Raw genomic sequence first — 144,179 nt, 5'->3', positions numbered from 1 at the left:
AACTGAATCCTGACCATTAAGACTGGACGTGATAGTTGTCTACCCGAAGTTCTCTTTCTTGAAGCCATTTGGATTGCTGTGAGAGAAAATTTCTGCATCTTGGTGAGTTCCTCCTGTGCCACTACATGACTGTTTTGAGATTCCAGATTTAGAGAGCTGAAATTGCTATTTCGAGAAATACAGCTGTTTTCAATAGATAAATATGATCTCATTTCCATGGAAAGTATTTCATCGAGTGGAGCAGAGTTGCTAAAACAATACTGGTTTTTCCAGAAATAAGTAGTTGTACTCTCGGTTTATAATATGGCAGATAATCCAGGAAATGCTGAACTGTGCTCAAGAATATATTGAAGAATTACCGTGTATGACATTTGGGGTGGTGAGTTTTAAAGGTTGGTGTAGTGAACATATTATACTGCCATTCTGTATCCACTCTCGAATAAGGGGTCACCACCCAGAATTTGGAGAGAAAAGCACTGCTGGCTTTTATAGTGATTAAGAAGCTGAAGACTGGGTTTAGGGCTCCCCGATAATCTTGAGTGCATAATTCTGTATCCTTGAGAGGCCGATAAACAAGAAGGCTCATGCAGATGCCAAAACATGAGCTATCCTCAGATACAGAGAAAGCTCAGAATCAGACACTACAGAATCTCTCGATAGAACCAACCAGACTACAACAAAGTAGAAAAGATGATGTGATATGTTTTCAGCTTCTTATCCAGCTTTTACACAAGTGAATGTAAATTAATTTGCCAGTCTTTGTATATGGAGGCACAACTGATGTTCTGTGGGCAGTTGGTTAAACCAAATTCACATTTCTTGGTTCCATTTTTTTAAAAAGTGAAGTGGAGAGGATGAAGAGATGGCTCAGTGGTTAAGAGCACTGACTGCACTTCCAGAGGTCCTGAGTTCAATTCCCAGCAACCACATGGTGGCTCACAACCATCTGTAATGGGATCTGATGCCCTCTTCTGGTGTGTCTGAAGACAGCTACAGTGTACTCATATGCGTAAAATAAATACATAATTCTTAGAAATAATAATAATAAAAAGTGAAGAGGAACCTTAAAGAAATTGTAGGAAAAAAATAGCTGAGTAAAAGAAACTACATATTTTTAGTCTACTTTCTTATTGTTTTATAGTTGACCACTCTATGTCTATGTTGTAGTTTTTCATGTTGACTTGTTTAAACTTTATATTTCATTTATCTGGGTATTCTTGTGTGTGCAGGTGCATATGTATGGGGAGTGCAGGTCAGAAGACAACATAGGGTACCATTTCTCAGGTCCCACTGGATTTTTTTGTTTAGACAAGTCTATCGCTGGTCTAGAACTTGTCAAGTATGAAGATCGGCGGGACAGTGAGCCCTGGTGGCCCAACTATTTGCAACACTCCAGCACTTGGACAGTAGGCGCATACTACCACAGGCAGAGCGACGGCAATCAGTTATGGAGATTTGTGTGGTAATACATGTTTGCAAACCAAGTGCTGTACCAATCAAAATATCTCCCCCACTCATTTTTTTTATTTTCTATATTCTTTGTTTACATTGCAAATGTTTTCCCCTTTTCCAGTTCCCCCCTCCCCATATGTCCCATAAGCCCTCTTCTCTGCACCCATTCCCCAATCATCCCCTCCCATTTCTCTGTCCTGGTACTCCCCTACAATGCTGGATCAGGCCTTTCCAGGATCAGGGCCCTCTCCTTCCTTCTTCTTGGGAATCATTTGATATGCTAATTGTGTCTTGAGTATGCAGAGCTTCTGGGCTAATTAATATCCACTTATCAGTGATTGCATTCCATGTGTATTCTTTTGTGATTTGGGTTACCTCACTTAGGATGATATTTTCCAGTTCCAACCATTTGCCTAAAAATTTCATAAATTCATTGTTTTTAATAGCTCAGGAGTATTCCATTGTGTGAATATATCACATTTTCTGTATCCATTCCTCCATTGAGGGACATCTGGGTTCTTTGCAGCTTCTGGCTATTTTTTAAATTGGGATAGAATCAATGTAACAGAAACTCCAATTTGATCATCTTCAATCTTCATGTTCTTATGTAACCAACACTTGACCCCAGAGCCTTTTTAGTCATACCAAGTCATGCCAAGCAAATATTCTAGCATGAAGCCACATGCCTGATTCCAGCTTAGCCCCTATAAAGTGCTCAATCCATTCGCTTTAGTATGATCGTAACCTCTTCAAGCAGCTTCACCATCAAATTCAGACCCAAGGCATCATCCCAAGGAACCGTGCACCATCTCCAGTCTCTGCCAGTTCCCCCAACCTCCATTACCTGGATACTATCGATCCAATTTTCAATTCACAAATTTGTTTCTCTGAACCTCTAAAGTCATACACTGGGTGGCATCTTGTAACTTGGTAATTGTGTTCTCAAGGATCGTGCAATGAAACTCTGTTAGTTTGTCCAATTTTCTTGGGCTGCTATCATCTCATCATTGATCAACCCCACAAAGGTCTATGAGTTAAAGGTTTGATCTCTAAAGTAATACTAATAGAAGGTGCCAAAAGAATTAACACGCCGGGTCTTATAGGGTATCTTTAGGTTACTAGAGCTGTGGTTTGAGGAGTATTGTGAAAGTCTACCCTTCCTTTGCTTTTGCTTCTAGAAAGTGAACAGTTTTCTTTGCCATGTGCTCACCATCAGCTACCATGCACACCCACATTAGGTCTACTCCATTTTGGACTATAATCTCCAAAACTTGTAAGCCAAAGTAAACCTTTCTCTTTATAAGTAAATTTTCTCAGGTAGTACAGTATAACAACTTGAAGGTGCATAATACATGGGCCCATGCAGCAATCAACTTATTCAAAAGTGTTTCTCATTTAATACTAGCATTAAATGAGTTCAGGAAATGTTTAATTCAATAGCAAATTTATAGCAATATATTATAGCTACATTATATAGCAAAAAGTTGTAGCAAATCCAGCTGGCATACACAGAACTAAGACTAAGCAGCACTGTTAGCATGCACCTAAGTGAGAAGGACTATAACATACCAGCTTACAACAATGATAGTCCATAGTACTATCTATGCTTTGAGCAACAACCAGTTTGTATTTCCAAAGGAAAGGGGAACACTGTTAGCCCAATGAATTGATTTAGTGTTAGTCAATACTTCATTACCTGAGATAGGAAAGCATACACAAGGGGCAGAAGTGATGTTTTTGGCATATAACCCAACACAGTACCAATTCATCTCTAAGACAGTCTTTATCTGTCTTCAAAATGAAGCTAGTGGGCCAGGTGTGGAAGCAAACACCCTTTATTCTAGCAGTTCAGGTGGATCTCTCTGAGTTCAAGTGAGCTTTTTTATATAGCAAATTCCAGACCAGACCAGGCTACACAGTGAAACCTTGTCTTAAGACAAACAAAACAAACACACACACAAAAAAATAATAAATAAAACCCAGCAAGTGGTTTTATGCATGTTGCTACTGCACCATGACGTCATATGTGTGGTCCCCTGCGGTGTCAGAAAACACTGACTCACCGTGGCCATCCACCTCCTTTGGCTCCTACAATCTTTCTGCCCCTGCTTTTGACTTTTCTGAGACATCCCATGGGTCTTCAGTGAAGGGGTATAGTATAGATGCCCCACTTGGGGCTGAGAAGTGCACAAGATCAAACTAACAAGATTTCCAGGTGAAGGAGAGATGTAGGCATGAGTCCCACTTCCTCTTGGGGATCTATTGTTAATTGATAGCTGTCAAGAGAAAGAGAATTGGCTTTCTTTAATGATGTGTCCCTAGGTAGGTTGACTACCTACCATCCCAATGAATTGTTGCATACTTAAGACTGTATAGGCAGCACAAATTGAACTTCATAGGTGTATGTGTGTGTGTGTGTGTGTGTGTGTGTGTGTGTATACACAAAGTTGAGTGGGTATAGAATGGGGGCGTGGATCTGGGAGAAGTTGGAAAAAGGGTGAATATAATCATACCACCGTCGCTCTACCTGTGGTCGTATGTGCCTACCGTCCAAGTGCTGGAGTGTTACAAATAGCTGGGCCACCAGGGCTCACTGACCCGCCGATCTTCATACTTGAAGAGTTCTAGACCAGTGATAGACTTGTCTAAAAAGAAATCCAGTGGGACCTGAGAAATGGTACCCCATGTTGTCTTCTGACCTGCACCCCGCATTGTATGAAATTCTCAAATTAACTTTTTTGAGTAGAAGAAAGAAGGTGAGAAGGGGTGTTTCAGTCATTGGGTGCTTACACAGCAGGCACAGCTTGGGGTTCCATCTCAGTACTACAAAAGAAAAGGGAAGCAAAGCTTTACCATGCTATTGACCTTTCCTGGACACCTAGATGTGTCCACATTTCTATTGATGTCTTCCCCAACCTTTAACTCCTCACAGCCTACACACAGGCTCCTCCCTTTCCATTCCCAAGCTATCTATCTGTCATGGTAACACGGTTAGGCCTTCAAAGTCTTTTCTTCCAGGCCAGGCTGTAACTCACCTCAGCCTTCAGCTGTGTGTACAATATTTACACAAATATTGTATTTGTGTAAATACAGTCTTTACACAAATTATTACTATGTAGTCCAATAAATATCTATTAAGTCAACAGATTAATGTACTTATGGAATAATTGTTGACATGCAACATTCTATCTGATGACAACAACTTACTCCCCAGGGCCATCTATGATGGAGCAAATGTAAGAGAACAGAGAAAACAGCCAGGCATGTGGACGCACACCTTTAATCCCTGCACTTGGGAGGCACTAGGAAGATCTCTCTGAGTCTGAGGCTATCCTGGTCTACATAGTAAGCTCCAGGCTAGCAAAACTACATAGTGAGACTATGTCAGAAAGAAAGAAAGAAAGAAAGAAAGAAAGAAAGAAAGAAAGAAAGAAAGAAAGAAAGAAAGAAAGAAAGAAAGAAAGAAAGAAAGAAAGAAAGAAAGAAAGAAAGAAAGAAAGAAGGAAAGAAGGAAAGAAAGAAAGGAAGGGAGGAAGGAAAGAAAGAAAGAAAAGGAAAGAAAGAAGGAAGGAAGGAAGGAAGGAGGAAGAAAGGGGGAAGAAAGGGGAAGGGAAGGGAAGAAGAAAGAAAAGAAAGAAAGAAAGAAAGAAAGAAAGAAAGAAAGAAAGAAAGAAAGAAAGAAAGAAAGAAAGAAAAAGAAAGAGTGTGGCAAACCCCAGAAATTGTGACCTTACCTAAGTACTTGAAATAGGGCCTTGTTAGATAATGAGATTTCCTGATATCCTAGATGTAGAGGAAATTAAAATAGAAACAAGGGGGCTGGGGAGAGGGCTCAGTGGGTAAAGTCCTTACCACTGAAACATGGGGCTTCTGAATTGGCGTCCCCAACACCAAGTACAAGCAGAATGTGACAGTACTTGTTAGTATGCTAGCCCATGGAGACAGGAAGATGCCAGGGCCTTGCTGGCCAGTCAGTTTACTCCAGAGGGCGAGGAGCCCCAAGTCATGTGAGAAACCTGCTTTAAGCAACTCAATCCCTCAGTCCCTCAGTCAACCAATCCATCAGGTAAAGAAGAGAGTGAGGAAAGCATTCCCATACCACCAGTCTCTGGCCTCCACTCACAGCTGCATGGGCAAGCTCACTTGTACAAACCTAAACCCTCTAAACACACACACACACACACAGAGAGAGAGAGAGAGAGAGAGAGAGAGAGAGAGAGAGAGAGAGAGAGAGACTCAAGAAACAGAGAATCTTTGTTCTGCTCAAATCCTCCAACATATTCAACTGTGATTTGATTTTTCTCACTTAAATCATACCATAGCAATGGATGAGATTTTAGATAGTCATGAAAGGTATTCACTCACAAGAAAATACCTTCCAGTTTGGAACTTAAAAACAAAACAAAGAAAAAAAAGTGAAGAATGAAAAAAAAAAACAAATTCACTGACCATTGGGGGGGTGGGGGATTGGCTTTATATGACCAAAAACCTGCCAAGTTCATTTAGATCATTTCGATAAGTCACTATTAACAACAGACATGCCTGAGCTTGCAAATTGTGCTGTCTGAAGAAAACGCAGCTGAGAGAACGAGAGAATGTTAAATCCGGAATGTGTGTAATCCAAAGAGAAAAATTACCATGGTGACAGGTTTACCAATAAGTCACATGATGGTGTAGCCTAGGTCAGTTCATGAACATCAAAGCAACTTTCAGAGTTGTTCGTTTCCCATGATTAGAAGTTCAGCAAGAAGACTGGATCTGAAGACAGACCACCACATTTGCTTCCCTTCTGAACATAAAACTGAAATTCTCTTCCACCTGGCTAACAGAATGTCAGGGAAATTTTTGATTAACGAACTTCAAATTGAGCTCTTCCGAGCCAAAGTCCTTCGTTTTGTTCGCTGACACCTACCAAATGCTCAGAACAGCACTGAGCATACAGTTGGCACTCAACAAATACCTGTTAGATTGAATTAAGTTGGGAAAACAAAGCATGCAATAAGCTTCAGTGGTATTAGCTAAGTCGGTCCACAGTTTTAAAATTTAAGCCATGACTTCTGTTCCAGATCACTCATGACAAACCTCCGGGCCACGATTCTTGCGACAGCTTAGCATTGCAAATCACTCAGATCATGTCTTCATCACAAGCCACTTATCACCAGAGGGAGCACAGAATCAGGACTCTAGAGCCAGTAGGGAACCTTCCTCCAACTCATCCTTGCTTTTTCTGGGAGTTTATTTGGGAAGTATCAGCATACTCATCTTGATATGGAAAGACTTTTAGGCATTACTTAAACGTGAGGATTCTTCCTTGCTTCCTTCCTGTTCTCTATCCATTTGCCCCTTCTTTCCTTCCTGACATCCTTTCTTCCCTCTATCCTTTTGATATAGGGTCTTCCTATGTAGCCTTCACTAGCCTGACAGTCGCTATGTAGCTCAGGCTGACCTTGAACTCCCAAGAATCCTCTGCCTCCATCTCTGATGTGCTGGAAGTGCAGCCATGCACCATCATACCAGGCTTAAGGGTCCCTACTTTTAACACTTACACAACAAAGGCAGTTCGACTGAATCAACCTCGCGTCTAGTTCAGAACTCTTCTCAGGTTAAAAGCAGATGAGTGCAAAACAAGGATAGGAAAACTCTATGCTTGGGCCTTTCTAATCATATGGTGCCAGGGTTGATGTTAAAATACATAGAGGCAAAATGCCCTGAACACGGGCCAGGAAGACAAGGAGAAAGCCTGGATTTCAATATTGGTCCTATCTACAGTTAAAGGCATAAGTGTTGACGATCCTCGCAGACACAGCTCTTAGCCTCCCAAGCTATTCAACAGAAGGGTTTGAATCTAATAGATTGTCTAAAACTCCTTTCAATTCTAAGATCCTGTAAGTAATAAGTGATAGAGTCCAGTCACTCAGTCACGGATCCAGCGCTCATACTTTGTGCAGTCATAAGCTAGGCATCATGGGTGACTAGCTCACCATAAGCCGTAGTTTGCTGTGGCTTTCAGGGGGAAGACAAATTACACAGCCAGCAGCTGCAGATTTCAAAAGCTAGTAAGCTCAGAGGCCTGTAGCCCCAGGGTCTTCCTGAACTTAGCAAGCGTGAGATTTTTCCTTCTGGGCTAGGTCAGCAGAGCCGCTGGGCCGGAATGCCCACATAGCTCTCAGCAAAGCCAGGAAGAACTAAACAGCGGCCAGACAAAATGCAAGGGACTAGCTCAGAACGCTGAATCACCAGTTTGCACTAAACATACAGGGCTGCTTTAGGGTAAGGAGAGACTGGAGAAATTAAGTTTAATTCATTCTAAACGGGAAGGCTGCTATGCTCTGAAGAGATCACATAAGGATAATAAACGTTTGGTGAGTAGGAGAGGGTTAAAAAGCATTGAGCACCAACAACCCAGGGGGAAAGGCGGTCTGTCTTGCTTGGGAAATGTGCATCTGGAAATCTCAGGACACAGATCAAAGCCACTCTCTCCAGCCACCTGCCCAGAACCCAGCCAGACACTTCAGGACACAGGACAAGTAGGCACGTGCTTTCATTCTAAACCCAACAGGTGGCAAGATTTCGGATCTAGACTCAGCAGAGCTCCGTCTATCCGGGATAGTCTAGAATGGAGCGCCTGGGTCTTTCCGGAGATCTAGGTCCAGCTCTGCCGCCCTACCTGGATTCCTTGCCACCTGCTGGGAAACCTTAAGGACAGGAGCAAAGCTTTCCGCACCAGGACAGCGTTGGAACCGGCGCGCGCTCCACAGTCCTCTCTGTCCGATCCCTGGCCGCCCGCATCCCGGGGCCCACGGGTCCTCACCTCGCGGGGACAGCTGCAGCGCTGGCGACGGCGAGCCCACATGCCCCCTGCGCAGCGGCCCCTTCCCACGGCCCCGGAGTCTGGTCCCGGCCGAGGGGCGGGGAGCGCACGGGGCGGAGGCGCCGTAGGGGCCGGGGCCGCAGGCAGCGCCCGCCGGACACTGTCACTGGGGAGATCCCACCGCCCCGCCCCGGAGAAGCAAAGCTCTCAGTCACGCCAGCCCCGAGGGTGACTCTGCCCTGTTGGCGCACCGGCCTTGTCCCCGGATCCGCTCTGCGCTGGGGGCTCGGCCACGGGTGAGGGGCGCGGGAGGAGGGGCACCTCCAGGTTATGTAATGCTCCGGCCCGCGCGTCGCTAATCAGCTCACTGGGGACTTCTGGGCTCTCTCTGGAACAGCCTTGTGTGCTTGGGACCTACACTAAAGGAGAAGGCTGAGTGTTCTCTAAAAGAATATGTCTCTGCATGTTCAAAGAGTAGACGCGGTACAAAGTCTCCTGCAAGTGCATCCTGCAAGGACGGGGGACCCTGGTCAGACCGTTGCACAGATCAGTTTGTCCTAAGGACCGTGAGCTCAACTCGCCCGCAAAGCCCATGACTTTGGGCAGTCAACTTAACTCTGAGTCTCAGTTTCTCTATAAAATAAAAAAAAAAAAAAACAACGTTTGCTTCACTCTCTTGCTGAGAAGAGAACCCCAGGTGTCTAACAGTGGAGGGTAAATGGTGTTTGGCTCGCCCTCCAGGAGGCAGTGTGCGCTGCGGGTTCCTGGCTAGTCATCTCCGCCCCCTCCCCCCATGGACATTCTTCTAGGCCATTGCAAAGTCTCTAAACTGACAGGGTCAGACTCCAGCTCATAGAATTTATCTATATATTCCTGCAACCCAGAATCGTTCTTTGAACGCACGCAGAACTGGTTAGAAATGCAAACCTCTAAATGTCTTCTTTTTAACGCAAGTCCCTGGTGGTTCTGATGAACGGCAAAGTTTGAAAAGAAATTAAGCTTTCAGGGAAAATTGAGAGGAACGGAACCTGCTGGTCAATAATAGGGACTATTCTACTTCGAGTTTGTTGTTGTTGCATATAAAGGTTCTGTGTTTGAAGAACAGGTGGACCAAGCAGTCCAGGCTGGTCTCCAACCCCCCCACCCAAGGTCAATGCCCTTGGGCTGGCATTTTAAAACAATCAAGTAGGGCGGGGAAATGCTCCACCCTAGAGTTTTAAACTGATATTTCTGAAGCTCTGAGTTCTATCCCCAACACTGGGCAAACAAAACCCCAACCTAGTAAGGGCCTTTTTCACTATGCCTTGTTCATTGGCTTGTTTCCCTTTCTGTTGATGTTCTCACACATTTACTAAAAATCTGAATTTAAGGACTATTTTCACTTATATGAAGCTAGTTTAGATCTAAGGGATGAGTAAATGTGTGTTTAAAACACACATAAAAAGGAGAATTCATTAGCATTAAACATAGGCTCATAAATGCAGGGTCAGCAATGAGCCCTGAGGCCTCAGCTATGAAGGTCCTTAGGTCAAAGGCTTGGGAACTCTGTCTTTGAGAAAAATAATTCTGCCAGTTAAACACTCTTCTTAGGGCCAAATCACTCTTGTCTTCTATTTCAGTAATATAGGACAAGCAGTTCTTTTTAGAACTTCTGGAGAATAGAATGAATCTTCAGATTTCCTTCAAATTCGCCACTCAGGGGACCACTACAAAAGCCCAGAGCTATTTTGTTTATTGATTTAAGAGCTATGTCTCTGTTGTTTTATCATTGACGGTATTCAGATTGTTTTTGCCTCTGTGACTGCACCCTTGCAAAAGGAGTTTTTAACCTTTTGGACTTTAGTAATTGGTGGTGTGTGTGCATGCCAATAATACTTACACTCTCCAGAGGCTGAAGCAAGGGGATGATGAATTTGAGGGCAGCCTGGGCTATATAACAAGACCTTTGTCTTTAAAAAACAGAAACAAAACAAGAGCCATCAAGATAGCAACAGGTAAAGTTAATTCCTGGGACATGCATGATGAAAGGAAAGAATAGTTCACTGTTTCAAGTTGTTCTCTGGCCTCCACAAAATATGCATGAAATAGATAAATACATAAAAATAATAATTTTCTTAAAGCCAGGTTGTGATGTATAACTCACTTGATTAAAATCTATTTACCATACACAAAGGCCTGGGTTCAATCCAAGAAGCAAATAAGTTAGGTGTGGTGGTGCCTCAGGCTCAGATTCCTTGCATGTGTGAGACAGAAGCAGGAAAATCATACATCTTTTGCCTACTGGTGCATGCTAGCCTGGGCTACACAAAACCTCAGCTCAAATAAATAAATAAATAAATAAATAAATAAACTGAAGTCTTAGGAATGCAATCCATTTAACAGGCTGTTCTCAAATCGAGTCATTTAGCAGAAAAATCTACAGCATTCCCACTTAGAACCCAGCCTTGTACTGTGCATGAAGAATAAGTTTGGACCCAAGGACAGCATCCCTGCTCTCAGGTTAGCTTATTTCTAGACTAGAAGGAAAGGCCTGTTGAAATATACAATGTCATATAGCATTGATAAGCACCCTGGGATAAATAAAGCAGGGTGTGAGGATGGAAGACCCACGGGGTGATTGTGTAGTTGACCAGCGAAAGGAGGGCTCTCATATGCGATGAACACTGACCCCCACACTTGAATGATAATGTGAGTGAGTCATGGATATCTGGAAGGTGAATGCTGGCAGAAATGGGTAGTGCCTTTGACATCATAATGTTGCATTTGAGATAACAAGGCTGTATTGTGACATCACAATGCTATGCCTTACTATCACAGCACCCCCACTGTGTCATCCCAAGACTCCATGATAAGGTCACACTCCTCCACTGTAACATCACAATGCTGGATTGTGATATCACAATGCTCCACTGGGACAGCACAAGCACTCCATTACAAAATCGCAACGCTCCACTGTGATAGAACAGTGTTATGTCATGACATCCCGATACTCTGTTGTGACATCACAGTTCTCTACTTGAGATTCATCACTGTATTCCATTATGAGATCACAGCAACTGACATGTCATATGTACTATGACACATGATAGTGTCCACTGTAACAAGACTGTGTACCCTTGTGATATCATAGTACATAGTTATCAGATCACAATGTTCCACTATGACAGAGCAATGTTGCACTATGACCTCACAATGTTCCATTAGGACATCACAATGCTCCCTTAAGGCATCACAATGTTCCATTAGGACATCATAATGTTTTATTATGGTATCCACAATGTTCCATTAGGACATCACAATGTTCAATTATAACATCACAATATTCAATTATAACATCACAATGTTTCATTATGGCATCACAATGTTCCATTAGGGCTTCACAATGTTCCATTAAAACATCACAATGTTCCATTAAGGCAGCACAATGTTTCATTAGGACATCATAATGTTTTATTATGGCATCACAATCTTCCATTAGGACATCACAATGTTCCATTAGGACATCACAATGTTCCATTAGGACATCACAGTGTTCCATTATAACATCACAATGTTCCATTATAATATCACAATGTTCCATTAGGACATCACAATGTTCCATTATGGCATCACAATGTTCCATTAGGACATCACAATGTTCCATTAAGGCATCACAATGTTTCATTAGGACATCATAATGTTTTATTATGGCATCACAATGTTCCATTAGGACATCACAATGTCCAATTAGGACATCACAATGTTCCATTATAACATCACAATGTTCCATTAGGACATCACAATGTTCCATTAGGACATCACAATGTTCCATTATGGCATCACAATGTTCCATTAGGACATCACAATGTTCCATTAAGGCATCACAATGTTTCATTAGGACATCATAATGTTTTATTATGGCATCACAATGTTCCATTAGGACATCACAATGTTCCAGTATAACATCACAATGTTCCATTATGTCATCACAATGTTCCATTAAGACATCACAATGTTCCATTAGGACATCATAATGTTCCATTAGGACATCACAATGTTCCATTAGGACATCACAATGTTCCATTATGGCATCACAATGTTCCATTAGGACATCACAATGTTCCATTATGGCATCACAATGTTCCATTATGGCATCACAATGTTCCATTATGGCATCACAATGTTCCATTAGGATATCATAATGTTCCATTAGGACATCACAATGTTCCATTAGGACATCACAATGTTCCATTATGGCATCACAATGTTCCATTATGGCATCACAATGTTCCATTAGGACATCATAATGTTCCATTAGGACATCACAATGTTCCATTAGGACATCACAATGTTCCATTATGGCATCACAATGTTCCATTATGGCATCACAATGTTCCATTATGGCATCACAATGTTCCATTAGGATATCATAATGTTCCATTAGGACATCACAATGTTCCATTATGGCATCACAATGTTCCATTAAGACATCACAATGTTCCATTTTGACATCACAATGTTCCATTATGGCATCACAATGTTCCATTAAGACATCACAATGTTCCATTTTGACATCACAATGTTCCATTATGGCATCACAATGTTCCATTAAGACATCACAATGTTCCATTTTGACATCACAATGTTCCATTATGGCATCACAATGTTCCATTAAGACATCACAATGTTCCATTTTGACATCACAATGTTCCATTATGGCATCACAATGTTCCATTAAGACATCACAATGTTCCATTATGGCATCACAATGTTCCATTATGGCATCACAATGTTCTATTAAGACATCACAATGTTCCATTATGGCATCACAATGTTCTATTAAGACATCACAGTGTTCCATTATGGTATCACAGTGTTCCATTATGGCATCACAATGTTCCATTAAGACATCACAATGTTCCATTATGGTATCACAGTGTTCCCTTATGGCATCACAATGTTCCATTAGGGCATCACAATGTTCCATTATGGCATCACAATGTTCCATTATGGCATCACAATGTTCCATTATGGCATCACAATGTTCCATTATGGCATCACAATGTTCCATTAAGACATCACAATGTTCCATTATGGCATCACAATGTTCCATTAAGACATCACAATGTTCCATTTTGACATCACAATGTTCCATTATGGTATCACAGTGTTCCCTTATGGCATCACAATGTTCCATTATGACATCACAATATTCTACTATGGCATCACAATGTTCCATTAAGACATCACAATGTTCCATTATGGCAACACAATGTTCCATTATGGTATCACAGTGTTCCATTATGGTATCACAGTGTTCTATTATGGCATCACAATATTCCATTATGGCATCACAGTGTTCCATTAAGACATCACAATGTTCCATTATGGCAACACAATGTTCCATTATGGTATCACAGTGTTCCATTATGGCATCACATTGTTCCATTATGGCATCACAATGTTCCATTAAGACATCACAATGTTCCATTATGGCAACACAATGTTCCATTATGGTATCACAGTGTTCCATTATGGCATCACAATGTTCCATTAGGACATCACAATGTTCTATTATGGCATCACAATGTTCCATTAGGACATCACAATGTTCTATTATGGCATCACAATGTTCCATTAGGACATCACAGTATTCCATTATGGCATCATAATGTTTCATTAAGGCATCACAATGTTCCATTTGGACATCACAGTGTTCCATTATGACAGCACAGTACTCTATAGAGACTGCAGTACTCTATTAGGAGACCACAATAACCATCATGTCATACTGTGACCTATAACAGTGTCCCCTGTAATATGACAGTGCTCCAATGTGACATCGTAGTACTCCATTATGAGACCACAGGGGCCCACTGTCACATGACAAGTCTCCATTAAGCTGACACAATACTATAACCATTCAATCATGACATTACAGTGTTCCACAGTAACACCACAGTATTTGTCTGTGACATCATGTGCTCTTTTGTTGCTGGCTCAGAGCTGTCCTTTACTATGCTGCATGTGACATCACAGTGTTCCATTGTAACATCTCCATGCTCCATGGCGATAAAATAGAGTAAAAAGAGTTGAGTAATTGTGGGTTGTTCATAAGTGTATCAGGAATAGGCAGAGCCCATAGAGAAAGCCACTTCCTAAGGGCTCCTCTTAGGAAGTTACTGCTGCTCTGGGTGTAAACCACATGGAAGGGAAGGCAGACGGAGGGAAGAAACTCCTTTCTGCTAAGTTAAAGAGTCAGAGTTCCTAGGAGTAGGGAGGGAAGCCCATCTGCTCATGCTTCTTGGAAGGAAAGCATAGGCGAGCATCTAGAATTCAAGCAGGGAGAGCATCTAGAATTCAAGGAAGGAAGGGAGTAGCGTTGTGGGGCGGAGCTTTCTGCAGGGGTGGAAATGTTCTACATTCATGCTGGTCAACAGCACTCCAAACCGTGGTCTGCTTACACTCATATTTTAAACAGGAGACTAACTAAATTTGGGTTGTGCATATTGTTTTTAGTGCTAGTCTTTTTTGCGGGCTACATTTCAAGGGCTCCAGATCAACCTAGTCTAGCGTTTCCCATCATGGTTAGCAGCAAAACACATCCCTCATCACAGCAGGCTCTTTAGTCAGTGATGCTTACAGGCTAGGGTTTAGGTGAAAAGGTTAGATCAGATATGGTGATTTTCTGAGACCGGTCGTCACTTGTTCAAAGGCAGTGCAGAGTGGTAACAGGCCTTGTGAGATTTTAAATGAGATAATGTATAGAATGCCCTGAGTCTTAGCAACAGTAAACATTGTAAAAATTCTTTACCCATACTGCACTTGTGATTGACAGAGATTCTTTGCTGAGCTAATTCTGAACCTCCTCATCAGCACAGCAAGAATCCCTGCTCCCTCACATCTGATCATCCTCCAAATCTAACAAGTTCTTTATTTTCTACCACCGTTCCAGGTAATATCTGGTCACTCTGCCAGTCTTTAACAAGAACCCGATAGGTTGGTTTAGTTAAAATCTCATTTATCCCTGATGTATCCTCTCAGTGCTTTTCAATTATCTGAGCTCCACCCTCCACCCTAGACTATAGAATCTGCCTTGCCCATAGTATATTGAAATGTATACTGTATCTGTTCCTTCCCTTGTGATACCCTGTCACGGTGGTTCTTCAACCCATCGATATTCCTGAAAAAATTCTTCCTTACGATGATATCATTGGATAATATCTTCTGTTAACAGGAGGCATGATACTGTAGTCACTTGGGTATCAGTTAAGCAGTCCTGTGCTAGCTATTATGATAGCTGACCAGCACACTCAACTGCTCCTCTTCTTCCTCTCCTGCACTGAACACTGCCTGTGCTCTTCCAACCTGGAAACTCAGCATACCTGCTAAAAGTCCTACCACTGATATCCAGTAAGAAGTGAGTGTGTTTATTAATGACAACTAAACTCAACCTGTGGGTCATGACCCTTGGCATCAAAAGACCCCTTTCACGGGTGTTGTCTAAGACCATGGGAAAGCACAGATATTTACATTAAGATTCATAACAGTAGCTAAATTGCTGCTATGAAGGAACAGCAACAATAATGTTGTGGTTGGGGGTAACTGTAACATGAAGGACTGTATTAAAGGGCCGCAGCATTAGGAAGGTTGAGAGCCCCTGGCTTAGTGCAATTAATCTGCAGAGGAGATTCTGAGAAACATGACACCTTTAGTACATCCATTATGGAAAGAGTGTTTGTTCCTGTTACTTAGTCAAACAGAACGTGTGGATTCAGCAGAGTCAAATGAGAGCATGGGCCCGAGACAAGGAACATGCACAGTGTCAACATCAGAAAGCTATCATAAGGCTGGACACAGGAGGATAACACTGAGGCTTTTGCCCGAATAGAATTTGAAATGTTATTTTCAAGGCTAATAAACCTGTTAAGAATAACTATAAACATCGTACATACAATGAAAAATATGCCATCAATTACAATGGAATCGAAATTGGTAAGAGAAAATAGTGAAATTCTTCTGTGGACTCTACAAAATGTATTTTTTAATATTATCTTGTCAAGAGTCTATTCATCTGGCTTTTGAAATGACATCATGACCTTGGACTTTTTCCAGATCCCATTTATTGTATTCATTAATTCCATTTCTACTCTTCACTTCTATTCTTATGAGCCTTTTCCTAGAATTCAGCTTCTCCTTCCCTGTGCTCCTGTCCCAGCACATCCCAGGCCCCTTCCTTCCCATTGCTGTGGCTAAAACCTGCTGTCAGCAGCACGACACTTACAGCCCTGACCTCCCCCTGAACTCCAGTTCTTGTCACCGGACACCCACTAGACGTCTCCACTTGCAGTCTCCCCACTCCATCACGTCAAGTTTTAAAATACTTATCGCTGCAATTGTCCCTTCGCTTCACAACAGCTCTCGAGCTTTTCCCTTCCATCGTGTCTGTCTTAGTCCCTGGCACTAAATTGTTCTAACCAGGACTAGAAACTATGGAGCCACTTCAATCCGTTTCTCTTCTTCCTGGAGTTATGGTATAACAGAAAAAAATTAACTTTGGAATAAATCTGTTTTGCCACATTTTAGCACTACAAGCAGGGAACATCATAACCTACATCCTTCAGATTTCTCATCTATAAAACGATATAATCAGTACCACATAAAATAGGAGGAGGAGGGAGAAGAAGGAGAAGGGAAAGAAGGAAGGAAGGAAGGAAGGAAGGAAGGAAGGAAGGAAGGAAGGAAGGAAGGAAGGAAGGAAGGAAGGAAGGAAGGAAGGAAGGAAGGGTTGCAGATAGTCCTGGGGCTAACTGTATTTAATGTTATTTCTGTTCTCCCATGAGGGGCTGCAAACAAGGAATGAGTCAGCAATTGGGGGATTTCCTGTAATCCTTCTTCCCACCTTAACTTATAAAATAAAGTCTAGAATGGGTGATTGGGTGAGCTGGAGGTTTTGGGAGAGAAGGAGAGAGAGAGAGAGGACAATGGAGGAGAGAGAAGAAAAGTGGAGTAGAACCACTTGGCCTGGAGAAACCGCAAGTTCTAAGGGGTCTCATAGATGGGGAAGATGGTAGTGTAGTGGTAGATCTGCCCAATCTAGGCACACAGCTTGTATTCATATTAATTGAGTTGTGTTTTCTTTGCCCAGGCATATTTGGGTTGGAGATTTACTACAACAAAGAAGAAAGGAAAGGAAAGGAAAGAAAAGGAAGGAAGGAAGGAAGGAAGGAAGGAAGGAAGGAAGGAAGGAAGGAAGGAAGGAAGGAAGGAAGGAAGAAAGAAAGAAATTTACCCTCCTCTGTATTAACTGGGTGAGACTCTCACTCTCCACACTGTGGATGTTCAGTCCTAATCTATAAAGACACCCTGTGCCTTATAGAATGTTCAACAGCATCTCTAGCCTTTGACCATTAGATGCCAAAAGAAATCCTTCTATTCATAATTTTCAAAACCATCTTCAATACTGCCAGACAGCCCCATGAGGTCAGAGGAGAGAGCTGGGAGTATCCATGGTATCTTACTGTCCAGATGCTTCCCACATTACTTGAGGTGATGAATGGACAGTGTCTGGTGCAGTTCTTGACCAGGGCCATCATCTGCAGATTATGGAAGTCTATTCATCTATGAAGTTCCATCAAGGTAAGGTGTTCTCGAAAAATTATAAGCAGACACCTTGTGAATATCTTTAAAGGAGAAAATTAAATTGTGTTGATCTGAATTACACATTATTAAATATTTTGTTGGAATTCAAACAACACTAAAAGAAATTCCTTATATTCTCTTGCTATGACCTGAATGTGAAATGTCGCTCAGTCAAGTTCACTGGAATACTTGGTTTCCACTGGTAGTGCTATTGGAGAAAGTTCTGGAACAGTTAGGAGGTGGAAGTTTGCTGGAAGAAATGTGTCAGTGTGGATGGGCCTTAAGGTTTTATAGGCCACCCCCACTTCCTGGTCACCCTCAGATGCCAGAGTGTTGACCCAACACTACCACTAACTTCCTGTTTCTGCCTCCATTCCTTCCCCTGCCTGCTGCCATGCCTTCTCAGGCATGATGGACTGTGACATCCCAGGAACTGGGAGCTAAAGTAAACCCTGTCTTCTTTAAGTTACTTTTGTCAGAGCGTTTTCCTCACTGCAACAGGAAATGAAATGAGGCCCTCTCTTGGTGGTTTTATCTGTGTCTGCTGTCCCTGCACTTCAGGGACACTAGAGCTGTTTTCTTTCCATTGCTTCAGTCTTCTCTCACTGCTCAACTCGTACAACAACCAACTGGTGTCCGACATCCTTCCTACCACAAACTGTTTACTCATGTCCCTTTCCTCCCTCTCTCTGTCTCTCTAAGAGTGCCTCTGTCTCTATCTCTGTGTATGTCTCTGTCGCTCATTTGTTTTTGCCTTTAGACAGGATATCACAATATAGCTATCCTTGAACTCATAATTCTCCCGCCCCAGCCTCCTGAGTACTAGGAGTATAGGTGTGTGTCATCTCACTGACCCTATTTTCTGTATCCAGATGACCCTCATTTGCTAGGTAGCAAAGTGTCTTCCACTCACCCTTCAAGACTGTGCTCCTGAAATGTTGCCCGTTGTCAAAACTTGAGCCCCCCCCCCCCCCTTCAACCTAGGGCCTTCCATACTCCAACACTAAGCTTCTTCCTCAATCTTGTCATCTTGTCCTATGAGATCTCTCTTGCTCCCCAACCCCGATGTTCTTGATAATGTCTAGGGGCTGATCTTTCTTCCCCCTTTCTTTGGACTGCAGAGATCTGACAGCACTCTTCACAGTGCAGTTCGAATCTGCTTGCAACTTCTTTGGAAAGTCATCAATATGGGGAAAAAGGATGGCTAATGGTTAGAGAGGGGAGACGTCAGGCAGATATAAAATAAATCACGTTCAGTAAAATGCTAATTTAGAATCTACATCTTAACCTATAGACACTCATAAGGTAATATTTTCACTTTTTTGTTTCAAACTGTCAAAATAGTCAAATAATAAATAAGAATAAACTGAAATTAAAAATTAGCATCCCAAGTTTTCCACAAAACCTTCACCACCCCAAATCTAGTATAGTCATTAAGAAACCAAGTATAGATATCAGACATATCTGAGTTCAAGGCCCAGGTCCACTGTTTGTCTGTTGGGTGACCTTGAGAAAGTGATATGCCAACTTCGAGCTTTGGTTTCTTCATTAATTTATCTTCCCCAAAAGACTGTTGTGAAGGTTAGATGGCAAATATAACCATGAAGTACCTTGCACAGTAACTGAAGCTAGTACTAAATACATTTTAGCTAAAATTGAACCCAAACATTTTTCCTGGGAACACCTACAGTGTATGATGCTTGATGGACCATTCCTCACACTCCTCCAGAGTATAATATTTTTTTTAATTCTTTGCTCATATAATACATCCCACCGCAGTTTCCCCTCCCTCCACTCCTCCCAGTCCTTCCGCACATACCTCCCTTCCTCCCCAGATCCACCCTTCTCATGTTTCTCTTCAGAAAAAAAAAAAAAAAAAAAACAAGCCTCCCAGGGATATGACCTAACAAGTTACAGTAAGACCAGGCACAAACCCTCATATCAGGACTGGGAGAAGCAATCCAGTAGGAGGAAAATAGGCAAAAGGTCCCCAAAATAGGCAAGAGTCAGATATACGCCCACTCCTACTATTATGGATCGCCCAAAACACCAAGCTAACAACTATAGTGTATTTGAGAGGACCTAGCACCTTTGCTGGCTCTGTGAGCCCCTGGAAGCTTTGATTTTATGGACCATGGTCTCCTGGTGCCCTCAACCTCTCTTGGCTTCTACAATTCTTCGTCACCCTCTTCCCAGATTTCCCCTAACTACAAGGGAAGGGACCTGATGGAGATCTCCAACTTAGGTTCCCTCTCTGCCTACTGTTTGGCTGTGGGTAACAGAATATGAATTTAATTAATCTCTACAGAGTGAATTGTGGAACAAGTGAATGCTAGTTACAAACGGTTTCTCCTGCTGACTTCTAATGCTGCTCTGGCAGAGCCATTCCACTAGGATTTATGAAGCAACTACTATGCACATTGACAACCCTGTGAAGAGCCCTGAAAGGCCTCTTCCTAGCTGAATTCTCTTTCGAAATTTGAAGTTTCCAAGTTGGGTACCTCTATGTAGTTTGAGTATTCTCTGACAAGGCTAAACCCCTTTTGATGGTAATTCGAGACTGAAAATATGTTTTTCTGTAGCTTTGTCCCCAAGTCAAATGTGGAAATAATGAAGCCAATTACCCAAGGCCTGAACCTTGGACTTTCACAACTGTTTTTATTGATCTCACTAGATTCACATCAGACTTTATATCAATGCAAGTGTCACTGTCACTGGGCTTGACTTTCCCATTACTACACTCAAAATCATTCAATATGTCATTTCTTCTTTTCTCCAAGTGTGTGTTTTATTTTAGTACTTTGTTTCTCACACTTTATTTAAATAAAGTTATTTAATTTCCTTAGTGTCAAGAACACTCCTTTAAAGGTAGACTTGTGAAGTATATATTAATATTAATGTTGAGTGCCTGTGATGTCCCATGCTTTGTGTATATGTTATCTCATTCAATTTTTAGCATAACTGTCTGCTATTGATAAAAAGTAACTCCAAGTAGTTAGAGAAATCATACAAGATTGGGTGGCTGGTAACAGTGCTAGTCTGGGAAATGAGTCTAACTCTGGGGTGATTAATTGCAAAGACTGCTGAGTTCTCTCCACCGTCTTTGCTCCCATACCCTTTGCAGTGTATGCACACTTTGTAGCTCCGCCAAACAAGGGATGGTACCTATTTCTATGACCCTTACACACTGGCTAACCTTGTGGTTGTGTTAGCAAATAAGGAAGAGGCATGACAGTGGCACTGACCTATTGGAGTCACATGGGGCTAACTTGAGTCAGCCCAGTTGTTCATTCCAACACCCAGCCACTGAGTCCAGCCAAGAACAGCATAGCTGTTCTGTAGCAGACAGCAGGTCCATGAGTGAGCCCACCAAAACCAGATCAGATCTACAGAATTGCCCAACTGACTATCTAGTCATGTGCAAAATTAATAACCACTGAGGTGTGGCTGTTTGTTGTATAATACCTTTGATTTACAAAATGGAAAACATACATCACACAGCTTCAGGCAATAAATATAACTTAGAACAGTACTACGAAAAAAAAACTTTGCAAACACATCTATCAGATTTTCTTCCATGTTTCTTTTTCAATTTCTTTATTAATCTCATTTATTTATTCAGAGGCGTGTCGGGGTCAGATATGAAGGTCAGAGGACACCTGGCGTATAGGTGTAAAAGGACATCCTTTCACCATGTGTGGGTCCTGAGGATTGAACTCAGGTTGACAAGACAGGAAGCAAGGGTCTTCACTCACTGATTCATCTTACCAACCCTCTTCCATCTTTCGATCAGGCTCTTATATTCTTCTCAATTACTCTAGAGAAAAACAAAACATCCTATATTAGAAGAAAAAGTATTTGTTTGTCTCTAATGAGCCAATTTACTGTGTGACTAACTTACACACTGAACTACAGCATGTGGCACTCCATTTCTTCCCCTGGGTGAACCCAGAGCAAGCAAACCAGTCAGTATTTGGAGCATCTAGTCTCCTCCGTGCCTGCACACAGTACAATGGCGTTCTAAGGCATGGCTCCTTCCTCAAGGAATCTATCATCTTTTTGGAACTATCAACAGTGTGCAAATAAGAGAAGCTAAATGATAATAAAAAAAATTTTTTTTTAAGGAAAACCCTTCAAATACAAAGGGGACTATGAACATTTTGCTCCAGAAGAAAAGATATTTGATCATTTTGGTACAGCAAGTGAACTCTTGATAGGAGAATTCAGAGAAGTGTGAATTGAGAACAAAGCCCAAAAGATGGAGGCTGGCTTGTTGAAATAGTTCAGTAAAGTGGGAAAGAAAGCAATCTTCGTTGGTGAATCTGCGGTTGATGATACTTGCAGTGGCTAAGTGAGCAAACAGGTCATTTCATGAGAACAGAAAAAGTCGATAGACCAGAGTGATGGAAACAGACACAACGTGGAAGAGCCGGGTGACTCGAGCAGCAGCGCGTTGATCATTAACAGCCTGTGGACTGTTTAATATTGAGCATGTGGAGCTGGCACTAGGAGTTAGCAGTTGGAAATTCAGGCTAGCGTCCAGGGGAGAAAGTCCAGGTTTCAGGTATGGTTGGAAAATGTGTGTCTGAGAGATGTGATGAAGCTAAAGCAGAGGGGGAAGGCTGGCCTTGGGGAATGCCAACAATGTCTAGTGGAGGCGATAAGGAAAGTGGGTGGCTGACAGCTAAGCAGGAAGGAGGCAACGCGATGTGAGTTCCACAGTATCGTAACCACGCAGAGAAGAGAGAGGCATGCGCCAGCGGAGAGGAAACATGCTCTTTCCAGAGAAGACTTTATGATAATGAGCAAAGACCTGCTTCCAGCAATGCCAGATGCCTTTTCTAAGTCTTTGGATGGTTCCCACGGGACTACTCACCAAAGAAACAGTGGAGACTGAGTGGACCTGTTTGGAAAACGGACACAGCCATCTTTGTCTGGGACTAATTTAGCTTTCCAGATTCTCTGTGGCGATTTTAATGAATTAATTCCCCTTTCTTCATTTCATACATTTAGAAAGTGCACATTGAAGGAAACAAAATCTCGGATGCTGGAGGCATAGCTCAGAAGCATTGATCACAAACCCCAGGGATCAACGCCCAGCACCACGAAGAGTATCCAGTAAAATGAACAATGGCCAAATCTCCTCTTAGCTTCTGTGCCATTAGTACATCTTGTTATAAAGATTTGTTTATTTTTAGTTTTGTTTACTACATGTGGGTTGGCTGTGTGCGTGTATGTGGGTGCCCACAGAGACCAAGAGAGGATGTTGGATTCTCTGGAACTAGAGCTAGCAGGCAGTTGTGAGGGGCAGCCAGAAGTGGTTATCGGGAACTGAATTCTAGAAACAGAATGAATGCTCTTAACCAAAAGCCATCTCTCCAAGGTCCTATAAGTATATCTTAAGTCACTCAAATGACACAGTTAGGCAGGGCATTGTTTTTTAATAATAATAATGATGATTGTTATTATTGATTTTCATTATTTTTAAAAAAGCAGGTTACTGTTCCCTATTGTGCTGGTTCCTACCACAAAATGTAATATTATACATAATAATACACAGAATTAATTCTTATGACTTTCAATAATATTATTTAAATAGAATAGCTACACAGAATGTTTTTACACACACACATATTTCTATCAATACATATGTGTATATACATACGAGTGTATACGTATGTGTGTGATAGCTGTTGTTTATATTATGGTTTGAGTGGAGCATGACTAATGAAGGACAACAAGAAAACATGCTGCTTTGTTTTCAGTTCCTAATACAGCCGTGTTGCCATTCTGGTCCTGAGTGGTCCAATACTCCATTCCAGGATCATTACATCAGGAACCTACATATTACAAACTTTGCCAGTGACTCACCGGGCACTACACCATCTGAAGCTGTGGACTAGGTACTCTATATGGAGACAGGGCCTTTTAGAAGGGAGAGGGGTCCCTGGTTTCCCCTTCCCCATCCTCTCCTTAAGAGTCAACCCTGACATCACACATCAAACCCATCAGCCAGTCAGTCAACCAGTCAGACTGATGGGCCCATCAGCCCATCAATCATCCCATGAAAGTAACCGTCACAGTCAAAGTAACCCTTTGACTTAGCTCTGTTGCCCATCTTCAATCCACGTGCCATGCCCTTGCCATCCCCTCCTACTGGATCCACTTGCTTTCTGTACATAGTTCTGTACATAGGATGAACTCAAAACGCCACTTAGATGACCTTGCCTACCTGGGATGAGAGCTGAATACGACTCTGGTTCCAGCCCACTGTGACAGTCTGCACGCCCCGGTGCTGACGTGCCAATGGTTGGCTCTCTACAATCTCTACTCCTCAGAGGCCAGGATTCCTGTCTTGCCACATGGCACTTCACGTAACCCGAAGTGAGGAGTCCAGGGGACAGGAAGACTCCTCCTCTCATCCTTGTTACCAAAGCCTCATTACACATGTCCCTTTTCCAGAGGATTATTTAACTTCATTCTTTTACACTCAGTCCACTTCTCTCCATTCCCCTCCACATCAGAGTCCTTTTTATTTCCTTCATGATGTCAATCACAGGAGAACTAAAACAAAAAGAAACATTTACTTATTTTAGTTGGGATCTACATATGTTTGCAATGTTCTGCGCTCAAAGGACATGTGACATTCCAAGGACAGCCTTTGGGAGAGTTTGGGACAGCCTTTACATCTCTCATCTTACGTCATGTAGGTTCCTGAGATCAAACTTGTCATTCTCAACTTGTCCTAGAATTTTTTCCTGTTTTTTGCCCTCAGGCACATCCAACCTTTTGACGTTATGACAGGACGTTATCATCTACAAAATTAACATACAACAACCACATTACAGAGTTATGAAAAAAATATTATCACCCAGTTGGAGAGATGGCTCAGTGTCTAGGGACCAGAGTTGTGTTCCCAGAACCCATTTTGCACAGGTCACAAGAACCTTTGTAGCTCTGTTCTGGCCTCTGAGGGCTTCTCCACACATAGATCGTTCATTCACAAAGCCATAAATAAATAAATATGTACATAAACATAAATAAAAATAATACAAAATTTTAAAATGTTGAAGTCACAAAAAAGCCCATCAGGACATTTTAAGTAAAGTTATAATTTTGTGTGTGGCATCATTCATACCTATCCTGATGTCCACGTGAGCTTCAGGCCACAGGTTGAACCTGCAAGTAAAACCTCAAGAACAGGAATAGTACCCATTGTGGTCTCCATTGTGTTTCCAGAACCTAGGATGATGCCCAGTATCCTCACGGACTGAATGATTCAATGAATGAATGAAAGGACCCAATATCCTCACAGTGCTATAGTCCCTTAAGTGGACAAGGTAGACTTGTCCTCTCAACATGAAAAGTTTATGCATTCTACAATTAAACGGCATTCTAGGGCTACAGGTAGTGACTGGGGAACTCGCCTGTCTGAGCCCACTGCTCTACTGATCCAGTAGAGATGGATCACAGTGCTACTGAGAAGTTTCTATAGTGATCAGAGTTTGTTTTGCTTCCTTTGGAAAGGATATATCAATGTTCTTCTCTATGTGGGAAAATATCACAGTGAGGAAGGTTTTAATTCTGTGGAAGACAGCCAACTGACTTTATAAAGCAAATGTTATTAATGATTGTGGTTTTATGAAAACATTGTTCAGTGAATCCATGTATCCTCATTTTCAAAATGTAGACTTAAGGCTTTAAATATTCTGGCAATCTATTTTGAAGTGGGGAAAGAAACCAAAACATTTCTTCCCCCCAAGTAGAAAGAGGGAGATGAGAACAATCAAAGCACAAGGGAATTCCCTGCCCATCCAGAAGCCAGATAGAGTTGCAAAGGCTAGATAGAGAGCTCTCTGCTCAGCCCAAGCGTTGAGCCTAAGTACTTCTTCCCAAATCTCACTCACCAGCCAAGAGACAGCAGCACCAACTGTGTGTGGGAGCAAACATCTCCTGTGACAGTTCTGCCTCTAGAGCCTAAAACAGATTTTAATTTTTCTCATTGCTTCTTCAAAACATACTGTGCTCTATTGAACTGCAGCCTAATCCAGGACCTCAGCTACCCCACTGCCTTGAGTTGCTTTACTTCTATAGTATGCTTACTGTGAATGTTTATAAACCTAACTCTCTCACTCCCGCCAGTCCAGGATGGTCTTGAACTCCTGAATAACAGGATTATAGATAAGTACCACTCCACTCCACCTGGCTTGTATTTTTTTTCTTTCTTGTGAATCTATCTTTCAATTACAGGAATCTGTCTGTTCCAAACTAATGACGTTGAGGGGAATTACATCTTTCTCCTCTTCAGAATCATCCGCAAACAGTCTAGAGCAGTGGGACTGAGTTAGAGCTGGCTACTCCCCAACTGTGGCAGAGAGCATGTTGAAGTAGAGAAGGGAGGGGTATCAAATTAGGGAAAGTGGGGGTGGGGGTGGGTAGATGATGAAAACTAGCTTTCGGGTTCCTTTCAGTTGTTTCTGATTCTTCAGTTCCATCGAAGTCAAGCCAACCCAGCTAGACAGTTATCGGGAGCTCTCTGAGAGTCAGGAAGTAAGCTCAAAGCACACCAGCGAGCAAACTGGAAATTACCTCCACTCTAATAAAATCAAAAGCCAGCAAAACGAAGAGGAACTGAGTCTAAGCCAGATTAGATGGTGCAGTCTGCTGTGGCTTTCCTGCTTCACCATCATCTTGACACAAGAATTAGCCATGTAATAAACAGAAGTAAAGAAGATGCAAAGAGATGTAGCTTTTTTAAATGTTGCCAACTCTTTTACTCCCTAGCTCCACGAAATAACCATCAAATGCATTTGAATAAGCTCTCAAATTCGAAGCTCTCATCTGCTCATTCACATCTACATGTTTATTGAATTTCCTATGTAATATCGCACTGTTTTCTTTTAATTTAATAGTCGGGTACGTATGCACTCCTTTTATTAGATTTACAAAATAGAATTTTTGCCTTGCTCAGTACTTCTTGCGACGTCATCTGATAGCTGTTTTCCAGTTGGCTGTCATGTTTGGAGTTGTGTGTGTTTGACAGAACCAGCACAATATCTACATAAGATCGAGCTACTGTAGCACATCTTTTGCTTTCTAATTAGCTCCTCTGAGATAATCATCATTTTCCACATTAAGTACCACTGTACACACATCATTTGTGTAAATCACATACTTTCAAATAATTGCCCAGTTGCATGGAAATCCTTGTCCATCTTCGGTTGGTTGCAGTTAACAGTAGTGGTCACCACATTCCTGCATTTTGCAGCTATTGTGTGACTAAGTGGGAAAAAATAGATTTTTATAATAATGTAGGGTAAGGTCATCAAAATCCCTAAGTCTGGGACCTTGTCTGTAGTAGGCCTACATATTAACAGTAATAATCTTGTAGACAGAAGCAGAGGCAGATCTCTGTGCATTCTCGAGGCTAGCCAGCTGGGGCTATACAGTGGAAACTTGTCTCAAAAATCTTTATTAAAAAATAATCTCACCCAATGATAGCTTTGCTACCTTTTTTTTTCAATTTAGAAAGTGCCCAAAAAACTCCAGATTTCTTTTGAAAATGAAACATCCGAATACTCTGGGTAACCTGGACATTTGCTCTTTCTCCTTGTCCCACCTCTTCTTTCCCCCTCTATTCTTTCCCTGACAATTTTCTTTCTGATATGCTTTCCCAAAGAACACAGGCTGGCTTGGCTTACCTCGGCTTGTCTGAGCCTGGGAGAGATGGTACTCTTTTAGATTATCTGACGGCATTTCTTTTCTGAAAGATATTTTTATTATTTAATCTTTGAGAATTTCTTACACGAATGCAATGTGGTTAAGCTTACACACACACACACACCTGCATTTTCCCTTCAATCCTCTTGGTCCTACCAACCCATCTCCCCAGAGTTCTATGCCTTCCTTTTTTATTATTTATTTTTATTATTTATTATTACAACCCCCTCAGTTCAGTTCATACCTATGCTTGTGGGCCCATCTACTGTGGCATGGGCATCCTATCAGAGGCTAGGTCGGCAACAAAGAGTGACTCTCCCTCCCTCAACAGCCATCATCTGCAAACAGTTTGTCAGCTAGGCTTAGACAAACTTAGGCCTCTCCTCCTTTCATGCCAGAATCTTGACCATCTTGATCTTGTAGGGCTCTTTACTTCGCTCTTTTCATTTAGTTAAAACTGCTTCCTCTTCCCTCCCTGCCACTTGCCTCCCCTCTCCCCTTCTGCTTGCTTTGTCCACGTTGTATTTTTTTCTGTCAAGCCGGTACTAACCAATAGTCATAGTATGATTTTTTTGCTTTCTACACATACTCATAATAACTAATGCATTATTGAACAGAGTACTATCAGTCTTCCTTTACCTCTGCAAATAATTTTTAGTTAAGAGGTGAGTGTTTTTATTTAACTATTACTATATGTTAAATAAAACATACTAAGCCTATGTTTTGACAGTGAAAATTTTATAGGCAACATTTTACTCTTGAAGGAATGCCAGGGACTGAGACTAGAGCCACAATAGAAAGCTAGCAGAGGGAAATTATGTCTCAACTCTACTGCAGAGGATTCTCTCTTGAATGTTGCCTTTTCCTGAAGTCATGAGGGTGAGTTTTAAAAATATCTAACCAATTACTGATCCTAGATATTCAAAATCAATGCAAAAACACAAGAAACATAAAAAACTAAAGCACTGATTCCTCTAAACATTAAAAAGTTCATACTAATGGCCTTCAATGAGAGTGAATTAAATGTAATCTCAGATACCGAATTCAAATAATAATTTTTCAGCTACTCAAAGAGATCTAAGAAGCTACATATAAACTCATGAATAAATTTCTGGAGAACACAAATAGCAAAATGAAATAAAAGAAGTAAATGTAATATATGAATGTGAAATGCAATAAAGAAAAATAAATACTAAAAGTACTTTGGAAAGGAGGCAGAAGGAGGCAGATTTCTGAGTTAGAGGCCAGTCTGGTCTACAGAGTGAGTTCCAAGACAGCTAGGGCTACACAGAGAAACCCTGTCTCAAAACACAAAAACAAAAAAACAAAAAACAAAAAAACGTGCTTTGGAAATTAAGATTTTAATAAGTCAAATGATAAACTCCACAAAAATCCTCACTGACCAGAATGGATCCAGCGGGGAAACAGACTACTAGGCCTAAGTGATAAGGTAAAGGATTGGACAATTCAGAGAATGATAAAGATAAATTAACAAGAAAAGACCAAAGATTTATTGTCCATGGAATACTATGAAAAGAATGATGACATAGAAAGACAAGAATTTCATGATAAATGCATAAAAACTAGTATATGTCTACACCAAGCAAAGCCATATGTCATAGTTATACAGAACTGCTTTCTAACATTAAAAAATCACAACCACCAAGACAGATTTACAGAAGATACCTTTCATTTGCAAAAAGCATGATAAATACATCCATGAAGCTGTAGGAAAGAATAAACCACAACAGAGCATGAGTTAAGCAACCAAGGAATAGAAAGATATTACAAAATGATGAAAATTAATATATACCTTCAAATAATAGTTATAAATGATAAAAGCTTCAATTTCCCTCATCAAAAGACATAGGTTATTCAATTGCATTTAATAATGACCCATTTGTTGACTCCACGAAATGTGCCTGACCACCAAAGACTGAGAACCCCTTAAGATTAAAGAATAGAAAATTTATTCTAGGCAAACAAACTAGGAAAGAAGCAAGTGTCACTGTTCTAATATTGTACAAAATAGACTTTAAACTAAAATTAGAAGCAATAATGAAAATCAATACATAACTACTTAAGGGGAGAATCATGAAGAAGATGCTATCATTTTAAATATATGCACCAAATGCAGGTGCATCTGATTTTATAAATCAATGTAGTAATGCTGTGTATTGCATGTCTGTGGCCAATACTGCATACTAAAAGAAGAAATCGATGCATTTTCACTAAAATTGGGAAAAGAATAAGGTGTCCAGTTTCTTTAATTTATTCAATATAGAACTTGAAATGTTAGCTAGAGAAATAAGACAAGAGAAAGAATTAAAAGGAATAAAAACAGAAAGGAAAGTCAAAGACTCTTATTTGCAAGTGATAAGATTTAAATGCATAAAAGACTGACATAAAATTAATATAGCTCATAAATATTTTCAGCATAATTACAGAATACAAAATTAATATAGAATTAGTAGTTTTCTTATATATACGAATGACAAAAATACATTAATTTATATCAAACAATTTATAACGAAAACACATCAAATAATTTGGAATAAATCTCACCAAGAAAGTAAAATATTTCTATAATAAAGATTTGTAAACACTGAAGAAAAAGTCGTGAAGAAGACACTAGGAGGAAGAAGACCTCCCACGGTCGTGGATTGCTGATCTAATATTATAAACATGGCTTTACTACCAAAAGCAATCTACAGAGTCAATGCAGTTTATTCAAATTCCTAATGCTTTTTACTGATATAAGGAAAACTGTCTTAAAATTTATATGAATGTGGAAAATACCCCAGATAAAGATATCCACATGGGCAAGGACTGCTGAATAGGACTCCAGTCACTCAGGCAATAATATCAATGACTGCTAAATGGACGCCATGAAAGTAAAAGGCTCCCACTAGGCCAGGGAGCTGGCTCTACAGATAAAGGCATTTGCCACTGCAAACTTCCCCAGAAGCTCCCTCCCTGGAATTCATATGATAGAAGGAGTAACTGACTCCTACAGATCATCCTCTGACAAATACATGTGTAAGCACAATGTGTTGTTTTGATACACAACAAAGAAATATATGTAATATTTTGGAAAACTGTGAAAGCTTCTCTACAGCAAAGGTAACCACTGAGTAAATATACAACTTGCTGAACTCAGTATTTCAGAGATGCTTACACATCAATGCTTATTGTATTTCTTGAAAAAGTGTTTTATGTATGCTGCAAACACTCCCACTATGTAGGCAAAGATAATACTCCTGATCCTCCAGTCTCCACCTTCCAAGTCCTGGTAATACAGGCATGTGCCAGTAAGCCTTGTGTTGGGAGTGCTGAGATCATGGTGCAGGTTTCCTGAATGTAAAACAAGTATGTTTCTCATAAACTACATCCTATCCCACTCCAGTATTTACTGGAACATTAGCCACAATTACTAGGTTATGGGACTAACCTAAGGTGCCCCAAAAAAGAAATATGGGAAAAGAAAAATGTTACATATGTACATGCTGGATTTTTTTTCTCAGCTGTAATAAACAAATCTATGGCATTTTCAGGAAAACAGATGCAGCTGGAGATGATTACATTTAGTGAGTTAAAGCAGTTACAGAAAGGCAAGCATGGTATGATTTCTCTCATCTGTGGTTCCTACACTTTGTCTTGATGCACAGAATTGTGTATATGGGATTGGGGGGTAAAAGCAGAGCTATCTGGAGGCATAAACAGGCTAACATCGGGGCGTGAGGAGAGGTCAACAAAGGGAAGGGGGAGCATGAAGAGAGTGTGGTCGTTGTAGAATACATACGTGGATGAAAATGTCCTAGGCAGTGCAGCACGGTGTGCAGATAATACACAGAATGAGACTTGGGAAGAAAGGAAGGCAAAGAAGAGAAATCAAGCTTCTAACTGGAGCCAGTTGGAAATGGTAAATGCTGCCTCATGTGTTCATTGTTAAAACATCTGTCCCCATCATACATGTGGCCTGTAAGTTTTCAACACGTAAACCTTGCACTGAGCACAGGGTGGGGGTGGGGAGTCAGGAAAGCAAAACACAAATATCTTGGCATCAAACATGTGGAGGGATAGATAGATAGATAGATAGATAGATAGATAGATAGACAGACAGACAGACAAACCTACATATATTAGCAAGAAGTGTGACTCTGTGGCAGAGATTGCTCATGCTTGAAACTCTGCCTTCCTTACTCAACAGAGCAAAGAAAAGACAAAATTAAAAATAAGTATTAGCAGTGCCCTAGACTTAGGATAGAGGCAGGGATACACAGGTGGAACACAGGACATTTTTAGAGAAAAGAAGTTTTGTGTGACACAACAATAATACCTACATGCCCTTTTCATTTGTTAAAGTGCATAGAATGCACAGAAGAAAGGGGCCCTAAGGTAAACTATGGTGTGCCTGTGTCAGTTCATAGAGAAATGTACCACTCTGGTATAGAATGATCATAGTGAGAGACTCTGCCTTCTGGTCAACCTCCAATTTCACTTAAAGAAGATTCACTCAGAAGAAGGTCAAAACTTAGCAGAAGGCATCCCATGAATTCCTGCACTTGTTTGTACTCCTGGTTGTCTTAGGAACATTCATAATAATATCCATAATAATAAAGTTCAGATGAGAGCAAGAATCAAAGTGCTAGAGAAAAAGTACACAGTAGGATACTACATATCTCAGCTGCCTCACCTGACTGCAGACTTCAGAACAGACTGGGAGCCTGTGCCAATCACCTTGCTGAGGGAGACAGAGGTCAAAGATTGGAGGCATTTCTTGTTACTTCAAAAATCTACCAAACAAATACTTAAGGACATGGCAGTCCTTGGACTGAAGATAGTGAATATAATAATGATTATAATGAAGATGGGAATTAAGAAGGGAATTCCATACTCTCTTCACTTCAGATAATCTCAATTGTGTTTAAATATCACAATTCTCTACATGACCACCTACATGGAGAGCATTGTACAAAGGACCCTCTTCCTTTCAAAGCCTCACCCACCAAATCCATCCCTCAAGACTGTCAAAGGTTTGATGTGCTCAGTCTTGTCTGTAATTGGGAACGACTCTATTTGTGTAACAATAGTAACTGGTGATGAGATATACACATTTGTCATCACTGTTCTGAGCTGCACTTGCATTCCCTTGTCAGGACCCACAGAAGGGAATGCTAATAATGGCTCCTAGGACCAGAACGAAGGCCCAGGGAGATATAATAGCTTCGTCCTTCAGTATCAGGTCATGTGGTAGGAAGTAGTCCAGGGACATAACACCATTTATTTTATGTATTTTGTGTGTGCGCATGTGCACACACACATGCACGAAAGCTTTTGTTTATTGCTTTATCATTTTACCCCGCCTACTTGTCGATTCTCAAAATCACACTGCTTTCTAAAAGAGTGTGTTGCTTGCATCGGGGGCCAATCGAGGCCATTTGAACTATTTGTGAGCAGCTATGTACAATCCTTGTCAAATAATGACTACTTGTTGGGTGACTTTAGCTGAGAAACTTCATCAGCTCAAGGAAACTACATAGCTTTGAAATAGGCTGATGGTAATTTCATAATATAGTTTAGACTTTTTAAAACTCAATGTTATATATTTTAATAGGAATATACTTGTCAATTTACCTGTGGATTCAATAAACATTTCTTAGTTTCTTTGAGGTTCCAGGAGAAAAAGTAGATAAACAATGACAATTTGTATAGTGTCACTTGAAGAAAATGATATTTCCTTATGAGCTTACATATGTACTTCTTTAAAGTTCTTCCAGTGTCAAATTCTGTATCGGCACCAAGTGTAGAAAGAGGCTGTGAACTGTGATCATCAAACAAGACAAATGTTTCTATATCAAAATCTATTTTCAGGATTAAAAAGGCAGTCAGAGCTGGTGATCTGAGTTCACCCTCTGGAACCCATAAAAAATACGGAAGTGAACGGAAGAAGAGAACCAACTCCTTTCATCAAATTATCCTATGGTCTCCATACATGAACCATGGCATACAAACACATACACCTGCATGCACACACACAATAATTAAAATAATAATAATTAGTGCTTTTTAAATGTACTTGCAGAGTCAGCAAGATTACTCAGTGGATTCAGGAACTTACTGTCAAGCCTGATGACCTGAATTCAAAACCCAGAACTCATACAGTGCAATGAGAGAACTGACTCCCATATGGCCACACATGTATGCCATAATGTATACAGACAGACAGACAGACACACACACACACACACACACAAGTAAAAGAATGGTTTAAAAAAAAAGAAGAAGAATTTACAGTCAAGGCCAAGGAAAACTGCTATAATCACAAAAATATGCAGAATGAATTTTAGTTATTTTTACACACTCCTGATCTTCTCCATTCCCCTTCCTCTCCACCTAAATCCTCCTTCCCAACAAATTCCCTCTGGTCAGCATGCCTTACGTGTGTGTGACCCACAGAGGCTGACTGTAGTTGCAGAAACATGAGTTGTTTACTTGAGAACAGGAACTTCCAGTAACTGCTCCACTGAAGAAAATGACTCCCTCTCCTCCAACAATCACTATCTACCATAGCCCCTCACTATATAAGCTCCTCCCCTTTCCGTGATGGAATGTTGGCAGGCCCAATCTGCGCAGGTCTTAGGCAGGAAACCACAGCTTCAGGAAGGGAGTTCATGAGCCCAACCTCCATGTGGCATCCAGAAGACTGTTTGTGCAGCACACTTCCCCATCTTCTTCCTCCCCATCCTCTTCCTACCTCTCTCCCATGATATCCCCCAAACCTTAGATGGGTGACAGAGATGTCCCATTTAAGGACAAGCACACCACTATTCCCTATTCCTGGCACTTCAGTTGAGAGTGTTTGCATTGATGGCTGATACAAGAAGGAACTGCTCTGGAAAGGATTGACAGTGTAGCACTAATCTATGGATATGTGCATTTGATATAATATAGATATTTAGAAAGGAGTTTGGCCATATGACCAGTTAGCAAAATGACAATAGTAGCCTTCCCACTCCCATCCTATCAGGACCTGTGGCTTTTGACCAAGTTTATAGGACCAGGCATGAATTCTTTCCAGTGAACTGGGCATCTAATCCAACATGAAAGAAATTGGTTTCCTCCATAAGATTTATACCACTGTTGCAATAATATGGTGGACATATTTTTGCCAGGCATGTTGCTGATATAGGAAGCAGTGTTCACAGCTTGAATAAGACTGGTGATGACTGTTCTCCAGCAAGCTGCCGTCCGCCTTCCAGCACTGTGAGCACCACCCGGCTGGAGAAACGTGTAGCTTTTTTCCCCGGATGGATTTCTCCATGTCCTGGAACTTCTGTGTATGTCTTCAACAATAGGGCCTTACCACCAAGTTCTTGTTGGCCATCAAGAGCAGTGGCCTCTAGTTGGGGGCCTCCCTGACTCATAGGGAGCCACTCCACATTTGCTTCTGAGGCTTCTGCTCATAATCTATGGCTTTGGGGAGAAGCATTACTCGCTCAGGCAGGATGTCTCCGTTCAGACTGTTTTTAAATTGTGCTTTTAATTAAACTTATAACATAATGGGTTTCCATATGACCTTTTCACAGTTTTTAAAGTTGGTTCTCTGTCCTCCACACCCTCCTCCATCCTCCTCTCCCACACCCCTCCACAAAACATTTGCACCCCCAGAGATCTCCCTTCCCACATTCATGTTGTCTACAAACTACTCTCTCCAGTGACGGTCTGAGGAAGATGCTCAAAATGTAATTTTGTTTCAGGTCATAAGATGTATGATATGTCTACATATCATATAATTTGTGATATGACTTAATTACGATGAGCACATTACACTAACAGACAAATACCAAATTGAGTGTGAGTTTTTAAATCCCTAGGGAGCAGACTTCCCACATTATAGTGGCTTTCCGTACCATTTGATGCTCATAAAACCCCCGAAAGGTGTTGTCTGTTTTCAGCCCTTTGTAAAAACTTAAGAAAGTCTAGTGATGGGCTGAGAGTTGGCTCAGTGGTTAAGAGCACTTGCTGCTCTTGCATGAGATCTGAGTTTAGTTCCCAGTACACGTATAGTTTGTAACTGTCTACAACCCATGTTATAATGTGTCTTCTGGCACCTGTGGGCACGAGGCATGTACATGGTGCATATGCATACAGGCAAAAATCCATACACACAAAATATTTTTAAGAAAAATAAAAGAAAGATAGCCCAGTGAGGTTACATTGCTTAAAGTCCTTCCGATGGGCAGAGCCAGGTTCTTCAGGCCAGGTCTTACACAAATTTCACTATGGCATGGGGAAGCATTACAAAATACCCAATATACTGTTTATTCAGTCTGGACAGAAGTTTTTCATTGACAGGTTCCTAAAAAAAAATCATACTACAATAATTTTTTCAATGTGAATGAGAGAAATATTTTAAGTATATCCCGTAAAAGTATTTACTTTTATATATGACACTATTGCCTTTAGCCCACATATATAATAACTATATCTACAACGTGTGCTATGTACTAGAGTGTCAATGTAACCATAGTGTCTAATCTCTTAGGTAGGCCTCAGTCAGCTTCACAGTGAAAGCAGTTCTTGAATCAATAAAATTTTACCTTTCAACATTTCTTAAGGGGTTTCTCAGCTCTCCGAAGTTCTTCATGTGAAAATTCTTTGTTTAGCTCCGTACCCCACTTTTTAATGGGGTTATTTGGTTCTCTGGGTTCTACTTTCTTGAGTTTTGTATATATTAGATATTAACCCTCTGTCGGATTTAGGGTTGGTGAAGATCCTTTTCCAATCTGTTGGTTGACGTTTTGTCCTTTTGACAGTGTCCTTTGCCTTACAGAAACTTTGTAGTTTTATGAGGTCCCATTTGTCAATTTTTGATCTTAGAGCATAAGCTATTGGTGTTCTATTCAGGAACTTTTCCCCTGTGCCCATGTCCTCCAGGGTCTTCCCCAGTTTCTTTTCGATTAGTTTCAGTGTGTCAGGTTTTATGTGGAGGTCCTTGATCCATTTGGAGTTGAGCTTAGTACAAGGAGATAAGAATGGATCGATTTGCATAGGGAAATGCAAATCAAAACAACCCTGAGATTTCACCTCACACCAGTCAAAAACTAAGGAGACAGCAGTTGTTGGCAAGGATGTGGGGAAAGAGGAACACTCTTCCACTGCTGGTGGGATTGCAAGATGGTGCAACCACTTTGGAAATCAGTCTGGCGGTTCCTCAGAAAACTGGGCATGACACTTCCTGAGGACCCTGTTATACCACTCCTGGGCATATATCCAGAGGATTCTTCAGCATGCAATAAGTACACATGCTCCACTATGTTCATAGCAGCCCTATTTGTAGTAGCCAGAAGCTGGAAAGAACCTAGGTGTCCTTCAACGGAGGAATGGATACAAAAACTGTGGTATATTTACACAATGGAGTACTATTCAGCCATTAGAAACAATGAATTCATGAAATTCTTAGACAAATGGATGGAGCTGGAGAACATCATACTAAGTGAGGTAACCCAGTCTCAAAAGATCAATCATGGTATGCACTCACTGACAAGTGGATATTAGCCTAGAAACTTTGAATATCCAGGACATAATCCACAAATTAAATGATGTCCAAAAAGAATGGAGGAGTGGCCCCTGGTTCTGGAAAGACTCAGTGCAAGAATATAGGGGAATACCAGAACAGGGAAGTGGGAAGGGGAGGATGGAGGAACAGGGGGAGGGAAGAGGGCTTATGGGACTTGCGGGGAGTGGGGACCCAGAAAAGGGGAAATCATTTGAAATGTAAATAAAAATATATCAATTAAAAAAAAGAAAATGTAACTTTGTATATGGCATCCATCAAATAAATGAAACCAATGAGAAAAAAAAAATTACCTTTGTTTGTGGTGGTTTCACTGAAAAGCCTAGGGGAAAACAGAAAATTCCTAGGAAAGCAATGCCATCTAGTGGTCGAATTAGGCAGAGGCAACTTCCCTGCAACATAAAATGCAAACTATTCAGCCTTTTAAGGGAGTGAAATACAGGATTCTAGTGAGATACAAGCTGTCGCCTGCTCACATCACCATAAAGCCACACCTTCGTACCTTTCCTGTCATGATGAACTGTATCCCTTAAATCATGAGTCAACGTAAATGTCTCCTCTCCTCCCTTGAAAAGTGAGAAAAAAAGTGAAAACGGTGAAGTACAAAATACCAAACAGTGCTTTAAATGTGCAAGAACCTTGAAAACACTGTACTAATGGGAAAAACTAGATACAAAAGTTATACAGGACATGACTTTACTTACAAACAATATCTGGAACGGGTAAATGTATGGGGACAGATGCGGGTTTGGCAGGGGCTAAGAGTAGAGACTATCATGAGCATGACTCTTTCGTCTGAAAAAAAGGTCCTAGAACTAGATCCTCTACAATGCTCTAGCTAATGCTCAGTTTTGCATTCTGTGTGTTAGAAAAACATGAAGGTGTAAAAGCCAGTTTCTGTGCTAAAAAGATAAGCTTCAGTGGCAAAGAGTCTTACATCTGGATAACAACAGTAGAAGACAGGAGGGGATCCAGACACGGGGATTCAAAGGATAACTTCTCAGGTCAACTGGAGCAGGCACATCTCAGTAGGGGTCCAGGCAAAGTGTTGCACAGAAAAACATCTGGAGAATGGATCATAAGGGAACCAACACTCTACAGAACCTCAACTTGTTTCAAAAGCCCCTATGTGTCCCTCGGTTCACTCCTTTCTGCCCGTTGGTGCAGTTGGGGAAGCATTACAGAAGGCTCTCACTGTGCTGCCGCCATGTCTGCCAGGGTCTTAGGAACTGGAAGTCCCAACGTTGGAAAGCTGCCAATGCTGTTCTTCAGAGTGTTGGGCTTCAAAGGGACTGATGAGAGTCTCAGGAGCCATTTTAAGCAATGGGGAACCCTCACCGAGTGTGTGGGAATCAGAGATTCCAAACACCTAGTGATGCAGGGGCTTTGGGTTTGTCATGTACGCCATTGTAGAGGAAGTGGATGTAGCTATCAATGCAACGGTCAGACAAGGTGAGTGAAAGAGTTGAGGAACCGAAGAGAGAGCTACATCATGAGAAGATTCTCAAAGGCCAGATGTTGCCCTACTTCTGAAAAGATCTTAGTCTGTGGCGTTAGAGAAGAGAACAAAGAACAACACAGTATGGAGAAACTGAAGTGATTAAAATCATGACTGACAAAGCAGAAAAAAGAAAGGCTTTTCTTTTGTCCCCTTCAATGACCATAACTCCGTGGGTAAGATCGTCATTCAGAAACACCATACTGTGAATGGCCACAACTATGAAGCAAGAGAAAAAAAAACCTGTGGAAGCAGATGTCTAGTGCTTCATCCAGCCAAAAAGATCCAGATGTTTCCAGAAACACTGGTGATGGTCTGGTCCTGGAGTGGTTTGGATGGTAATAGTCATTAGTGGTTGAGGAAACCTTAGTGTTCATGATGGCTTTGGTGGCAGCCATGTGGTTGTGCATGTGACAGCAGTGAGGATGGCTAGAATGGATTTGGTAGTGATGGTGGTTATAGAGGAGGCAACCTTACTAGAGAGGAAGCAGAGGCTGTGGAAGTGGTGAGCAGGGTAATGGAAACTAGGATAGTGGTTATGACAAGAAAGGTAGACATGTCAGCAATGGTGGAGGTGGAGGACTTTGGCGGAGGGAGTGGAGATGGTGGGAAGCACCAGTGCTTTTGGCAATAACAAGACTCGGTCTTCAATTCTTGCACCAATGATCAGGGTCGGGGTGGGGAGGTAGGGCCAGAAACTCCAGACCTGATGGTGGGGAAGGACGGTGCTTTGTTAAACCACAAAGCCAAGGTGGGTGTCGCAGTTCCAGCACCAGCATCGGGAGCTGTGACAGTGGCATGAGTTCTAATCACTACCAGGAAACAAAGCTTAGCAAGAGTCAGGGAAGCCACAGGTTCCAGATGATTTGTGAACTCAGCCAAGCACAGGGGCAGGGTCTAGACACTACAAAGAAGGCATGTTTTAGTCAACATTCATTTCATGTAGATGGACAAAAACAATCCTGCAGGACTATTTATGACTGATTATACAGCAAGTTATTTTTGCTCCCATTCTGTGAAAAGGTATAAAGCTTTCCCACAGAGTTTTAATGTAGACCTTTTTTCCACTCATGATGTTAATTTCTCAACATATGATCTTATCTTGATGCTGAATACATGCATCTTTTTTTTAAAAAAGTTAAAAATGTCCACAGAGTAGTAGTGTGTGCCCATGTTGATCTTCCAGCAAAGAGATTCAAGTACCAATACTCTGCTCCTACCTTGAAGACACATGGCAAATATCTAGAAGAAAATTTCTTGGCACTTGCTCTGACTGACAGTGAGAAATAATTTGTGGAGTCCTTCCATACAGTCATCCGAAGAGTATGGGCTGAAAAGAAGAAAAAGCAAGGAAAAGGTTTCATTAGCGAAACCAGACAATAATTATTTTAACCAGGGTATCAGAGTCAATATTACCGCAGTGAATCAGGTTGGTGGTTTATACCCTTGAGGCAGTATGGGAAGAATGATGTTCTGTCTCTGGGATTTCCCTCCCCGAAACCCATAACCCTAGCCTAATCAGGAAGCAACAGTAAATCCCAATTGAAGGACAGGCCACAAAATACTTAGCCAACATTTTCCTAGATATTCTCAGTCTTTGAAAACAGGTAAACTCTGAACCTGTCACAGCCCAGTCATCTAAGAAACAATAACTAAACACAACATTGCAGGAATCCTGAAATATAAAAAGAAGATTGTGTAAAAAGGTATAAATCTGAATAAAGTATGTACCTTATGCAGAATGTATTGATAATGGTTTGTAAACTGTTGGGTTCCATGGCTGCCTGCAGCTATTACGAAGTGGGTTTCTGGAACAGAAGCTGAGGGATAAATAGGGAAGGGGCGAAAAGAAGTATGGCTAAGACAATATTCACTGATCAAAGCCAGAAACTTTAATGGCGCCAGACCTTTTAACAGTTTGGGCAAACCCTTCCCCCCAGACTCCAGGCTGAATTCCGGTGGAAGTTGTCTAGCTTCCCTTGGAGGTCCTTGTCTTGACTGCTCTGGCAGCTGGGTGGGTCACCTGCTTAATTCAGGAATTCCTAGACCTGGAGGAACAATGAACTTAACCTTTACTTGGAGCACTCCGCCCTAGGTGGAGCAGGATCCTGGCTATCTGGGAGAAGTTAACCTTGACCAAAGTCAAACTCTGACCAAGTGCATGACTGCCCCAATATTGCTCTGTACAGTAAACTGTGACAAACATGCTACCCTAACAAAGGAGAGTAAAGGAGGAAACTGATGACAGGCATGCAGGATCTTTACCATCTTCACCCTTTATCTAAATTGAAGACTGTTATAAAAATAAATATATTTAATGTATACTAACGTAAAGCATAGTTATTCCATCTCATACCTAAATCTAAGAACACAAAAACTGTGCAGCCTTCTCTCATCATCCATTCTCAGTATAGTGACATCACCTTTAAACCCTGTGTGGCAGTCACTGACACAGTTCCATGATACTCCTGGAAGATGGGGTGACCTGGAAGTCCAAATACCTCCTAAAAGTCAAACAACTTCAAAGTGATTAGACAAGATGCTTCTGTGAGTTAGATTATGTAGTCTCCAAGAAGATGCCACAGACCTGCATGCCCCACAGTAGGATATCCATGGTACTGCTAGGCAAGAATGCCCAGGGCCCTTTATCTCATCTCAAATATGGGGTTTGTGTGGAGGTTGGTTGCCTGCCTACTGCCTGCCTGGGTGGAACATTCTGTCATAGCAGTAGCCAGTGTGTACCGGCTCTGTCTGTAGAAACACAGTACGTCTTCCCACTTGCTGAAAAGGTCAAAGCCTTCTCTTTTGATCCATCCCTGTAGCAGTCATCTCTGAGTCTCCTGCCAACACAGCTGTTCCTGTGGCCTCAGCCAAAACTAGAGTCAAGGACTAGGCAGAGAACTCTGATGAGGATACGGGATTCATTCTGATTAATCTTCCACAATCAGGTGGAAGCTCTTAGCCAGCTCTATTTGGGAAACAGGGAAACAAACGTCAACTCTTTCAAAAAGTAGATGATGGGTGCTGGAGAGATGGCTAGGAACACAAGACCCCTTAGGACCCAATGCCCAGTTCCAGATTCCTAAAGCACCTACATTTACATGCACAAACCCTACATAGGAAACATGCATAGACACATAATTTTTAAAATAATAAAAATACATCTTAAAAACAAATGAAATAAAAATATCTGTCTGTACAAAACCAATTTTTCTTCTTATCATTTTTTTTCAGTATTAGGAATTGAACCCAGAACTTGCACATGCTAAGCCAAACACTACCACTTAGCTACATCACCAGGCCTTATTTTATCTTTTGTTCTAAGACAGGGTCTTGAAGTGGAAATTTCTGATTTCTTTGGAGACTCAGTTTATATATATATATATATATATATATATATATATATATATATATATATATATATAGTTTGGAGACGATGGTTTTCTGAAAATGTCTTAAGAGTGGATGTTTTGCTGAAGCAGACACATGGCAGGATGTTTTGCTGAGGATAGACACATGGTGTTTTTCTGGAAGCTGCCTGGAAAAAAGGCATGTGGTGTTTTGCTACTGTGGCATTGGTTCACCTTGCCTTCTTCACGGATCATTTGTTGTAACTTCATAGAGAGAAATGTACCAAAGAACTTCGGGTAATATTCCAGTGATTTTGTGCCACTTCTATGGACTCAAGCTGATTGGCAGAGCCTTCCTATTTCTTCTGGACTGTACTGCTGTTGCTGATTCATGACAAGAAAGATTGGAATTGCTGCAAAGAACTATTCCACATTCCCCTTTGCCCTATGAACCTTTCCTTTCCACTACCTCTGGTAGGTGGAGAGATAGAAGGGAGGCTAAAGTATTTAACAACTCTTATTAAAGCAGATTTTGAAAACTTTAAGCCTACAGGGTCTTATCACAGTGCCCAAACTGGCCTTGATCTCACTGCGTAGCCTAGGCCTGTCTTGAACTTGCAATCATCCTGCCTTGACTTCAAAAGCAATAGGATTCCAGGACAGCAACCAGGAGCAGGTTAATTCTCAACATTCGCGGCCACCTTTCCTTCATCTTCCAAGCCTTTTTCTTCCTCTCACAGGCTTCTCTTTAATCTCTTGGTTACGATTCCACATTTTACTTATATTTCTAATCAATGTGAGTATTTGCAATCAATCTATGGTGTTAAAATTTTCTATTTACATAAATACTTGTAAACTTAAGTACACAGGAGGAAAAAAAAATACATTGAATTAACTCCAGGGTTTACCTCAGGAAGGAAAGAGAGACAGGGAAAGAAAAGCTAGAGCAAGTAGAATGCAGAATCCTCATCTGACATGTTACAGTTATTACCAGACGATTGTGTTGCTTTAATAACTAAAATTGAGTGAAAATGAAGAAATATTATTTTGAGGACATCATCTTTCTGCTCAGAAAAAGAAAATATAATTGACATTCCTCACCTCCCACAATACCCTGCAGCCTGTAGCTCTCATTGAACCTTTATCAGTGCCAAAATCTTAGGCATGCTAGTCCTTAGTGTTCCTTCCTGCCCATTAATCAAGTGGTTTCATGCTGGACCACACATTAGAATCACTTAGTGAGATTGTTAAGTGCTGAACATTCACGGTAAATTCATTGGAATCTCTTGGAGATGGGAGGAAAAAAAAACACCACCAATAGCAACAGAAAGAAAAAAAGAGCACCATGTTTTCTTTACTCATTAACAACTATATTATACACCAAAAGTTTAGGTAGACTTGTCACATGACAGAAGGCACCTGAATAGCCTTGGCTTCCTTAGGAAAGTGAGTATCCTGGGCTGCGAGAAAGCTACTAAGTATCAAATAGAAAATGATGATAATAGGACCGAGGCAGGGATGCCAGTGGAGGGACTGGGTTGCACCGCATCAAGATGTTGGCCAAGGGGGTTCCATGGAAATTCCCGAAGAACCCAATCCAATACTAAGATAAAGCTTCACTTTCTGAAAACTGACAGGGGTGGCTGACCATTGCCAAGAGCAACATCAACTCAACTCGTTGAACATGGAGAAGTTGATCTAATGCCTCCGTGGAGCATTCACCCCATGTCCTAGTGTCTTTGGTATAGGAAAGTACTCTGCAAGCTACCAAAAAAAAATGTGGACACCAGTCTAGCCAGAAAGCCTTTAATCTGTCCTGCCTGCAAAATATGCTCCACAAGAGGGTCTAACACTGCTTGGGTAACAAAGAACCAGAGACTAGATGTCATAAAACCGAAAACCTCAGGAAATCCTGAGAAGAGAAGACAGAAAGATTGAGAGAGTCACAGGGGGTGGGATACCAGGGGAACGCAGAGCCTGAATCAGCTACGCAAGGTACACTCGGGCTCACACAAACTGAAGAAGCAAGCCCAGGGCCCACACGGTCCACACCAGATCCTCAGTGTGTATGTTAAAGGTATTAGCTTACTGTTTTTATGGGACTCCTGAGGGTGAGAACAAGTGGGTCTCTGACTCTGGTGCCTGCTCATGAGACTCCACTCCTCTTATTAGGAGTGTCCAAACAAGTCCAAAGCTGTGTCCAACTTTGATATGAAAGTTCTTGCTTTGTCTTATTATATTGCATTTTGTCATGTGTGGTTGTTATTTCTTAGAAGTCTGTCCTTTTATCATGAAAGACAGAGAGGGCGTGAATCCAGAAAGGAGGGCCGGTAGAGAAGAGAGGAGTTGAGGGAGGGGAAACTGTAATGGGAATACATTGTATGAGAAAAGAATCTATTTTCAATTTAAAAAGTGAAAAGAAAATTATGATTGGAAATTTCCGTGTTTATATGCTTTAAACTTTATTAGTTTCTATGTCTGGTGAAGGTGGCCACAATCCACATGTGGAGGTCAGAAGGGAAATTGGGGAGTTAGTTTTGGCTTTGCCCCTTATGTGAGATAGGATCTCTCTTGTGTCTGCCTCTGTGCTGTGTGCAGAGCCAGGCTATGAGCTTCAAGCCATTCTCCTGTCCTCCTATCTCATCCCTCTGTAGGAGCCCTGGGATTATGAGCGAGCTAAAATCAGGCATTTCCCTTTTAATGTGAGTTCCACGAATCTGAACCCAGATTGTCAGGCTATCTTAGCACTTTTATTTACTGAGCCATATTCCTGGGCCAGAAAAAGTCATTATTTTTATGATACAGATCTGTGAGCAAAAATGGCACCACATGTTTATAATCCCAGCGCTTAAGAGGTGAAGGCAGGAGGGCCTATAGTTCCAGGCTAGCCTAGGCTACACAGTTAGATACTGTCTCTAAAGCAAAGCAAAATAATAATATCAAAATAGGGAAAGAAGAAAGAGAAAGAAAGAAAGAAAGAAAGAAAGAAAGAAAGAAAGAAAGAAAGAAAGAAAGAAAGAAAGAAAGAAAGAAAGAAAGAAAGAAAGAAAGAAAGAAAGAAAGGGGGAGAAAGAGAGAGAAAGGGGAAGAAGGAAAAAAGAAGGAAGAAAGAGAGAGAAAGAATGAAGAAAGAAAGAAAGAAAGAAAGAAAGAAAGAAAGAAAGAAAGAAAGAAAGAAAGAAAGAAAGAAAGAAAGAAAGAAAAGAAGGAAGGAAGAAAGAAAGAAAAGAAGGAAGGAAGAAAGAAAGAAAAGAAAGGGAAGGAAGAAAGAAAGAGAGAAAGAGTGAGAGAAATCAAATGTCTAGATGAAATAAATGTTAAGTCCTTAGTATTACAGGGGGTACTTAGTGGGTTGCTATTATCATTTATGGCAATTTATATGTACATGAACAAATAAATTAGCCCTGGAAACTTCACACAAATGAAACATGCATTTCTTTTAAGATTTATTGAAGTCTGTCAGAAAGGCTGGTGTACATCTGTAACCATAGCACTCCAGAAGGTGAGGCAGGACGATCATGTGTTTGAGGCCAGCCTAGTAATTTATAGCAGTGAGATATAGTCCAGAGACAAAGGGTGGGGCAGAAACTGAAGAAAAGGCCATCCAGAGACTGTCCCACATGGGGATCCATCCCATATACAGTTATCAAACCCAGAAACTATTGTGGATGCCAAGTGCTACCTGACAGGAGCCTGATATAGTTGTCTCCTGGGAGGCCCTGATGTTGTCTGACAAATACAGAGGGGGATGCTCTCATTCAACCATTGAACTGAGCACAAGGTTCCCAATAGAGGAGCTAGAGAAAGGACCAAAGGAACTGAAGCCCCATAGGAGTAACACTTATATGAACCAACCAGTCTCCCCTCAGAGCTCCCAGGGACTAAACCATCAACCAAAGTGTACACAAGGAGGGGCCCATGGCTCCAGCCACATGGGTAGCAGAGGATGGCCTGGTCAGACATCAATGAAAGGAGAGGCCTTTGGACCTGTGAAGGCTCATTGCCCTAGCGTAGGGGAGTGCCAGGTCAGGGAAGTAGGAGTGAGTGGGCTGGTGAGCAGGGGGAAGGGGGATGGGATAGGGGATTTTCAGAGGGGAAACGTGGAAAGGTAATAAGATTTGAAATGTAAATAAAGAAAACGTCTAATAAAAAAAAAAGAAGCTTGAGGGACTTCTGTTCAATTTACCTTATTTGACCCTTTTCTTAGGAGCATGCAGTTTTAGAATGCTGACTCAGCAGTAAGGACTCCAAACGTGCACACAGCTGGCCTGGAGAGGGAATGAGCTGCCAAGTAGCCCTGGGCTGAAGGTCTGAGTTCAGAATCCACACCTCCCAGCCTCTTCTAGCTCATTGGTTGAGTTTATCATTCACTCTCTTAATCTCTGGAGATGGTGTTGGCACATATTCCTACATTAAGATAATTTATTTTCCTTATCAGAAAAGATTAGGAAAAGGAGAGACAAATATGTGACAAAGGGAGAGACAAAAAGGAGGGAAATGTGGCCATTTCATCCCTACCATTGCCTATTAAAGACTTGAATCTTCACTGCTCCTAAGATCCGATAATTAGTCTCATCTCAAGCTTTGTAGCAGGAAATCCATTGCATTCTCCTTTTCTTATCAGACCCCATCCCAAATGGATCACAAAGATCTTTTCTCCTAACCTTCCACCTCCCAGTTCTTCCAGTATCCCAACCTCCAGTACCATCAAGTGTTTCCTGTGAACACACCAACTGAGTGTTCTACTAAAACAGGCAATTCACAGCTACACACTCTCCAAAAACTCAAGAAATGAAACAGAAACCAGGGAACAAAACATCTACTCACAAAAAAGATTCAGAAGTACACACACACAGGTAGAATAAATAGCAAGAAATCAACTGAGGGCTGAAATCAATGAAATAGAAACAAAGAGAACAATACACAGAATCGATGAAACAAAGAGTTGGTTCTTTGAGAAAATCAACAAGATAGGCAAATCCTTGGTCAAACTAAGTACAAGGCAGAGAGAAAATATACAAATGAACACATCAGAAAGGGAAAGAGAAGCATAACAAGAGACACCATGGAAACCCAGAGAATCAAAAGGCTTTAAAAACCTGTACTCCACCAAATTGGAAAATCTAAAGGAAATGGATAGTTTTCTTGATAGGTACCACTTACTGAAATTAAATCAATACTAGATAATTTTAATAGACCTATAACCCCTAGAAGCAGTCCTTAAAAGTCTCTCAATCAAAAAAACAAAACAAACAAACAAAAAAAGACCAGGGCTAAATGGTTCTAGAGCAAAATTCTACCAGATTTTCAAAGAGGAGTTGACACCACCAATGCTCCTCAAACTATTCCATAAAAGAGAAACTGAAGGAACATTCTCCAATCAGTGTTATGATGACATAGTTTCTCAAATACCCAAACCTCATAAAGACTCAAAAAAGAGGAGAGAGAGAGAGAAGGAAAGGAGAGAGAGAGAGAGAAGGAAAGGAGAGAGAGAGAGAGAGAGAGAGAGAGAGAGAGAGAGAACAGATCAATTTCCCTTAGATGGAAAAATAGTCAATAAAACATCTGCAAGCTGAATCCAAGAATACATCAAGAAGATGAAATAAGCTCCATTCCAGAAATACAGAGATTGGTTCAACATATAAAAACCAATAAATGTGATCCATGATATAAATAAACTAAAACAAAACAAAAACAAATAATCCCCCAAAAACCTCATGAATATCTCATTGGATGAAGAAAATACCTTTGACAATATCCAACACCACTTCATGATAAAAGTCCTGAAGAGATTAATGGTAAAAGAGACACACCTAAACATAGTAAAGGTAATATGCATCAAAGATCAACTTAAATGGAGAGAAACTCAAAGCAATTCACTGAAATCAGGAATAGGACAAAGCTGTCTAGTCTCTCTGTATCAATTCAATATTGCACTTGATTGAAGTCTTAGCTAAAGCAATAAGCTAACTGAAGGAGATCAGCAGAATAGAAAACTGATGTTATGATACATGTAATATACATGCGTCCCTAAAAATTCCCCTGCAGAACTCCCACAGTTGATAAATTCTTTCAGCAAAGTAGCTGAATACAAGATTAACTACAATGACAGACTGAGAAAGAAATCAGGGAAGTAACATCTTTCACAATAGCCTCAAGTGATATAAAATATCCTGGGGTAACTTTAGCTAAGCAAGTGAAAGACCTGTATGGTAAAAAACTTCAAGTCTTTTTTAAAAAGTAATTGAAAAAGGTAGCAGAAGATGAAAAGATATTCCATGCTCATGGACTGTAGGATTAACATAGTAAAAACAACCATCTTACCAAAAACAATCTACAGGTTCAGTGCAATTCCAATCAAATTTCAACACAATTCTTTACAAACCTGAAAAGAAAAATTCTCAACTTCACTTGGAAAAGCAAAAAACCCAGAAGAGTTAAAACAATCTTGAACAATAAAAGAACTACCAGAGGTCTTGCGTTCAAGTTGTATTACAAAGCTGCAGTCAAAATAAATAAATAAATAAATAAATAAATAAATAAATAAATAAATAAATAAATAAATAAATAATAAAATTTAAAAACACATGGTATTGGCATAAAACAGACTCATTGATCAATGGAATTGAATCAGAGACACAGACATAAATCCACACACATATGGACACCTGAACGTTCATAAAGAAACCAAAAGTCACACTAGAAAAAAAAAAAACCAGCATCATCAACAAATGGTGCTGGTCAAGCTAAATCTCTGCATGTAGAAGAATGCAAATTGACCCATACTTATCTCCCTGCACAAAACTCAAATCCAAGTGAATCAAAGACGTCAATATAAAACCAGATACACTGAACCTGATAGAAGAGAAAATGGGGAATAGCCTTGAACTCATTGACAAAGAAGATTTTCTAAAGAGAGCACCATGAATGCAGTCAATAAGATCAACAATTAACAAATGAGACCTCATGAAATTAAAAAGCTTCTGTAAGGCAAGGGACTCTATCAATCAGAGGATGCAGCCTATAGAATAAGAAAAGATTTTTACCAACTCTACATCCAATAGAGGACTTGTATCCAAAGTATAGGAACTCAAAAAATTAGATATCAAAGAGCAAATAATCTAATTTAAAATTGGGTACAGATCTAAATAAAAAAATTCTCAATAAAGAAATCTTAAATGACTTGTAAATACTCAACGAAGCATTGTTCAACATCCTTAGCTACCAGGGAAATGCAAATCAAAACTACTTTAACATTTCATCTTACATATGGCAGAATGGCTAAGGCCATTAACACAAGTGACAGTTCATGCTGACAAAGATGTGGAAAAGGGGGAACACTCCTTCATTGCTGGTTGAAGGGCAAACCTGTACAGCCATTCTGGAAATCAATATGCCAGTTCCTCAGAAGGTTGGGAATTCATCTACCTCAAGATCCCCCTATACCATTCTTGAGCATACGTCCAAAGAACGTTTTAACCTACCACAAGGACACTTGTTCAACCATGTTCACTGTGGTTTTATTCATAATAGGCAGAAACTGGAAACAACCTAGATGTTCCTCACTAGAAGAATGAATAAAGATTTTCAGTGGCAGGACTACATTGCATCCAATCGAGTTGGAAATTCCTAAACAACCCAGGTTGTTGTTAAGACAGAGCTTTGCACTCTGCCAGCCAACAGTATGGTTCCGTTTGCTAACAACGCCCACACAACTCATTGAACATGGAGAAGTTGAACTGATACCTACATGGAGTCCTCACCCCTGTGTTCTAGTGTCTCTGGTATGGGAAAGTACTCTGTGGGCTACTGAAAGAGAAACATGGACACCAACCCAGCCACAAAACCTTTGACCTACAACCTGTCCTGCCTGCAAAATATACTAGCACAATGGTGGCACAGAATTGGCAGGAGTTGTCAACCAATGTTTGATTTGACTTAAAGCAGACTCCACAAGAGAGAACCCTTAGCCAACACTGCTTACGTAATCAAGAACCAGAGGACAAAAAGATCTCTAATGACATTCTGCTATACTCATAGCTCAGTTCCTTATCCAGTCACCATCAGAGAAGCTGTAGATGGGATCAGACCCACAGTTAGACATTACATGAAGAGAGATTCTAAATGGGAGGACTCCATCAAATTCCTTCCCTTAGATCTCAAAGAATCCTAAAGAAGAGGGGGCAGATAGATTGTAGGAGCCAGAGAAGGTAGAGGACACCAGGTGAACATGGCTTTCTGAATAAGCAAAGCTCATGTGAGTTCACAGAGCTGAAGCAGCACAGGGATCAGCACCAGATCCTCTGCACATCTACTATAGTTATTAATTTAGTGTGTTTATCGGACTCCTGACTGTGAGAACAATTGGGTCTCTGATTCCTGTTACTGCTCTTGGGATTCCACTCTTCCTGTTAGATTGCTGTCAATATGATAGTTTTCACTTCATCTTATTATATTTTATTTTGTTGTTTTTGGTAGTTATCTCTTTAAAGCCCATTCCTTTCTAATGAGAGACAGAAAGGGAGTGGATCTGAAAGGGTGGGGAGGTGGGAAGGAACTGGGAGGAGTAGAGGGAAGGAAAACTATAATTGAGATATATTACATGCTAAAAGAATCTATTTTTAATAAAATAAATAATAATAAAGACCCTCAAGCCTGCCTGTTTGCCTGCCTTCCTTTCTTTCTTCCTTCATTTTCTTTCTTTCTTTCTTTCTTTCTTTCTTTCTTTCTTTCTTTCTTTCTTTCTTTCTTTCTTTCTTTCTTTCATTTCTTTTCTCTCTTTTTTGGCATATTTGAAGCACGATCTCACTATAGTCCTGTGGCCTAGAACTTTATGTAGATGAGGTTAGGTTTAAAATTTTAGGTTTTTTTTTTCACTTCTTTATAGCTTTGTTACCTGTATGGGGGGGGGGGGTGGTCAGTGTAGGAGACTTTCATTCTGGATAAAGGAAAGGACCCTAGGGGAAAATATTTAGCAATTACCTAATAAAAGCTAAGGACAGCATGTTTGTTTGATTTTGTTTTGTTTGTTGTTTGATTTATTTATTTTTTATTATGTATTTTATTTACTTATGTCTGTGGGGAAGTGTATGGGTGTTTTGCTTGCATGTATGTCTGTGTACCATGTGTGTGCCTTGTGCCCGAGGAGCTCAGAAGAGGACATCCATTTTTCAAAATCTGGAGTTACAAATTGTTGTAGACTGCCATGTAGGTACTGGGGATCAGACTGTTGAGGTCCTCTGGAAGAACAGCTTGTGCTCTTAACTGTTGAGCCATCTCTATAAACCCCTGATGTGTTTATTTTTAAAGTCTTACCCTTTCTCTAAATCCCTGATGTGTTTATTTTTAAAGTCTTACCCTAGTGTGGCTCAGGTCTTTTTGAAGTAACATGGTTTCAGGATGTAACTGCTGTGCTTTGATGGAACTTTATAAAGATTATCTATATGTGTAAATGAATATGTGACATTCAGTCACCTGGGAATTTTGACATACCAGAACCTGGAAATTTAAGGCACATCCACCCTCTCTACTATGCATGGAGAATACTACTTAGTTTTTGAAATATGCCATGATTTTTTAAGTTAATTCTATGATTCGATTTTGGGGAGAACATAAAGACATCTTGAGATAACCAGGAAGATTTGGGGTTGCCAGCTTTGGAAACTAAACACAGACTCTGGTTCCTAGCAGACAATTATAAATATTTGTTGACTTTAGCAGCCCTTCGTGGAATGCAGATGAACAGACAAGGGGTCCATATTAACTCCTAGCAGAGATCTTTAGAAACATGCTCTGCAGCTGTTAGAAAGCTGAGAGTTTGTAATAGATTTTTGTTTCTATTGTTGGAGAGAATGTGGGGACCCCTAGGTGAAAAGAAAGTGAGATTCAAGACATGACCCCTGTCTTACCATAACCTCAAATAACCATACGAAAACACTCTCTCTGTGCTTCAGCCTAACAGTCTATTTGCAAGAAAAGAAATCTTAAAATTACTTTGCAAATTGTCCTTCAAGTTTTTAATGTGCCCTAAGGGCACTTCCATAATGCAAAGTGTTTATTTCTCCTGTATCTGGGGATGGTAGCTGCAGAAGGCCAGGCTGATCTGGTGCGACGGTTTTCTGTCACTTCTGTTCTTGAAGGAAAACAGCTCACCTGAGATGAACTCTAGATCATCTTGGGCAGAGTAACTACCACTAAGGGATCCTTCTCCTCTGCAAACTAAACTCAGAACATCGCCTTCCTAGCACCACAGAACACATTAGAAAAATGATGAGAAACCCAAAAATCACATCAAAAAGCTATATTCACGAAATCATTTTCAATAAGGTGTAAGGGAAATGGTTCATCTCTGTTGTATCAAGAGGCACTAGTCTGCATCCAGTAGACGTGGTTGTTTGGCAATGACATGCTCGAATCAGCTGAACACAGATTCTAACCAAGTTGGGTGAGAAAGTGTGGCTGGTAGTTAGCCAACAGTGGAATCTGCTTTCTTTCACCTAGGTGTAACTAGCCACAGAAACAAGGAGTATTTGTAGATATGGTTAAAGATTTGCCTGGTGGGTTCTAGGGTACTCAGAGACTATTGCAAGCTAAGAGTGTAAATTCGATTGCTGAGCTATCCCTGTAGCACCCTAGATATGACTTTTAATTTAAAAGAAGAGTTACAAGACAGTGTTTAAGAATCATCTATGGAAGCTTTTTAAAATGCTATTTGGAGCCCCGCTCCTAGAGATCCAGACTTAGTAAGTGACATTTTGTACAAATTTGGAGGTTTTGCTAAGACATGCAAGTTAAATCACACTTTACTCATGGGTATTAGCCTTGATCCCTTCAGTAAAAGTTACTTATCATAGAAGTGCTCACGAGCTATGGTGTTGGGCTAAGATGTTGGGAACACAAAATTCTATTTTAAAATGAAAACTAGGGCTGGTGAGCGGGGGCTGGGTGGATAAGAGTAATAATGGCTGCCAAGCATGGAAACCAGAGTTCGCTCTCTGGGATGGATGTGGAAGACTGAACTGTCCTCTGAGTTCTATACGTGTGTTGTGATACAGATGCATGAACATCTGCAAACACACAAATAAAAAATGCTTAAAAATTAACAACAACTATCTTCAGTTTACATTATACTTAGAGACCACAAATGAAAAACCATTTCATTCTAAACTACTTTTGAAAGATTGAAATGAATTCAGGAGAAAATTTTTTCAGAATACAAAATTGTATTCCAGACAAAGTGATAGGTCATTTTAAAAATTAATTAGGGGGCCAGAGATATGTCTTAGTAGTGAAGAGTATGTAATATTCTTCCTAAGGACCAGAATTTGGTTTCCAGTACCTGTCAGGTTGCCCAAAATTGCCTGTAATTTCAAATCCTAGGGAACTGACACCTCCAGCCCCATGAGTGTCCATACTCACGAGCGTATACACATGCACACACACATGCACACGCACATGCAAATGCACATGCAAATGCAAGCGCGCGCACACACACTTTAAAATATGTATAATGTAAAGTAACATTTGATTAAAAAGATAATGAGATGCATATGATTAAAATACATTGTATAGACTTGGACCAGGAGGTCATTCTTCAGTGACAAAATCCCGATCAGAAGATCAGATGATGATCAGGGATCAGAAGATGAGAAAACAGATAAATTTGAGATCAGGAGCCCCTGCATAAGCTATGTTTTATGCCAAGCAAGCTTACTAAGAGGTATAGTATTTTATGTACTATTTCTAGAGGCAAAATATCATAAAGTCAGCAGAAACGATCATACAATAGAACTAAGTCAATATGATATATATTTATGTATGTATAAATAAATAAATAACTAGAGTTAAGCATTGTGATCTGCTCCTGTGATCCTAGAACTTGGGAAGGTAGAAGCAGAAGGATCAGAAGTTCACCCTCTTTGTCAGTTACATAACAAGTCTGTGGCCCACCTGGGCTGTGGAATACCTCCTCCTCTTCCTCCTTCTCCTTCTCTTCCTCCTCCTCCTCTTCCTCCTTCTCCTCTTCTTCTTCCTCCTTCTCTTCCTCCTCTGCTCCTCCTTCTTAGTTAATTAACCCTTTAAAGGAACTTTACTTTCTGAAACAAAAAATCACACCACACCCTGTGGTGCTCCTGAGTGCTCTGAAAAGCTTAACCTGGGTTCTCCTTCTTTCATGGTAAGCACTTTCCTGATTAAGCCATCTTCTCAGACCCACCTTCAACTCTTCAGAAAGAATTCTGCTGTAGGTCTTTAAAGTGCTGCAAGTATTTCTTCCCTGACAAAACAGAACATGCATTAACTTAACCCAATAGCAACTTAATGACTTCACATTGTTGTTGTTTTTCTTATATACACTTTATTAGGTTCTCATCTATCACCACAATTTAGAGAGTGTTAGAAGTCTGATGAGTGAAAGAAGAGGGGTGATATTAATGTTAGCTACAGTGCAAGAGGAGGAAGGAACTTGATCCAGGACCCTGGAACTAATCCTCAGGGCAAAATGTTAGCCTGGGCATGCAGAGATTACGATCTGGTAAGAACACAAAGAGTGGTGTACCTTGTGGAGGTCACACGTCCATCATGAAGGTCGTTGTCTCTGTGAGGCTTATCCACTGCACTTGGGACATGCTGCCCCTGCGATTCACCCAAATATGGTAAGCTCAACTACACAATCCCTGGTCAATCTCAGAGGACTGCACTCTCACTCCCTCTCTTCTGATAAACACTAAAAAGAAACAGATCCTACTACAAGAGCCTGTACTCAACACAACTGGAGAATCTGGAGGAAATGGACAATTTCCTTGACAGATACCAAATACCAAAATTAAATCAGGACCAAACAGATCATCTAAACAGTCCCATAACGCCTAAAGAAATAGAAGGAGTCATAGAAAGTCTTCCAACCAAAAAAAGCATAGGACCAGATGGTTTCAGTGCAGAATTCTATCAGACCTTCAAAGAAGAGTTAACACCAATACTCTTCAAACTATTCCACAAAATAGAAACAGAAGGAACACTACCCAATTCCTTCTACGAAGCCACAATTACGCTGATACCAAAGCCACACAAAGATCCAACAAAGAAAGAGAACTTCAGACCAATTTCCCTTATGAACATCGATGCAAAAATACTCAATAAAATTCTTGCCAACCGAATCCAAGAACACATCAAAACGATCATCCACCATGATCAAGTAGGCTTTATCCCGGGAATGCAGGGTTGGTTTAATATACGGAAATCCATCAATGCAATCCACTACATAAACAAACTAAAAGAAAAAACCACATGGTCATTTCACTGGATGCTGAAAAAGCATTTGACAAAATTCAGCATCCTTTCATGCTTAAAGTCTTGGAAAGAACAGGAATTCAAGGCCCATACCTAAACATAGTAAAAGCAATATACAGCAAACCGGTAGCCAGCATCAAACTAAATGGAGAGAAACTTGAAGCAATCCCACTAAAATCAGGGACTAGACAGGGCTGCCCCCTCTCTCCTTATCTTTTCAATATTGTACTTGAGGTACTAGCTCGGGCAATTCGACAACATAAGGAGGTCAAAGGGATACAAATTGGAAAGGAAGAAGTCAAACTATCATTATTTGCAGATGACATGATAGTCTACCTAAGTGACCCAAAAAACTCCACTAGAGAACTCCTACAGCTGATAAAAAGAAATTATGGAAGTGCCATTTACATGTTGAGATATTGCCTCTGTATGCATACCTCCCCCTTCTGGAGGATGGAGAAAAATCTCTAGAAATTTTTAATTTTCTTTTTAAATTTTTTTAAAGATTACGTTTATTTATTTTGGATAGCAGTGTGTCTCAACAGTCATGTGGAGGTCAGAGGAAGACTTACAGAACTCATTTCTTTCATTCCACCATGTGGGTCCCAGGGATCGATCATCAGCGTAGCAGTAAGAACTCTACCCACTGAGTGAGTCATGTCACCTTTCCCAAACCTTAGCTTATTCCAGAAGGCTGTTTGAGGACTCTTGATTACTTATTAGCATACATGAATTATGCATAACAATGGGTTTCATTATGACACTTACATGGATATATATAACCTATTTTGACTATATTTACACCTGACAACCCTCTATCGTCCCCCTCCTACTCTTCTTGCTCCATTTCCTCTTCCAAAGCTCCTCCTCCTCCTTTCATGCCATTCAAGAGGAGGTGGAGATGGAGGAGGAGCTCTTACAGACACATGGATAACATCAGTGGCTACATCCCTGAAGAAAATCTCTCCCTCTTCATCAGTAATCATGAAGAGTCAAATGCTTAAGGCAGGGAGTGGAACAGCTAGAGAACCCTGACTGGCAACCATCGAGTGCATTCTCAGAGAGCAGTGCAGCCTTGTGAGCCCCTCACCATCCACAACAGACTACTGAAGAACCTGACTGTGAGGACCTTACGCAGGCAGTCACAGTTGCTATGAGTTCAAAGTTAGATGGCCATGGCCTGTCACATCTGAAAGCCAGCCTTGCACACATGATACCTCTCTTTTCTAGGTCTCCTCAACTTTTTCTACTCCCTCTTTTGCAATATTCCCAGTCCCCTTGGCCTTGGAAGAGGGTGATACTGTCTGTCCTAAGCATTCAGCACTCACTTGTTTTCAGGACTTGAAGCAGGTGTGAGTCTCTGCTGTGCCTAGCTCCCACTGGAAAAAGAAGCTCCTCTAAACAAAGCTGACAGTAGCACTCGTGTATGGGCACAAATATAAATATTTATATGGCAGTTTGACAAGTACATACTTTCCTAGAGTGGAAAAGACATTGACGGTCATATCTGATCCAAGCTGGACCACTCCATCCAGTGCTAGGTTGGATGCAGGAATCTTCTTCCCTTGCTGACACACTCTGCAGAGCTGTTCGACTTTTTTTTTTTTTTAGTTGGGATGGCTGAGGCATCCAGAGCTGAGCACTTACCAGGTTTCCAACATGAAGACAAATATTGTTAGATTACTCAGATCGTATCACGTAAGCTAACCTAATAATTTTCATATTGATGTACATTCATTTTTTTTTCTCTTATTGGATATTTTCTTTATTTACGTTTCAAATGTTATCCCCTTTCCAGATCTCCCCTCCGGAAACCTCTATCCCATCCTCCCTCCCCCTGCCTCTATGAAGATGCTCCCTCACCTACCCACTCCCACCTTCCCGCCCTAGCATTCCCTACACTGGGACATCGAACCCCTAAAGGACCAAGGGCTGCCCCTCCCACTGATGTTCAACAAGGCCATCCTCTGCCACATATGTAGCCAGAGGCATGGGTCCTACCATGTGTACTCTTTGGTTGGTGGTCCAGTCCCCGGGAGCTCCAGGGGATCTGACTGGTTGACATTGTTGCTCCCCCAACAGGGCTGCAAACCCCCTCAGCTCCTTCAGTCCCTTCTCCAACTCCTCCATCGAGGACCCTGCAATCAGTCCAATGGTTGTCTGCGAGCATCCGCTTCAACTTTTATTTACAAATTAGAACGTTAGAAAACTCATGACGAGCTCCCTTCTCTTACTTGATAGCTCTACTCTGGCAGAGGCCATTAGCATGGTTTTGCAACTTACGCCTTGATGATAAAAGCCAGCTGCTCCTAAGTTGAAGTGGGAAACTTTTATCATTTCCAAGATGTCTAGCAAGACTAGGCCAGTCAGCAAATGCTGACACTTACATACACGAAGTGGTTATTTGATGATTAACACTGTGGAAGAATTGGTAAACTATGTCTTCGAGTTTACATGGCAACATATTTAGGATTTTTGTGGCATCCCCAAACTGTACAAAGTTTGGAGCTTTTAACAAGGCAGTTATTGGTTAAGGAAATGGCTTAGTCTATAGAATGTTTGTCAAATAAACATGAAGACCTGAGTTCAAGTCTCCATCACCCACATGAAAAGCTGGAATGGGGCACTATGCGGCTAGGATCCCAGAGCTGGGGAGGCAGGGAGCGAAGGGGAGGCGTGCAGAAATAGGAAGATCCTTGGGATGTTCTGCCTAGCCATCCTAAGCTAATTAGGTAAGTTCCAGCCCAATAGGATACTCTGTCTCAAAAAGTAAGGTAAAGAGCAATTGAGGAAGATGCCTATCTCCCTCCTTACTGGCCACCCTGCTCCTGTACATGCGCATCTGTGTACACATGCACATACATACAAGTCTGGGGGGGGCTGGCTGTGTCACTCAATGGTACAGCTGCTCTTAATATACGCTGAGCCTCATCCAAGCCCTGGGAACATGTACTCCCTCGCAGTTTCAAATCTTAATGCCATATTCCCTTTTAAATAGATTAATTTCTATATTTATGTAAAGTCACATTATTATGCTGTCCCTACTGATGATCATTAAAATGCCACAGATGAAATTATCCTTAAAATCGTCGGAGCTCAAGCTTGACTGTGGAGTGGATCTTCACAGCTGGACTCGGCCAAGGCAGTCCTCATGTTTATTTCATGAGCACAAAGGGCTGTTTTGGGCTGATGAAGTAAAATGTGAAGCTCAGAACACAGGCTAAAGTACACAAAGGACCACGCAATTATTTACACATCCCGGGCAGAGGAAACAGAACTTAACTGTTGTAGACAACCAGTTATTTGCTCTGCTATTTTCAAAAGCTGTGTGTGTGTGTGTGTGTGTGTGTGTGTGTGTGTGTGTGTAGGCGTGGGGGGCAGGGAGCTGCAGATAATTGCCTCACTTCTCCATTTGCTTCTGCCTGTCTAAACATTTCGAACTTAGCTGCTTGCTGTCAGCATTCGAGCTGACAGTTGGGAGAATGACTGCTCATTTTAGAATTTAGAATCTAATATAAATAGTAATCGAACCCCAAAGGAGGATGAACTTAAAATTCTCCGGGGTGTTGACTTATCTAATTTCAGCCCATGGGCTTACAGAATTTAATACAAAGTCACTCTCAGCATAATAATATGTAGCGTTTAAGTAACTATTCAGCGATTACATTTTAAAACATGCCCTTCATCAGGCAGGGTGGTGTACACCTTTAATCCCAGCCCAAGGGAAGCAGAGACAGGCACAACTTAGTAAACTCAAGGCCAGTGAAGAACCAGCCTACTTCCAACTTAGGCTAAAGCCATCTCACAGTCAAGACAAACTAGTTTCATTGCTATTTATGAATAAACCTCTGGTTTTCAAGAATTTGGCTATGGCCTGCCTGTAACCATAACTACAAATGGTTCTGCACTTCATGTTCCAGGAAGGGCAAACATGTCTCTGTTTCAAAAGGCTGTAGTCATAGGTGGTCATAGAAGCTTTTAAAGAAGTAGGGTTTCAAGATAAACAACTTTGAAACAAAGACATGATTGTCATTCCTAGAATAGGAAGTACAGAACCACCTAAATAGATAGGTGTAGGTGTGTGTGTGTGTGTGTGTGTGTGTGTGTGTGTGTGTACATGCTTTGAGTAAAATAGTTTTACTATAAATTATACATTCTTCACTTACAAAATTATTATAAGATTAAATTTGTAAGTTTTACTATAAATATATATGCACCCACATATGCACACCACAAAAATGCTAGGAAAAAACAGTGACTAAGAATGCATTATAAAGAAATTTTTAATATAGTAAGGTATACAAACTGAGTAATAATAGAAAACAGTTCTTGTGGTCAGATGTGGTGGCATATGCTGTGAGCTCAGCACTGGTGAGCCTGAGACACTAATGTAGAGTCTGTAACCAGCCTGAACTCTAGAGCAAGGCCATATCAAAGAAAAGAAATGTCTTTAAGTTCTCATAAAGATTATAATTTACGTGTCTCCCTAAGACATATGAGAAGATATAGACCATCTACCCTTCCTACAGAATCTGGTAGAGCATCCAGCCACGTCATAAGGAGCAAATTGCATAAATTCTTTAGATACCTTAACTTGGGGACAATGTTCATTGACAGGAAAGGGGAGAAGAAAGAGAAGTCTAATATAAAAAGAAAAATAGTCACCAGTATTTTGGATGCTTTAAAGCCTAAGAAAATATTGAACTCTTCTTAACCTTATACTTCCAAAAATCGAAGAGGAAATTCATTCAAAGAGAGGATGGGGGAGCAAGAGCAGAAGGAAGATATATGTACTGGCTAGTTCTACGTCACCTTGACACAAACTAAAGACATGAGTGGAGGGAGCCTCAATTGAGAATATGGCTCCATAACATCGGACAAGTCTGTTATTTTCTTAATTAGCAATTAATGTGGGAAGGTCCACCCTACTGTGGGTGGGGCCATCCCTAGGCTGGTGGTCCTGGGTTCTACATGAAAACAGTCTGAGCAAGCCATGAGGAGAAAATCAGTAAGAAGCACCCCTCCCTGGCCTCTTCATCAGCTCCTGCCTCCAGGATCCTGCTTTGTTTGAATTCCTGTCCGGACTTCCTTCAATGATAGACTACAATGTGGAAGTATAAGCCCAATAAACCCTTTCCTCTCCAACTTTGGTGTTTCATCAAAGCAAGAGCTACCCTAACTAAGAGAATATAGAGAAGGAAAAGGGGCATGGGGGTAGGGAGTGGAATGGAGAGTTAGAAGGAAGTGGAGAGGAAGGTAGCTCTCACAGCAAAAACTATGTGAATCTACATCAAAGGAGTCCACATGTAAAGTACACTAGCTATGGGCCATAAAATATTGGAAAATGTGCACTCAGAGTTTGAAATTGTTATGATAGGGTGGATGTCACAGCACACATAAACCCTAATACTTAGGAGGCTGAGACAGAAACATGGCCACAAATCCCAAGCCCATGTGAGCCATATAATAAGTACAATAAGGGATACATAGCATAGCAAGCTCTTATCCTAAAAACAGACAGACAAACAGACAACTAACAACAAAAACAATAAAAGTGATAATTTCAAGAAATGTATTGGATCAGATGTGGGGGGAGTGAGGACAGGAGAGAAGCCCAGAGGGCCAAGAGAAGAGATGGAAACAAGCAGCCTCAGAGAGGGAGGGGTAGGGGGACCCTCTAGAAAGTACTGGAGACCTGGGAGGTGAGACACTCTTAGGACTCATTTGGGTTAACTTAGCCGAAATACCCAACACTGGGGAAAGGGAACTCGAAGAGTCCACATCCAGTAGATAAACAGGGCTTCAGGTGGAGGGACAGAGTTATTAACCCACAGTTAATTTTTCTGACCCAGAATTGATCCTAACTAAAATAACTGCAAGGACAAAAATGGAAAGAGACTGAAGGAAAGGCAGTCCAATGACCAGCCCAACTTTGAACCCATTTCATAGGGGGACACCAAGGCCTGACAGTATTACTGATGCTATGTGCTTACAGACAGAGCCTGGCATGGCTGTCCTCTGAGAAGTCCTACCAGCAGCTGACTGAGACAGAAGCTTACACCCAACCATTGCACTGAAGTCAGGGACCAGTATGGTTGAATTAGGGGATGGATTGAAGAAGCTGAAAGGGAGAGTGACCCCACACGAAGAGCAGCAGTCTAAAATAGCCCAGTCCCCAGGGAGCTCCCAGAGACTGAGCCACCAACCAGGAGCATACACCGGCCAGTCCAAGGCCCATGGCACATATGTAGCAGAAGTCTGCCTGTTCTAGCCTTAATGGGAGAAGATGCACTTAATCCTAGAGAGACTGGAGGCCCCAGAGAAAGGAGAGGCCTGGTAGAGGTGGGGAGCACCCTCTCAGAGGCAAGTGGGAGGAGGAATTGAATGAGGAAATGTAGTAGGGGGAACCAGGGTTGGGGGTGGCAACTACTGGAATGTAAATAAATAAAATAATTTAATTTTTTTTAAAAAGGACTCTTTTTAAAGAAACATCTTTGATTTCTAAAGAGCAAAAACAAAAAACAAAAAAAGAAAAACTTCATAAATTGAAAGTGATTTTTATAATTTAAAAAACATATATTAATAGTTTTAATTTTACACCACTTATAAAAATTATTTGATGTACATGGTTATTTCACTTGTATAGAAGCCTGAGCACTCCGTGGATGCAGTGTTCATGGAGGCCATATAAGCACTGTATCCCCAGGAACTGGAGTTACAGATGGTCGTGAGCGTATGCTAGGAGTTGAACCCAGGTCCTCTAGAACTGTGGCCTGCACTCTTCTTAATCACCATCTCTCCAGGCCCTTGGCACCACTTTCAAATGATTTGTTTTCTGTGTACTGTTGTAAATTCTTTTTTAAAGCAACTTCGTCTAAATATAACTCATGCATGATTCAATTCATTCATTTCAAGGGTACAACAGAATAGTTTTTTCAACTGAGTGGTGTAACCATCAACCACAATCTATTTTAGAACATCTCCCTCACCACACACACACACACTGAGATCCGTTAGAAGTTCCTCATTTCTCTCAGAGTCTAGGGAACCACTAATCTACCCTCTGTCTCCTCTCTTGTAGACCTGCCTCATCTGCATAGGCCATGTAAGCAGTCATATACTACATGTTCTTTTATTTGCATCTGCATAGTGCATTAAAATTCAGAATGTCTTAGCCTCCATTACACAGACAGAGAGACCTTGGAATGCATCGCTCTATATAGTATAGTTCCTCAGAGCTCAGGGAACCCATGGAAGCGAAGGCAGAAGGGGTGTGGAGGCAGAGCGGATGGGGACAGCAGCAGCTCAAGGCCCACTACAGCACTGAGCAAAGCTCATATGACCTCAGAGACTAAAGCACGAAGCACAGGATCGACACTATGCCTTTTGCATAAATATTACAGCCTTCAGTTTAGTACTTTTGTGGGACACCTGGGTGTGTGAACAAATGGGTCTCTGATTCTTGTGACTTCTCTTGGGGCTCTTTTCCATCTCTTGGCTTGCCTCGTCCAACTTTGATGTGATGTTTGTTGGTTTATCTTATTGTATTTTGTTACAGTTTGTTGTTATCTCTTAGAAGCCTGTTTTTTTTTTTTCTAGTGAGACACAGAAAAGGAGTGGATCAGGATGGGAGAGGACATGGGGAGGAATTGGAAGGGATAGAGGGAGGTGAAACTGTAACAGGATATGTGAAAATATTTTAATACAAGTGGGGGTGGGGATCACTGATTGATAATTCCACGATCTGTTATAGCCAAGCCTGCTTGCAGTATCTGTATTCTCGGACTTCTCCTTTCTTCTTGTTTCGGGGAAGGTCTTGCAATCTTTTAAAAAGCTACCAGGAAGAAGTGAGTAATTGAAACAGAGATAAAGATGTTGCAGTGTGAAGTATTATGCCAGCTTGGCTAGGACTTGAGCTGCGTTTACCTCCACCCTATGGAGTCTCCATAGCTTATTCACTACAGTTACATAATGTTTTGAGTCTCCTGGAAACCAGTTAGCCATGAAGGGAAAAGGGGAGATGTTCTCCCTTTTAATCCACTTGACCACATTAGTACAGCCTCCAAGTGTGGTAGTGTAACAAGCCCCAGACCTTAGCACAACGGACACCATGTTTGCGCTACCATTCCTACCTTAAAACCTAGAACATAGGCTCCGGCAACTGCCAGCAGGGGAACAAAGACCTAATCCGTCAAAAAAGATCTAGTCCATGTTCCGGGGAATGTACTAACCTTGCTTTCTGGCTTCTGCAGTTCTGCTCCTTGCTAACTGAAGTGTGACAACCAGGATGTGGCTTTTGTGCCTGAAGAGCAAAGGGACGTGAGGCTCAGGGCTGCATGATTTTTGAGCAAGATCCCCACGCAACCACTGGCCAGCACTACTTTCGTTTTGGCTTTAAGAATGCCTGTGCTGTGTCGTCTGGTGGGTTTATCTCACCCCAGCTGATCGTGCAGGTCAGCTTTTTAACCACTGCCTTCCAGATCTTCTCTGCCCTCCAGGGCATCCTCTGGAGACGTAGTCAATTTTTTTTACTGAAGTGAATGTGGATTCACTTGATCTTACTGACCTGACTCTTTAATACCCTGTGATCTTAATGAATTCCTAATCTTAGAAGACCCACCATTGAAACAAAACAAAACAAACAAAAAAAAAATACCTGGAGTAATATTCTTATTGATCCTTTTTTTTTTTTTTTTTACTCAATTTTACAATCTGTAAGCAAGCATGGTAAGCACTCAAGGGGCCTTTCAAAGCTGAGTTCCAGCTCCCTTTCTTACACATTGGCTGTGGAATGCTCAGCACGGCCACTTCTGGGCCCACCATCTGTTATCACGTTCCATTTCCGTGCTTACCTGGATAAGAAGCACAGCACCTTTGATGAGTTGTTAAGACTTTTGATATGCTGGTAGGTATGGAGAATGTAGAAAGTGATCCCCAGACTAATTACCCCAATAAATGTGCATCTGTACAACCAGTGTAGATCCCCATGAGGTGACTCATGCCCAGATGTCCCAGGAGCAGAAGACACAGCATCAGGTGCTCGAAGAGGCCAAGGTCAAAATGGGTCAGCCCAGCCTAGATGCCAGGTCCCTCAGACTTACTGCCAGGGTGTGGGCTAATACTTCCACTCAGGAGCAGAAGAGCCATCAACTAGCACAACTGTCCACATGGCCTAGCCAAGTTTGAGGGACTTTAGCTCTTGGTCCTGATTCCTCCCGTTCCTAGGGTGTTTTCAGTTTTCTACAGGAGTAACTGTAAATATACTTCCTTTCTGGCATTGGCAGCTACAAAACAGGTAGGGGAAAAGCTGCAGGGAGTGTCCACCTTCGATGGCCACTAAAGTGGGTAAGGACAGCCTAAATAACTCCCAACTTTCTCCTGTCCATTTCCTACCTCTACTAAAATCCTAGCAAAGGCAGATAGATGTGCTTAGGATTTTTCAGTCAAGAGCTTAGAAATGAAGCCTCCTGGCAGAGTACTGAGGCCTAGTACTCCTAGAAGAGTACTGAGGCCTAGTAACAAAGAGGTTGTGTGAGTCTTTGGGTGGTGGCACTGGCACAGAACAGCTGCACCTCAGCTCTGTTGTCTGGCAAAATCAACAGGGCCCACACAAACCAGCCAATTGCTAGACATTAGTTTTACACATAGAAGAATGCTAGAGACCTGACCTGTGCCTGAGCACCAGACTTCAGCTTTACCTACATCTTAGGCAAGAAACTGAGCTCTTTGCCCCAGGTTCTGGTCTTGGCTTAGTGCTTTTCTTTCCTCTTTAAAGAGTAAACCCATTTAAAAGCCCTTTCCTCCCCAATGTGTTCTCTCTGGGAAGGCATTCTAGGCAATTTGGGTAACAATTGTGGGTAACAAATGCTTAGCTACTTTCATCTAGTAAGCTGTTCGAGTCATTTCTTTGAGCGATTGTGCAATAGATCATTTTTTAAAAGAGTTTCAGAAATAGTAGTAAACTAGAATCTAGAATATTAGAGACATTCTGGATGGTGAAGAATGTCACAAGCTAGTAGCATGGGAATGAAAAGTGGGTTCAGAAAGTGAGTTTATTATCTGAGCAAAAATAAAGAAGGATTCATTCAGCTAATTCTGGATGGGAAGATTCCTTATTTACCTGAGGAGACGGAGTAAAGAAAGAGTCAAACACTTTTAATGCAAAGTTTATGTTTATTTTTTATATTGCAACTGACGAATCCTTGAAAAGCAGCCTTCCAAGGTAGCCCTTAAAGGGCTCTACATAAATGGGTACACTGCATCACTGGCAGAGACTTTTCAGAAACTGTAGTCATTGAGTTCATTATGAGTGCAAGTGCTTGTGGAGAGGTTGAGGAAGGAAAGATCAACATATCATATATAAAGTCACAAGTATTTAAGTTGTACACGGGAACCCCAAAGTGATTCTGAAGGTAAAAGTATGAATGGTGAAGATTCAAGTGAACAATTCAAACCAAACTGTCCCATGAAAGATTAGTTTAAAAATGAAAGCAAGAAGAGCATTTCGTCCCCAAAGGACCAGACCATGACGCCATCATCTCTGCACACCAGGAACATCTGACTAAGGAGGTCTCTCTCCTCGTCCATCACTTCAGTTCCTTCCCCTCTCAGGGCATCGAATGCTCCGAATGCTTCCTGTGTCTTGGCTTATACAAATAATATCTACCTCCCTCCCAAAAAAGAAGCCCAAGAAAGCAGGAGTCTGTAGCCTTGTTCCTGGCTGAGGGCATCCTGGTGTTGCGCAGTGAACCCTGGGTCATGAGTTTCCCTATAAAAACTAAAGCATGAAAGAGTGAATGAAAGAGCACCCATTTGGCCCAGTAAACAAAGGACGGTATATAAATCTTTCTCAGAAACTGTAGTCATCTGGGAGAAATTTTCTTTCCATATAACAATTCTTGCACGTGGTTAAGAGTTTAGGGTGAACCCCTGGTGCCAAAACCTTCTTGTTTATTCACTGACTTGGTTTATGGTAGAGTTGTAGGCCTCTCAATAGCTACAGAGAGAATGTGGTCTACCATGCAGGTATCGCTTGAGACTTGCATAATAGGAACAATGAGCCAGGTAATGGAATGGTGGTGGTATGTGTGTGTGCAGTAACTGGTTTATAGATTTCCCTCCAGAGGACAATCTGTTCTGTTACTTCAAAAGCAGACTACTTCTAGCTTCACTTGACTTGAAACGCTTCAATAGCTCCATGCTGACTACAGAGAAGTCTAAAATCTTTAGCATGGGATAAAAGTCCTTTCATAAGCAGATGGCTGTCTCCCTTCTAGCACCCAGTTTCTTGTCTGTAAACCTGGCAGACAGGCTATTTCTTCCCTTGTTTAGCTTCCTTCAGCTGAGAATCCCTCCCCTCCTGATCCACACTTGGTTAAAATTCCACAAAATCTCTCTCAACACCATTACTGAGGAAAAACCTCCAGCCCCATTTCTCCTCTCAGTGTAGCCCCTCTGTTTTCTTAGGAGTCCTACCCGAGTAGGATGTGGTCCAGGGATGCTCTTAAAACTCAGTCTCCCAACCCTCTTGCCACATTTTACCCTGTATGATAAAGCCTCTTACAGATCCCCTAAACACCCACTCCTATTTATCAGGAGTGGGAAAAATATCCCCCCAGTGGTTCAGTATGGTTCCATTTTCAATCAAGTCTCTGTTCAGGTCATTTCCAATGAGAAGTTGTCTTTGATCAACTTGATCGAAGAGTTTCCTCCTCTTCTTCTCTCTCTCTCTCTCTCTCTCTCTCTCTCTCTCTCTCTCTCTCTCTCTCTCTCTCTCTCTCTCTCTCTCTCTCTTTTACATATAACGATCCTCCTCAATAAAAGGGACATCACCTTAACCTACTTTTTCTTTGTGGCAGTGATGTAACATGACATTATATATTTATTATGTATTCTATAACAATCTATTTTTTCCTTCTAGAATGTAACGTTTGTGAGCATGGGACCTCCCTTTGTTTATTGCTGCATTTGGGACGAATGATGAGTGTCTCTATCTCATTGCACACTTTGCCTTGCACTCGTGCTCCTTACTCTGCTGGGCAGCAGGGCTGCACACTGTTCATCTTGGTTTCCAATCCCTCCCCGGTTCTTTTGAGTAACCTGGAGTAAATCTGTGATACTCCTCATATGATTGATCCTAACAGAAATCCTTAAAACTCTACATACTTTAAAATTCAGAACCATTTTATCACTTAACACCCCCAAAAGACTGCCCTGAAATCACATACAGTAACAGTTCTGCTACAGAGTATTTGAGAAGTCTCATTATCATGATAAATAATGCCCAAGCAGCTCAGACCACCAAGTTAATTGTGATGGCAAACTCTGAGAGTGTGGGGTTTTAGAACTGTGTTCCCGTTCTGTCATGGGTTTCTATACCATGCCTCTCTTCACAACTGAGAAAGCTCAGAATGACTTATGTAATTCATTGATTTAAAGCATCTTTAAAAAAAAACCAACAAACACAGATGACACATTTTAATGTATATTAAAACATGAATGTTAAAACTATTTGCTGTATTTTACAAGTGAGCAAACGAGTTTAAGGAGGATTTTGGCAACTTGTTTTGTTAGTCATTGTCTAAGCTGTATCTGAAACGGAGCTATCTCACAGTAACAAGCCACACTATGCAGTGTCTGACTATCCTGATTCACATAGCACAGGATTTTTGGTTGTTTGTTTTTAATTCTTGTAGTATCCCTTTGTGTTGGTGAATCTAAGGGAAGAAATTTTAAAAGTGTGGAAAATCCTGAGGACATAAGTTCCTCATTATAAAAACAAGTTAGCTCTATCTAGCCAACACACCTGGTTGATAATTCAATGGAAAATGTATTTTTTCATCTACACCAGTGTTTTTCAACCTTCCTAATGCTGTGACCCCTTAATGTTATGGTGATGCCCCCAATTGTATTTTTTGTTGCTACTTCACAACTGTAATTTTGCTACTATTATAAATCACAATATAAATATCTGATATGTGGGTATCTGATATGTTATCCCTGTGACTCATCTGACTCCCAAAGGGGTCATTTACTCCCAAAAGATTTACAACTCACAGATTGAGAACTGTGGTCTATATCAATGGTGTGTGTGTGTGTGTGTGTGTGTGTGTGTGTGTATAAGAAGAGAACGAGAGATGGGGGAGAGGGAGAGGGAGAGGGGGAGGGGAGAGGGGGAGAGAGAGAGAGAGAGAGAGAGAGAGAGAGAGAGAGAGAGAGAGAGAGAGAGAGAGAGAGAAAGGGAGGAACAGACTGAGAAACAGAGATGGGCGGAAGGAGAAAGAAATAAATGGAGTGGGATGGGGATGGCCTTGAGTGCATATGAAGACTAGCCTGGAACCCCATGTAGCCCAGGCTGGCTCTGAACTCACATTGATTCTCTTATCCTAGCCTCCTTTGTGCTGGGATTACAAATGTGCACCATCACACCCAGCTCCAACATTTTGGATGTTGGTAGAGAAAGACCAAGTGATTTCAGATAATTAATAAATATATAGGCACAGTTACTTGCCCTGGTTTCCTTTGCAGGACCATGACCTTCAGGTCTCAGGTCTGCTGTCCCCTGAAAGACTAAAGAAGGGAGGAGAGACCTTTAAAAGGCACTAGGGTAGATAATACAGAGATAATGTCTTTCGAAAAGACCGTAGTTGAATGGATGTTTTAAAGCTAAGCAGAAGTTGACAAAGTGTATTTGTGATGAGAAAAAATTGAAACTGGTTCAGAATCACCAAAAATCACAGTGGTATTTTGGCATTAAGCAGTCAATAATATAAGAGCAATAGAGGAAATTTCTAGAAATCCTTGTCACAGCTGGAGACTCAGTCTGGACCCTCCCACACTTGTGGGAAAGTCTCCTGTTAGAGCTATACAGCAGAAAGACAAACAGTAGCAGTGACTACAACATCAACATACAGGCACTTTACATATAAAGCAGATAAATATACAGACGAGGTATAAGAAATAGAAATAACGTATACACTGAAAACATCCCAACACAAACGGGCTTTATTTAAACCAGACACGTGAATTCTTCCATTAGCATCAGCTTCTCAAGGATATGGAAATGAAAGGCGGGTCTGCACAAGGTAGAGAGGTGAAGACCCGACCAAGGAGTAGCCTTTCAAAAAGCCCTTGGAAGGGCATCCTCAATCCAAAAGATCAGTAGATCTCCTGTTACAGCGTGTATACAACAACATCCTCATTTGAAAGTGACCCATCCAACTTAACAAAAACCTCTCAGAATGAAATGTCCATATGTGTGAGTGTATCATAAATTATATTTAAGTTTTAGAAGTGAAATAAAGTACCGATCTCAGTTTAAATACTAAAACAGACATTAAAAAAACAAACAAACACAATCTTCAACCTTATTACTTAGGATGCTTTGTTATACCCTTCTTAGGTATAAACATGTATAAAACAGACCATTATTTCTAACTGACATCTCAACCCAGGACTTTTGCACTAAGTCGGGTGTGATCAGATCAGCTATGGGAGCCCCTCCAAATTTACACAGGGGTTTGCTGCCCTTCATACCGCATATGCAAATAAGGACTTGTCATCGCAGGCTGTTACAGCGTAGTGTAAAGTAAATCCAGTGGGATATGACAGTGATGAGAGGGGGTAAGAAGACAAAGATAAAATTGCATATAATGCTCAGTGTTTGCCACTTTCATTAACCCCTTCCTTTAAAGTCCTCTCACATGGTCACACAAATGTTTAGAAGTGCAGATATGTGAACTTTGTGTTGAGTTGGTCAGCACCTGGATGGACACGAGCAATTACAATGAGGAAGGCATAGACAGAGAAGAGAGAAATCACAAGGGACAAAAACGAAGGGAGGGGGGGATCCTTTTTTCTTTTTTTGTCCTAAGACATTGCAACAGAAAGGATCTAAAAAGGACAGCGAGACCAAGGTGTTCACAGTGCAACATGCCAGATTCGTAGTTTCATTTGAAACCAACAGCAAATCATGAAACGTCATGAAAAAATATAAGTAAAGGCAAAATCTCCTAGAGTAATTACTAAAGGAAGTTAAAATTACCACACTGATCAGTAAACCCCAGAAGAAAAATGGACAGCGCTTTCATTTTCAGGCCTCTCTTGAACGTCATATAACTTTTTAAAGTTAATGCATGAAATTGGTAAGGTTTGGCCACGCTGCACAATTTCTTTCTTTCTTTTTTTTTTTTTTTTTAAAAATACAGTATACAGAAAAAAATCCTTATATTCCCCATTTTGTATCATAAGTTTGAAACCTAAGAGCAAAAGGTCTAGGATTTTAAGTTATTTACAAATACAGCAGGCTCATCCACCGCAGCGGCTTGGTTCCGGCCCCACCGAGATCACCTTCTCTGGCATTACCAGGCAGTCCTCTGTCCTCACCAGGGGCTGCTCCTCTACTGTGTGTCAGTCATTTTGAACAGTTCTAACAAGGCCCCAACAGCTCCAAAATAACCCTGCAAAACACAAAGAACTCCTGTAGGGTTATTTCTGGACCATAACCAAACAACTCTTATGTTCACTAGTACTAGAAAGGGTGCCCTGGATTTTAAAGATCTGTAACACTGGAAGCAGAATTCATGGTTGGAGATATGGGTTAGAGGCAGGGCCTGTGTTTAGCACAAGCAACTCTACACAATTGATCTCCCAAAACACAAAACAAACAAACGCTGATTTCTTGGCAAAAAAAAAAAATCAAGACCATTTAATCAAATAACTGTCATTAGTCTGAGTGCATATTTATCTATATTAATACAGTAAAGTGCTGAGAGCTGTATCTGGCATGCACCATTGCCTTCTTGTAAAAATAAAAGCTCGTATTTCTATGAAAATGAAGGTTTCTAAAACTCAGCTATTTTAGGAAATAGTGTCTCAGTCATTGGCTTGCTGTATGTAACAAAATACCACACTCTGAGTTGCTTATAAAATAAATAAACACTATGACTTCATCTCATAGCTTTCTGGACTCGGGGCAATCCAAAGTCAAGGTAAACACCTGTCAAAGCCAGGCTCTGGGCAGACTGTCCTCGCTGGGAACTGGCACAGCAGAGGGGGCCTCTTTTATAAAGGCATTCATTCCTTTGCAGAGAGCCCCGCCCTGGTGACCTAGTCTCCTCCCCAAGGCCTCACCGGCTGACACCATTATCTTGGGAATTAGGATTTTAGTGTAGGAAGAGATGGGAAGGAAACCATGGCATACAAATATTGAGTCCACAAGCTACCTGGTTTCCAAAGGGCTAGAGACCCAGCTCCTGTTTAGCCTGACTCAGAAGTTGCCTTAGAGATGATATGGATAAGTCAGGACCTTTAATGCAACTGTTGAGTTCTTATCACATGTTTGAAATTATTCCCAGCACTTACATTTAAGTGTAAATCACTGTCAATCAATCACAGGGACAGCTCCTACTGACTTCACATGTGTTGGATAACTACACAGAGGTGCTGCTACTGGATCATTTAATTCTGTTCTTTAAGAAATTCCCCATATTGTTTCCCATAGTAATTTCTCCTCCTCTTCCTCCTTCTTTTCCTCCTCCTCCTCCTCCTCCTCCTCCTCTTCCTCCTCCTCCTCCTCCTCATCATCATCATTTCCAAATGACTTTTTCTTTTCATTTCAGCAACTGTCTTCAAATCTCCACAATCTCTACTGTTGCCTAAGAAAACTTCTAAAAATATGACATTTTGGTGGGTGGGGTGGGGTAGGGTAATAAATACAAAGTTTAAAAGGCAATTTTCTCCTTGATTTATTTAAAACACAGGCCTGACTCATATGGTAGACAACCCACGATACACATGAGACAGTTAAGTCCACGTGAGCTTGACCTACCTCATGTTCCAGAAACAGTGCTTTCAGCTGTCCTTTAGACCAAAAGTCCATGGCATATGCTAACAGTTTCATTGAGACCATATTGATTCTGAGAAAGTTCCCAACAAATACAACTCTGTCGATATTCTGAAGAAGAAAAAAAAGTTACGGGAAAACAATTAAGCCGTGGCTTTAAAACAGCATTTAGTAAACATCCAGTGTTCTACATGTGGTCGTCTATGACCACACTCAGTCAATATTTACAAGTGGAACCATTTCAGCATCTCTAAAACCCACGTTCAACCAACAGAATATGCCACACATATTCTGGTAAGACGCGTAAGATTTTGGTTGGGCTAAGACGGTTAAGTTTTGGTTAACTTGACACAAACTTGAATCAGCTGGGAAGAGGGCACCTCAACTGAGAAGATGGCACCATCAGACTGTCCTGAGACAAGTCCGTGGGGCATTTTCATGATTGATATAGGTTGGCCCGGCCCACTTCAGGTGGTGTCATGACTTGTATATGAAAGAGCACCTCAGTAAGCAGCCTCCCGCTGTGGTCTCTGCTTCAGGTCCTGCCTCCAGAGTGTTACTCTCTTTGAGTTCCGCCCTCGGCTTCCCTCAATGATGGAGTTTCATTAGGAAGTATAGGCCAAGTCAATCCTTTCCACCCCAAATTGCCACCCCGTGATCTTTATCACAGCAACAAAAAGCTAACTAGGACTTGGGCAAAGCAGAAATAATAATGAACAAGTTGCTGTGTTTACAGTTGTCATGCTAGGTTGCATTAGGTCTGCTACATACTCAGTTTACACACACACACACACACACACACACACACACACATCCCCCAAACTCCAAGGATAAAATACTATTAGAACCAACTTATAAATGAAACGAATGGTGTGGTTTGTTCATTTACTGAGTTTGGGATATAATAAAGAAAAAAATATTCAGTCTCTGCCCTCAAGTGCAAGGTAGAATCCTGCTTGAGTAACAGAAGGGTTAAAATAAGGTAACAAAAATACACAGCACTGATGTAACATTTCATTCTGAAGCCACACATATGAGCATGCCTTGCACCCGGTGCAGGCCGTCAGCCTCCCAAGCCTCCAGTTCCTGCAGCCCTTCCCATTCTTCCCCTGGGTATTTCTAAAGCTAAAGACTGAGCTCAGCCTACCTGCCATGCAGATGCCCAACCATCCCCCCCTGTTGCCATGGTCACTAGGATCAAAGGCAACAGAGCCTCTGCTGGTTATTTTCTGCTCTGTCTGCCAGGGGTAATCAAGGTCTAGGAACACCATCTTTTGACTGTCTCAGATTTTAACAATGTGTCTTCATGAAGACGTTAGTTACTGATAATATTCTGGGGGTGAAGGCCTCAGAGGTACTTTCAGTAAATTTCCATTAGAAATAAAGTCTGTGGCTGCAAACTGATCAGACTGCAGAACACATAAGGGGGGGGGGGAAGCACATCAAATTGGAATTTAACTAAACTTGGGGGCTCAAAGTAGAACTCTCAAAGCCTTGTCTTATCCTACCAGGAAGATGGAGGAGAAATCAGCATTAAATTTTGCCAAGCATTTCATATTGCAAATAAGGACCAGGTGGGTCAATATTTCAAGTGTTTAACAAAGAAGGAAAATGAGAGCTGACGAAGGAGAATATAAGCAAATTCTTATTAAAAGTGATGTAGGACTGGGGCAGTGGCTCAGCAGCTAAGAGTGCATGCTGTTCTTTCTTGCAAGGCACCACAGGGTGATTCCCAGCACACACATGGGGCTGCACATAACTGCTTATAACTCCACGCATTCAATGCTTCTGACCTCCGCCATCACCTACACTCACAGCCACATATCTCCACACATTTCCACACAGACACATACAAACACATGCATATTAATATGTGGAAATAATAAAGAAAAACTAGTGTTGATGTAGAAGGGGGATGATACTCAGAATCCAGGACTTGGATTTGTTTACTTGAAAAAATATCTTCGGTACATATCTAGTGAAACGATGTGTTAATGAATAAAAGAGTTCTTGGAAGTGAGCAGGACCTTCAATCCGAAACAGAGTGGGTGAACAGTATATCCAGACTATTCACTGGCAACCCATAGGGGAATCACTGAGACAGCCAGATTGCTCAGTGGGTGAAGGTGCTTGTGTTAGGCCTGAGGACCTGAGTTTAATGTCTGAACACAGCAGAGATAGCATATGTTTGCACTTCTATACACACATACACACACACACACACACACAGAGAGAGAGAGAGAGAGAGAGCTTTGAAAGGGGAAAACACTAATAATGATTAAGTATATGAAAATATATAACCTTACTTAAGTTACAGTTTCTTTTCTATTAGATTAGGAAATATAAAAAAGGTTAACAGACATCTTGGAAATTGATTTATCATGCTTAGTGGGAATCTAAATAAGAACTGCCTTTATGGAAGAAGTTTTATAATACCATTAGAAATTACAATCAACGGGGCTGGAGAGATGGCTCAGTGGTTAAGAGCACTGACTGCTCTTCCAAAGGTCCTGAGTTCAAATCCCAGCAACCACATGGTGGCTCACAACCATCTGTAATGAGATCTGACACCCTCTTCTGGGGTGTCTGAAGACAACAGTGTACTTATATATAATAATAAACAAATCTCTGAAATAAAAAGAAAAGAAATTACAATCAACACACCCATTGATTCAGAAATTTATCTTTTTAATGTATTTAATTACAGTGCTTGAGACAAGGTCTCACTATGTAGACCTGGAGGTCACTGTACAGATCAGGCTGGCCTCAAACTCCCAGAGATCTACCTGTTTCTGCCTTTTGAATTCTGGTATTAAAGGAGTGGGCTCGCATGCCCAGACATTTATACAAAATTATATGTTATATAAAATTATATGTTATATAAATGTTGCAATATATATACATATATATTGCAGAATTTTTTAAAAGATTTACTTATTTTATGTATATGATTACATAGCAGCTGTCTGCAGATGCACTAGAAGAGGGTATCTGGTTTCATTACATATGGAGTTTACCACCATGTGGTTGCTGGGAATTGAACTTGGCACGTCTGGAAGAGCAGTCAGTGCTCTTACCGCTGAGCCATCTTATCTCTCCAGCCCCCTTACTGTAGGATTTTTAATAAAGCAAAAGGCTAAAAAAAAAAATACCCTAAGTACTATTAGAAAAGTGACCAAATCAGCAGCAGCATGTAGAGTGCTAGACAGCTATTATAAATGTTGAAATACAAATACAGCAGTCTCAGACACACTGTGTAAGACACAATATTTTCAGCAGGGCATATCTGACGCCCATGCAGACTGATAATGATGGTGGACGAAAATGTCTGATTGTTTTTTTGTTTTTTTTTAGGCTAAAAAGAAGAGTAGAAGAAGGATATAAAAGAAAAGAGGTAGACAGGCCTGTGCGGCGTGGGTCCTGGAAACTGATCAGAATGAACCGACAGATGCAGGGGGTCCTTTATTCGCTCCCCTTTATGGATGCCTAGACATGTCCATAATAAATCCCAAGACAAACAGAGTAGTATGTAGAGGGTAGATTGTATAGTTTTCAATTATTCCGGAGCCGCTCTTTCAGAGGATCTGGGTTCAATTCCTAGTACCCACAGGCTGGTTCACCACTGTGAGCCCAGACCTTCCAGCTCCCTTTCTTCTAATCTCTGTGGGCGCTACACAAACACAGAACACAGACGGTGGGAGCTACACACACACAGCACACATGTAGTACACAGACTACATGCAATTGAGACACCCATACACATACAAAAACATATTTTTTATATAAAGAGACAATGTTCTGTGCAGCTTGTTATCTTTGAAAGCACATTATTTCTCCAGTACCATATAAAAGAGAATTAAAAACAACCCAAAATCTAAAAGCGGGCAAACCTTCTCTAGCGGGGTGCGAGCTGAGATGAGTGTAGAAATGGACTAGTTTCCCCGACTGCCTTTCTGCTGTCTTCGAGTCTCTGGATTATCTATTCAAAACTAAACAAAAGGGGCAACGCAGGCAGCTGGGCGGGAAATGACATCAGCAGCCTGAGGCAGCTTGAACCTTGAATGTAACAATGTCTACTGTCCAAACAAGAACGGCTCGCTCACAGGTGCTCTGACTGGGGTGACCTACTGCATTCAGACTGGATTTGAGGTGAATTTCACAGGAGGAAAGTCACATCTGGTACTACATACCTGGTCAAAACCTGTGCCTAGGGAAGTCACAGGCCCTAGGTGGGAGGGTATTGTTTTTGCCTAGTGGACATATAATGTGCCTATCAGATGATCTTCTAAACAGCCATTTGTGACCAGGGACTAGTGCTGATGTCAACTTTCGTCAGAAGAGCTTCTTTTTGCAGATACTTGTAACTGGTCACTGTGCTGAGAATAAATGACTGTTGAACGTTCCACCATCAATAAGGCATCTGTAGCACGCCTTCTAAGGTTCAAGGAATACAGTGGGAGAAGGAATGGGAAAGTGTGATGGTAGTGGGGGGCGGGGTATGGGCACTGCTGAACCCCAGGTGTGATGAGGCTGTTGCACAATTTCATTCACAGCAGCTGTGATTCTTTGTACAAGATCTGGCCTAGCATCCTGTCTTGGAGTTGGGAAGGACTCACAGGTCCTACCACTCCCTGAGGATGTATACAGTCAATGGCCGATAGAGAATGGACCAACATTGTCTTTATCGCTGTAGCCACTGGTTAAGAGCCCATGCTCTGGGAAATAAACCTTTGCCAATGCCCCTGTTAAAACACCCTGATGGGAATCATTGGTGAGAGAGAAGGGCAGGTGGGGGGAGTAGAAAGGGAAGTCTAGGGCACTTGGGAAGGGGGAGACCAGGAGAGGAGGTAAAACACGAGGGTCAGGGAGGCAAAATGATCAAAATATACTGTATCCATGTATGAAAATGTCGTCATCAAATAAATGCATTACAAATAGTTGATGTTTGCTAACGAAAAGAGAAATAAAGCTTAAAGTTGCGGGTGGGACTGAACGGATGGCCCAGTGGTTAAGAGCAAGTGACACGCTTTCAGAAAACCTGAGTTTGATTCCCAGCACCCACATCAGGGAGCACACAAGCCCCAGGGGATCCACCTCCTCTGGCCCCCAGGGACAACAGACTCACATGAACACCTCTGATAGGTACATATGTACATAATTAAAAAAAAATTTTTTTTTAAACTTAGAAAAAAGTTGACAGGGAGAGTATTTTATATCATTACAACATCAAAAAAACCTAACACACAAAAAGCCCCCCAAACAATAACAAACAAACAAAACAACTCAGATTCTAGAACTATCATGCTCCATTCTATGAACTGGCTTAAGTAAAAGATTCTCGCATCAGCCACTGCCTAGCACACTGCAAGGGCCGACAACCTTGGTTCCCACTCTCCCAGGGAAATCTGATGGTGCTGCCCTGAGAGCCTGCATTAATTCAGCAGCCGCTAAAGGAGCCCTGGTCCCAGGGTGGTCAGTGAGTCTGCCACTCCATCCATGGAACTGCACAGGAAACTCCCAGAGCCGTCGCTCAAGCCAGCAAATAACATGCATTAATTTTTCCAGTGTGAAAATTAATGACGGCTGGCCTCACCAGTGCAAAGGGATTATGATACCTGTGTTTAAGAGACCTGGCTCGTTCCAGCACACTACAGGGTAGAAGGTGACTCTGGAAAGCAGGGGAAAGGGCACAGTTGCTCTGTGGGGCAAAGGGGGTGACACTCTACAACTGACCTTTGAGAGCCGTGAGCACAGCCAGCCTACCCACATGTTAGTCTTACCGCTTGTTTGGCTACTTGGAAAAACACCCTGCAAAGGTTAACGCCAGAAAAACAAACCCGGGTTTTCAATGGATCTCATGACCAGAGTGGACTTTGAGAAGACATGTCTTGGTAGCCTGATCACCAGCTTCCTCTTTATACCCATGTGGACTAGGGACTTCCAGTAGGGACCTGACTGCTGTGCAGGTGACAGTAACATACTCTACTCAGTGTTGTGAGAAGAGGGGGTCTGTATTGGTAACCACAAAGCTCAAATCCAGAATCTTCACTAAAACAGACAGACAAACAAACAGAAGTACTTGGTACCCTAACACCACTTGGCAGCGATTCTACAGATCTCCTGGAGCTGCAGTTACGGGCAGTCGTGAGCAACCAGACATGGCCTCTGCAAAAGCAGCATGTGCTCCTAACTACTGAGCCATCATCTCTCCAGCCCCTCAAAAAGGCTTTGAAGTACCTGAAAATTTTCATTTATTGATCTAGGTAGTGACTTGTGTGTGTGTGTGTGTGTGTGTGTGTGTGTGATATTTATGATACCTATGATTTGAACTATCTTTCGTATGCATGTCATATTTCTATGAAAAACTGCATAATGACCTACAGTGCTTCGTATATATTTCTCCTATTACCTGTTTCATTCTCCAAGCTCTTTTGCTTATCTTCCTAACACACCTCGAGGAGAGGACTGTTCTACTTTTCAAACCTTGCTTCTTAGAAAGGGGTTGCACTTTTTCACCCCAAAAGAATTTAGCAATCTTTCAAAAGTTATTAATAAAGCTCTGTCTGTCCTCACGTATACATTCTCCTTACGCCTGGGGCTCTGGCTGGCCTCGGCTGTCGTAAGCTCTCTCTGCTTTGATAGCCCTGTACAATGCTGCTTGAATCCATGCCACAAGGCAACACTGTAAAGAAGCTGAAAGCAGAGAGAATATCAAGGATTGCAGGTGGGAGCGTTTTTTGTTGTTGTTGTTGTCGTTGTTTGGTTATTTACACACACACCCAGGGCTTTCCTCACCTCTCAGTAGTCTACAGCAATACTAGCAGTTAGAAAGAATGGAATGTGGACTGAAATTTCAACCTGCTTCCATGGGGATATTTATTTAAAAGTAAATCCTATTATCTTCCCCCTCACTCACTATACCCTTCTCATGGTCAAGAAGGTGTACCCACATAATAAAGAACAAGTTTCCTGAGAATGGCAACAGTTCTTACACTGCCAAAGATGAGGCAGGGGGATGGCCGCTGGCCAAGTCAGGGTTCACGCCTTACCTCATTCAGTGCACACATCCGAGCAATGGAGCCAATGTTGTTGGTGATGGTGACCAGGGTGGCCCGGGCGAGGTCTTCTTTGCTGATGGACTCTCTCTTTTCTTTGCTCATCATGTTGCCAAAGCTATGTTGGGAATATCATTGAGAGTGTCAAAGGCCTCCTCAGGCAGGACCCAGGCTTCTACCAAGGCACTCTGTGAAGCACTATGAAAAATCCTGCTGAGACTTATGAGCAGACAGAATTATACTATGAATAGCTGGCTGCCCCCTTCTTAGCAAGGGACAAAGGAGTATGAGTATTAATGGGAGAGAAACTTGTAACACTTCTAGACAAGAATGGAACTGGAGAAACTGCGGCACTTTTCCAGAACCTTCTTTCAAAGTTGCCTTATTTTAAGCACCAGTATCAAGTGGCAAACATTTCAGCGCTTCATTAAGGACAGGAGTCAAGTCTGAGATCTGACATGATAGATATTTGCACCAGGCTGGTAGGCTAACATTTATTTAAGAAAACAAAACAAAACAAAACAAAAAAACAAAAACCAGAAAGCTAGATGAATGGTCAGGGTGGAGAGCCTGCTTCTTGTAGATTCTCTAAAGCTCCTAGCCACTTAGTCTCTACCTTGATGCTACGGCAGATCCTTGAAGGCCAAATCGTTCATAGTCTCCTCCGTAAATGTCCTTCACCAGCTTATCGACATTGGTGCTGTCGCCTTTAGCGGCCATGTCCAGAGCTTCTTCAAAGGTCTCACAACCAGTCAGCAAGCAACATAGGCCTAGGAATGTCCCACCTCCAAGACTGAAGGAACAATAAGGTTGGTTTTTAAAAGTTTTGCTTTGTGATATGCCCATCCAAGACCCCAGCTACACCAAGTCTATTAATATGGATTGAGAGAAATGCAGAAAGGCAAAGGGGCGCTTTGTGGCAGAGCAGAGGGGCACCCGAGCCAGGGCCAGCGTTACAGCAGAACTTGAGGGTGGACTGGATCAGAAAAGAGGGCAGTGTTAAGATTAACCATCAAGGAAAGCTTGCCCCTAAATTTGAGAATATAATTGAAAAACACTCTCACTGATTTCTGTTGTGAGACCTTCAGCCAGCTACTAGCCTAAGCGTTGTCTGCTAGACTAAGTTCCTGGCTTCTTCTGTTTGGGGTGTCTGATAGCAGCAAGTAACCAGAGAAATGGATGACGTCGTACACCATAGGCGACTACATGCAAATTCACAGGGAAAGAAAGAAAGTCCTCATACTTCGTGACTACAGAGCCAACGCTCTGGGATGACAAACTCATGACTCTGCCCCAGCGGCCAGCCCAGGAGGCTGCCTTTCCTGACCCTACCTCTCTATAGTAGTCATCTCAATCTACCTCGGAAATTTTGAGAACAAAAAAACTACTACCACCCTAATAAAATAACGTTTTCTACTAGTCTTTGGGAAAGGGTAGTGCTTATTTCTAATTACCACCCAGTAGTAAAAGCACAAAAAAAAAAAAAGTCACAAAACAGTTCCAAGGCTTGACACACGTTTTCAAAAGACTTCCATTATTTCAAAGGTGTTGGTTCCAAAATAGTCCTTGTTGTCAAATGTAGAAATTAATTATAGCAGCTGAGAATAAAATTAATTCCATTATCAATATCAAAGCTACCTGGTGTCATGAAAACCCAATTCAGGGAACTAGACTACAATCAGGAAAGTCATGGCAGGAAGGACAGCCTCAGTGCTTAACTGCTGGCGAGGTGTTCTCTCTGATTTACCACGCGTGATAACTAGGGAAGGGCCGGCTGCTCATTTATCAACTGGTTCTGAAGCTTCAAAGAGCCACTAGTTCTGGGAGGAAACGTGCATCTGGACACCAGCTTTTAATTCCAAGGAGGAAAAGCAGGAGGAGGAGGAGGAGGAGGAGAAAAAGTATGGCAAATCATACTGATTATCAAAAACTGTTATCCAGGAGACACCAGATGATAGACAGGCACATAGTTTTAAAGCTGCCTTTAAAAATAAAACTGTGTCATACTGTCAGACTGTGATTCTTAGAGAGAAAAAAAAAAAACCCTTGAACTCAAAAGTTCTTTTTTCAGGGGCCATTTACGCCTCTGTGTACAACCAGGAAAAGTCTACCCACGTGACAGGTGTGGCAGCATAAGATCACAGGGAAACAAAGGGGTACACACACAATGACCGTCTTCCTTCATTTGCACACCAACCCCCACAGCGTGTTGAATGAGAACAGGTGTGCCACCTACGTTTTCTTGTTTGCTCCCTAAATACTTTTTTTTTTTTTTAAAAAGGCCGACTGAATTTTCAGCTTCTACACTTTTTGTCCTGGATAATCTTTGTTTGAGCAATCGGACATCCACCTGGACCAAGGCATTCAAACAACAAATGTAGGCAACTCCGGGACACTGGCTGACTTAGAAAGAAGGTAACTCATTAACGGATGCGTAGATATAACTGAGAGTGGGAAGCTGGCTGGGAAAGCAGGCGTGTGTCTGTCCACCTGGGGCTGCAGGCAGGACAGAGGGACGTTAGGGCACAGAAGAGCCAGCTCTCCTAGCACTTACCCCTCAACCTTCTTATTTAGTCAAGGCGTTTCCTTGCTCACAAGTGTCTTTTGGCAGACATGCAGAAAAATCCTCAGTATATCAGAGGCAAAATATATAGGTAAGAAAGGGCACTGGATACTACCACTGTTCATCAGTGACAAGAAATCTTGTTACTTGTTTTAGAAGTTGAATTGGCAATGCCTGTTGAGCAGTACCCATTGATGGGCGTTCATGTGTATTCCCTTAAAGGAGATTCCTGAATGACCAGGAGAAGTGCACCACTGTTCCTTCCACTGAGGTTACAGAGTTATGTTCCTCTTTTTAATAGACCACCTGCTGTAGTGTACTAATTTTCCAACGATTTTCATACTGAGAATTGGACTTGTGTTGGGGGAAAAATGATTGTGCCCAATCTAGGAAGCAGTGAAAGTATACAAAGCCAACCATTTAAAAACATGTAAAAGGAAATGGATACCATGAGAAGACATGGCTCTTCACAAATACTTCCTGGGAAGGTAGCTCAGTTGGTAAAGTACTTTATGAGCAAGCATGAGGACTTGTGTTCTAATCCCTAGCAACTATGTAAAGATTTGGGCATGATCATGCATGCACGCATGCACACATGTGCCTGCACATACACATACACATCACTCACGCACACATGCCTACAACACACACACACACACACACACAGCCACCTGTGACTATGATTCCGGTACTTGGAAGGCCATGTCTGGTGTATTGTGGAAAACTCAAGGCCAGTACTGGCTGCATAGTGAGACACTGCCTCAAAAACCAAAATCAATCAAAAATGAAATCCACCAAAATAACAAGATGCTTACAAGAAAAAAAATAATATAAGAAAAAAAAACAGAATTAACAAACGCCTAGGGTTACATCTCTCAGTTTATGAGAAGTAAAAAATGTTTAAAGTTTACACCATTTGCTTCCATCAGTGGCCTCCCCAAGGGCTGAAGAAAAAGCTCAGTTGTGGGGAGCTTGCTTAACATCCGTGGTCCCAATGTCTGGTAATATATCTCAGTTGTAGAGATAATACCAATGGTCCCCAAAGTGTGTCCTATACATTAATTCTTACCACTGATCCTAACTGTGTACATTTGCTGTTTTCTAACACGTCACAAGAGAAACTTCTAGGCTGGAAGTGGTGGCACACACCTACACATGAGCACTTGGGAGGCTGAGACAGGAGGGTCAGGAAGGGCATTCATCAATACCTGGAGTTTGCAGGGACTGCTTTATGTGTGAAGAAGCCACGCCCCACAATTAGCTCCTTAGCAGCTTCTCAAGGTGAGACAGATCCCTGGAGTGTGCACATCTGAGGATGGATCTGTGATAGCATTCATTAGCTGCTGTGTATGCATCAACAGAAGGGTAACTACTTCTAACTGTGGAAAATGTGTAGCTTCTTAGTTCCTAGAGAGCAGCTTTACCAGTTCAGTTACTCCTAGGAGAAGTCTGTAGTTATTGTACAACTTACACCTTCGCCAGGAAACCACTCTTAAGGTAAATTTGTTTAGCTGAGTATTCCTAGCTTGATACCCCTGTTGGTGCTAGTGAGACCATGGGATTAGTGTCCATTCCTGGCCAAGCAAGCTAGCTACTATATTCTTAATAAAAAGATGCATGATATGCCAGGAATTATGGTGCACTTTTTAACTCCCAGCACTCAGGAGGAAGAGGCAGGTGGTTCTCTGTGAGTTTGAGGTTAGCCTGGTTTATGTGACAAATTTCAGGCCACTCAGGGCTGCACAATGAAAATGAGTAATAAACAGCAAATAATAATATTAAATAAATAAACTAAACACAACTAAAAAAACCAAAATGGTGTATACCAGGTAGCAGTTTCTAAACATATCAGATACTACATTCTGAACCCACACCATCTTCAATCAAGGTGTAAAGGCACCAGGGTTTCTCAACCGTAGCACTACTGTTTGGGGGTTGGGGGGATTTTATATACCTTCTGCTGTTGGAGGAGCTGCCTTAAGTACTACAAAGTTTTATCAGTGTCCCTGACTTCAACCTATTGCATACTGTTGGGTCCCACCTCCAACTGTGACAGCTAGAAATGTCAAAAGATGTTGGCTTCCATCACCTTCCCCAGGAACAGAGAGGTGCTGACAGCGCAACCCCAATTCACAGAAGCACACTGAAAAGGTAGAACGTTCCTGCTACCAGTGAGGAGCGCTGAAGAGCTTTCAGTGCTGGAAGAAAAACAAGCCAACAAACACACCAAGCAACACCTTCCACGGCAGAAATGAGGATTCTGTGGCCCAGACAAGTCACGTGCCATGTTCGTCCGTCAACACTGTCAGCACCAACAGCGGATGGTCTCAGCACCCTGTGCTAAGGGCACACCACATGGCACCAGTCCTTTTTAGTTCCTCTAAGGATGGGTTTTTGTGGTCTAGCAGGCTGAAGGGATGCTTCATACCAAATCAACTTAAATTTTGTTCATGGTGAGCTCTCTGAATGACTTCTGACAACAGATCCTTCAGCCATGTTGAGCCTATCATTAACAGGAACCTAAGCCTGTTTGCCCTACGTGGGTCTTTGAGGGCAAAAGATGAATACATTTTTAAAAAGCCACGAAGTCTTCTGACCCCCAGGGGTCACAGGGTTGTGTTGGGATGCACCCTGCATCGCAACATCCCTATAAGCTGCACTGACTCCTGAAAAGAGGAAAAATCATTGCTTGTAAGCTTTCTGGTTGCTGGTTGGAATGATGTGTTGTTTCAGGCCATCTTTCCTGCCTCGACACCAAAACGGTTCCAAGAGATAGTGTGTCAAGCATCTCTGACTAAGGTTGGCAGCCTCTGCCATCTTACTGGCACTCGGTACATCTACCTGCTGGCAAACTAATGTGCACCATCCTCCTTCACCCAACCTGAGAAGGACACCTCCGGCAGACAAAGACCCCACTCACGCTATTAACCATTACATGAGCCATCTTTTTCTCCTCTAATGCATCATCCAATAAACTGGTTATGGCAGCTCACGCCTATACTCCCAGCACTCGGGGGGTGGTGGTGGGGGGGCAGAGGCAGGATTGTGAGTCTGAGGTTAGTACAGGTGTATACACTAAGCTTCAGGATAGCCTTAACTACAAGGGAAGAATGTGCATCCAAAACCAAACGAAAGCAAACATCCAATAAACTGCTTTTTGTTATCCTAGATAGGAGCCCAATGTATTTCTTTAAAAGATGTATTCCATGTTAATAACCTTTTACTATATACTGCACCTCAAGAAAGAGGCACAGTTTAAGCATGAAGAGGCTCTCCTGGTGGAGAGCATGATTACCTGGTCCCCGTCACTCGTTTGTAGTTGTCCTTGGAGTACACTGCCAGGATGCTGACACCTGAGCCCATGTTAACCAGCAACATAGGGTACGGGTTATCCAAACAGTATGGCTTTTTTTGACACAACTCGGGATTTGTGGGGTTTTCGAAGTAGTAACATTCCGGCTTGCCGTTGAAGCCAACCGAGTCGACATAAAGCAGACCCTGAATCAAACAGTCCAGTTCGTCCAGTTTATGCAGCTGCAGGTCCGCAATCTGCGAGAGAACAGAACCCCCGTTAGATGCTGCAGTCTGACAGGGTGGTGTGTGGAGCCTGGGGCTGTGGTGCTCTCTATAAGACTCCATTCCAAAGGAAAGAAATGCTGTCAGACCCACCCATGCCCACCCCCGGCGTAAAAGATCAAGCAGCCACCACCAGAAAAATGCTGCCTGGTTGTCTGGAAAGCACTCCTTAGCGTATGAGACTGCTGGACTGGATGCGGGCCCCTGTTTTAACTCTCAGAAGCTGTGAACACGGTCTTATTTGGAAAGCAGATCTCTGCAGATGGGAAACTTGAAGCAATCATCACTGGCCATCTGGATGGACCTTAACTCCCACGACAGGAGACACAAACAGGGAAGGTCTTACATCTACCTGCTGGCAAACTAATGTGCGCCATCCTCCTTCACCCAAGGACACCTCCGGCAGACAAAGACCTCACTCATGCTATTAACCATTACACGAGCCATCTTGTTCTCCTCTAATGCATCATCTAATAAACTGGTTATGGTTGGGAAGGTAGAGGACGAAGCCTTTGAAGAAGGAGACAGATACCTGAGTGTTGCGCCCTGACCTCTGGGGTACCAAGAGCAAGCGGGCACTAGAAAAGGCAAGCAGAGTAATCTCCCCGCGGTCTCTAGAGAACTGTGTTGATGCCAAGGCTTTAATTGAGGGTTATTGGCCTCAGGAATTTCAATGGAAGAAATCTCTGTAGTCGTAAGCTGCCAAACGTGTGGCAAACTGTCACAACAGCCAAGAGTGGTTAGGGCATTAGAATATTCAGAAGCCAACAAGAATCTTACATATGTCTGACAAAACAAGAGGTCAAGAGGTCTGGAAGTGGAACAGAATTCCCTCTGAGTCCATAAAGCCTCTTGCCACACTTGACTCTGGAGCAGCTGGGCCTGGCTTTGAACTCCGGGTCTAAAACTTACCTAACAGAGGTGGTCTGAGGTGAGTTATCTGGCTTCTCGGTGTTGCTGTGAAGATTCCATGATACTATCTGCATGGCACCCACCACATACAATGGGTTTACTAGCTAAGTGGCCCACGACTGTCCTTTCAGAGTTCTATGAAGTAAAACATCCTTGTCTTGGGGACAAAAAGAGGAGGTTGCTGAAATATATATGATAATAATAATTTAAAAAAAAAAGCAAAAAGGAAGGCTACTCTGGAGAGGAGGCAGGTCAGACAGAGGCAAGCAGGCAGCAGGACCCCATGGAGAAGGAGATGAATATGAACAGAGAGACCGCCACCATTTTAGACACAGAGGGGAACGGGGAAGAGAGCTGGCTGTCCCTGGTCTGAGCAGCCACTCTGTAGCCTTAAAAGTTAATTCCTAATATCACTGCCTCAGGTCCAAGTTGGTGATCATTTTCCCTGTCAATCAATCAATCAATAAATAAATAAATAAAGGACTAGGGCTGTAGTCAGTGGTAGACCACAACATGAAGCCCTTGGTTCAACCCCCAATACTGGGGAAAAAAAAAAACCAAAAACCAAAAACAAAAGTGATGGTTTGATTCAAACAGACAGACAGACAGACGACACACACACAAAGAGAGAGAGAGAGAGAGAGAGAGAGAGAGAGAGAGAGAGAGAGAGAGAGAGAAACAAAAACCCCATGAGGTTGGATTAGTGGCATGTCTCTAGTTCCAACACTAATGATGTTGACATGGGGACATCATTAATTCAAGACCTGCCTTGCCTATATAGCAGCTAAAATAAAATAAAGCAAAACATAAAACAAAAACAAAAACACTCCAAAGCCAAAAATTACCATCATCGGCAATAAATATATATATATATATATATATATATATATATATATATATATATATATATACACACACACACACACACACACACAAGTAGGTTCTGTTAGCCTTACTCAAGGGGTGGAATAAGAAATACGGTAAATTTCCGTAAGTGACAGACCAGCAACTAGCAAACATCTCCCGGTGTTTCTGTTTCCGTCTTATTTGCTACGACTGTTCATGGGGCTTGGAAAGAAAACAACACAAATGCTAGATAGACTTGTACACTCTATTTTTTTTCTCTGTGTAGTCCTGGCTGTCCTGGAACACTCTGTAGACCAGGCTGGCCTCCAACTCAGAAATCTGCCTGCTTCTGCCTCCCCGTGCTGGGATTAAAGGCATGCGGCAGCACTGCACGGCTACTTTTTTTTTTTTTTAAGGAGACTTGTTTGTTGTTATTGTTACAAAAGGTAATAAAGAGCTACCTCTTGGGAGATGGTTTGGGCCATCAAGGACTTCAGTTTGGGTTCTCCAGCACTCAACTTAAAAAGGTAGGTACCATGGCTTCAGATGTACAATCCTAGCTGTTGGGAGGATCCCTGGAGCTCCCTGGTGGGCTAGCCTTGCTGAGCTCGCTGGTGGGCTAGCCTTGCAGAGTCTGTATGTTCCAGACTCAGTAAGACACCTGGCCTCAAAAACAATAAGGCGACCAACACTAGTATGGGCGTTGTGAGTACAGACCATGGGCCCGCTCGCCCACACATCCCACACACAGACGTGAGCACGAGGTGACGCGTGCATGTCAGGTGACAGCTCCAAGGAAACATGGCTTTGCGCCACTCTCTGTTTAACAACGCTGACAGAATCTATAGGTGCGCTACAGAATTAGATCAGGTCACCAGCCCGGTGACAGAAGCAATGTTGACACAGAAGTAAGCACTGCAAGTGGCCCAGAGCAAATGCACCCCACAAATGTTTCCAAATGTTTAATTTTTATCAAGTGAAATGTTTCAATGAGATACACGCGATTTACATTCGAAGAGGCATCAATTAGAAGTGTCCAGAGACCTGAAAAACTTCAGGGGACTCACACAGCAGGGTACATATTATGTCTTCTGTTCTTCTTGGTTCCCCAGCCTGAAACCTGCATCTCCAGACATGGTCGGGCACCTCAGAGGTGCCTTGATCCTGTACTAAAGGCCTGCTCTTAGTCACTGCCTGACAAACATGAAGAGGGAAAGTTGTCACCTCAAGGGTCAGCCCCAAGCTTACAAGTGGTGATGTTGCCAGCCACTCTTAGAGATGTAAGTTAATCTGCTTAAATATTAATCACGGGTTCATCAACAATATTGACAGCCACACCTAGAGTCAACACCATAAATATGAACAGAGACAATGTGTCTAGCATAAGCAGAAAGCACACACATTTTCAGAAGGATAGATATTTTTGGAGCCTAAGGTCATGGAAGTCACACACACACACACACACACACACACACACACACACACACGGTAAACAAAGGTCACAGGTCACTTTTGTAGAGACCCTGAGGATAAAGGAGAGAGTCCCAGGTTCAAATAGGAAGTCATACTGATAAGAGAGATTTCCAAATAGGGAATCTGAAATTCAGGATACTTTACAATTTGTCTGTACACTTGGATTTATTTTGAGAAAAGCTTAAAACTGGTCTTTAAGATCCCAGCTACAGAGAAATGCTTGCCATGGGCTAGAGTTTCCAGTCACGATAAAGATGCCAACGGGCCTCATAAGAAAACAACAGCGCCATGGACTGGCTAAAGGTAACAGGATGCCCAACACAATCTGGCCGGGCGTGATGATGCACACCTGTAATCCCAGCACTTGGGAGGCAGAGGTAGGTGGATTTCTGAGTTCGAGGCCAGCCTGGTCTACAGAGTGAGTTCCAGGACAGCCAGGGTTACACAGAGAAACCCTGTCTCAAAAAACAAACAAACACCAAAACAAAACAAAACAAAAAAATACCACAATCTGCTCAGGTCTGTAATGCCTCAGAAGCCTATGTCTCAAGACCCAGCAGCTTTTCAAGCTGCTCTGGTTTAGATGCTGGGGTTTTTTGCTTGGTTGGTTGGTTGGTTTTTGTTTATACGTTGTTTACTTTGTTGGTTTTCCTCTAGATTCCATGCACCAGGAGCACAGCTCCCAGGGTAGTGATGAGCTGACGGGAACTGTCCCCAACTGGCCCTCAATAGCACATCCAGCCCTGAAGAATGTCTTCCCTGGAAGCTGGAAGCTGACTGAGTTGGCTGAGTCTCTCTTGCCAAGAGTCTACTCCACAGCCATGATATCGTGCTGTTGGACTTTTAAAGTCCATTATGGTAGCCCAAGCCTGCATTCCAGCCCTGGGAAGGCTGAGACAAGAGATCAGCCTGAACTTCAAAGACAGGCCCTATTAAAAAAAAAAAAATTCAAGATCCCAAACTGCAAATAAAACATTGTTTTCCTTAAAGGGAAAGGGAGAGGGGAGGGGGAGGGGAAAGAGAGAAAGAGAGACAGAAAAAGAGGGAGGGAGAGGGAGAAGAGAGGACTCACAGAGAGAGGGGGAGACAAAGAGGGAGATGTGTGTGTGTGTGTGTGTGTGTGAGAGAGAGAGAGAGAGAGAGAGAGAGAGAGAGAGAGAGAGAGAGAGAGAGAGTAGGTGACTGGAATTCCTCAGCCTCCTGCCTCAGAAGTGCTGGACTTAAAGGCATGCACCATTATGCCCAACTACACCTTTCTCTATAAAGTTAGATTGCCTGCGGCATTTTATTCTAGTAACCAAAAGTTCATAAAACAATCACGTATATAGCTTAATTATAAGGATACATGTTGAGAAATGTGTTGCCAGGGAGTTTCATCACTGTGCAAATAGCACAGAGTGTGTTTACACACACTAACTCAGTCTAACACTCCTAGAGGATGATCTTTGGGGCCTCTGCCACGTGTGCTGTTGAAGACGCTGCTATGCAGCACTTGGCTTGTGTGTCCTCTGTCCTGATCTTAAACAGGCCTTGAATGATGACAAATTTAACTCTCAGAGCCAGCGATCGTGCCATGAAGCGTCCAGGAGTTTTGAACACAGCACAGTAAGAAAGGTGTAGTGCAACAATTGGCTGCGGTCTGTAGTGTTCACTAATTCCCACGGTGTAATTCCTTTGACCAAGGTCAATTGCAAAATCCCAACCCAATTTCACCTAATGGGCAGAGACAGAAAGAGATGTGCTCCCTGAGCCTTTAAAGCCGGTAGAAGTGGGTTCCGGTCTCTCATAACTTGCAACTCTTAGCACTTTGGGGGTCTGAGTTGTTATGCAAATTCATGGCTGGAGAGAAGCACTCTAGCAAGCTGCCCCCTGATTCCCCAGGTATACTGCTGCACACCTGTAACATAGTCCACGTAACTAAATGTAAGTTTATTTTGTATTGTTAATGTGGGATGAATTTTGCCTTGGGATTGGGGCAGAATTTCCAGCAATTTCTCAAATCTCCCCTAAACACGTTTTTGCCATTTTGAACCACATATTCATGCAAAGCAGTGGTCTCAACATTGATGATTAAACAATCAAAGTATAAATCATATGTCTGAAAATATTTAAAGATGCGCTCTGTGCTGCAGAATCAAACACTCAATTGAGATTTAATCCAGTATGCAACACTAAATCAGCACATTCATCTCAGTATCAAATTTGCTTTCATTTGTAGTAAAGGTAAAATTATATGTATATTAAGGGCTTGTTTTAAAATAATTAGGGGTGGGGCAAATGGAGAGATGGCTCAGTATTTAACAGTGTGCACTACCCTTGTGGAGGATCCAAGTATGGTTCCAGGCATTAGCATCCCACAGTTCACAATGGCTTGTAACTCCAGCTCCATGGGTTCGAAACCTCCTTCAAACCTCTGAAAGCACCTGTACTCCCATGTTCATCCCCCCTCCCCCCAACCCCCCACTCCATCCACCCCCACTCACCCCTGTCCCCAAACACAACACGCACAAATACACATAACTATGTTACACACCTATATACATGGGATTGCATGACAACCTCTTGGGGTGTTGGAGAGCTGTATCAGCAGTTAAGAGGACTAGCAGCTAAAGACCCAGGTGTGATTCCCAGCATCCATGTAAGCTCACAAGCATCTGTAACTCCAGTTCCAGGAGATCCAATACCCTCTCCTAGCCTCTGTGGGCACCAGACATTGAAGGGTCTCTAGCCAGCCCGAGCATGGCAAACACGGCTCTGGTGGGCCTTGCTTTACCCAGTTTCCTCTGCCTTGCTAAAAAAACCATTCGATCACATTCCTAAATCTAGTGGCGAAGGACCATTATTTGCCCACTTACTCCCGCGAGGCTGACTTTCAAGGTCCAGCTACCAAAGTTTTAAGTCCAGCAATCGAGAGCCGCCTTTCGGCTACCCTAATTAACATGCCCGATCTTAATCAGACACTTTATCCTAACACAAGTTTTCCCTTTTTACCTTTAGAAACTACCACTGGCCTCTGGACTGCAGCTCTCTATCCAGAGGCAGTCAGTCCTTTGTCCCTCTGGGGCAAATATCACTCCCTCTCCCTCTCCCTCTTCCTCTCCCTCCCTTCTTTGTCTCTCTTGTTCCCTGCCCATTGTCTCTCTGGGGCCAACACATTTCTGTGCTAAGAATTTGGTCTTGGGGTGTCTGGTGCTGATACGGGTTCTTTCATGTGTGGTGCACAGACATACATATAGACAAAATATCCACACACAGAGATAAATAAATATAATTTAAAAATTTAAATGGAGGGGAGGAGTCGTGAATGGAAAGGTTTAGGAGGCCACGGTAACAGTGAAGGCGCCAGTGTCAAGAACACACTGGATAACCACCACCACCACCACCACCACTACCACCACCACCATCACCACCATCACCACCACCACCACCACCACCACCACTACCATCACCACCACCACCACCACCACTACCCCCAGGAGAAAGGAGTAGCTTGACAGCTGTGGCTGAAGAGTGGGGACTGCTGAGTCCATTACTGTGGGGTGGCACGGGTATTTGATAAAAGTGCACACTCGGTCCGAAGCACACCTGCCCATCCTAACTGAAAGGGCTGTTTCCAAGAGTTGCATGAGATGGCTAAGCTGAAATGCTTTCAGAATTAACTCGTGACTAGTAAAATAACTAATGTCTCAGCTTGGGATACAGCTCAGTGGTAAAACATTTGCTTAGCATACGTGGGCACGGCTGAAAAACAAAAACACGACTCAAATATAATCTCAAATTACAATACTTTGGGGAGGCTGAGCGGTTGTGATGCACTTGGGAGGCAGAAGCAGGGGGATCTCTGTGAGTTTGAAGCCAGTCTGGTCTACAAAGTGAGTTCCAGGACAGCCAGGACTGTTACACAGAGAAATTCTATCTTGAAAAACAAAAACAAACAGAAAACAAAACAAAACAAACAAACAAAAAACGGAAAGCCTTTTGGAAACATTTCCATATGATGATTGATTTTTAGAGGGCAAAGCAAGACTCCTTATGTGCTAAATACACGCAGGCAGGCTCCATTTACAAGAGGTTTCCTTGTGTATTTCAGGTTTGTTTGTCAAGCAGGTGGCTTAGAGGTCAAGAGCACCTACTGCAGAGTTCCCACCTCAGCGCCCAAGTAATAAACTGGCTATGGCCCTGCTGTTACCCAGCACCGAGTGGGCAGACAGGAGGATCACTGGGGTTTGTTGGCTCCAGGTTCAGGAAAAGACCCTGCCTCAAAGAAAAATTTAGAATGTAAAAAGAGCACCAGATACCATCCTCTGTCCTCCGAGTGCACACACCCACCCAGGGGAGTACACACCACCATGAAGAAACACACAAACCTGTTCCCTGGGAGGATTCTATCGACCTGCCCCCAAACCACTTTATATCACGTAACTACAGCAGAGAAATGAGTGCAAAATTTTATATAAATAATATTACAAACATTTATAATATTAAATATTAATATATTTAATTTAATATATAGTAAATATATATTAAAATGAGCAAAATACAAATTCCTGTTTTTGTTTGTTTTCTTTCCTCTTCTTCTCATTTGTGTCTTTTTATTTTGCTTTGTTTTGAGGCAGGGTTTTATTGTGTGGTCTAGAACTACTTCTGTTATTCAAGCTGACTTTGAATTTAAGGGACTCTTCCTGTCTCTGCCTCTCTAGTGCTGGGATTAGAACTGGGTTCCACCACAACAGACACAAATTATGTAACACATTTCACTTCCAGCTTTTCAAAAGGACACTGGCTCCAAGAGTCAAATCGTGACCGAAAAGGTTATTTTATCAAATATACACGTTAATTCTGAGTGTCAGGGTGGAACTGGCAGGATTCTTTTTCTTTCCACAAGATCTAACAGAGCTGAGAGAGAAACATTTCAAACAGGCTTAGTGAATGAAAATTCTAACCTGGAAGATAGTTTTGTTTTCTTCTCTATCCAATAAAAGAGGCCAATTATGAGGTGGACCATCAAACCGGAGGGTGGAGAATACCATTATCTACAACATCTTAAACCTGTGATACCACAAAGCCATTCCCAGGCTAATAAAGAGAACCAACCTATGTGGAAATGATCTGCCTAGTCATGTGTTCAAAAGATCCAGTCTCACGCTTCTCTCGGGATTTCCCACCCAACTCTTCACATTGTTCCTTTACAAGACTTTTTTTTTCTTTTTCTTTTTCCCTTTGGGTTTGAGGGAGGTATAGGCATGTTGCACGTGTGTGTGCTGGGGTGTGTGTGCCTGTGAACGTGTGTGCAGACTAGATAGGGAAGGGCCTAGGGTGCCTTCTAGGGTTCTCCACCATTTCCTGACTAGGCTGAGAGTCCACAGGCCTCCTGCCTGTGGCACTCCCTCCCACCAGGGTTGGGGTCACAGGCTCATGAGCAGCCACACCTTGTTTCCTTAGAGAGGTGCCTGGGAGCTGAATTCAGTGCATCGTAGTTGCACAGTGAGCACTCTGGACTGCTAAACTCCCAGAAAATCTTAACACTGAAAGCCGTATAATGGGCTGGAGAGATGGCTCAGCGACTAAGAGCACAGACTGCTCTTCCAGAGGTCCTGAGTTCAATTCCCAGCAACCACATGGTGGCTTACAACCATCAGTAATGGGATCTGATGCACTCTTCTGATGTGTCTGAAGATAGCTACAATGTACTCACATATATAAAATAAATACCAAAAAAAAAAAAACAGGAAAATTGAAACCCATATAATGAAAGCACCCTTGTCCCTGATTGCATCAGCCAAAAAGCACCATCATATCCTATTTATTCAAAGCACAGATTTTACTTTTAAAAAAAAAGATCAAAAGAATATCATCTAAGTGTCTAACTCTTGCTAAGAAAAGTATGAAACATGGCAGAGAATGAAATATGAAAATTCATAGATAAAATATCCTGCTACAAAATTAACCATAATCTACATTTTTTCGTGTTGTTATGAATAACCAGATCATGTAGAGTCCTGTTTAAACAGTGGAAGTGTTTGTTGGTTTATCAGTGCCATATAGCACCTAGCATTGTTAATTTTATTTATCTGTTTGTCTATTGAGAGACAGAGACAGAGAGAGACAGAGACAGAGACAGACAGACAGAGCGAGTCTCTCTGTGTACAATAGTGAATGTAGAGATCAAACTACAAGTTACAAGAGTTGTCTCTCTCCTGTCTGTCAGGCCTGGTGGTAAGCATCTTTACCCACTGATCCATCTCAGCAGTCCACAGCTTGCATTAGCCTAGGTATTTGTGTCCTAGCTTACTACATCATTAATCTTGAAAACTAATATACACCAATCATAAATTTACTTTAGGTTAGGAATAGTGATAGGCATGCTTGTAATTCCAGTACCTGAGAGGCAGAGGCAAGAGGATCAGGAGTTAGGGAGACACTGTAAGATCCTGTCTCAAATAAGAAGTTTGGCTAGGATGATGATCAATAGAAAATGTTTTTTAAAAAAAATCGGGACTGGAGAAATGGTTGAGTGATTAAACCCACTGGCTGCTCTTCCAGAGGATCTGAGTTTGATTCCCAGCACCCTCATGGTGGATCACAACTATAGCTCAAATCCCTCACTTCTGGCCTCTATAGACACTGGCACTCAGATCTTCATGTAGGCAAACACCTGTATAAATAAAACAAAACTTTTTAATTAAAACTGAAGACTCTACGAGAAAGAAATAATAAAACTGAAATAGAGTCTACTCTACTGAAAGTACTATGTAGGAAAGTCTAATTAATGACTATCTCATCAGTTATAGGCTTTTCGGGTTATTCTAAATCGGAGTAGCAATTAACACTTCCTAAAAATTTAAGTGCATTTACTATACTATATAGTTATCATGACTAACAACTGCCGAAAAGCTTTTTGTTGTTGTTGTTGTTAGTCATAATAATGGAGTTCTCAAGCTCCAAAAGCAGTTCTTCTACACAACAACATGGCTTTACACACATATGCTTTGTGGTCAAAACATTTACTATGGAGAGGCGTATATATTCTTTTCTGCTTTATCCCCACCCGTGTGTGTGTGTGTGTGTGTGTGTGTGTGTGTGTGCACATCAGGTGGCCAGAAGAGGATGTTGGATTTCCTAGATGTGGAGTTACAGGTGGTTGTGTACAGGTGGCTGTGTACTGCCCAGGGTGGATGTCTGGATCCAAAGTCTGGTTCTCACGATTAAGTCGAAAGCATGCGTAACAGAAGAGCCATCCCGGTAACACCTAGAGCAGTGGTTCTCAGCTTTCTGCGGCTGCAGGAATAGTTCCTCATGCTGTGGTGACAGCCAGCCATAAAATTATTTCTTGGATACTTCATAACTGTAATTTTGCTACTATTATGAATTGTAATGTGGACATTTGATATGTGACCCACTAAAAGGGGTCAAGACCCACATGTTGAGAGCCACTGCTCTAGAGTATATCTTGACCCTTCCTAAATCTTCAACACCCAGGAGTTTGGAGTCTGAATACCTGCATGCCTTAACAGTTACTGATGCATCTGACTAAAATATTTATTTGACTGAAGGATTTACCACTTCTCCAGGTTTCTATTTCAGTGTTACCTCATCACACTGAGACCCTCCCAACACTTCCTATTCCTCTTACTTTGTCCCTATTTCTCCATGATACAGACACACAGAGGCATGGACACATAGACATACATATACTCACACATACACATACTCACACACTCAGAAACAACCACACATACACACTCACACATACATAGACACACACACAGACACAAATACACACATATACACAGACACACAGACACAGACACATACAGACACACAGACTCACACAAAAACACTCACACATATACACTCACACACACACAGAGAAACATACTCATACATACACAGAGACAAACACACACAGAGACACACACACAGACACACACATACACAGACACACACATACAGACACACAGGCATACACAGAAACACACTCACACACATAAACTCACACATATACACACACATACACACAGAAACACACACATACACAGACATATACACACACACACACAGGCACAAAGACTCACACATACACACATACACAGACACAGAAACACACTCATATACACACTCACATATACACACACAGACACACACACATAAACACACAAATACAGACACACACACACTCACACAATGCATATTTCACTTGTTTATCTGATCATTGACCACCGAGGTGGTCAAGGGATTTGTTTTGTACATAATACTTCTTGGCACATAGAGGGGCATGATAAATTATTTGCTGAATGGATGAATAATTGCACACAGAAAGAAGGCAGGAGAGCCTGCCATCCTCACAAACTTTAGATACAAGAACATCTTTTATTCCAACAAGACGCAGAAAGAAATCTTTCTCAATTTTATCTTCACATTGGCCAACACCTATCACAGAAACTGGTCCAATATTGATGGAAACAGCTTGGTCAAAGAGCTTAGCAAATACTCCAGACTTGCCCCCTGCTCTGGTCTATTCATTAGGCTCCGAGCACTGCCTGAAGGACTATACGACCTTTCTCCATTCAGAACCTTAAGAAACACACTTGCTCATGGCCAACACAGATTGAGTAACTCTTTCTCCTAGGACATGAGTAAACCCTGCGGATGGATGGAGGTGTGACAGAGGTTGCATAAATCCACCAGGTCATCTTGGTTCACCTCAAGATCTCCAGTGCAGAGACAGAATAGCGTGTGCTTGTGGGCTGGAGGAAATTACCACATTCCCACACAAAGTCAGCTCTCTTCTGAATTAAAATGGAATCCAAGCCCAGATCTTACCCAGCAGGCATTACTACACAAAAGCATCTAAAGGACCTGAGAGCAAGAATGTTATGATCACTTTCAGTTCTTTTGTCCTGGATGCCCTTCAATGTGCCCCCCCACCCCCCAACCCCCGGCTCCCCCCCACCCACACTCCCCCCACCCCACCCCCACCCCGTTCTGCAGATGATGAAATTGAGGCCCGCAGCAGAAACTCATCTCAGCAAAAGCCACCGAGCAGGTAAATGCAGAAACAAGACTAGAATTCTGGTTTAATTTCCCCCACTCCCACTCTGGACTCAAGTCTAATACTCACGTCTGTGTTCCTTAATTGTTCTGCATGTGTAAACTGACTGGTTGCTGAGTCCTTTTGTGGGGGAAGAAACCCCATGTGTCCCATTAGTAAATGGTTGTATCAAATTCTATACAGTTCAGGGGATGGGTTGCGCAAAGGACAATGGCTAAAACGGGGAGCTAATCAGTCTCACCCAGGGCACTGCTAAGAGGACCGCTACCAGTTCCTCTAGGGAGCACCCACTGAAGGGTCTGTTTGTACAGAGCGTGCACCAGAAGTCTGGGCCTGGTTTTGTTACCAGCAGCCCACCCACTCCATAAAATTACTCACTGAACATAATGGAGCATGTGTCTTTATTGCATGCCAGGGAATCTTTTGGGTATATACCCAGGAGAGGTATAGCATGTCCAGTTTTCTGAGGAACCGCCAGACTGGTTTCTATAGTGGTTGTACCATCTTACAACTCCACCAGCAGTGGAGGAGTGTTCCTCTTTCTCCACATTCTCGCCAACACCTACTGTCTACTGAGTTTTTAACCTTAGCCATTCTGACTGGTGTGAGGTGAAATCTCAGGGTTGTTTTGATTTGCATTTCCCTAATGAGCATTTTTTAAGGTGCTTTTCAGCCATCCGAATTTCTTCAGGTGAAAATTCTTTTGTTTAGCTCTGTACCCCATTTTTAATAGGGTTATTTGGTTCCCCGGGGTCTAACTTCTTGAGTTCTTTGTAATATATTGGATATTAGCCCTCTATCAGATGTAGGGTTGGTGAAAATCTTTTCCCAATTTGTTGGTTGCCATTTGTCCTTTTGACAGTGTCCTTTGCCTTACAGAAACTTTGTAATTTTATGAGGTCCCATTTGTTAATTCTTGATCTTAGAGCATAAGCTATTGGTGTTACGGTCATAGCAGCCTTATTTATAATAGCCAGAAGCTGGAAAGAACCTAGATGTCCCTCAGTGGAGGAATGGATACAGAAAATGTGGTATATTTACACAATAGAATACTACTCAGCAATTAAAAACAATGAATTCACGAAATTTTTAGGCAAATGGTTGGATCTGGGAAATATCATCCTAAGTGAGGCAACCCAATCACAAAAGAATACATATGGAATGCAATCTCTGATAAGTGGATATTAATTAGCCCAGAAGCTCTGAATACCCAAGGCACAATTAGCATAACAAATGACTCCCATGAAGAAGTAAGGAGAGGGTCCTGATCCTGGAAAGGCTTGATCTAGCATTGGAGGAGAGTATCAAGACAGAGAAAAAGGAGAGAGGTGATTGGAGAATGAGTGGAGAGAAGAAGGTTTATGGGACATATGGGGAGGGAGGATCTGGGAAAGGGGAAATCATTTGGAATGTAAACAAAGAATATAGAAAATAAAAATATATAATTAAAAAAAGAAAGAAATGTATATGCACATTTTTTTCAGATTTATGGGCTTATGGACACTTTAGGTTAATTTTATGTCTTTTTAAACTCATTTAAAAAAAAATTACTCACTGAAATCAGTGAAGTGGATGGTGTTCCTTTCGGTGACACAGTTTGTATCTCACGGCTTTATTAAACACCACGAACAATGTGTTTGTTCATTATGTAAGAGTGATGGATTTCCTACCAAAATTCAGTTACATTTGTCCGGGGCAAGACACAGAGCCACGGGCTGTGAAGAACGCATCCTACAACACATCTCACGAGAGCTTTCGACTGTGAAAAGAGCGAGCAATCCTGAAATCCCCCAGCCTCTCCTTCGCCTGTGTCCACGCTCTTATCCAGCTGCCTATACTTCCCGTGACAGACCCACACCTGTTCATGACTTTTATGTTCACTTTAGCCCACGAGATGAAGCTAGACAGTGGAGAGATCAGTATCTCGACTGAGGAGATGGAGAGATTAGAAGACAGATGTTAAGGGATTGCTAAATAGAGAGAAGCTGGGCTGAATGCCATTTTTCCCTATTTGACACTAAGCGCTCTACACTTTAAAATGCTACTCACTAATGAAGGAATTCACCTATAACTAACAGTGAGGTTGGCTTTGGTTTCGTCTGTTTTGAGGCAGAGTGCTAGCCTTGGTCCTTTCTCCCCTGACTCCCAAGCACTAGGATCACAGGCATGAGCCACCACGGCCAGCCAAATATTTTATTTTTGTTAAGAGAAACTTCTGAATGGCATTCACAAAACTGAGACACACATGACAACAAATGGACAGAGAAGTAATCATTCTTAGTTCAACGTGCAGAAAGCCTTCCTGTGGGCCTCAGTCTGTATATCCATAGAACCGGTCTCATTCTTATGTATGAAGTGTCTAGGGAAAACCCAATGCTAACTGAGTTACGTGTCTCTGAAGGTGATATATAGCATCCTGTCTCTACATATGACATAGGAGTAACTGTCCAATCTGAGCACCATATAAATGCTCACATAGCAACATATGACTGTCACCCCAGGTCTTGGAGAGAGAAGCATTAGTTTTGGTTATCTTTGGCCACATACTGAGTTCAGGGCCAGCCTGTGCTACACAGTGATAATGATAACAGATGTTGAGTACTCAGTAAGAGCAGGGGCATATTTCCTCATTTAACCTTTCCTGAAACAACCCTATAAAAAGGTCATATATTTATTTTCATATGGAAGAGGAAACCACGGCACAGACATGCCCAAGTCCCAAGGTTAATGGTCCAGGTCTTAGCATGAGATGACCAGACCGTGATCACATGGGAGACCTGGCTGTTCTCAGAAGGGCAAGCCCAACCTACCATTCTGAAGTCCTCCTCAAACTTGAAAGCCCCGCCTCCCGTGGCACAGAGGGTGGTGTGGAGGCTGGAGAAGTTCTTCTCGCTGCCCATCTGGATGAACATGTGCATGGCGCAGGTGGGGAAGCGGATGAAGTGCAGGTTCCCTTTGCGCCCACACATGGTCAGGTTTTTCAGTTCCAGATGGACGTCTCGGATCCCAGTTTTGCCATAGGCAGTGTTAGAAGTCAAATACTTCCGGATGCTCTTCAGGTTCTCCACTTCTTCCTGTTCTTCTTCTGCCGTGATGTCCTTCGGTTCAAAGTAAACCAACTTAACCAGGGTTCCACCAATATCCATGCCAAACCAGGGGAATGCTGGGGGACAGAAGAGAAGAGGATGAGGCCACAGGACGTGACATGAAAAGCAGGCTCGGTGTTTGAATATTCAATGAGAAAATGCATTCCACACTAAATTTCCTTTACGTCAAAACACAGATCTAAAGCAAGGTGCAGAGAGACGGAGGTCCTACGGTACAGCTGTTCACAGCCACTCGGAATCAAGTGAGCCAGTGTAGGATTCTGCAGAATCCAGTCTCGGTTGTGCTTCTGGGACTCAAGTACCTCACCAGTGCTGCTCCAGGGTTTTAGAGATGTGTGCTCTACATGACACTTTATAGGAACCTTACCCAAAGGGTGGTACACACCTGTTACATCAGCACACAGGAGCTGAGGCAGAACTGCAAGTTGAAGGCCAGTCTGAGCCACAAGTGAGACTCGGTCTCAAAGAAAAGCAGGGGCGGGGAGGGGAAGGGAAGGAAAGAGAGGAGAGGAGAGAGAAGAGACAAGACTGGTTTGGGAACAAAAAGGCATCTTTGAAAATTTTTCTTTTGATCCAGCTACTGATTATCTATATAAACCCTTGTCAAATTATATCTATTGAGATCTCAAAATGTTTTTTTTTTCTTTCTGGTGACAGATCCACCTGGTTTCCTGCTCTGGAGGTGGAGGGAAAGGTGTAGAGGGAAAATAACTCTGCACACAATCTGTCTTTCCTAAACCTTATTACTGTCTCATTTGTGACTTAAATCACCCAGGCAACAGCTGGTAAGCAGTTATTTCCCCAATAATCTACAACCATGTGGGTTGGGATGTACCTCGGTGGGTAAAGTGCTTGTGTAGCACATATGGAGGCCTGAGTTTGATCCTAGCATGCAGAGGGACACATTCTGTAATCCCTGAGCGTGGGGAAAGGCTCAGAAGTTCAAGGTTATCCTGGGCCACACAGTGAGTGAAAGGCTATTCTGAGACAGAAACCCCATCAGGAAGGAAGGAAGGAAGGAAAGAAGGAAGGAAGGAAGGAAGGAAGGAAGGAAGGAAGGAAGGAAGGAAGGAAGGAAGGAAGGAAGGAAGGAAGACTAAACCCATAAGAATTAGTCATCTCCTGAGAGGCTCTGCCAGTGCCTGACAAATACAGAAGTGGATGCTTTCAGCCAACCACTGGACTGAGCCCAGGGTCCTCAATGGAGGAGTTAGAGAAAGGTCCCAAGGAGCTGAAGGGGTTTGCAGCCCCATAGGAGGAACAACAATATCAACCAACCAGCACCCCAGAGCTCCCAGGGACTAAACCACCAACCAAAGAGTACACATGGCTTGATGCCCCAGAGTAAGGGAATGCCAGGACAGGGAAGAGGGAGTGGGTGGGTTGGGGGGGGATGGGATAGGGGGGGTTTCGGAGGGGAAATGGGGAAGTGGATAACATTTGAGATGTAAATAAAGAAAATATCTATTAAAAAAGAGTTGAAGAGCAACAAATTCCACTAACAAGAGCAAGTTAACAGAGATGCCATTGTCTTTACTAAAGTTTACAAAGAAAATGTTTCCAGTCCAGTGCACTTACAAGGGCTGGGCAGCTTTCTTGTCCTAGCAGGTGGTAAGAAAAACATGGAAACCCTTTGCCCTTATTAGAAAAATTTAGCTTAAAGACAACACTTGCTGGCCCAATGTTTAAAACCCACTCCTGCATGGTTCAGAGTATAGGAGCAGCAAAACGTAACAGGAGAAGCCCAGCGTCTTCTTCCTCTGTGGGTCTTAGCCTCCCTGTCTCTGCAGGGAATGAGCATGTCAGAATAGTCTCCAGCTCCCTCCTGCCTTAAACCTCAAGAATCCTTTAAGAAACATAAGGGACAAGCCACAGATTGCCCAACTCTAAATGCTGCCAGGAGACTTTGCTGGTGAAATGGCGTCTGGTGTGCTTGCAGGTGCCAGAGCAAACCCGGTGCTGCAGCTGAAGCCTGACTCATCAAAGGACAGAAGACACTTGCCAGGGAACAGGATGGGGAGGGGGTCTTCTGCAGCCCTTTGAGGATAACAGTTTTGCAGCACATGTGTTAAAACTACAAGTAGCCAGGTGTGCTGGTGAATGCCACTTATCGCCAAAGAGGAGGAGGCAGGTGATCTCTGTGAGTTCAAAGCCAGCCTTGTCTACATAGTGAGTTCCAGGACACGAAGAGAATGAAAGGACAGGAAGGAAGAAGGGAGGGAGGGAGGAGGGAGGGAAGGAAGGAAGGAAGGAAGGAAGGAAGGAAGGAAGGAAGGAAGGAAGGAAGGAAGGAAGGAAGGAAGGAAAACCATGAGCCAGATATGGGGTTTATGTCTGGAGATGTCTGTAATCCTAGCACTCTGGGCAGGAAGATTTGCCTGTTTTGAATTTCAAAAGAGCCAGCCCTACAGAATAAGTGCCTTCCTCAACAAAACAAAAGGAAATATTTTATGTATTCTAAGAGTACGTATAAGCCTCTTTGTTATTGTATCTTTAAGAATGGTCTAATTGTGGAGGGAGAGATAGCTCTGTGAGAGGTTAATTGCACATGCTATTCTTCTGTTCCTAGCAACTACACTGGGTGGCTCACAGCTATCTGTAACTCCAGCTTTGGAGGAATCCAATGCCTCCGTTGGCCTCCTCAGGCACACAAACACACGTGTACACACAGACACACATACACATAATTTAAAGTTAATAAAAGTGAATCTTAATAGAATGATCAAATTAACACAACTAATTAAAACAAATTAAAAACCAAGGGTAAATCATTTAACAAAGAAACTAAGAGCACGACTTCCAAACTGGAGACACTAGACATTGGTAAACATGATCTCACTGGGATTACTTTCCCCAGTTTTCCATTAAGGAGAAAAGGGAAAGATGGGGCGATGTGCACACAGACATAGTTTCAGATGTTTATCTCATTTCTATTTTGCTTCTTGCTTTGAGTCAGGGTCTTATGTAGCCTGGACTGGCCTCAAACTGAGCATGTATCTGAGGATCACCTGAAACTTTCTGACCCTCCAGCTTCCACTTCCTGAATTCTGAGAGTATAGGAATGTGCCCCACGCCCAGTTTCTGTGGTACTGAAGATTGAACCCAGGTTCTCATGCATTGTGGGCAAGCGCTCTACCAACGGAGCTACAGCCTCTTCTACTTGGTTATTTTTTTTAATTTAAAAAAAAAAGAGGGAAAGAAGAAGGATGAGAGAAACTAACTCTTATTTTTATTGATGTGAGCTTGCAGAACGTTCTAGATCACCTAAAGTGCCAGAGATGTTGGGATGTGAGCCTGTACAGGCAGAGGCTAGACAGATGTGATGAGAAGGCTACATCCTGGCAACTTCTTGTGAATGCAGCAGTTGTGGAAAACACTGTGCAGCCAAAACAAACTACATAAAATGTAGAGAGCATTATTTCTACACTAGAACAGACCCAGCCAACGGATGCCAAGCACCAGGAGGAAGAGCCCCCTCAGAGTTGGTTAAATCTTGATAAGCACCGGCGACTGAAAGTGACTGACTCTAAAAAGTACAGCCGGAATTTCCTGAACATTCTGCAAGTTATCTAAAAAGGCTCGCCATTTCAAAGCTGTTGGCAAAGTGTCAAAACAACAGGGAAAAAAAGTATAGAGTTATGAAAATTCAGCACAATGTTTTATGAGCAGTTTGGACTAAGATAAAAGAGAATAAAAGTTGGTAGGGTTGTATTAATTTAAGCAGCAATGGAAGTTCAGTCCTGGGGATGGGGGTGGGAGAAGGAGTCAGGGAGGGGAGACTGGAGGTCCAGCTCAGGAGCCTGGGATGAACTATCCCTGGGATGATGGGAAGTGGGGGGGTAGAAGAGGAGGGAGAGGAGGGATTGGTTTTCTTTACCTACTTCATGTCTTTTTTTAAAAGAGAGACAAAGTTTTGTCCCATAGCCTAGGCTAATCTGAAATCTGCTATGTAGCCTAGACTGACCTGAAACTTCTGAGCCTCCTGCCTCAGGTTCCTTACCGCTGAGTCTGCCCACTGTGCCTCACTTCCGTTTCCTACCATCATAAATGACCACAGCAAGGCTCTTCTGCTCACACTGCGAGGCCTTCCCAGGCATTCGTATAAATTGTACTCGTCTTCCTGATATCAAGATCTGCTTAAACCCAAGCTTCTCTTACAGCTACCCTGGTGATGGAGATAGGAGAGAAAAGGAAGAAGGAAGGACATCCCCCCGCCCCCCCTACCACAGATGGATGTCCAGATATGTGGAAAACCTCAACTGAACTACTGTGCCTACCAGAAGCCATGCCCATGCTTGACATCCTTCTTTATCCTCCCCAAACCAGATGTCATAACCAAAACAAAATAAAGGGCTGGTCTAACTCCGAGGTAAGAAGCTTGTGTAACTTGTGCAAGGCCCTGGGCTAAACCCCACCCCCCCGGGGGTGGGGGGGTGGAGGGCTGGGGGAGTGGGAGGTTGAAAATAAATAGACCAGAGTAATCAACAACAGGCGAGCGTGTTCAAATTTCATAAGGATACTTCCCTAAACAAGTGTTAAGTAAAAATTACAGGAGGCCACGGGTTGGACTCAGCACCTCCCCTACTCCAGGCTGGCAACCAACCTACACAGGGTCATTCGCAGCCATCTGAGACTAAGTTATCAGTTTGACCTTCTGAAAAATCTGAATTCGGGAATAAAGCTGGGACTCCACCCGACCCCAAACAAGCCGGCTGCTACAAGCATGACACTGACGCTCTGCTGGCCTAACCCTTGCACAAGCAAGTGACCTACCTATGAGTTGTTCACACCTAGAAACATAGCCTTGGACGCTGAGGCAGGAGGATTGTCACAAGCTGTGGTCTAGCCTAACCTTTTTAGTGAGATCTAGGCCAGCTAGGGAATATAAGTGAGATCCTGAGGAAACAAAACAAAATCAACACGGGAAGGAATGACTTGATGACAAGAAGTTGTCAATTAGATTTCTAGTGTTTCCCTTTCTCTGCTGTGAAGGAAATGACTTTGACACAGTAGATTTATTTACTTTCTATTGTATCTGCTTTCAAGGCCCTTTCTGCCTGTACCAAACACCTTTGTTTGGCCCCCTGGAAAATTGCTAATAGAACCAACTGAGATCAGTAGCCTTGGGATTGTCGAGAAGGCTCAGTGGGTGAAAGTGCCTGATGCTAAGCTTGAACTAGATCCCCGGAACCACCCACACAGTAAAGAGAGAACCGACCTCAGCCCTGCACATGTGCCCCTGACATGCGCACTGACACGAGATAAATAAATGTATGTCTTTTTAAAAGAAATCAATAATCTCAACGGTTGTGATTCTGCCCTTTGACAGCATAAGTAAATAAACCTTTGTTCCTCAAACCAGGGAGAGCTGGGTATTAGGAGCTGCGGCAATTGGACCAGGCCTGTGGTCACTAACAGTCAAGCGTCATAACATTGGGAGGTGACCGACTGAACAGGCCCCACAGAGTGAGAGGCAGACCTGGGAGATTGGCACACACCAGGCAGAACAATTATCTGTGACGATTTGAAATGCAGATAGGGAGCACACCAGAAGAAAGAACTGACCAGCTGGGAGTTTGAAAGTCAAATGTCAGCAGCACGTGTGTTGGCTCAGGTACCACTGAATAGGTTTTTAAAGTGAAAATAATTGCCTGGTTTGAACACAAAAAGCGATGAGGATACAATGATCACTAGCCAATCAGCGGAAGGCAAAGTTGGAAGAAAAAAAAAAAAAACATGCCAGAAAGTGAGAGTGGAAGTCTACATACGTGGTGGCCCAGGCCCGGAGGAGGCCCAACCCTCAGCAGGGTGGGAGCAGAGGATCAGAAACTCACGGCCACCCTCAAAACCACAAAAACAAAACAACACTTAAAAAAAAACAAAAAACAAAAAACAAGAAATATGAGCAGGGTTGGGCAGTGGTGACGCATGCCTTTAATCCCAGCATTTGGGAGGCTGAGGCAGGTGGATTTCTTGAGTTTGAGGCCAGCCTGGTCTACAGAATGAGTTCCAGGGCAGCCAGGACTACACAGAGAAACCCTGTCTCGAAAAACAAACAAAACAAAACAAACAAAAAAAAGAAATATGAGCAGGACGGAGAAGGAGGGCCCAGGAGTCACCGCAAAGCAATGTCTCCTCTCTAAGTCACCGCTTTGGGGGTGGGCCCATTCTTGAGCATGCTGTTTCAAAGCACACTACAAGAAGAATGTGGACACACTTCAGGCCACGGTTACCTCTAGGTCAGGGAGTACCTGTCGGAGGGGTTAAAATGCCTCTGGGCATGCTCAGCCTGTGGCACAGTTTTGGTTGAAGACAGACAGGTTGTTCTGAAGGCGTACTGTTAAAAAAGTCTTGCCTAATGGCTAAGAGTCAGATCTGCAGAGCAGGGAGAACCCATCTGATGAAAACCAAGTCTGAAAAGGCCTCTTGGTGGAAAAGGTTCACGTGTACTTAACGCTTTCCACCTCGTTCCTTGGTGAGAGCTGCTATCCCTCACTGTTATCGAAGATGTCCACACCAAGATGAGTTGAGGTGCTGGTTCTCAGACTTCCTAATGCAGTGATCCTTTCAGACAGTTCCTCCCGTTGTGATGACCTCCAACCATAAAATTATTTTCTTTGCTACCTCAGAACTGTAATTTTGCTCCTGGGATGAGTCATAATATCTGATATGAATCTGATGTGCAAAACATATGATTTGCAAAATAACCTCTGTAAAAAGGTTATTTGACCACCAAAGTGGTAGCCCCCCCCCCCCCCCAGGTTGAGAACCTCCGAATTGAGGTGATGTTCTTTTTGTTCTGGTTTTTGTTGTTGTTGTTGCTGTTGTTTTGTTTTTTGGGGTTTTTTTTTTTTTTGGTTTTTTTGTTTGTTTGTTTTTTAGTTCAGCCCTTGCATAAGAATTGGGGCTGGGAGGGTGGGGTAGGGGTGGAAGAAGTCATCTCCCAGCAAAGCCAAACTGATTCAAAGTAGCAGCCATTAAGTCAACAGAAGCTTGGTAGAAGCAAACATCGCCTGCATGCAGCAAACACAAGGGAGGGGGTGTTAGAAGACAAGTCGGGGATTTGCTCTAGGGATGTAGAAAGCGACAGGAATCAGAGATACGGAACTGATTCCTTATGAAAAGACGGACAGCCAGGGAAAGAATGAGCCTGAAACCACATGGCTCAAGATGGCCAGGAACTTGGATTCTCTAAGGCAGGAAGCAACAGATAAAGGTAAAGGGCAAACTCTCTAACATTTCGTTGAAGGACATTTTCTACCATTCCAGAGCCTTGGGCTCACTAAGTAAGCCCTCTACTTCCAGCCTGACTTTATCTTGGGTTCTAATTACAGTTGGACTTTTTATCCTACAAAACACAGTAAGCAGCCCGGTGGCCCAAGCAAAAAGGTTGTATTTATGAAATCTGAAAAAACCAGAAACAAAATAGCAAAGAGAAGACGGTTCATTTCAAGACATGGACAGGGAGGGCCAGGTAGACAGAACAACAAAATGAATGGCTGATAGCTCAACACGAGGTTCTTTCAGGTTGTTTCTTGTGAGTAAAGGTAAAGTCACTGTTACCACCGAGGGAATCTCTGATCTGTCAGTTCAACTTGTTCTGTCTCATTATTATCTTATTTGGTGTTGCCTGTGTGCTTGTGAGTGAAGGAGTGTGTGTGTTTTGCAGCATATGGAGGTCAGAGGGCAACTTTTGAGAGTGGTTCTCTTCTTCTACTATGGGATCTGGGGATCAAACTTAGGTCCTCAGACTTGTGGGGCAGGTGCTTTTTATAAAATCCAACCATTTTACTAGCCCTCAAACAGGCCTGGTTGGAAGATTGGGATATTGTTTTCTGTATCTAGATTTCATGGAAGATAAGATTAAATAGCTTAGTTTCAGGTCAGCGTTGATAAATCCTGTACAGGCGACTTGGCTTCATTCAAAACAATAGCTGCCTGTAATTGTTATCTAACAGATATGGCTTCAAAGGGTGAACACAGCCCTGAGGACGGATGAAAAGCAGCAGAGGGACCCTCCCTCAGGGCCCCAAAAGGACATTCCCCACTTGGGGGGGGGGGCAGATCGCCCAGTAAGATTTTGGAATCCTTTCTGTTTTTCAGAGTGGCTCCAATCCACTCCTTTCTAAACAACACAGCAGTGTTGTGTGTGCTTTTCCAATCTTTGTTTGCTACATTAGTATACAGTGGGAGGAGCACGAAGAACAAATAGCTTGTCTTTTGTTCAGTTTTGAAATCAATAGGGATCACACCCACGTTTACTTAGAAATGACTTTATATCACTTAATTTAGAGCCCTGATTAGGCGTCACCCAGATGCTGTGACTAGCCAGGACACTGTTGGACTGTCTCCTTTGAAGAAGATTTAGATATATTTCATCTGTATGATGAACATCTACCTGGTCAGCAGAAGGGGCGAGCTTCGGCAGTCGCTTGGGCTACTGACCGGATAACTCTGGTCTTTTCCTTTTAGGCCCAATGAGGTTAGCTAGCAACTCCTGCCATTTGATAACTGACCTGGGCAGTGTCCCTAATCAGGCTACTTAGTTGTGAATGTTCTTTCCAGGCAAAAGGGCATTCAGATGGTTGGAAACTCTGCAGGGCCCTTTGCCAGAACAGCAAGACGTAGGTTGCTCTGTCATCTGAGTCTCAGAATGAAGACAGGCCACAGTCGACTCCCTGTCACCCTTTAGTTGACTTGCCTTTTTAAAAAAAAAAAAAGTACTTTAATTGTGTGTGTGAATGTAAGTGTGTGTGTGCGGAGGCCAGGAGCATCAGATCCTTTGAGGCTGAAGCTACAGGCAGTTGGGAGTCACCTGATGTGGCTGCTGAGAAGTGAATTTAGGTCCTCTGGAAGACCAAAATACTCTCTTCACCAAAGTCACCTCTCCAGCCAAATGTCTTTTATAAACTCAAATTAAATTTCACACATTTATTTATTTGCATGTGGGTGGAGGTCAGAAGACAGCTTGTGGAGCCAGTTTTCCCCTTCCACCGCATGAGTCCTGGGTTTCAAATTAAGTCATCCCACAAGCTGGGCCTGAGTTGTGTTTCTTTTAAGCCACTGAGATGGTTCTTTATTATCATAGGCCGGACCTGTTATATTAGTCAGTACTGAATCAGTCTAATGACAGATGAGATAATCTGCTTACAGAGAGAAAAGGCTGGCTCACACTCACGGTTCCAGATTAAGAACCAGGGCCTATGGTAAGCTGTACATCATGGTGTGACTGTGAAGAACAAGACCAACCACTCTATCAACCTGGAACCAAATGTCACAGAGGCAGCGGTGACCAGGGTTTACACAAGCTCTTTTAGGACATGGACCCAATGACATCAGGTCTTCCATCTATCTTCCGTCACCGCCTAAGTCACACTCCTGTCTCTCCTCCATTATTAATAACGTAGACTCTCAGGGAGTATACACGAGAACGCAGGCTTTATTAAGAATTATTTACAGGGAAACTAGAGAGATGGCTCAGAGGGTAAGAATACTGACTGCTCTTCCAGAGGACCTGAGTTGGAATCTCAGGACCTAAATGGCAGAAACCACCTGTTACCTTCAGTTCCTGAAGATTTGATGCTGTCTTCTGACCTCCACTGCCACTGGGCACAGTGAGGGTGAACATACAGGCATGCAGGCAAAACATACATATACATTAAATAAATAAATAATAAAAAATAAAAAATAATTATTACATAAAAGTGAGAAGTCAAGGAAACTGAGAAACTAAGATAAAGAGACAAAAGGACTGAGATTAAGGAAATGTTTTCCAAGAGAAGAGACCATTGAATTTCCTTTGTTTAGCGTTGTGTGGGCAATGACAGAAACTGGACAAAGACAGAGGAAATGAATCTCTGTTGAAACTGGTTAGTTCTCTGAGCTATCATGGACTGAACCAATGGAGGACTTCTATATTCTATGTGTGTGTTATCTATACGTTACCCACCCAGGTAAGGGTAGCGCCAGCTTGCACCAACCCCCTCCCCCCCAATCCATCTTAGACTCTGGCTTAGCTATTGGCTTGGACTATCTGCTAGCTATTACTCACGTTGCCAGCATTACTGCCTTCTGACCTTGAAGGTGTCTTGCTAATTGTTAATTATTTCAAACTCTCTGGCTTCTTAGAGGTTGACCATGACTGACTGTTGAACATCAGTTACTAGCTGGTGTTATGACCTCTGACCTTGAAGGTGTCTCAAGTGCTGGCATCTGCATGAAGCTCTCTTTGATATCATAGCTACCAAGGAATAAACAACTGCAGTGTTCTTGGTTATCTCTAGCTACAGAATTTTTAGTGGTCTCTTTCCTGAAATGGGACGAGCTTGTTAGAAACCATCTTCATGCCCGGGTGGTGGTGGGGCACTCCTTTAATCCCAGCACTTGAGAGGCAGAGGCAGGCGGATTTCTAAGTTTGAGGCCAGCCTGGTCTACAGAGTGAGTTCCTGGACAGCCAAGGCTACATAGAGAAACCCTGTCTCGAAAAACCAAAAAGAAAGAAAGGAAGGAAGGAAGGAAGGAAGGAAGGAAGGAAGGAAGGAAGGAAGGAAGGAAGGAAGAAAGAAAGAAAGAAAGAAAGAAAGAAAGAAAGAAAGAAAGAAAGAAAGAAAGAAAGAAAGAAAGAAAGAAAGAAAGCATCTCAGTGTACAACTTGGTGTAATATAAGGAATTGCATTAGAAGCAATGTATAAAAAGCAACAGTGCCTTGCATGTGTTTCCCAGAGAGGCGAAGTCTCGGAGACACTATCCATCTGGCCCACCATGACTGGCCTTCTCAGAGTCTGCTCTTCTCTCTGCTGGTCCACACGGCTATCTCCTACCCAGCTACACGCTCTCTTATCCCTTTTCCTCGGTGCCCCATTCTGCTGGGTTTGCGCCTAGTTTTCCTTTCAGTTGGAGCCCCGGTCCTCACTGTGACATGTGTGTGACATGTGTGCCTCTGCACCCATGCCCTTCCCTCCTCCCTGCTACTTACATGTATCTGGCTCCTGCTTCATGAGCTTTAAAACAAAGACTTAATTTTTTTCTTTCCTTTCAGCATCTCTTTGCTGCTTCTTTCTTTTCTTTGAGGTCAAGTCTGTAGCCCAGGCTATCTCTAAACTGGATATAGCCAGGGATGGCCTTAAACTCTTGATCCTATTGCTTCTTTCGAGGGCTGAGATCTCGAGTGTGCACTGCCACATTTGGTCTCCAAGTTGTTCCTTAAAGTCTCTTTGAATATTACTAGGACCACCTGAGATGGTCTGTTTCCTGTGGTGACTCCAACAGAGCATAAACGATCAAGGATAAGAGGAAGAATGCAGACCATACTGGAACTACAATAGTAGCTTTGGGAGTGATTTTAAAGATATAAGGGAGTTTGGCAGGAAGAAAGAAAATCTATCTCTTCTTGACTTCACAGGCTAAAGAACTCTGGGATAATCTAAGACTTTTTCTAGTTAGCCACAGGGATTTAAATGTCTTAGGAAGACAACACTTTCTAACACTCAGTCAGCAGCATACATTTTTGTCAATGATGGTGGTCCCCTAAGATTAGCACCAAAGTGACGACAGTACAGCCATCTTCCTTTGTATAATTTCACCACGCTCACAAAATGATGTAATTGCCTAATGACACTTAACACAGCAGAATATACCTATGGTTAAGCAGCACTTCCTGATTATAAATTCAACACCTGTATGAGCAATTACTACTCCTTTGGGCATGTGTCTGCCTCAATGGCCTTGGAAAGTAACAGTTCTTTCAAAATTGCAGGAAGTTAGAATCATGTTATGGGCTGTTGAGATGGTTTAGCAGGTAGAAGTGATTGCTGAACATACAAGAATGGCTTGAGTTCAATTCTGAACAGGACTTCTACAAGTAAAGAAGAAAGAAGAGCCACGTGGATAATCAAGTATGCTGAGGTACAGCACGGTGGTAAAGTTTGTACTCACCTAGGTACAGTTGCAACAGCACTTAAACAAATGTATACACGATCTCTTTACTTACATCTTGTCTCTGAGAGCTAGCCTTCCCTTCACAATGTATTAAATTTGGTTTATAGTATATTTTAATTGTTAGTTCATAGAGAGAAAACTTTAAGAGGCAGAAGGGTCCTCAGACTCAACATTCTGTCTAATAAATGAAGGCCAATGAAGCCAGGCAGAGTGGCGCCTGTCTGGATCCCAGCAATTCTCAAATGGTGGCACCCAAACATGATAAGTCCCAGACCAACATGAAGTAAATAATGAGATGTTGTCTCCAAAAGTAAATAAAATACAAATAAAAGAGATCAAGTAACTCTCCAAGATCGGTCATCAGATTCCATTTCGGCTTCACCCAGGTCAGCTATTAGAACAATAGACATGAGAACCCAGTTCGGTGCTGTGAGTCAGTCTTCCATCCTGCTGGGACAAGTTGAGTTGAGTTGCCTGATGCTTGCAACTAAGGGTCCTGATGGTCAAAAGTTACATGGAAATGTTTCTTAATAGAGCAACTTACTGACCCATGTAAGGAAGCAGATTGAGGGATCCTGAGGTTCTGCCTGGTCCTTCTACTCCACCGTCCTAGATGCACACCTACTAAGTCCTCCAAAGCTAGATGTCAACAGCATAAAACTAAGAGTTCAAAAACTCTATTTCTAAAGACCTTAAAATTTAATAAAGGGTTGTTGTAGCACTCTGAAGAGACCTATAATTACTGCACACAAATCTGATAAAACTTTTCATTCTCTATACAAAGAAACCAAAGTCAGCCTTTCTCCCAAGTTAATGCATGCTGGACTGCCTGAGTGTATATTGTAGTCATGTGGTAATTGCTAATACTGTCAAGGGTACAAGTACTCACACCACAAATGGGCACCTAAACTACAATCTTTCCCCATGGGGGGGTCATTCAGAAATCTACACCAAAGAATTCCCAGATTCCTCAACCCCTTGACTCTTCATTCCAACCCTGAGGACACAATTATAAATGTGTCCAAAGAAATTAGCATAAAATTTTCAAACTTTGGCCAAGATGTGCCGCAGCTGAAGAATGCTTACCTAGTGTGTACAAGGCTTTAGGTTTGATCTCCAGCAATTCAGACAAAAGACAAAAGAACCCCGAAGCAATGATGTCTAAAAATGCAGGGCTGGATAAACAAATGCCTATCCATAAGCACAAAGGAACAACACATCCCAAACTAAATAATTTGGGGGCTGGAGAGGGCTCAGAGCACTGGATGCTCTCCCACAAGACCCGTGTTCTCTTCCCTGCAACCGCATGACAGCTCACCCTCTGTAACCAGAGCCTTGGGGATGCAATGTCCCCTTCTCCATGGACAGCAGTCATGCACATGGTGCAGAGACATACATGGAAGCAAAGCGCAAGATAAAATGAAGAAAAAATGTTAGAGAGAATTTAAGGGCATTAAAAGAAGTCCTGGTTAGGGTTAAGGGGGGTGATTAAATGGCACATTGTGTACAACTGCAGTTCTGCCAACAGATAAAACTGGCCTCGGGCAATTACAAGAAGTAATTCTTACTATTATCCATAGGTCACAGAATAGGGTGATCTTTTCTCCTCTTCAGATATTCAAGTTTTTGACATTTTTTGATTTTTAGAATCAACACAGCTAAACTTGATAATCTGAGTTATTATTAAATTCCTGGCAATTTAAACATCCGTAATAGTGTTAAAAAAAAAAAAAAAAAAAAAAACAAGAAATTGCTTTAGTTTCAGGCAGCTAATAGCCGATCGCTAGTTTCCCACTGGAAACAGAATGCCTGTAGCCTGTAGCCCCCAATTCCACTTTCTTTTCCTCTGAGCCAAGACCTTGTCCACACCCATCACCATGTCAAAACTGCTGTCACACCCACTGGACACTAGCCATCAAGCACAGGCTGAGAAGCCAGGTGAGTGCGGCTTGCCTGTAATCTCAGTCCTCAGTGGGCTTGGATGACGGGATCAGGGGGTCAGACTTTCCTGACCAGCAGATCAGGAAGAAGGACCATGAGTGTGGGGCCAGCCTACACCACATACAAAGTTGCTGTCACAAAAAAAAAAAAAATCAGAATGTGTGGATATAAATTAGTTCCCCTAAAATGAGACGATCCAGGCAGAGAGGCACCTATCTGTAATCTCAGCACTTGAGAGCAGAGTTAAGAAGACCACCACAAGTTTATGGCCAGCTTGGGAAACATAGCTCAAGGTTATCCTGGGCTACATGGTGAGGCTCTCAAAAAAAAAAAAAAAAAGAAAGAAAGAAAAAGGAAAAAAAGAAAGGAAGGAAGGAAGGAAAGAAAGAAAAGAAAAAAAAAAAACAAAACCCAAAGCAAAACAACATACACTCCATCCCTTTCCCACCTCTCTGAGATACAGACACAATCTCACTGTGTAGCCCTGGCTGGCTGGGACCTGGCTATGCAATTCAGGCTAGTCTCCTACTCACTGAAATCAACCTGCTTCTGCCTCTTGAGTGCCAGCTTTAAAGACATGTGTCAACATACTAGGCAAAATGGGGAGGAGATAATTTCATGTGATGGCACAGGTATGGAGGTCAGAGGGCAACTGTGGGGGAGTGAGAGCACAGGTGTGAAGGTCAGAGGGCAACTTCGGGGGAGTCGTTCTCTGTTCTCACTGTGGATTCTAGGGACTGAACCCAAATTGCCAGGCTTGGGAGACAGACACCTCTGCCGGCTAAGCCGTTCAGCCAGCCCTGATTATGGTTACTTTTTAAAACTGCTGGCCACATCCAGCCATGCGGTTTCTCAAATTCACCAAATTGTAAAGCCAAAACAAAAATAAAACCAAAAAGGAAACATCTAAGGCATATACTAAAAATAGAGATTGACAAAATGGGAGTGTGTCTCAGTAGAAGGGTACTTGCCCACAACCCGGGAGGCAAGTTCAGCACACACACACACCCATACAACATAAAAAGTCAAAAACAAAGGGTGCAGAATACCAAGTTATCGCCTCGAGATGTGGGTTCCACGGGACTGGAACAGTGCTCAGGGAAGGTATTCAACAAGGGGCCCCTTCAGTCAAGCTCAGAACTGCTACACTAGCTGAATCCAGATGAGCGGTATAAACAGCAGGAGTGCATCCTAAGCGAGAAGTTGGCACGTGACCAAGCTGCCCCTTCTGACAACTCTTGAGGAGAGAGCCCTGCAGCTGACAGCTGAGGGCAGTGCACTGCAGTGACCCAGCAGCCACTGCCGTTCTCAGGACACATCTGACGGCATCTTAATAAGATTCTTCATGAGCAATTTACTTTATGAGTACTGCAGGTGATTTTCAAAGTCTAAATCTAGATTTTGAAGTTGTAGGCACGGTGCCATGCTTGATTAACCCCAGGGCTGCAGCTCAGAACGCCTGCTGACAGCCCCTAGATGGTTCCTCTCTCTCAGTGAGTACCACCGTAGAGATAAGCATGAATTCCTTCATAATGAAGCCAGGTCTGGCAACAGTGCTTAGTCAAATAATTAGGGTGTGCAGTGCCCAGTTCATTTATTTGCAGCCCATGTGGCTGACCTTAACAGAGATAACCACATGAAATCAAAACAGGCTGACATGTCAACATTAAAAAAGAAAAAAAATCTTTTCTTTTGAGGCTAGGGTTTAAAAAGCAAGATGCTCTTGCAGGGGCAAAGAAGACTGTGGACCAAGGCTGCCTTCTGCTAGAGCCAGTAAACAGATCCTCAGCTGAGCTCTGGACCACACAGAAACAAGATGGAGCTGGAGGTGATCCAAAATACCAAACTCAAAAGTTCCAGAAACATTTCTCAGTCGGCCATGCTGGTCCACACCTGTAATGCTCACACTGGGAAGGATGCGATTGGAATTCTTTGACGCTAGGCTTGGCTACCAAGACTCAAAACAAAACAAGCTCTCAGAAAGAGCAGCTTTTACTCCCGAGGTCCTAGAGACTCTCCATGCCACCCTTATGATAGATGTCACAGAAGGAAACAGGTCGTTCCAGTGACCGTGTCTCTACCACAGAACCCATGGTGTCGGTCAAGCTACTCATTTTCAGCTCCTGGTCTTTGGGAGAGAAAATGGGGAGGCAGAATAAATTCGATTCCTACTCTATATTCACATTCTTGGGTTGTCTAGAGGGAGAACGTAGTTACAGACAGCTGCTGGCACAACTCTTATTTCGCACCAAGAAGCTGCTGGCTCAGCCCAAAATACAAAATGAGTATCAACTTTCCTTTAATAATAAATACTGTGGTGTGCAGCTCTGTCCTTCACACTGAAACTCTCCCTAGAGGGAGAAAACTAGGGATGTTCCCAAAACATAGATGATTCACAAGGCCCCACACCAACACTACAGATGCAGCGATTACTCATGGGTATAAAGGACGCTCCAGGTCTGACTACAAGGTGTTCAGGGACACAACTTTCATGAGTCCTTACTCTCTCCTGGCAGGTCTTTTAACGAAGTAGCTAACTTTGAGTCACCCACACACCAGCAAGTAACCCCAGTAAACTCACCTGCTCACTATACACTAGAGTCGGGACTCATCATTGGTGGGCCTGTGGTCAATGCTCTATCTGAGGATAATAATGTCTGCGCATATCTCCCCAGGAGAAGTCATATAATGCCTTACTTTCTTAATTAGAAATAATTCTGAATGAAACAAAATTCCCAGTGATTTGGCAACACACAGATGTAGAGGGACTTGTTCACCCAGACACCTGTGTGACTGTCTTCAATGTGACCAGCTCATCAACCAGAGTTGGTCAGAGTCCACCCAGGTAGGGCACCTTCCGCTTTCTAATGCCCTGTGCTAGTGCTCAAGATGGTAATCTCATTACCTGCTTAGACAAATCCCAGTTTAAACCACCAAGAGGTTTAGCTTTCTGTCTGGACAAGCCACCAGAGCATGCTGGCTTACCCTAGGGATGTTCCTGATAATTTAATGTTACAGTCGCTAATTAAAGAGGCGTTGGAAAGAACAGCATCGCTAGGTGGCACCACCAAGCGGAACAGGTCCACCAAAATGAACGCCGTTCGTTTCTTTTGGCCTCAACTATGAGAGTCTAGTAAATCTTTAAAGCTCAGGCTGTGGTGACAGGAAGAAAGATGAGAACACCAACTAACTGCTCTTGTGGTAAGACAAGCTGAAAGACAAGGTCACAAGTATGTACCCATATACGTGGAGAACAGATATAGTTTTATTCATTTACCCACTGGATAGGGTTTTTCCTTGTTTGTTTTCCTGGACAGGGAAAGATATTATGGCAAACAAAACTCATGCATAGTAAATGCATATGTTCTCCTCAGTGCTTACATTCTTTCTAGTCCACAAGGACTAAGGATAAATTAAGAACAACAGTCTAGAAGGAAGAGATGAAATCCACAGTCTGAGACCCTAATACTATTTAATTAAAACACTTCTTCTGTACTTTGTAGGTCAGCCTCTTAAAGTTAGTAACTACCAAGCAGAGTCCAGCAGTTTTAAGCCATGGCAGAAACATAATTTAACTACACATAGGACTCAAATTTACAAAACTTTTATAAAACATAGGATGTTAATGTTTGAAAGGTTTAAGGATTCTAGACAGCAAGAACTATACAAGATGTTCAGCTCTGGGAAATACCTATAAAACCCAAACAATAGCAACAGCATCAACAACAGCAACATCAGCAGCAACAACAACAACAACAACAAAAATAGCATTTCAAACCCAGTGGGAGGGCAATTTAAAAGAGGGGCAGAACCAAGTGTTGGTGAGGACATGTGAGGACCTACAAGAATGCTCATAAAACCATTATCATCTCCCAAGTGGAAACAACCCAAATGCCTACCAATTGATGTGCGTGAATAAGTAAGGTGTGATATATTCATAGAATGAAGGGCAGCAAAGGGTGCTGGGAGAAAAGGCACGTGCCACTACGCCTGGCTTTTGCAAACACTTTCAAGCAGTCAAATGCTGGGAAGGAAATAGCGTGAGAGATGCTCATGTGTCTTACGCTTGGAAGTACTTCCCTTACCCTTAGGAGTCTCATTGTTTAGCTTTGGTTTTTCCTTTCGCTATTAAGCATTGAATCCAGAGCCTTGCACCCACCACGTAACTCTCGACTCCACTCTTTAAAGTCACTATTTGTTTGTCTTTGTCACAGGGTCTATGTAGGTGAATCTGTGAGTTCCAGAACAGCCACGGTGATGTAGAGAGTGGCATAAAAAGGAGGAGGAAGAGGAAAGAGAAAAGGAGAACAGGGTTTTCGGGCGGAGAAATGCGGTTCATTTGGTACAGTGCTTACCTAACATGCATGAGGTCCCAGTTTTCAAGTTACAGCAGTGAAAAAGAAAAAAAAGAAAAGAAAAGAAAAAAAAAAAACCAACACACCAGAACATGGTGGTGCATGCATGCCTACAATCCCAGCATTCTGGAGGTAGAACAGGAAGATCAAAGTTTAAGGTCATCTTTGAAAGACTATGGAGTTCAAGGCCAGCCTGAGTTATGAGATCCTCTGTTTGAAAGAAAAAGGGAGGGAAAGGAAGGAAAGAAGAAAGGAAGGAAGGAAGGAAGGAAAGAAGGAAGGAAGGAAGGAAGGAAGGAAGGAAGGAAGGAAGGAAAAGGGGAAGAGAGAGGAGGGGGAGAGGGGAGGGGAGGGGAGAGGAGATGAGGGGAGGGGAGAGGAGAGGAGAGAGCACTTCTGCAGAGCACTACTCAGAGGTTATCACTAATCTAAGCACTTCAGTGCCTGCAGCTAGAGGATCTTCAACTAGAGGCCAGAGTACAGCACACCCCACCCCAGGTAAAGAGGAAACAGACCATGAAAAGAAGGCAAAATTTTTTCAAACTCTGTCTTTGGAATTCTTTTGTTCCATTTGGCTTCTAAAGCCCACGTAAGACAGATAAAAGCAAGCCTCCTAGTATAAATTTACAAATCATGCCACAACATTTAAAGATAATAATGATGGTCTGAATGAGAAATGTCTCCCACAGGTATATGCATTTGAAACTCCCTGGCCATTGGAGAGCTGCCCACTTCCTGTCTCTGTCTGCTTCCTGAGTAAGGATGCAAATGTAACCACACTGCCTGCCTGTCCTTACGGAGTCTAAGCCGAAATAAATTCTTTCTTCCTTATGTGGCTTTTGGTGCTGGTATTATCACATAACAAAAGTAAATAGCACAGTGATTAAGAACAAGAAGAATACTGTTTTGAATAAACTAAAGGCAAGAAATTATCTCAAAGAACAGTTTCATTTTCATGAATTCCAACATATTTTTATTTATTGGTTTGTATAGTTGAGACAAGATCTCCCTCTTTAGATCAGATAGACCACAAATTCACTGCCATCCCCCTGCCTTGTCTCACACTAGATGTAGAGAGGCATGCGGTCTCATACCTGGCCAACCCATTTCTGTACTCTACTGCCTTACATAATACAGACAGAATCCCAATTTGCAAGAACCAGTGCAAATCCTAAGTGGTTTTGAACAGCCATTTTCCCCCTTAGAAATTTGACTCAGAATTGATCCAGTAGCCTAGAAGTGTTTATAGAAAGTCTTCCATAAAAAGCTGAATACTAAAAATATTTAACAACTCTTCACTCTGATCGTGATAAATGTAAAAATCAAACAGAAGTCATCCAAGCCCTTTAGCAAGCGTTCACATGCTAAGAGGGCATTATCCAAGGCCTGACAGGTTATACATTTACTTCCTAGGCAATTGACCTAAGCCAGAGTGAGAGCAGTGGCCTCAGAGAAATGCCCAAGCCTTGCCCAGGATTTAGTTGAAACAGGTACACACATGCACACATGCACCAGGGGTGTGCTGCAACATGTACTACTTCTTTATTTACTGTTGACCTTCATCTACAGGCCACCAGGACTCTGGGTCTGTTCATAACAATTCGGAAGATGCTTACCACAGGTCTCAGAAACCCCAGCCATCCACAGAATGGCAGCAACAGCCAACTAATATGACCTGCACGGCCAGAATGTTATCATTAATTAGCAAGGTGGGTTTTGTTGTTGTTTATTAGTTTTTTGTTTGGTTGGCCCCAAACCACCACCACCATCACCAAGACCATCCACCACTACCATCACCACCACTCACAACATCAAAATAAAAGGTTTTGATTGAAATGTTTGTACCCTTCAAGCTTATAAGCTGCACATAACTCTATACAACATGCCCATTGAATGGCCTAATTTAAATAACTTAGTGTGTTAGACGTCCCTCTATTGTAATTCAACATAAAATTGCTAATGATGGTACTTCTAAATTATTAAAATGTATTAAGTGATAGCCATTCTGTCAAGAAAGGAGCCGGGCGGTGGTGATGCATGCCTGTAATCCCAGGACTCTGGGAGGCAGAGGCAGGCGGATTTCTGAGTTCGAGGCCAGCCTGGTCTACAGAGTGAGCTCTAGGACAGCCAGGGCTACACAGAGAAACCCTGACTCGAAAAAACAAAAATAAATAAAAAAAAAAATACAAGAAAGGAAGGGGTGTATAAAAAGACTTTGAAGCACATTTTCACAAAGCTGACAAAACAAGCCAACTCTGGCAGTTTACACAGAGGAAAGATAGATAGCACAAAGCTTGTGTAGTTCCTGGGAATTCCTAACAGCAGCAGCACTAAGCACCTTCAGTTTTCTGTTTGCTTTTGTGCTTGGTTTTGAAACACCAGGACAGTATCTAAAGATCCGTGTGGCAAATCCACAGCTCTCAGTAACCAGGAACTCCAGACTCCAGGCCTAAGTTCAGTTCTGTAACCTAATGGTTTTCTAGTTAGGTCTACCAGTTTCTATGGCCTTGTCCCAGTGACCTTGGAGAAAAGGAGGAAATACAACTGTTTTACCTCTGTCCCTAGTCAGGCACACTTCTCAAATTACAGTCCTTGGGAGACTGAAGCAGGAGGAGTCCTGTGTGTTTGAGGGCTACCTAGCAAGACCTTGTCTTGAGATTTGAACATACAAATATTAAAAATTTTTTTAAAAACAGTGGGCAAGATGGGTTAGTGCTTAAATACTTGCTTTACAAGAATAAGGAAGAAAATCTGGAAACCTACAGGAAAATCCAGGCACACATAGCGGCACATGCTCCTAATCCTAAAACAGGGAGCAGACAAGCAGATCCCTGGAGCTCTCTGGCCAGTTAGCCTAGCCTACCTGGGGATTCCAGGCAAATGGGAGAGCCGGTCTCAAACAAAAGGTGAAGTATGTTTGAATAAGAGGAATGGCACAGCTGTTCTCTGACCTGGAATGTACACATATGCATACATAGGCCCTCACACACAAGAACATGCATATACACACGTACACCCCTACACACATACCAAAAAAGATTGTTCTTTCTCTCTCTCTCTCTGAAGTTCCCACCCCACTCTCCAGTCCTCCCACCCTTCCCATCTCTGTCTCTGTCTCTCTGTCTATCTCTCTGTCTGTCTGTCTCTCTGTCTCTCTCTCTCTCTGTGTGTGTGTGTGTGTGTGTGTGTGTGTGTGTGTGTGTGTTTCAGCAGCTGCTTTCTGAGACAAGGTCTTGCTATATATGTGGCCCTGGCTAGCCTACAAGTGGTTAAAGAGATCAGGTTGGCCTTGAATTTATGGTACCTCTCGTCCCTCTCTGCCTTGGGTATGCTGGGATTAAGGACTTGTGCAAGCACTCTGTCTCGTTCCTTCATTATTAATCTCTCTCTCAAAGCAGAAATGATGAAGAAAATACCAATCATTTCTAGTCTAGTGATCTGGGAGTGATCCCAAGGTAACTTTGGCACAATACTATTTTATTCCAAGAATGAGGTTTCTGATCTCAGACCATGAACAAATGGTTAAAAATTAATCACATACAAATAACAACAGGCACTTACAAACAAAAGGGCTCTCTGAAGAGAGCAATAACCAGGCTTTCATTACTTGGTCTGTAATAGTTGTCACAAGTTTTACTGTGATTTAATAACTAAGCCCATGTATCTAGTTATGTAATTGTATAATCTATTACTAATTTTAAGGTAATAACAAGTTATATTTTTAAAGAGGTTATCGTTCAGAAAAATATATGAAAATACAATAATTGAAATGAAATGACCCCTGAGATTTGCTTTCATAACATGCACGGTGCAAAGAGAAAAGGCTGAGCTTGTAATAAAAGAAAAAGAGAATTTTAAAGTGAGTCGTAATCCCAGGAGCTGGGTGTCAAGAAGCTGCCAGTCCCTAATGCTCTGCTCTCTGGTTCTGAGTAATGGCTAAATCTTTCCTAAATGAAAAAGGCTTGTGAAACCCCACCACTGCCCAAATGACTCTCAAGACACAGAAGTCAACACGGGACTTCTGAGACAAAATCTGGATGGTTCCTGACCCAGGTCTTCCCTATTTTGCCTCCTGGATTCTATTTATAGGAACAAATAGGAAAATCTCCTTTGCACTTGGCTAGAACATGGTTCAACTTACCTGCCACAACAATAAACATGGACTAAAGATGATGTGGCCACTCTGACACTTCAAGAGCAATTAGTCCATTTAAGGAATGGTGACACAGGCCTGACCCCCAACACTTGGAAAGTAGAGGCAAAAGAATCATGAGAGACTCTTGAGGTCAACCTCAGCTATATCACAAGTCTGGGGCCAGCCTGTATCCAGGAGATACTATTTCAACTAAACCAATAATCACGTCAGAAAGGTTGATGGGCCCAACCGCCTTGTTTACAATGATTTAACAGCAAACCTTTGCTGTTTCCTAAACCACAATGAACAAGGACCTCAAAACAAGTCAAGTCATTCAAAAGCAACAACAGTGAATCATGAAATGAGTATAAATAAATCCAAAGTTATGATTTTCCTGGGACAGACAGGTACAAGCTCTACAAACATAAAGAAACACATTTCCTTTTCTTTCCCATGCCCCTCGCCCCAAGCACATGCACATGAACTAACCATACCTCCTTGACAACTCTGATCTAGCAGCTGGCCAACCTGGCACCCTGAAATCCTTCAGTCTTCACCTTCTGGATGCCTGCTGGAATTGCAGGCATGAGCTGGCACCTCTGGCTCGAATAACTGTCTTTCTTAAGACTTCCAGCCAGGGCACAGAGGTGGTGCCCTGAATCCCCAACACCTGAGAGCTGGAAGCAAGATGATCCTGACTCAGGGTCATTTTCAGTTACATAAAGAATTCCTGGACTGCCTTGGACAGAAAGGGTCCTCCTGTCACAAAGAATAAAAGAAGAGGAGGAGGAGAGAAAGACAAGAAGGAGGAGGAAGACAAGGAGGAATGTGGTGGTCTATACTTATAACCCACCCAAAGAGCCTAAGGCAGGAGGATTACCTTAAGTTCAAGTCTAGCCTGGGGAAGGAAGGAAGGAAGGAAGGAAGGAAGGAAGGAAGGAAGGAAGGAAGGAAGGAAGGAAGGAAGGAAGGAAGGAAGGAAGGAAGGAAAAGAATAAAGAGCCCCAGTCCCTCATCTGATTTTCATCTTCAAGCACTTCACAAACCAGGACTGTTGACCTTTCCTCTTGTTCTCCACATCAACTGCTCCAGCAACTCAGCTGGTATTCCTGGTTACTTCTCTCTCTCATTCTGTGATCTGTGTCCCATTTACTGGTGTACTGCAAATGCATACCTGGCTTCACACTTGCCGGTTTTCATGGTGTGAACACAACCACCATAGCCAAAGACAACGAGTGCAAAGTTACAAAGATGTGTGCACATTCAAATCCTACCTCCAGCACACACCGGCTCGAGCACACCATCAGAACTCCCGGGTTGCTTGTGATAATCTCAATTTATGACACAGTCTCGGTCTAATTTATGACCACACTACTACAAATACACGGTCACATCAAAGAACAAATGTCATGTGGACTTTTCTCATAGTAAAAACCTTCAGCGAGTCTAAGCATGGAGCTCAGTGGCAGTATGTTTGCTTAGGATGCAGAAGGCCCTGTTTAATGCACGGAATTGCATGCAACCAGGGGTGGTACATGCCTGTAATCCTAGAGCAACTACACGCAGAGTTTGAAGCTACTCTGACCTTATGAAACTCCACTTCAAAAACAAAATTAAAAAGAATAAAAAAAACTTTCTGTGCAGAGAAAGGACACTCCCCAAAGATAAAGTATCTTGGCCAAATGTCTATTGTTTTATTTTGATTCATTCATTTATTCTAGTTTTATTTATTTTATTTATTTATTTATTTATTTATTTTGATTTTTCGAGACAGGGTTTCTCTGTGTAGCCCTGGCTGTCCTGGAACTCACTCTGTAGACCAGGCTGGCCTTGAACTAAGAAATCTGCCTGCCTGTGCCTCCCAAGTGCTGGGATTAAAGGCATGTGCCACCACTGCCCTGAATTCTGTTTTTTTTTTTTTTAAGATTTATTTATTTATTTTATGTATGTGAGTACACTATAGCTGTCTTCAGACACACCAGAAGAGGGCATCAGATCACATTGCAGATGGTTGTGAGCCACCATGTGGTTGCTGGAAATCGAACTCAGGAGCTTTGGAAGAACAGTCAGTGCTCTTAACCACAGAGCCATCTCTCCAGCCCTATTTATCCTGTTCAGGTCTTCCTATGTAGCACTGGCTGACATGGTGCTAATGACTCTCTTGCCTCAGTGTCCTGCCAAGTGCTGTAACATTCCCAGCATGCCACCACCCTGACTTTAAATGTCTTCATGGCTGAAGGTAGTTGGAAGCTAACATGATGATGGCCATCTATAATTCCAGCCCCTTGAGAGACCGACACTGGAGGATCGAGGTTCAAGGGCAGTCTGAACAACAGCATAACAAGACCCAGTTCCAAAAATATAAATACAAAGTTTTATGGCATAGGTATTGAAGAAGCAGGATAGCAGACACAACAAATTCAGATCCTGCCATACACTTAGGACTTTGCTGAGCTTGGGAACTGCCAAGCAACTACTGCAGGTTCTACCCCAGTTTGGAGTCGCATGAAACTGAACAGCAGCAGTACTTGGCCTGTAGGAATAAAGCCAATCTGTTTCTATGGGTCCCAATGGAATCATCAAGTCTGAGTTCAAGGCCACCAAGGACGATGCCCTCTTAGTCCACTTTACATCACTCCCAAGAAGGCTTCTTTGGGTCTTGGGTCAATACTGGCCGGTAACCTGATATAATCCACGATGAACGACATGAGTGGAGTTTGGCAGACAAGAGTATAGGCCAGTTTTATTTCTTTAGGGACTGAGGACCCAGAGGGATACATTAAGATAATATAGCTATCTTAAAATATCTAATGGGCTGGCTGTCATATAAAAGACTGATTAGATACATTGTGAAGGAATACAGGGTAGAGGTCACGGGGAGAAGACAAAGGTTTTGACATAGAACATCTATATAACCACCAATAATAGCTAACAGATAGTGAGTGCCTGAATTTTTTTTTCAGGAAACCTCAATATGCTGCTGACTCTAAAGCTTAACGCTGACTGAGTCTCTTTATCCCAGGGCAGTCGACCTTGGGAGATAAAGGAGTTGTTTATCCAGAGCCCCAGAGAACTTCAAGTAACTGGCATCGTCCAAACTGGCTACAGCCCACAGGTTTATGCAGACATGCCCTTCCGGGTTTCTAGAGTCCTTGCAGCCTCAGTCCCAGAAGAGATTCAAGGCCAGAGAACCAGAAGGCCTTGCTGAAGGCAACAAGCGCCCAGAAACAAGCACCCAGAAACAAGCACCCAGAAACAAGCACCCATCACCTGTCGCCTATCAGCAGGCTACAAGGCAGCTTTTGTTTGTTTGGGGCCTTTTTTGTTGTTGTGTTTTTGTTTGTGTTTTAATTGACTATGGAATATGTTTTAAATGATGACCCAAGAGCTAGAGGCAGCTGTTCTAAAATCTTGTTCAATTCATCAATTCATGTAGTTCTTCAAAAGAAAAGTTGTCATCTTTCTAACCCTTCTCATCTCCTTCATCTTCATCTACCTCATTCAAAGGCTGAAAGATCAGTCGAAATCAAAGGATGTTGATCTTAAAAAAAAAAATACTTTGTTGGGCGGGGCTGACGAGATGGCTTAGTGGGCAAAATCAGTTATGCCAAGTCTGAGCATCTGAGTTCTATCTCTGGAGCCCACAAGATGGAAGGACAGAACTGACTCTTGAGAGTTGTCCTGTGGCTGCCATACATGTGCTGTCATATGTGAATGTAATGTAACTTAAATGCAAATTTAAAAATAGTCTAAAATTCAACAAAAACCTTGTCCTGACACCAGATTAGCAGTTAAATAAATTACTCAGCTCTCTTATGCACTAAGTTGCCAGCATCTTGGACAGGACATGCCTGCTTGTCGTCAGGAGTTGCAATGGGGTAATCTCTGACTGTAACCAAGACTTGTGATTGCCATACAGTCTGCTTATAGAAAGGCCAAAGGGCATTAGGAAAATCTGCTTCAGGAGGTTATCGAAGATGGGACTGGAGAATACTCTGAAACCTGGTTCTCAAATGATCCAAAGCATCAGTACATCATTTTCCCTATTCTGTCCTCTCTCCAGCTGGTAGGATGGTCATTTTTCTTCCCGTTAATAAAAGCGCCTCAGAAAAGTTTGGACCTCGCCCAAGTCTACACTGCTAGTAAGTGGGAGGATCAGAGTCTGAATCCAGAGCTGATCTTTCCGGAGCTCTTTTCACTACAGAACACTTACGCCCTGGGGCTCTACAAGCTTCCTGCTCAGCAGGGTCAAAACTCTTGAGTCCTCAGTTTCTTCATCTGAAGATAACTGCAGCCCTCACTCACCTCACAGGCTGCCATAAACCGGGGTCCACTTAGCACCTGGCACACAGGAAGCTCCGTGCTCCTTAGCGTAGACTACTGTTACTTCCAAGGACACATAGATAGACAGACTTACTGCCAAGGCTATTCCGACTTGATGCACCTATCTGTTTTCAATTTAAATGGCCCCGACTAACACCACCTACACGCCAGTCACTTCGCGGCTCTGAGCCTCTCCCCACCTGCAAAACGAGGAACATGCATGTGCTTTCCTAAAAGCAACCTTGGAACAAAGGGTGCCCAGGTCTTGCTCAACGATGCGAGCAGGCATCCACGACTGCCACCAAGTCTCTCCCGCTACTCTCCAAATGACGGTGAAATCATAGTGACCAGGACCATGATTTCTATAGCTATCCAAAAGCAATGAGCGGCATTTCCTCGCCCCTTTGAATCATCTGATATGCTCAAATACGTTATCAGGGACAAGAACATATTCATAAATAGTCAACAGGAGGCACCCGAAAGATGTCCTAAATTAAATAATACTAGACCAAGGTTGGCAACTATACCATCTAGAAAACATTTTTTTACTCAAATTCTGTATGTCACACTCAATACATGAAGAAAGTTTCTATATTTGAATTAGAACCTTGTCATTCCAAGTGAGTGAATACTGGCATATAGATAGAAGCTAAGGCTTTATTTATTACTAGATTTAATAAGAAAACAAACAGGGCTGGAGCTATAGCTTAAGAAAGAGTGCTTGTCCAGCAGGAACAAAGTTCTGGGTTCAATCTTAGGTACTGGGGACATGGGGGAAGCAGTTGTTTTGCTTGTCTTTTTTCTTTTTCTCCCCATTTTTGAGAGACTGTCTTTCTCAGTAACCCAGAAATTGGCACAGTCCATGCAGCCTTGAATTCTGGACAATCCTCCTGCCTTAGCCTCTCTACTGCTAGGTTTACTACGTAAATCATCATATTCAACAGATAGTTTGTAACACACAATTGAACACACAAATAAAGCTAGGTTGGGATAGATAAATAGATGAATAAATAAATAAATAAATAAATAAAACCAAAACAAAGACTGCTAAAATTAATACTTCCACTACAGACACAGATCGTCCCAAAATTGCTATGGGTTTCATCTTACCTGTAACATGTCCCTCATGCAAAGAATTAACAGCACTATTTCCATCTCTGGTCACCAATCAAATACAGACCACACTAACACTGAAACTCACTTCCTGGTCTTTTTTGTGGGGAAAGTGATGTCCCTATGTATGGGCATTTGGGGGAAAAGAATTCTTGTGTGTTTAATAGAATCCGGATCATTAAGGATAGACAAAGAAAAAATAGACAAAAAAAAATTTAAGCTTTTATTTAGTGTGTGTGTGTGTGTGTGTGTGTGTGTGTGTGTGTGTGTGTGTGTGTGTGTTTTCAGAGACTGGCTGTAAATTGTTGGGCTTGGAGGCAGCCCTGCTGAGCATCTCATCCTAAGCCTTAAACCTTAATCTACAACTTAGAACATAATTGGCAAACCTAAAGCTGGGCATGGTAGTGCACACCTGTAATCCCAGCCTTTTCGAGGATGAGACTCGAAGGCCCGTTCACCAGAGGGAATCCCTCGGCCAGCCTGGGCTATGAATCCTTAGGGGATGGCAATCTGACCACGTTCCAGAGGATGGCTCCTGCTTGCACTGAATACTTTGTCTGTATACTTCCTGTCTGTCTGGAAAGATTGTGACTAAAGAAGAAAAGAAAGGCAGATAGTCTGGACTCTGAGGATACAACCAGAAAATTCTCCCCATTTCTCTTCATGCCGGCTTTTCTGATTGCCAATTCAAAGGTAAAGTCCAATCGTCCAAGGGCAGAAACTCAGCATTTTAAAACCTTAGGCCTTGTACTTTCACGATTATAGCTAAAACTGATAACTGACTTAGTTTGACTCAAGTTTGTACCCATGTTAATACATAATGGATTTATCCATGTTCTGCTACCAGAATGTTCTCATTGAATGATACAAGGAATCAGAACCTCTTACCCAAAAGCTGGCAGTTTGCATCCCCTAGAACTCTGCCTGCTACCCTGCAATGGAAGGAAAGGGTAATAGTACCTATCCCCTGCCCACCAGAAGCTGCTCAGGGGCCTGCCTTCCACACTGAGTTCTGAGTGTCCAGTTATCACCGAAACATTCTCCTCTGTCCACAAGCACACTGCCTCATCCAAAACAATATCCCATGTAGCTACAATTATTAGGTTTCACTTCCTTTGTTACTTTCCCCCAAATTAATTTTTCTTTCTTCCCTTTTTAAGACAAAATCTCCCCGTGTAGCTCAGGGTGACCTGGAACTCCCTACATAACCTAAGCTGACCTAAATCTAGAGTTCTTCCTTCCTGTTCTGCCTCCTGAGTGTTGGGATTATGGACAAAGTGCCACCACATTTACCTAACACACACACACTTTACACAGATATCACATACATACATCTCACACACCTAACATACACACCAAACACACACACATATAATACACACACTTCAAAACATACATATTTGTACCAAACACACACATAAACCTAACATACACACTAAACACACACACACACACATATAATACACACACCTCAAAACATACATATTTGTACCAAACACACACATAAACCCAACATACATACACACCTAACACATACATATAAACACATGCCCCTAAACACACACCTAACACACATATACACCCCTAACACACACATACACATTTCACATACCTTATATATCTAACACAAAAAATACATCTCACATACCTAAGACACACCTCTCTCTCTCTCTCTCTCTCTCTCTCTCTCTCTCTCTCTCTCTCTCACACACACACACACACACACACACACACACACACACACTGCACTGTGTCATTTGTGATGGATTGGTTCTAGGACCCACACACACTTCTTCCCATATGAAGATACCAAAGTCTGTTCTTGCTCTATATGACATGACACAGTATTTGCAATAACAGAACTGCCTGGGATATTCTTTAAGTCAGCTGTGAATAACCTGTAACATCAAACCTGATGCAAATGTTATGTGAAGACTTGTTATGCTGACTATAAGTAGGTGTGTCTACTTCATGATGTAAAGACCTAGGTACACACCAAAGCTATGAGACAGTAAATAAGTTATAGCTTATCCACATAACAGAATATTGGGCATATAAAGCAGGATTGTATTGAGGATGATAATTAGTCCTAAGGAAATGTTTATGCTGGGTTGTTGGGATTGGGCAAAGGCTTTGTGAGGACAAGTGGTTTTGGCTCATGCTCATTCCCAGGCCTGTGACCTCAGCAACGGAGGGAGGAAGGTCTGAGGGAAGAGTAACAAAGAGGTTTGTAGGCCACCTGCCTCGTTACAAAACGGCAAGCCTCAGGTTCAGTGAGGGAATAAGGCGGAGAGCACTGGATGAGCCACATATATACATAGGCTACAACATGAAAAACCGCGCCGGGAACAGAGAGGCAAGGAGCTAAACTGTTTCATTTCTTCTTAAATTATCAATAGGGGGTCAAAAGGCTGCGGGGTATGCAGTGGCAACCTGAGTTTAGTCTCTGGAGCCCATGTAACGGTACTACAAGAGAAATGACCTTACAAAGCTCATCTGAACTCCTATGAGTGTCATAGTACATGTGTGCCACCCCGCCCCCAACACACACATACACACAACCACACCCACCCACACACCCACTCACACACACACACACACACACACACACACACAAATATTTTTTCAGTTATTCATGGGTGGAGATGTAGCTCAGTAGATAGGGTGTTTGCCTAAGAATGAACAAAATCACACATTCAAATGTCTAGCATTGGATTAAAACTAGGCATGGCGCTAATCCCACCACTCAAGATGCAGAGGCAGGAGGATCAGAAGCTCTCTAGGTTGTGGCAGGCGAAGTGGCGCAGCAATTAGGAGCACTGGCTACTCTCGAAGAGGACCAGGCTTTGAATCTTAGCACCTACATAGCGGCTCAAGGTTGTCTGTAACTCCAGTCCCACGTTTTTCGGCCCCCCCTTTTTTTTTTGGCCTCTGCAGGCCCCAAGCACACAGGTGGTACACATACATACACGCAGGCAAAACACCCACATTTAAATAAAATATTTAATTAATTATTATTTAATATGTTAAATATTAATTATTTAATTCAATTACTAAATTAATTATTATTTAAATATTAATTAAGTTAATATTTAAATTTAAAACCCTCAGAGTCGTCCCCAGTTACACAGTGAATCTGGAGCCAGGGAGCCGGGGATTCAGCCTCAATTAACAACTACAACAACTAAACAAAGAAAGAAAGAAAAAACAAGTCAGCAAGCCAGGTAGAAGGAACGCATGCCTACAATCCCAGCACTTGGGAAGCTTACCATGAGTTCTAGGCCATCCTGCACTATGTAGTTAAGTTCTAGTCAGCCTGGACTGTTTCAATAAGAAACAGACAAAAACCAAACAACAACACAAATGATATCAAAAATCTTAACTTAGTAACATTCAAAGTTATGTGGCATACAGTAGCTGACTACTGGTAGCATCCCAACTCTCTGGAGACTGAGCAAGAGAAGCATCGACGTGAGCTACACAGCAAGTCAGTCCCAAGCAAATAAACAACATGAAAATTTTAAATGCCATATTTGGATTTTGTCTTGCTTTATAGAGACAGTGTGGTACGTAACCTGATCTAGATTCAAATTTGTCATGCAGCCAAGGGTGATCTTGGACACCTGATTCTCTGGATCAGTGATTCTCAACCTTCCTAAAGCTGTGACCCTTTAATGAAGAGCCTCATATTGTAGTGACATCCTTCCCATCCATAAAATTATTTCATTGATACTTCACCACTGTAATTTTTTCCGTGTTATAAATTATATTGTAAAGTATCTGTGTTTTCTGATGGGCTTAGGCGACCCCTGTGAAAGAGTCGTTACACCTTAAGGAGTTGCAACCCACCGCTTGAAAATGGCTACTCTGGCTTCTGCTCCCAAGGGACAGGATGCGAGGCATGGAATACCATGCCAGCTTGGGATCACTGACAGAGATCGAACCTGGGGTTTTGTTCATTCATGGGCAACTACTCTACATCCCTAGTCATCGAGCCAACAAAACAAAACAAAACCAAGAACCAATGTCAACAACAAAAACCCAAATACCTGTTATTATGTGTAGATGGTACATGGTACGTGTATTATGTATTTATATTTTTATCTATCTTAGTTTGTGTACACACACACACACACACACACACACGGGGAAGTTAGAGGATAGCTTGCAGGAGCTGATTCTCTCCTACTACTTGAGCCTGGGGGTCGCACTCAGGTCACCAGGTTTGCTGTAAGTCCTACCTCACTTGTTAGCCCAGATGCCATATCCAAAACAGATGTTTTCTGAGTGATAGAGCCATGAGTACTTTTTCCTGCCGTTTTCCCACAGTTCTGTAGGAATGCGAGACAAGTATGGGACTCAGAGTGCTATAGCCTATAAGTAAAGTTCAGTCTCTTTTATTTAGGCCCTGTGTTAATTTTTCAAAGGAAGTCAGTCAGAAGCAGCATCTTCTGCCTCTACCACTTGTCCTGAGATTCATGGCGGACAGTGTTTAGTGATGACAGCTGGTGGCATTGAGTAAACTCTCTCCTGTCATCCTCACACAAGCTCTACATGCCCTGACAACCCCCTTTCCACTCATCCTGAAGCACAAAGGTGGAGTCCTGGCTCTGGCGACCCACAACTGAAATTCAAACTCAAGTCGTCTGCATGGAGGGACAGGTGAATTCCTACAAACCCCACGAGGCCCGGCGCTCACCGCACCTTGGAACTGTGCTCACGTCCAAACTTTGGTAAATGAGTTGATCACCACGGCTATGCTGCTTCTGCTACTTCGCCAGCTCCTCAACATCAGCACAGCCAGGCAGTCAGATTTGCTCCCTGGTGTGAGGAGTGGGAAATCTAACCCCAGGAAATCTAAACTCACGGAAACCAGCCTTGGGTTTTTAAGCCGGCTTTTCCAAGTGAACTTTCTGATCCATTTATGAATATATGTAAAATAAAATCATCAGGACTATTTTTAGCTTAATGCTGGAAATAGAATGGCTGATGAGTATTAACTACCTGCAAACCAAAATAAAACAGAGAGCTGTCAGGCAAAAAGATAAAATAAAATAAAATCCGCACAACAGAGTAGATCAAAGGGCCCTCTCTACTGATGCTTCACTGAGAACCACTGAAACTCTTTTGACCAAAATCAGCTACAGAAATGGAGACAGCTATCAGTGAGGTGGTGACACCACCTGAATCACTTTTTCTGTTTCAATGTCAGTCAAGTGTGTGTGTGTGTGTGTGTGTGTGTGTTCCTCCATTTCAAAGTACATGAGAAAACATCATTTTTAATCAGACTTCCAACTTGGAAAGGAAGTTAAGAAAAGGCAGTCAACAAAGGTGGGGGCGGAGGTCTGGCAGGGCATAGGAGAGGCTCTGTGGGAGAGTGTGCTTTTGGCAATGGGAGGCCTTAGTTTCAGTAGCCGACACAACATACACACACACACACACACACACACACACACACACACACACACGGGACCATAACTAAATGCTCACTCCTGCTGCAGGTAGATAACTAGTAAAAGATCACATAGGAAGAGTTGTCAGCTTGGAAACATCATAGAGTTCTGCAGGTATCAGGAACAACACCTAGTTTAACTCTAGCATTTCCAGAGCACAGGTACGGTGGCGGAGATCATGAAAGTTAGGCAGCAGGGATGGACAAAATAAGTGAGGACACCTGAAGAAGCTGGTCTTAGGGAAGGCCTTCGGGGAGTACAGAGGGGGAAACGACTTAGACTGACATTAAAGAGGCAACTTTCAACTTTCCTTGCTTAGTAAAACCAACAAGCAACTGATTTGACTTTTGGACGATGCCGGAAGATAAACCCAGGGAGTGTTGAAGGCTGGATGCCTTCATCTTCTGTTACTGAGCTATTCCTCCAGCCTGCTGACGTGATTTCAAGATTAGAATGCCTTCATGTAGAGAGAGTCGGGTTTAAGATTTTGGTTTTAAGATTTACAGGTTGTTGTTTGTCTTAAAATTTGTATGTATGCGTGCATGCCGCATGTGTGTAGACACCCTTGGAGACCAGGGAAGGGTGTCAGCCTTCTGAGGTGGGTGACAAACTTCTGGAAAAGCAGCACATACCACGCTCTTAACTGCTAAGCCATCTCTCTTGTGCTAAACCTAGTTTTAAGTAAAAAATTTTAGTAGTGAAATATACAGATGAACACCTTAGGGCGTGCGGACTATTTCAGAACTGTGTGTTCAGAGCTGAAGAGATGGCTTAGTAGTGAAGCGCATTTGCTGTTCTTGCAGAGGAGTAAGTTTGGTTTCAGCACCTACATGATATCTCCCAACGATCTGTCACTCCAATACCGGGGATCTGATGCCTTCTTTTTACCCCTGATGGCATCAGGTATGCACATGGTACAAGGATATATATGTTGGGAAAACATTCCTATCCATAAAAATAAAAGAAAATCAATTTGTGCTCAAATCTAAGAAAATTAGACATAATAGGGTAATGAAAAACAAGTGTGGATTCAGTCCTTTAGCAAGCTGTAAATACACCAGGCTGGGGACTCATTCCTTTAACCTCAGCACTCAAAAGGCAGGGCCAGATGAATCTTTACGACTACTGTGTTCCAGGCCAGCCAATGCTACATAGTGAGTCCCTAACTCAAAAGACAAACAAAAGCCGTAAATAAGTCTAGTGTGATGACTCATTGCAGAGGCAGGAGGATCAAGGGGCTCAAGGTTATTCTTGGCTTCACTTGGAGTTTGAGGCCAGCCTGGGCTACATGAGATCCTATCTCATGAAAACAAAATCAGTAAATAAATAAATTATAAATAGGTTAACAGAATGTATAAATGAAAGAATTAAAAGCTTTTAATTTTTTTTGTAAGAAACGCAAACCACTTAGTTTCTGACACAAAGTGCACAAGCAGAAAATTACATTTTCTTGGATTTTAAAATAAGTCCTATGGCTTAGAAAGCATAGTTAAGGCTCAGATTAGTTTTCTCTTCTTCAAATCATTGTTGGAAGTTTGTATTTTCTTTTTCTTTTTCTTTTTTATTTTTTTTCTATTTTATTTATTTATTTATTTATTTTGGAATTTGGTTTTTTTTCTCTATATAGCCCTGGCTGTCCTAGAACTCACTCTGTAGACCAGGCTGGCCTCGAACTCAGAAATCTGCCTACCTCTGCCTCCCAGAGTGCTGGGATTACAGGCGTGCACCACCACCACCTGGCGGAGATTGTGTTTTTAATTCCTTGAAAAAGTATTTTAAGAAGTGCAGAGTAAGACACATTGATCCTAGCCCTTGGGAGGCCGAGGCCTGAGGAATATCAAGAGTTTCAGGCCAGCCTGGGGTTGTATCACAAAACCCGGTCTCAAAATTACCTAAAGAGGCCAGAGAGACAGCTCAGCAGGTAAGGGCTCTTGTCACCAAGCCTGTCAACGTGAGTTTGATGACCCGAGTGTGATCACGTGTCAGGAGAGACCAACTCTTCCAAGTTGAACTCTGACCTCCTGGGCTGCTGAGCATATTGGAATCCCCATAACCACCACCACACATTAAGTGTTAGAAAACACACCACACACACACACACAAGACTTCAAACCAGCGACTGACTGACTGCCTATCTACCACTCCCCCTCCCCCTCCTCCAGCTCACCATGTAGCTCAGGCTGGACTTAGGCTTGAGAGTCTCCTTCCTCAGCCTCCCCAACGTTTCTCTTTCTTAGAGTCTAGTTACTGTTGTTGAAAACTATAGTGAACTCTTTAAAATGGAGATCAGAGAAATAAGTAAAATGTGGGTTCTGGAAAGTAAAACAACCGAAATAAGACACAGGCATCAGCCAATCCCAAGTTCATAAAATAATTTTCCAAGAACTATAAAAAGTACGTAAAAAAAAAAAAAAACAGCAACAACAACAACAACAAAACAAAAACGCAGACACTCAATAATCTTCTTACAGCTATGGCCAAATCAAATCTGCTGGGCAATTCCTAAACTCCACACACACCTTAACATTTCAAAATGCAAGCAGTGGATTCAACCAGGCGTGTTAAAGTGCTTCCCAACGTTTTAGAAAGGAATGCATTGCATGCAGAAAGGCTATGAAAACTATGAAAAGAGATAAAAATTATAAGCAAAGACAGAGTAATGCTGTTTGCCAAACATCAACCTTTTACAGACATTCGAACCCAATTTAATCATTTCCCAACACCGAACAGTAACTTATATCCAGCAGGTACACGTTCGAAGCCGATCGCTCGCTACTGTTTATGCTACTTACTTTGCTTTCTGCCATTTATAAGCTTCATTAAAGACACCCACAAAGAGGTAACCAGTTGAATGGAGTTAGGCTCAGAGAAGGAAAAAATAAACTCGTTATCTCTACCTACAAACTGACATCCCAGAACGTCAGGTGGGGAAGGTACCCTTTACAGTCTACCATTATATATACAAGCCTCAGATTGCGAAACAACGCCACTTTTCGGAGCTGTACAATTACAAACACTCAACTCTACCTACTCCAAGGGGGGGGGGGAAATCCACCTGCAATCCTCATTGGTCTACACAGTTCCGGCCCACATGGTGTCAGTGGGTGTTTCCCTCGACACAAGCCCTCTCACTGGCTGTGTGGAAACACTGTTTAATAGGCTGTGATTTGGGGGATTGTCAAACTCCACGCCTCCTTAAGCTTGCCAATGGGCCCGAGATACCGGCGGTTACTCTGCGATTCAAAGGGCAAACTGGTAGCCTGAGCAGCACGCCCCAAAAGATGTGCTCGGAGAATGGAGCAGTGAGCCGGGGGCTGTGCCAGCCCGCCCTCCCCCTAGTCCCAGACCCAAGATCAGACCGGTGTTTGCCCCCGGCCACCAATAAGAGAGGGCAGTACGTTCGCCTTGCCTCCACCGTGACCCAGGGAGCAGCCACAGCTAGTGTGTGACCGACTAGGCGGATAGAACTAGCCAGGCGCCACCGCGGGCGCCCGACGCCTCTAAGGAGGACGCAGTCCAGAGCGGCGCTCTGCCGCCCCCCTCGACCGCGGGCACCGGCGCTCCCCTGCCGGCAGGACTTACGCGGCCTGTTCTTCCTCCCGGAGTCCATCCTCCTCCGCAGCCGGCATTTCTTGGCCGGGGAATCATGCTGGGCGAACAGTGGCTGCGGTTGCGGCTGCAGCTGCGGCTGCAGCTCGGACGGGAGCTGGAAGCGTGGGGGCGGCGGGTCGCGGCTGCAGGCGGCCGGTGGGTGGAAACCGTTGTGCAGCAACCCGTTCACGGCGGCCGCGGCGCCCTCAGGGGCCCCCGGGGACTGCAGGGCCGCGCGCTCGTGCGGCGCGCCGCGGTCGCCCATGCCCGGGACCGGCGGGGCGGTGCGCGGGCTCCGGCTCAGGCAGCCTCGCTGGAGGTCACGATCGGCTGTCCTCCGGTCTTCCGATCCACCCTTGGGCTTGCTCTCCCGCAGCCGCGGCGCCGCGGCTGGGGGCTGGCGGGCCCGGTGCTCCTCCCCTCCTCCGGTCGGCGTCCCCACGTCTTCGGCAAGCTGGGCCCCGCGCGCCGGGCTTGCTGCTCCCGCCCGCAGCGTGTCGGCATCGCGCGCCGCTGCGGGAACCTCCGCGGACCCCGTCCCGGGAGCCCGCCTCCCCCTCATCCCAAGGCCGAGCCACTTCAAATGCGGCTTCCTCGCCTCCCAGACCTGTCCCCGCCACTGAGCATGCCCAGTCCTACCCGCCACCGCCACCGACGAGTTTCAACGTGCGGAATGAAGTTCTCGGGGTTTGCGAAGAGGAGATAGGCGGATCGGGCTTTGTGTGGCGGAGCGAGCCTAAAGGGTACTGGGTGAGGTAGGCACGAGACAGCCAGAAGCCTCGGGAGGAATGCCGGAGGAAGCCAGATATTTGCAGAGGTCTCAGGTTTGCTAATCGTGTCCCCAGTGGGCTAGTACCTTCACAAGGTCACCCATGCTCACATCCCCGCCCCCCGAAAGTGTGTGAGTGCCGGCGCGCGTGCGTTAATGTGACCAAACTACTCCCAGGTCTGTAGGGAGGGAAGAGAACAATTATTTATAGAGAGGTAGGCAGCCTTGGAGAAGGAGGGGAGTGAAATTCCTTGGCTGGCACACGCACACAAACAGCATGTGTTCTCTCGAGTTAGTTGTCGTTTGCAGAGAGGAAACCTAGGAAGAGAGAGTAAGGGCAATGAAGGACAAAACTAGGCAGGAATAACCGGTGCTGGAAGAAACCAAGTAAACAGAAACGATCCCAAGCTATAAAAAGCGCATTCCTCACCCAGAAAAGACCAGCGGGGGACAATGCCCTGTTCTGTTATTTATGAAGTAAAAAGTTGTCCTGGTTATGAGAAGGGGAACCAGCACCATGGTAGCCCTGGGAGTTAGCCCTCAGTTCCGATTCCCACTGTCACTGAGCAAAAGACAAAGTCAGTACTTAGCACACCTGTTATTGGCAGTGCCCAGCAAGCGAGACACATTTGGGTATTAGTGACTTGGTGAGGCCTTAACTTTTGTGTCTGTCCAAAGGGGACTCTCGTGTTTCACAAAAGTACCTCATATAACCTTTGCACGTGATAAATGCTCACAAGGGTCTAATGTAAACATTAAAGTCAGAAATAACAGTGGGATGCTTCTTACTGGATTCTATTCCTACAAAGGGATAGAGAGAACATAAAAACGGCGGGCCGTTGTTTGAAACTACTATGAATACAGCAGGCAGATTCATGCCCCTCAAGGAAGTTCTACATCACCAAGCGCAGACTAAGTTGTTTGACCCACCGAATGCATCTGTATTAAAGCAATGGGAGCCAAAGTCCCCAAACAGGCCTGCTTCAACGGTATGAACTTCCTCTACCTTACTCCTAGCAAAACTAACTCGTGGTTAGCCTGCCTATCCCACAAACTAAATCCTCTGTGGGTCCAAAACTTGCATTAGCTGTGCCCAGGGTTTATATTTGGTTTGAGAATTTCTTCCAGCAGAGCCCTTCCCAAAACCAACAGGTTCAGAATCAATCGATGCGGCTGCTCTGTTCCACCCACCTGTCTTTTCAAATCAGGAAACCAAGGCACTGAGATTAAGAACAAAACTAGAACTCTAACTTAACCCCTGTCCTCTCTGCTTCCTCGAGCTTATATGATTTGATGACTTTGAGAAATTGCCTTAGGTAATCCAGCCCATCTGCTGGATTTTAGTCCAGTTCCCTGCAACTTGCTCCTTCGGGCCTGTAATCTCTCCCGGCTCCTATAACCCTTTATGCCTCCTTATTCTGGCTACAAAGTACACGTAGCCTACATGATGACACAGGCCTGAAATCCCAACTACTCAGGAGGCTGAACCTCCTGAGGAGGCAGACCTCAAGGTGAAGTCCTGCCCTAGCTACTTAGTTCAGGCCAATTTTCAATACTTAATGAAACCCTGTCTCAAAATAAAAAGATGCTGGAGATGTGTAGAGTACTGTTAAAGTAAAATGTGTTCCCTTATATCTAGATGCTCATAGTATTGGGACATCAAAGATGAAATGAAGTAATACAAATGTACAGTCACACTCCACTTGGTCCTTATGTCTATCTCCCTGCTGCTCAGTTAAGCAGTTAAGTGTGTCTTACATGCTCCCTTAAGGCAGATGACTCTCCATCATTGTACCTTGAGAAAGTTCTGGATACTCACTTGGAACTAAACAAGGGACCGTGAGTGACCTTGGGCTTTCTCACTTCCTGGGGTAAATTTGCTAAAAAGCCTCCATTGCCACTTCTCAATACACAAATTCTCACAGAACTGAGCTGAGTGGATTGGCCCTGTAGTTACTTCAAGGACACCTCCTGCAGCCTGCGTGATTTCGCAGGCGTGGTGAGGGAGGCCAGAGCCATGTGGCTCGGCCCCAGCCAGGGCAGAAGTCCTGGTAGAGAAAGTCTCTCACCTGCTTCCCTTTCAGGCACAAGCCGGGTGACATCCCACAGGTTTATTCAAGGGTATGTGTAGGTGGTGAGCTTGTGCCATCCTGTGCTCCAGGAGAGCCAGAACTGGGAGGAAAGGGGACTCCCACAATCCTCTTCTCCCCACTGAATGCTGCTCATTCACGGTCAACCATTTATTAAGTGTGTACTACGCTGAAGACCTCAAAAGAGGCTCCTGGGATATGAAGGCAAAAATGGATACCTTTACTGCACTTGGAAGGTTACAGTTTACTGGAAAGACAATGGATCATTCATTGGGTTTCTCACTCGGTGTCAGAACAATAATCCAGAGTCTTCACACTTTTTCTTCTGTTTCGGGGATTGAAAGTAGGGCTCGGCTAGAGCTAAGCCAGGCAAGCTCTTCTTTTATTCTGAGTTAGCACCCCCAACTCTCTTTTGTATCTTTTGAAGCAAGCACTCACTAATCGGCCAAGGCTGGTCTTGAACTAGGTCTATAGCTGGGTAGGTCTTGGATTTGTGATTCTGTCCCTTCAGCCTTCTGAGTAGGATTACAGGTCTGCACCAATAAATCCAGTTGAAAAGTTTTACTTTTCCTCACGTTGCTGCTGCTGCTGTTCTTGTCATGACTGTCTGGCCTGGGACTAAATTCATATACCAGGGTGGCCTTAAACTTTTAAAGATCTGCCTCCTGACTAATGGGATTAAGGGCACTGGCCACCACACTAGCCCATGTCTAGTTCTTTTGGGTTTTGTTTGTTTGTTTGTTTGTTTTTGTTAGTTCTTGAACTCACTTTGTAACTAAGAGTGGCCTGGAAATCTTGATTCTGTGTTCTTTCCTTCCCAATTTTCTGGTTACAGACACTACACCCAACAGACAATTTTTGCGTTTTTAATCTTCTTTCTTAAAAGAGGGCATTGGAGTTGACAGTGGGTGCGGTGGCTCACGTCTGTAAAGCCAGCTCGCAGAAGGCTGAGGCAGGAGGATTGCCAGAAGTTCAGGGTCAGCCAGGGCTGGGTACTGAGATCCTGTCTGAGAGAGGGAGATCTTTGGCAACTGTCTCCCACGCACAGGGCTGCAGCACAAACCTGCTTGACTTCATTTCAACCTTCCTTCTCTCCTTCCTTCACTTCAGCCCTTCCCCAGCTCGTTCCCCCACATCCTGCCTCCCTCTCTCCCTTCCTTTCTGTGTATATTCGTGCATAAATACTCGGGGTTTGTAGTGCTCAGGATGGAATCCAGCTAGGGCAGATAGCCAGTCGCCTTGTAACCTGGTTTTATTTTTGCTTATTCATTTGCTTGATTTGAGGCTGCACCCCCTCCCTGTGTGACCCTGCCTGGCCTGGAACTCCCTGTTTAAATCAGCTTCCCTTTTCATTGGAGGCAACTCTGTTTTCTCTACCTCCTAACTTCATGCCCTAACACTTGGGACTGTAACCTGATTTTTAATTTATCTATGTTGCTTTTTGTTGCTGTTTTTATTGTTCTCTCTCTCTCTCTCTCTCTCTCTCTCTCTCTCTCTCTCTCTCTCTCTCTCTCTCTCTTTCTCTCTCATTCTTTTGAGGCAGCCTCTTCACTATGCACCCCTGGCTAACCTGCAATTTGATGTCTACACTATCTGGTTCTTGAGCACTGGTAATAAGGTATAAAAGCAGAGGCTGGAAAGATGGCTCAGCGGTTAAGAGCACTGACTGCTTTTCTGAAGGTCCTGAGTTCAAATCCCAGCAACCACATGGTGGCTCATAACCATCTGTAATGAGATCTGATGCCCTCTTCTGGTGTGTCTGAAGACAGCTACAGTATACTTACATATAATAAATAAATCTTTTAAAAAACAAAGGGGTATAAAAGCAGATGACATCATATCTACCACCATGTTAGTTTTTGATACAGAGTTTAATGAAATGATTCTACATTGAATTTAAAATTTATTGTTTGTAAATTAATTTTTAGCTTGGCATACAAGATACTAAGTTTTGTATTATTACACTTCATTCCATTTGTCCCTTATTAATGTTAATCTCTGGATAAAATTCAGATAGAACCCATCCACTGTGCCATCATTATACACTATCATTTTACAGATTTTAGTTACTTGGGAAAATAGTAATAAAGTCAAATATGGGCTGAAGGATTTAGCTCAGTAGTAGAGCACTTGCCTAGCAAACACAAGGCCCTGGGTTCGGTCCTCCGCTCTGGAAGAAGGTTGAAGGAAGATGGAAAATAAAGTCAAATGTTCCCAAGCTTAAGGTGGTGAGAAAACAAACAGCTCCACAGCCAGCTTTACAAAACAGGAAGAAAAACAAAGGAAACACACACAAAAAAAGAGATACACCCTGGGTGCTGTCCTGCTTTCAACAGCAACTGACATATGACCTCTGAGAATGGATACAGTCTAGCACCATCGTTAAACTCCGGTCACCAAGGGATCTAACAGAAAAGTGTTCACTGAGCCCATAGAAATGTCAGAAGAAGGATCAGGTCCAGAGCCAGAGTTCAGGATCCACCAGCACATTGTCAAAACAGACACTGGAAAGAGTCTGCTAGGCCTGGAGTTCAGGGGTTTTTCACTTCCCTTCTCACTAGGTAGCCTTAAGCTATTACGAAGTGGGTTTCTGGAACAGAAGCTGAGGGATAAATAGGGAAGAAGGGCGAAAAGAAGTATGGCTAAGACAATATTCACTGATCAAAGCCAGAAACTTTAATGGCGCCAGACCTTTTAACAGTTTGGGCAAACCCTTCCCCCCAGACTCCAGGCTGAGTTCCGGTGGAAGTTGTCTAGCTTCTCTTGGAGGTTCTCGTCTTGACTGCTCCGGCAGCTGGGTGGGTCACCTGCTTAATTCAGGAATTCCTAGACCTGGAGGAACAATGAACTTAACCTTTACTTCGAGCACTCTGCCCTAGGTGGAGCAGGATCCTGGCTGTCTGGGAGAAGTTAACCTTGACCAAAGTCAAACTCTGACCAAGTGCATGACTGCCCCAATATGGCTCTGTACACAGATGTTATGTAAAGGCGTGAGCCCACAGGCTGTTTTTTTTTTTTTAGTTAACTTTCCTATACTTGGTTTTTGAGACAGGGTTGTACTTTTTAATCTTAAGAGCATGCCACCAAATCTTTAAAACCGTTGGGGGTTACAGTATCTTTTATATGTACGACAGTGTCCTCTCCCCTCATTCATATATATGCATATATATGTATGTATGTATGTATATGTGTATATGTGTATGTATATGTATATGTATATGTATATATATATATATAAAATAACTGATTTTATTCTAATTAGGCAGCTGAGGGTGGAGCCAGAGACAGGTACCAGATAAGGCTAAGCACCAGAAAATAAGGAAGTGATCAGAAAATTCGAGGGCTGGAACTGTCTTTCTTACAGGGAAGGAGGGCAGAGAACAGGAAAACAGCGTTTGTCTTTAACCCAGGCTGGCTGGCACTTAACTATGCAGCCTAAGCTGATCTTGAACACCCAGCTTATCTCCACTGCAGTTAGAGACACAAATCATCACAGAGGTTTCGGGTTAAATTTTTCAGTCCCATCCAACACCCCGTGGGTGGGTATGGATTAAACTCTATAAATACACGGTTGATGGGCTCACAAGAGACGAAAGCGGCACCCACAGAGCCTGCAAGGGTCTGCACCAGGTCCTCTGTGTATATGTTGTGCCTGTCAGCTTGGTGTTTTGTGGGACTCCTAACAGTGCGAGTTGGTGTATCTTTGACTCTTTTGCCTGCTCCTGG

At 42.7% G+C, this 144,179-nt stretch overlaps 1 protein-coding gene across 2 annotated transcripts; it reads right to left on the bottom strand.

Moving 5' to 3' along the window:
• Window positions 1–68,541: 68,541 nt before the first annotated feature.
• On the bottom strand, window positions 68,542–138,487 carry Pank1 (pantothenate kinase 1). Of its 2 annotated transcripts, none has more exons than XM_052186800.1 (7): window positions 137,586–138,487; window positions 100,450–100,802; window positions 85,076–85,329; window positions 79,834–80,010; window positions 79,212–79,335; window positions 72,148–72,273; window positions 68,542–70,777 (listed from the first exon to the last, which is right to left on the bottom strand). In XM_052186800.1, the coding sequence occupies exons 1-7, from the start codon at window positions 138,154–138,156 to the stop codon at window positions 70,718–70,720; spliced, it is 1,665 nt and encodes a 554-aa protein (XP_052042760.1). In that variant the 5' UTR covers window positions 138,157–138,487; the 3' UTR covers window positions 68,542–70,717. The 2 variants fall into 2 exon arrangements, with proteins under 2 accessions (XP_052042760.1, XP_052042761.1); XM_052186801.1 differs by lacking the exon at window positions 137,586–138,487 and adding an exon at window positions 136,796–136,864.
• Between the last annotated feature and the right edge of the window lie 5,692 nt (window positions 138,488–144,179).

The sequence above is a fragment of the Apodemus sylvaticus genome, chromosome 1 (assembly GCF_947179515.1).
Source record: "Apodemus sylvaticus chromosome 1, mApoSyl1.1, whole genome shotgun sequence".
Taxonomy (NCBI): domain Eukaryota; kingdom Metazoa; phylum Chordata; class Mammalia; order Rodentia; family Muridae; genus Apodemus; species Apodemus sylvaticus.
The sequence above is the reverse complement of the archived record's forward strand: the minus strand, read 5'-3'. Positions and strand labels throughout refer to the sequence as shown.

Bases quoted from the DNA above. Each gene is read 5' to 3' on its own strand.
- Pank1 (XM_052186800.1), bottom strand. From the start codon at position 138,156: ATGAGGGGGAGGCGGGCTCCCGGGACGGGGTCCGCGGAGGTTCCCGCA. The intron at 85,330-100,449 runs GTAGGTTGGGCT...GTTCTCTCGCAG, and splicing joins TTGAGGAGGACTTCAGAATG to ATTGCGGACCTGCAGCTGCA. The intron at 80,011-85,075 runs GTAATCATGCTC...TTGTTCCTTCAG, and splicing joins AAACGAGTGACGGGGACCAG to TCTTGGAGGTGGGACATTCC.